We start from the raw sequence: 121,896 nt of genomic DNA on the forward strand, positions 1-121,896 counted from the left end.
AGCAGCAAAGGGGAAAGCAGATGATAAAGAGAAGCAATAACAACAACAATAACAGTAACAGCAACACACAACAGAGTGCAGTTAACAGCTGGCAGCTAACAGCATGCAAGCGCTGTTAACTACAGATATTAAAGCACTTTAACAGCAGCTCAAATAAACAAAAGCAAATGTTAAATAACAGCAGCATTAAGTCGGCAACAAATATTAGGACATGCTTGAAAATCTCTTAACTAAATGTTAAACAGCAGCAGCAGCTCGCAAAAACAATACCACATCACAGCTGACAAGATCAGCATACGCTGTTAACTAAATGCTGCTTATGTTAATTTACATAATCCAATAAATGTTGAGTCTATGCATTTGACATTCGCTGTTGTTTGAATGTAAAAGAACAGCAACAGTTTACATAAATATTGACAGCACGTCTGGCAAAAGCAGCATAAGCTGTTAACTAAATGCTGCTGCACTTCTGCTAATTAACATAAAACAACAATTGTTAAGACAATGCATGCACATTTGACATTCGCTGTTAACTAAATGTACGCTAACAGCAGCAGCAGCATCTTCAAAATGCTCTCTCACTATCTCGCTCTCTCGCCTTCGCTCTCGCTCTCTGCTGTCACTGTCTCTGTCTCTGTGTCTCGCCCGCGCAATTCGCGTGACTTGTGTGCCAAACCGACTGATGTAGAATTTAGAATTAAAACGAGGAACGATACGAAATGAAAACTCCAACTGAAACAGTAAGGGAAACAGAAAGAGAAACGGAAACGGAAACAAAAGCAAACAGAAACAGAAAACAAAAAATCAAACAAGACGAACATGTGACACGCATGCAGCAGGCGCTGCTGTTAAGCCGCACAGGGTGACCCAGGCGAACAGAAAAAGTAGCAAAAAGGACGGACAGTACGCAGGCAGCTAAATTCAAAACATTTGCAGCGGCAAGCAAAAAATAAAAAAGAAAACTATAAAAATGAAAAAAAAAAAAAACAGAAAACAAAAAGTAAACGTTTAAAGCCCACATAAGTACATATTAGCACAAGAGTATGTAAAAATCCCATTTTAATAATAAATCAACAAATGCTACTCCCTTCTTCTATATATACACACATAAATATATATATAAACATACATTTTTTTTTTGCATAGGCTAGTTAGTTTGGTACAAAAATGCATAAATTACAACTAAAAACAAAAAGAAAAACAAAAACATTTATTTACATCTAAGCAAATCTATGTGTAAAGATTAGAGAACAAAAAGAAAGAAAGAAGAAAAACTTTTAAATTCAAAACAAGTTTATTCAAAAGACGCAAGAAATATATTTAAAACAAGCAAATATAAGAAAACGAAAACCAAGTAAAATTCAATTTACATAATGTTAGAAATTTTATAAAATTGTAAATTATTAAAGCATAACCCATACACAAATCGAACTATAAAAATATATATAAATATATATATATATATATATGGCGAGTAATTACTTAGGCATAAAGAAAAAATCCCACAATATATAGCGTATATATATATGTATTTTTTTTTGAGATTTTTTTTTTTAATAAAATGAAATGAAATCCAAGCATAAAATAATGTTTAATAAGTACGAGCACTCGTATCGTGTCTAGCGCCTAAGTGTATTAGTCTTAAGTGCCCCATGTAATGTATGTAATCTACTATTTTGCAATCGCAACTAAAAAAAAAAAACAAACAAACAAAAAAAAACGAACTTGAAAAAATCGAAAAAAAAAGCCCCCAGAATGATGTAATGGAGATTTACATAGATCTAACGTATATGTGTGTTAAGCAAGGAATATTTAATGCTAGCTCTTAAATGCACACATATATTTATGCATAAATACGTGAGTGTGTGTGTGCATAAATATGTGTGTGCAGCAAATATATTTACATATATATGCTAAATAAATTTACATTAATCTACAAAAATTACAGTTACCACTAATTACAACAATTTAAATGTTTAAAAGCAAGATCATAACGTAAAGAAAATATGTATATGTATGTCTAGGCACTAGCTCTGTACATGTTAACACTTACACAACACTACACAACACATGCTACTAGTGCTGTACAACTGCAAACAGCGAGAAAAACAAAACAAAACAAAATACATTTCAATATATGAGCAAACAATGTTTAAACAATTAATTCATAAATTGTCAAATGAGAAAAAAAACGTATTTAAACGTATTTAAAAAAAAATATATATATATATAGTTAATATGCAACTAGCTAAACGTAGTTACAGGTACAGTTGACACACACAAACAATTACACTAAGTTGGCACGAAACACCCTGTGCTTGTTTTGTCCCAACAACAACAGTAAATTCCTCTGCTAAACGCGATATGAGCTTAACAGACACACACACACACACACACACACACACACACAGACACACTCATTTGAACAGCATCTTAACAGTAAGTTAACATTTTTCGATTTTGCATTTCATTTGTTTTAGTTACTTTTAAGCCCCGACACCAGAGACACATTTCAGTTAAGGCTCAGCAAAGCCTTTTGATATATATTTTAACACAGTTTCATTTTATTTGTATTTAATATAAATATATTGTATAAAAGCCAGGCACTAAGTAGTCTAACTGACCAAGTTAAACATTTACTAAATTAGTGCATCAACAATACTTTTTTTTTTCGGTGGCCACAAACTTGCCGCAACCGCGCCCACGCCCCCGCCCTTCACGGCCAAAAAGATATATATATATATCTAACTATATATATATACAAAAATGTAAACAAAAAAAACTTGTTTCGCATCAGCAAAAAGTATTAAATATTTTATATACATTTTTTTCATATAATTATACATTTATACATATATATATTTTTTTTAATTTAAATAATTTTTATACATCAACTAATTTTTGTTTGTTGTGAAATTCGTTTTTGCATTTTGCACACAGAATCGAAAGAAAGGATCTCGAAAAATGCTAAAAATACAACAAAAAAAAAATAAAATAAAGAAAACTATATTCATATTTATTCCTCAGCGTGAATAAATGTGCTTTGCTTAAATCCCCCTAAAATTAGCACACAAATCAAAAACAACAACAAAACAACAACAAAAACAAAAACAATATAAAACAACAATTAGTTTTAACACAATTTTAACTAAATGTAATCTGTCATCAATTACGATCGATTATTAAGCTAAACAAAAGTTTCTTATAAATAAGTTAAATATGATTTTGCATTGTTTTCCTAACACGTAAAATATTAAAATAAAATATACATAAAAATTAAAAGACGAATTCCAAAAAAAAAAAAAAAAGAAATACCTACAAATCGCTTACCCATAACAGATGTACACAAATGTGTATGTTTTTCTTTAACAGCCGCCTCCAGCAACAGTCCCGCCCCCTGGATAGTTTCTAGTTGACTAGCATATCCTTGGTTATACCATACCATCGATATATTCTTTGGGAACCTAAAGAATCAGATCCCTGCAAAGTGCGCGTTGAAATGGTCCAAAAACATGTATGCTCTTTCTTTCAGGAGCCCCTTTACATTAGCTGCAGCCGCATGTTGTTTAACAGCCAGTTTACAGCACTCCTTTAACATGAACTGCTAATTAACAGTGCTCATTTGATATGAGTTTCATTTATGCCCCTTAATGCTATGCAATGAAAATTTTTATTCGAAGAACTCGTCGACCTTCTGCGCATTTCTGTTCGCCTGGTATTTGAGTGGAATTTTAATGCATTTTGATGAACCAGCCGGCAACGAGGGCGGCCCGTTTGAGTATGCAACGAAATTTCTCGGCAGCTAAAAATATTTGCTGTCGACCTTCTGTGCATTTCTGTTCGCCTGGTATTTTAGCAGATTTCAAGAAAAATCTCGGCAGCTAGCGATTGCGAACAAACGCCCGCACGGGTGTGCAATAGATATCTAAAAACCGTTGATTTTTGAATTTTTAAATAAAAGAACAGAAATTTCGCTTTTTAATTTCAAAAATTGATTTATTTATTTTGAAACTTACAAGACTGTTGTTTTTTATGCTAATTTTCTTAATTAATACTCTTTAAATTATACAAAACGAGCATAAATTGCAATTGTTGCTTATTTTAACTTAAAATACGTATATTTGACTTAATTTAAGTCCGATCCCGGAAAAATCTGCTTTGTTAGGTGTGGAGGTCCTTAGAGCATTGTAGTCCTTAATTTGTCAATCTGAAAGGATATAAACACATTTAAATTAAACAAGGCAAAAAATATATATAGACATTTTATGTAAACAAAAATGGCCATAACTCGGGCATGTCCTTGCAGATTTTCAAAGGACATGGTACGTTAGGATCGTACGGACACCCTGCATCGATCTGCATCATTAAAATAAGGGGTCATCTAAGAATAATATAGATGGTAGTCCTGGTCAGCACAATTATTTTGACATATGGCGTGCCAGGATACGCAAGGATATGCTCGAGCTATGGCTTATTTTTTTTTAGCAAAATCGTCCTTAAAACTTTTTTGTCCGAAGGATATGACGTTCCAAAACGACATAACTCCGCGCGGAGATATGACGTTCCAAAACGACATAACTCCGCGCGGAGATATGACGTTCCAAAACGACATAACTCCGCGCGGAGATATGACGTTCCAAAACGACATAGCTCCGCGTGGAGATATGACGTTCTAAAACGACATAACTCCGCGCGGAGATATGACGTTCCAAAACGACATAACTCCGCGCGGAGATATGACGTTCCAAAACGACATAGCTCCAGCGATATGACCTTCCATAAAATCATCACGTTGTTTCTCAAAATCGAGGTTTTTGCGATAATCGAAACTTTTTCGATGATTTTTTTAATATCTCGGGTAATAGCTCCGCGCGGAGATATGACGTTCCAAAACGACATAACTCCGCGCGGAGATATGACGTTCCAAAACGACATAACTCCGCGCGGAGATATGACGTTCCAAAACGACATAACTCCGTGCGGAGATATGACGTTCCAAAACGACATAGCTCCGCGTGAAGATATGACGTTCCAAAACGACATAACTCCGCGCGGAGATATGACGTTCGAAAACGACATAACTCCGCGTGGAGATATGACTTTCCAAAACGACATAACTCCGCGCGGAGATATGACGTTCCAAAACGACATAACTCCGCGCGGAGATATGACGTTCCAAAACGACATAGCTCCGCGTGGAGATATGACGTTCTAAAACGACATAACTCCAGCGATATGACTTTCCATCCAATCATCACGTTATTTCTCAAAATCGAGGTTTTTGCGATAATCGAAACTTTTTCGATGATTTTTTAATATCTCGGATAAATAATGTCTGATTTTAAAATGTTATACATTTTTGAATGCGTACGGATCCCTACCATCAATTGACATTCAAGGCAAATTTAATCTATTTGTTAAGTAAAATGTTGTAGACAAAAAACCGATTCGTTCGTAAAGTCAACCTTCTTTTGACTCGAAATCAAAACTTTATTGATGATTTTTTTTATTAATTTCTCGGGTAAACATTGTCTGATTTTTATATTTTATGCCTTTTTGTATTCTTACAAATCCCTATTATTAATTGACATTCAAACAAACTTAAAATCGATGGGTTCAAAAAATTTGCTGACCAAAAAACGACTCGTCTCTAAATTCGACCTTTTTTCATGATTTTTGGAAATATCTCGGCCAAATAAAGTCGGATTTTGGAATTGTATACCATTTTGGCCTCGTAAGGATCGGTACTATCGATTGGCATCAACAGAATGAAAATCTAAATTTTGACCCAAATCGACAAAAAATCAAGGGGTTACATCACGTTTTTTTTTCAAAATCGAGGTCGGTGCGAAAATCGAAACTTTTTCGATAATATTTTTAATATCTCGGGTAATAGCTCCGCGCGGAGATATGACGCTCCAAAACGACATAATTCCGCGCGGAGATATGACGTTCCAAAACGACATAACTCCGCGCGGAGATATGACGTTCCAAAACGACATAACTCCGCGCGGAGATTTGACGTTCCAAAACGACATAACTCCAGCGATATGACTTTCCATCCAATCATCACGTTATTTCTCAAAATCGAGGTTTTTGCGATAATCGAAACTTTTTCGATGATTTTTTAATATCTCGGATAAATAATGTCTGATTTTAAAATGTTATACATTTTTGAATGCGTACGGATCCCTACCATCAATTGGCATTCAAGGCAAATAAACATCGTTTTGTTAAGGAAAATGTTGTAGACAAAAAACCGATGTTCATAAAGTCAACCTTCTTTCGACTCGAAATCAAAACTTTCTTGATGATTTTTTTGGAATATCTCGGGTAAACATTGTTTGATTTTTATATTTTATGCCTTTTTGTATTCTTACGGATCCCTATTATTAATTGACATTCAAACAAACTTAAAATCGATGGGTTCAAAAAATTTGTTGACCAAAAAACGACTCGTGTCTAGATTCGATCTTTTTTCATGATTTTTGGAAATATCTCGGCCAAATAAAGTCGGATTTTGGAATTGTATACCATTTTGGACTCGTAAGGATCAGTACTATCGATTGGCATCAACAGAATGAAAATCTAAATTTTGACCCAAATCGACAAAATGACAAGGGGTTACATCACGTTTTTTTTCAAAATCGAGGTCGGTGCGAAAATCGAAACTTTTTCGATAATTTTTTTAATATCTCGGGTAATAGCTCCGCGCGGAGATATGACGCTCCAAAACGACATAGCTCCGCGCGGAGATATGACGTTCCATTTCGGATTTTGGAATTGTATACCATTTTGGCCTCGTAAGGATCGGTACTATCGATTGGCATCAACAGAATGAAAATCTAAATTTTGACCCAAATCGACAAAAAATCAAGGGGTTACATCACGTTTTTCTTCAAAATCGAGTTCGGCTTGAAAATCAACTCCGCGTGGAGATATGTCGTTCCAAAACGACATAACTCCGAGTGGAGATATGACGTTCCAAAACGACATAACTCCCGCGATATGACCTTCCATAAAATCATCACGTTGTTTTTCTAAATCGAGGTTTTTGCGATAATCGAAACTTGTTCGATGATTTTTTTAATATCTCGGGTAATAACTCCGCGCGGAGATATGACGTTCCAAAACGACATAACTCCGCGCGGAGATATGACGTTCCAAAACGACATAGCTCCGCGTGGAGATATGACTTTCCAAAACGACATAACTCCGCGCGGAGATATGTCGTTCCAAAACGACATAACTCCGCGCGGAGATATGACGTTCCAAAACGACATAACTCCGCGTGGAGATATGACGTTCCAAAACGACATAACTCCCGCGATATGACCTTCCATAAAATCATCACGTTGTTTTTCTAAATCGAGGTTTTTGCGATAATCGAAACTTTTTCGATGATTTTTTAATATCTCGGGTAAAAGCTCCGCGCGGAGATATGACGTTCCAAAACGACAGCTCCGCGCGGAGATATGACGTTCCAAAACGACATAGCTCCGCGCGGAGATATGACGTTCCAAAACGACATAACTCCGCGCGGAGATATGACGTTCCAAAACGACATAACTCCGCGCGGAGATTTGACGTTCCAAAACGACATAACTCCAGCGATATGACTTTCCATCCAATCATCACGTTATTTCTCAAAATCGAGGTTTTTGCGATAATCGAAACTTTTTCGATGATTTTTTAATATCTCGGATAAATAATGTCTGATTTTAAAATGTTATACATTTTTGAATGCGTACGGATCCCTACCATCAATTGGCATTCAAGGCAAATAAACATCGTTTTGTTAAGGAAAATGTTGTAGACAAAAAACCGATTCGTTCATAAAGTCAACCTTCTTTCGACTCGAAATCAAAACTTTCTTGATGATTTTTTTGGAATATCTCGGGTAAACATTGTTTGATTTTTATATTTTATGCCTTTTTGTATTCTTACGGATCCCTATTATTAATTGACATTCAAACAAACTTAAAATCGATGGGTTCAAAAAATTTGTTGATCAAAAAACGACTCGTGTCTAAATTCGACCTTTTTTCATGATTTTTGGAAATATATCGGCCAAATAAAGTCGGATTTTGGAATTGTATACCATTTTAGCCTCGTAAGGATCGGTACTATCGATTGGCATCAACAGAATGAAAATATAAATTTTGACCCAAATCGACAAAATGGCAAGGGTTTACATCACGTTTTTTTCAAAATCGAGGTCGGTGCGAAAATCGAAACTTTTTCGATAATTTTTTTAATATCTCGGGTAATAGCTCCGCGCGGAGATATGACGCTCCAAAACGACATAACTCCGCGCGGAGATATGACGTTCCAAAACGACATAACTCCGCGCGGAGATATGACGTTCCAAAACGACATAACTCCGCGCGGAGATATGACGTTCCAAAGCGACATAACTCCGCGTGGAGATATGACGTTCCAAAACGACATAACTCCAGCGATATGGCCTTCCATAAAATCATCACGTTGTTTTTCAAAATCGAGGTTTTGCAATAATCGAAACTTTTTCGATGATTTTTTTAATATCTCGGGTAAATAATGTCTGATTTTAAAATGTTATACATTTTTGAATGCGTACGGATCCCTACCATCAATTGGCATTCAAGGCAAATAAACATCGTTTTGTTAAGGAAAATGTTGTAGACAAAAAACCGATTCGTTCATAAAGTCAACCTTCTTTCGACTCGAAATCAAAACTTTATTGATGATATTTTTTTATTAATTTCTCGGGTAAACATTGTCTGATTTTTATATGTTATGCCTTTTCGTATTCGTGCGGATCCCTACTATTAATTGACATTCAAACAAACTTAAAATCGATGGGTTCAAAATATTTGTTGACCAAAAAACGACTCGTGTCTAAATTCGACCTTTTTTCATGATTTTTGGAAATATCTCGGCCAAATAAAGTCGGATTTTGGAATTTTATACCATTTTGGACTCGTAAGGATCAGTACTGTCGATTGGCATCAACAGAATGAAAATCTAAATTTTGACCCAAATCGACAAAAAATCAAGGGGTTACATCACGTTTTTTTTCAAAATCGAGGTCGGTGCGAAAATCGAAACTTTTTCGATAATTTTTTTAATATCTCGGGTAATAGCTCCGCGCGGAGATATGACGCTCCAAAACGACATAACTCCGCGCGGAGATATGACGTTCCAAAACGACATAACTCCCGCGATATGACCTTCCATAAAATCATCACGTTGTTTTTCAAAATCGAGGTTTTGCGATAATCGAAACTTTTTCGATGATTTTTTTAATATCTCGGGTAATATCTCCGCGCGGAGATATGACGTTCCAAAACGACATAACTCCGCGCGGAGATATGACGTTCCAAAACGACATAACTCCAGCGATATGACCTTCCATAAAAAATCATCACGTTGTTTTTCAAAATCGAGGTTTTGAGATAATCGAAACTTTTTCGATGATTTTTTTAGTATCTCGGATAAATAATGTCTGATTTTAAAATGTTATACATTTTTGAATGCGTACGGATCCCTACCATCAATTGGCATTCAAGGCAAATAAACATCGTTTTGTTAAGGAAAATGTTGTAGACAAAAAACCGATTCGTTCATAAAGTCAACCTTCTTTCGACTCGAAATCAAAACTTTATTGATGATATTTTTTTATTAATTTCTCGGGTAAACATTGTCTGATTTTTATATGTTATGCCTTTTCGTATTCGTGCGGATCCCTACTATTAATTGACATTCAAACAAACTTAAAATCGATGGGTTCAAAATATTTGTTGACCAAAAAACGACTCGTGTCTAAATTCGACCTTTTTTCATGATTTTTGGAAATATCTCGGCCAAATAAAGTCGGATTTTGGAATTTTATACCATTTTGGACTCGTAAGGATCAGTACTATCGATTGGCATCAACAGAATAAAAATCTAAATTTTGACCCAAATCGACTAAAAAGCAAGGGGTTACATCCGTTTTTCTTCAAAATCGGGTTCGGCTCGAAAATCAAAACTTTCTTGATGTTATTTTTGGAATATCTCGGGTAAACATTGCCTGATTTTTATATTTTATACCTTCTTGTATTCGTACGGATCCCTACTATTAATTGACATTCAAACAAACTTAAAATCGATGGGTTCAAAAAATTTGTTGGCCAAAAAACGACTCGTGTCTAAATTCGACCTTTTTTCATGATTTTTGGAAATATCTCGGCCAAATAAAGTCGGATTTTGGAATTTTATACCATTTTGGACTCGTAAGGATCAGTACTATCGATTGGCATCAACAGAATGAAAATCTAAATTTTGACCCAAATCGACAAAAAATCAAGGGGTAACATCACGTTTTTTTTCAAAATCGAGGTCGGTGCGAAAATCGAAACTTTTTCGATAATTTTTTTAATATCTCGGGTATGGAGAGATATGAGGGTATGGAGATATGACGTTCCAAAACGACATAACTCCAGCGATATGACCTTCCATAAAATCATCACGTTGTTTTTCAAAATCGAGGTTTTTGCGATAATCGAAACTTGTTCGATGATTTTTTTAATATCTCGGGTAATAGCTCCGCGCGGAGATATGACGTTCCAAAACGACATAACTCCGCGCGGAGATATGACGTTCCAAAACGACATAACTCCGCGTGGAGATATGACGTTCCAAGATGACATAACTCCAGCGAGTTTGGCTCGAAAATCAACTCCGCGCGGAGATATGACGTTCCAAAACGACATAACTCCGCGCGGAGATATGACCTTCCAAAACGACATAACTCCGCGTGGAGATATGACGTTCCAAAACGACATAGCTCCCGCGATATGACCTTCCATAAAATCATCACGTTGTTTTTCAAAACCGAGGTTTTTGCGATAATCGAAACTTTTTCGATGAATTTTTGAATATCACGGGTAATAGCTCCGCGCGGAGATATAACGTTCCAAAACGACATAACTCCGCGCGGAGATATAACGTTTCAAAACGTCATAACTCCGCGTGGAGATATGACGTTCCAAAACGACATAACTCCAGCGATATGACCTTCCATAAAATCATCACGTTGTTTTTCAAAATCGAGGTTTTTGCGATAATCGAAACTTTTTCGATGATTTTTTTGATATCTCGGTAATAGCTCCGCGCGGAGATATGACGTTCCAAAACGACATAACTCCGCGTGGAGATATGACGTTCCAAGACGACATAACTCCGCGTGGAGATATGACGTTCCAAGACGACATAACTCCAGCGAGTTCGGCTCGAAAATCAACTCCGCGCGGAGATATGACGTTCCAAAACGACATAACTCCGCGTGGAGATATGACGTTCCAAAACGGCATAACTCCAGTGATATGACCTTCCATAAAATCATCACGTTGATTTTCAAAATCGAGGTTTTTCAAAATCGAGGTTTTTGCGATAATCGAAACTTTTTCGATGATTTTTTTAATATCTCGGGTAATAGCTCCGCGCGGAGATATGACGTTCCAAAACGACATAACTCCGCGTGGAGATATGACGTTCCAAAACGACATAACTCCAGCGATATGACCTTCCATAAAATCATCACGTTGTTTTTCAAAATCCAGGTTTTGCGATAATCGAAACTTTTTCGATGATTTTTTTAATATCTCGGGTAATAGCTCCGCGCGGAGATATGACGTTCCAAACCGACATAACTCCGCGCGGAGATATGACGTTCCAAAACGACATAACTCCGCGCGGAGATATGACGTTCCAAAACGACATAACTCCGCGCGGAGATATGACGTTCCAAAACGACATAACTCCGCGTGGAGATATGACGTTCCAAAACGACATAACTCCAGCGATATGACCTTCCATATCATCATCACGTTGTTTTTCAAAATCGAGGTTTTTGCGATAATCGAAACTTGTTCGATGATTTTTTTTAAACATCTCAGGTAATAGCTCCGCGCGGAGATATGACGTTCCAAAACGACATAACTCCGCGCGGAGATATGACGTTCCAAAACGACATAACTCCGCGCGGAGATATGACGTTCCAAAACGACATAACTCCGCGTGGAGATATGACGTTCCAAAACGACATAACTCCAGCGATATGACCTTCCATAAAATCATCACGTTGTTTTTCAAAATCGAGGTTTTTGCGATAATCGAAACTTTTTCGATGATTTTTTTAATATCTCGGGTAATAGCTCCGCGCGGAGATATGACGTTCCAAAACGACATAACTTCGCGCGGAGATATGACGTTCCAAGACGACATAACTCCAGCGAGTTCGGCTCGAAAATCAACTCCGCGCGGAGATATGACGTTCCAAAACGACATAACTCCGCGTGGAGATATGACGTTCCAAAACGACATAACTCCAGCGATATGACCTTCCATAAAATCATCACGTTGCTTTTCAAAATCGAGGTTTTTGCGATAATCGAAACTTTTTCGATGATTTTTTTAATATCTCGGGTAATAGCTCCGCGCGGAGATATGACGTTCCAAAACTACATAACTCCACGCGGAGATATGACGTTCCAAAACGACATAACTCCGCGCGGAGATATGACGTTCCAAGACGACATAACTCCAGCGAGTTCGGCTCGAAAATAAACTCCGCGCGGAGATATGACGTTCCAAAACGACATAACTCCGCGCGGAGATATGACCTTCCAAAACGACATAACTCCGCGTGGAGATATGACGTTCCAAGACGACATAACTCCAGCGAGTTCGGCTCGAAAATCAACTCCGCGCGGAGATATGACGTTCCAAAACGACATAACTCCGCGCGGAGATATGACCTTCCAAAACGACATTACCTCGCGTGGAGATATGACGTTCCAAAACGACATAACTCCAGCGATATGACCTTCCATAAAATCATCACGTTGTTTTTCAAAATCGAGGTTTTTGCGATAATCGAAACTTGTTCGATGATTTTTTTAATATCTCGGGTAATAGCTCCGCGCGGAGATATGACGTTCCAAAACGACATAACTCCGCGCGGAGATATGACGTTCCAAAACGACATAACTCCGCGCGGAGATATGACGTTCCAAGACGACATAGCTCCAGCGAGTTCGGCTCGAAAATAAACTCCGCGCGGAGATATGACGTTCCAAAACGACATAACTCCGCGTGGAAATATGACGTTCCAAAACGACATAACTCCGCGTGGAGATATGACGTTCCAAGACGAAATAACTCCGCGTGGAGATATGACGTTCCAAGGCGACAGAACTCCGCATGGAGATATGACGTTCCAAAACGACATAACTCCGCGTGGAGATATGACGTTCCAAGACGACATAACTCCGCGCGGAGATATGACGTTCCAAGACCACATACCTCCAGCGATATGACCTTCCATAATATCATCACCTTGTTTTTCAATATCGAGGTTTTTGCGATAATCGAAACTTTTTCGATGGTTTTTTTAATATCTCGGGTAATAGCTCCGCGCGGAGATATGACGTTCCAAAACGACATAACTCCGCGTGGAGATATGACGTTCCAAAACGATATAACTCCAGCGATATGACCTTCCATAAAATCATCACGTTGTTTTTCAAAATCCAGGTTTTGCGATAATCGAAAATTTTTCGATGACTTTTTTAATATCTCGGGTAATAGCTCCGCGCGGAGATATGACGTTCCAAAACGACATAACTCCGCGCGGAGATATGACGTTCCAAGACGACATAACTCCAGCGAGTTCGGCTCGAAAAAAAACTCCGCGCGGAGATATGACGTTCCAAAATGACATTACTCCGCGCGGAGATATGACGTTCCAAAACGACATAGCTCCAGCGATATGACCTTCCATAAAATCATCACGTTGTTTTTCAAAATCGAGGTTTTTGCGATAATCGAAACTTGTTCGATGATTTTTTTAATATCTCGGGTAATAGCTCCGCGCGGAGATATGACGTTCCAAAACGACATAACTCCGCGCGGAGATATGACGTTCCAAAACGACATAACTCCGCGTGGAGATATGACGTTCCAAGACGACATAACTCCAGCGAGTTCGGCTCGAAAATCAACTCCGCGCGGAGATATGACGTTCCAAAACGACATAGCTCCGCGCGGAGATATGACCTTCCAAAACGACATTACCTCGCGTGGAGATATGACGTTCCAAAACGACATAGCTCCCGCGATATGACCTTCCATAAAATCATCACGTTGTTTTTCAAAATCGAGGTTTTTGCGATAATCGAAACTTTTTCGATGATTTTTTTAATATCTCGGGTAATAGCTCCGCGCGGAGATATGACGTTCCAAAACGACATAGCTCCGCGCGGAGATATGACGTTCCAAAACGACATAACTCCGCGTGGAAATATGACGTTCCAAAACGACATAACTCCGCGTGGAGATATGACGTTCCAAGACGAAATAACTCCGCGTGGAGATATGACGTTCCAAGGCGACAGAACTCCGCATGGAGATATGACGTTCCAAAACGACATACCTCCAGCGATATGACCTTCCATAAAATCATCACGTTGTTTTTCAATATCGAGGTTTTTGCGATAATCGAAACTTGTTCGATGATTTTTTTAATATCTCGGGTAATAGCTCCGCGCGGAGATATGACGTTCCAAAACGACATAGCTCCGCGCGGAGATATGACCTTCCAAAACGACATTACCTCGCGTGGAGATATGACGTTCCAAAACGACATAGCTCCCGCGATATGACCTTCCATAAAATCATCACGTTGTTTTTCAAAATCGAGGTTTTTGCGATAATCGAAACTTTTTCGATGATTTTTTTAATATCTCGGGTAATAGCTCCGCGCGGAGATATGACGTTCCAAAACGACATTACTCCGCGCGGAGATATGACGTTCCAAAACGACATAACTTCGCGTGGAGATATGACGTTCCAAAACGACATAGCTCCAGCGATATGACCTTCCATAAAATCATCACGTTGTTTTTCAAAATCGAGGTTTTTGCGATAATCGAAACTTTTTCGATGATTTTTTTAATATCTCGGGTAATAGCTCCGCGCGGACATATGACGTTCCAAAACGACATAGCTCCGCGCGGAGATATGACGTCCCAAAACGACATAACTCCGCGTGGAGATATGACGTTCCAAGACGACATAACTCCAGCGAGTTCGGCTCGAAAATCAACTCCGCGCGGAGATATGACGTTCCAAAACGACATAACTCCGCGTGGAGATATGACGTTCCAAAACGGCATAACTCCAGCGATATGACCTTCCATAAAATCATCACGTTGTTTTTCAAAATCGAGGTTTTTGCGATAATCGAAACTTTTTCGATGATTTTTTTAATATCTCGGGTAATAGCTCCGCGCGGAGATATGACGTTCCAAAACGACATAACTCCGCGCGGAGATATGACGTTCCAAAACGACATAACTCCGCGCGGAGATATGACGTTCCAAGACGACATAACTCCAGCGAGTTCGGCTCGAAAATAAACTCCGCGCGGAGATATGACGTTCCAAAACGACATAGCTCCAGCGATATGACATTCCATAAAATCATCACGTTGTTTTTCAAAATCCAGGTTTTGCGATAATCAAAACTTTTTCGATGACTTTTTTAATATCTCGGGTAATAGCTCCGCGCGGAGATATGACGTTCCAAAACGACATAACTCCGCGCGGAGATATGACGTTCCAAAACGACATAACTCCGCGTGGAGATATGACGTTCCAAAACGGCATAACTCCAGCGATATGACCTTCCATAAAATCATCACGTTGTTTTTCAAAATCGAGGTTTTTGCGATAATCGAAACTTGTTCGATGATTTTTTTAATATCTCGGGTAATAACTCCGCGCGGAGATATGACGTTCCAAAACGACATAACTCTGCGTGGAGATATGACGTTCCAAGACGACATAACTCCGCGTGGAGATATGACGTTCCAAGACGACATAACTCCGCGTGGAGATATGACGTTCCAAGACGACATAACTCCAGCGAGTTCGGCTCGAAAATCAACTCCGCGCGGAGATATGACGTTCCAAAACGACATAACTCCGCGCGGAGATATGACCTTTCAAAACGACATAACTCCGCGTGGAGATAGGACGTTTCAAAACGGCATAGCTCCCGCGATATGACCTTCCATAAAATCATCACGTTGTTTTTCAAAATCGAGGTTTTTGCGATAATCGAAACTTTTTCGATGATTTTTTTAATATCTCGGGTAATAGCTCCGCGCGGAGATATGACGTTCCAAAACGACATAACTCCGCGCGGAGATATGACGTTCCAAAACGACATAACTCCGCGCGGAGATATGACGTTCCAAGACGACATTACTCCAGCGAGTTCGGCTCGAAAATCAACTCCGCGCGGAGATATGACGTTCCAAAACGACATAACTCCGCGTGGAGATATGACGTTCCAAAACGACATAACTCCGCGTGGAGATATGACGTTCCAAAACGACATAACTCCAGCGATATGACCTTCCATAAAATCATCACGTTGTTTTTCAAAATCGAGGTTTTTGCGATAATCTAAACTTTTTCGATGATTTTTTTAATATCTCGGGTAATAGCTCCGCGCGGAGATATGACGTTCCAAAACGACATAACTCCGCGCGGAGATATGACGTTCCAAAACGACATAACTCCGCGTGGAGATATGACGTTCCAAAACGACATAGCTCCAGCGATATGACCTTCCATAAAATCATCACGTTGTTTTTCAAAATCGAGGTTTTTGCGATAATCGAAACTTTTTCGATGATTTTTTTGATATCTCGGGTAATAGCTCCGCGCGGAGATATGACGTTCCAAAACGACATAACTCCGCGCGGAGATATGACGTTCCAAAACGACATAACTCCGCGTGGAGATATGACGTTCCAAGACGACAGAACACCGCATGGAGATATGACGTTCCAAAACGACATAACTCCGCGTGGAGATATGACGTTCCAAGACGACAGAACTCCGCATTGAGATATGACGTTCCAAAAAGACATAACTCCGCGTGGAGATATGACGTTCCAAGACGACATAACTCCGCGCGGAGATATGACGTTCCAAGACGACATAACTCCAGCGAGTTCGGCTCGAAAATCAGCTCCGCGCGGAGATATGACGTTCCAAAACGACATAACTCCGCGCGGAGATATGACCTTCCAAAACGACATAACTCCAGCGATATGACCTTCCATAAAATCATCACGTTGTTTTTCAAAATCGAGGTTTTTGCGATAATCGAAACTTTTTCGATGATTTTTTTGATATCTCGGGTAATAGCTCCGCGCGGAGATATGACGTTCCAAAACGACATAACTCCGCGCGGAGATATGACGTTCCAAAACGACATTACTCCGCGTGGAGATATGACGTTCCAAAACGACATAACTCCGCGTGGAGATATGACGTTCCAAAACGACATAACTCCGCGCGGAGATATGACGTTCCAAAACGACATTACTCCGCGTGGAGATATGACGTTCCAAAACGACATAACTCCGCGTGGAGATATGACATTCCAAAACGACATTACTCCGCGTGGAGATATGACGTTCCAAAACGACATAACTTCGCGTGGAGATATGACGTTCCAAAACGACATAACTTCAGCGATATGACCTTCCATAAAATCATCACGTTGTTTTTCAAAATCGAGGTTTTTGCGATAATCGAAACTTGTTCGATGATTTTTTCAATATCTCGGGTAATAGCTCCGCGTGGAGATATAACGTTCCAAAACGACATAACTCCGCGTGGAGATATGACGTTCCAAGACGACATAACTCCGCGCGGAGATATGACGTTCCAAGACGACATAACTCCAGCGAGTTCGGCTCGAAAATCAGCTCCGCGCGGAGATATGACGTTCCAAAACGACATAACTCCGCGCGGAGATATGACCTTCCAAAACGACATAACTCCGCGTGGAGATATGACGTTCCAAGACGACATAACTCCAGCGATATGACCTTGCATAAAATCATCACGTTGTTTTTCAAAATCGAGGTTTTGCGATAATCGAAACTTTTTCGATGATTTTTTTAATATCTCGGGTAATAGCTCCGCGCGGAGATATGACGTTCCAAAACGACATAGCTCCGCGCGGAGATATGACGTTCCAAAACGACATAACTCCGCGCGGAGATAAGACGTTCCAAAACGACATAACTCCGCGCGGAGATATGACGTTCCAAAACGACATAACCCCGCATGGAGATATGACGTTCCAAAACGACAGAACTCCGCATGGAGATATGACGTTCCAAAACGACATAACTTCCGCGATATGACCTTCCAAATCTTCACGTTGTTTTTCAAAATCCAGGTTTTGCGATAATCAAAACTTCTTCGATGATTTTTTCAATATCTCGGGTAAATAATGTCTGATTTAAAAATGCTATACATTTTTGAATGCGTACGGATCCCTACCATCAATTGGCATTCAAGGCAAATTAAACATAGTTTTGTTAAAAAAAATGCTGTAGACTAAAAACCGATTCGCTCGTAAAGGCAACCTTTTTTCGACTCGAAATCAAAACTTTATTGATAATTTTTTTGGAATATCTCGGGTGAACATTGTCTGATTTTTATATTTGATGCCTTTTTGTATTCGTACGGATACCTACTATTTATTGACATTTAAACAAACAAAATCGATGGGTTCAAAAAATTTGTTGACCAAAAAACGACTCGTTTCTAAATTCGACCTTTTTTCATGATTATTTTAAATATATCGGCCAAATAAGGTCAGATTTTTATACCATTTTGGACTCGTAAGGATCAGTACTATCGATTGGCATCAACAGAATTAAAATCTAAATTTTGACCCAAATCGACAAAATGGCAAGAGGTTACATCACGTTTTTCTACAAAATCGGGTTCGACTCGAAATCAAAACATTATTGATGATTATATACATATACATATTTCACATTTTCAACATTCGCAACATATATTAATATTAGAGTCTCATAGGGCCGATTCCTATCTTCTTTTTACACAGTCAAAAGACAAGCTCTTTTTGTTGATCAAGTACCTCGCAAAATCTGGCTGACTTCATCTGTTTGAGACTGTCCGGCAGTCAGTCAACCAGTCATTCAATCAATTAGTCAGCCAGTCAATCAGTCAGTCAGTCGGTCAATCAGTCGATTAGTGCAAACACTTCATTATATATTCTCCTGTTAATTTTTGTCGAATGCTTCAGCTTAGGCATTAAAGTGTGGCTACTTGAATGGACAGGTGCCCGGGCCTCTGACGGCACCGGAGCTGGAGCTGGAGCCGGAGCCGGTGCCTGTCGCAACAATTCAGTTTGATCCTTTTGATTGAACACAAGGATTATATGACTTTGACTGACCGACTGACAGCGCCTGACGAGCGAGGCCACGCTGGGCTGGGCTGGGCTGGGTATACAAAAACGATTTCGGATTTGGCTTACCTCGATAGCCGGTGAACCGGAAAACCGACTCATAACAGAATGAATGGGGTTGGGAAAGGAGGGGGCGTGGCTGGAACAATAATAGCACATTACGCAATTTTAATAAATACGCAAAGCAAGCTTTAAAATATTACCAAGGGCTCGCAAAGCCCCAAACGAATGAAGAGAAATTTTACCAAAATTTAGCTACGCAAGGGTGTGCTTAGCAGGAGGGGCGGGGGTGACTGTTAAGTTGCTAGGTGGATCGGGTGGAGGAGGGATGGAGGGGAACAAGAAGCTGCCGGCAGCAACCGCAGCGATACAAACGCGCATAAATTCATTTGGAAATCCATATTTTGCATGACACAAATTTTACGACTGCCACGCCCCGAGTACGTGTGTGTGTGTTAAGTGTGTGTGTGTGTGTGTGTGTTAGGTGTGTGCGCGCGTATATGTGTGTGTGTGTGCATGATAATCAAAGTTTACTGCTTATAATTTGGCAATGCAGCCATAGAAGCGCCGCCGGGCGACGGCCATTTAATGCACAGCAGAAGCAGCAGCAGTAGCAGCTGCACGGCTCGACACGCCCTGTGCACAGGGTGACTGCGGTCTGTGTGCATTAGTAGATATCTGTAAAGGTATATGTATGTGTATATACCGCAACAAGTAAGAGTTTTGTTGTTGATCTGAAAGTTCTTTCCTTTAAAGGACACCCTGTATGGAATCCTTGCATTATAGTGCGATCTTTATGAAAGTTTCTGGGCATATTTTAGGCACATCAACTTATGTGCAAGACTTTACCTTTAGAAATGAGGAGAAGATATACGCAAGGAAAGGATTCTTGAGCTGTGTATATGGCTCTAATACTTTTTGACCTTTTAGCTCAAAGACCATTTCTAATAATCGATATTTATCGATATACTAAAATCGAGAGTAACTATTGAGAGAGATAAGAAAATATATATATCATTTCTTAAGTCAAGTTCAAAACGTGCTCGCCCTTAAGATGCGATCATCAGCAGGTTAACTAGCATGAAAAGCCAATACGCCCTGTTGCTTCCTGTGAACAGGGCATAGTAAATGTGTGTGTGGAATGCAGAGCAGAGCAGAGCATCTAAAGATCGGACTACATGCAAAGCGTTAATATTTACTCGAGCCAAGTATTTACACAAGTTAAGCAACAACAACAGCGAGCCGCAAAGTAACAGAATATGCCGAAGCACTCAATCTCTTCCTCTCTTCCTCTCTCTCCCCCTCTCTCTATCACACTTTCTTGCCCACTGCACAGTGGAAAATTTGGACACCTTTTGTAGAAGATTTTGCTGTTAAAAACTGAACAGCTATTGCCTTAACAGCTGCTGGCTATGTTAACATGTCTGAAATTTAGCATAACTTTAATCTGGAAATGCGATGTTAAATTTACCATTTAGAAAGCTCTTTTGGTGAAGAATTTTTGGCAGAAAACAAAGCCTCCATATTCCATAGTGCACTCGCAATGGTAGAGCTTGCAATCTTAGTGTTGCCTACTTTTGCGGGCACTGCGCAAATTATTAAAGTTGTGGAAGCAGAAGAAGAAGAAGCAGCACAAGTTTGGCCGAAAACCGAAAATTGTTGCTGCCAACTTATTGAAAATGCTTTGCAAAACTTGAGCTAAATACGAACTTTTTTGCGCAAAACTCTTTGCCAAAGAGTATTAACAGTCGTTATGACCCTAATTCTGTTCTCACTCTGTTAATCTCTCCCCCCTTAATTAACGCTATGTTAGCGCTCTGCTGTGAAGACCTTGTTGAACATAGGTTAAGATATGCTTAAAATATGTAAAAGCTATGTTAACAGCTATGTTAAAGCTATGTCAACGATATGTTATAGCCATGTCAGAGCTATGTTGAAGCTTTGCTAAAGCTGTGGCTCTCAATTTTGACATAAGCCCAAGGGCTTTATTTCTTTGACATTGCAAACGAATAAGAAAACGTTTTCCAGAAGCCGCATCTGAGACCAGCGCATTCTTTCTTCTTGTTGCTAGTTTGTTTTCTTGATTCCGATTAGCTTGACATCATAGAAGAGCCAAAGATGCCCTTTGCCGGTTAGAGGGTATTCGACCAATCAATTTGCGTCAACAAATTTTATTCACCAATAATCTCGACACTTGGCAAACTACTCGGATCAAGTCAGAAAACTTTTAATAGCTGGCCCCCGACGCGTTTAATCAAGTTTGAGAGTTTAATGGGTAACAGCTATTAGAGTAAGCCCCATACCCCATGCCCCATACAACCAGGCCAGAACCAAGGCATCCCCTAGCCCCGTCCCTTCAGCCAGTCGCTCGATATGCCTCATTAGATGCAACTTAAAGGACAAAATGTAAAACTTATATTGAAATCAACTTTTCGACAAGCTTTGCCAGAATGTTACCGTTACCATATGATTCTGTGCAACTGTGTGTGTGTCTCTGTGTGTGTGTGTGTGTGTGTGTGTGTGTGTGTGTGTGTGTGTGCGAGTGGAAAGGTCGCACGCCTAAAAGCATGCTTCGTCCTTTTTGACAACATGTTGCCCCAAAACTTTTATATTTCGCCTTAAAGACGCAAACTTTAAGCGCAACACAAAAAAGCGCAATAACAAAAATAATAGTCGGGCATGCCCTACCAGCACATACCCTAGCTCTAGCTGCCTACAGCTCCGTTCTATCTATGGAAATACATTCTTTGAACTAGACGAGAATCTAAAAACTATTCGTCACAATCGATATTTTCGAGAGAAACATACATAATATAATATGAAAAACATATGAGATATAATTATATATAATATATTAGAATATCTACTGAGATATAATAATATATTTTATAAGGATATCTACAAACCCTTTCGGTAAGGAGCCGCTGCCTTTGGCTTGTTACCTGCATGCTCACAAAAACATTATACCCTGTTTTTAAAACATTTTTAGTAAACAGTATGAAGGCTCTAATCGGATGTGCCCGACTAGGGTATGCCACGAACCTTCTTCTAGGAGGAGGAGGTCGAAAGATAATTCATCTGCACATACTATTATAGCTGTAGCTATAGACCCCGAAGCGTTTTCGATATCGATACTTATCGATTGCTTGGAAGCGGGGCAAGTTATCGCCTATCGAAAGAAACTCGACTCGGAATATAATTATTCTATGGAGTCGGAGATGCTTGCTCGCCCTTTATACTCATTCTCAGTGGGTACAGGGTATGCAAAAAAAAAAAAGCAATGCTCAAAAATAACAAGAAAAAGCAGCAACAGCGCTGGCAGCACTGGCAGCAGCAACAGCAGCAGCAGCAGATGATGATGGGCAACAAAGGCAAACTGAAAGAGAGCTCAAGTAGCAGCAGCCGCCGGAGGGTGGAAGGGGGGGCTGGTCGGGCGGCGGGTGTGGCGCGTCGCAACTTTATCTACAAATTGGACAGTTTGACAGCTCAAAGACTTTTTCATAAACTAGCGTAACTTTTCGTGTTGCGCTCCCAAAATGAAAACGAACAACAACAAAAACAACAACAGCGAACGGCAGCAGCAATAGTTGCCAGAGTTGCCAGAGTTTTTATAGTGCACATTTCATAGATTTACAACTTTATTGCGAAACATAACAACAACAAAAACAACAACTGCAGTTGCTTCTGCAACAAGCAAATCGTCTGGCATTTTGGTGCAGCGCCAGTTGCCGCTTTTAAGCTGCAAATCGGGTTCGAACCCTGCCGGTTCAAAGCTGCGTTTCCATTATACTACCCTGTAGAAATTGAAGCAGTCCGCCCAAAAGAGTTTTTACTGTAGTTTCTGGCCGTTTGGCTGATCAAGTTTGTTTCAAATAAGCGACAGCTATTCAAGAATCAGTTTTCCACTGAGCGAAGGAAGCGAGTATACTTTTCAATGGGTATCTTCTGGTCGGCCCGTTCAAGCTGGCGCACTTTGACTTGTTAATTAATATGCTTCGGAGAGGATGCCATCATTATACCCTGAACCCATTAAAAATGGGCATAAGGGTATATTGTATTTGTGCAAAATCCAAAAGTATGTAACAGGCAGAAGGAACCATCTCCGACCCCATGAAGTATATATATTCCTGATCAGCATCAATAGCCGAGTCGATCTAGCCATGTCCGTCTGTCCGTCCGTCCGTATGTATGAACGCAAGGATCTCAGAACATATAAGAGCTATAGACTTGAAATAATTTAGATGTATGTGCTCCTAGTGCCTGCGCAGATCGAGTTTGTTTCCGATAATCGATAACTTACTCCGTTTCCAAGCAATCGATAAAAATCGGTATCGATATCCTGTTTTTTTGGCAATTTTTTAATTAAAAAAGAGCTAAAGTCACGAAACATGATATGTTGCTTCTAAAATAGAGTATATATTTGCATTTAATGTTGGAAGAAGAGTGTTCAGGGTATCCCCTCGTCGGCAGCTACCGACAAGAACCTCTTACTTGTTTTGGCTTTGTGACATGGCGCCAACAATGTTTTTAATGCCATCCAGGCCGGGTCTCAGGTGGCGCGGACAGCTTTCAACCTAAAGCAAATATTGTCCGACCCTCGAGGCAACAATGATAAAAATGTAAGCAACATCTTAATTTAAATTGAATTTCAAATAAAAACTTAAGCAAAATATGATTATACTCTTCAATCAAGTTCCAAGCCGTGCCCATGTTTAAGAACTAGCGCAGCGCGTTTGCTTTTTGTTCTTTTCATTTAGTTTCGTTTTAAAGAGTGAAATGCTGTCGAATGGCGCCGTCAATTAGGCAAAATTATGGAAAATTGCCGCAGCGGCTGCTAAGCAGACAGAGGCTAAGAGCCAGCCAGCTGGGCGGCGTGGCAGGGCAGGGCGGGGGGCTTGGGCTGGGGTTTGGGTCCAGCTGAACGAGCTGCTTCAACATTGCTTGGTCGGTCAGACGGCCACTCATTGCACTTTATGCGTTAAAAATAAATTCTCAAGTGCTTTTGTGTGCCGGCGGGCGTCGACGGCGTGCGCCGACTGCGACTGCGACTGCGACAGCGACAGCGACGTCAACGGCGGCCCCTTTTGGGTATGCAACACTTTTTTTTCCTTGTAACTTTCCTACCGCCTGCGCTTGTGTGGGTGTAGGTGTGGGTGTGGGTGTGAGTGTGTTTTGTGTGTTGAGTGGCACTTGCATACATGCAGCTGCTCTTTGGCTTTTGACACACACACACACACATATACACAAACACACACACGCACACTCGCTCGCATTAACACTTGTGTGTGCAGACGCGCCACTTGAGTTGTTGTTTAAAAATGATTAAAAGCTCGAAAGACAAAAAAACAACCGCATGCAGGACGAAAAAAAGCGGCAGTGCCGCAAGTCATCTCAATGATGGACGCACTGCATACCCTATATACCCTGAATTGGTTACTTTCAGAAAGCAACTGACTTTTCTGTATCTTATAGACACGTCAGCATCTTACAGATACTTTTGATCCTACGGACACTTGTGAATACTATTCTGGCTTGTAGATACTTTCGTGTTCCACATTCACCTTTTATGTTGCACATAATTTTATTTCTCAGATGCTTGAGTATCTTTTAGCTACGTTTTATCTCGTAGATACTTTTGTATCTTAAGGATGCTTATATATCTCAATCGTATCTTACGGATACTCTCAAATGGTTTTTTATGCTACAGATACTTTTGGAACTTGATAGATTTGTATCTTATAGATACTTTCGTAATGCATGGGCTCTTTTTCTGAGATACATTTATAGCTATCACAGATAGTTTTTGTAAACAACGCCTGAGCTGGCCGCATATGCCCGTTGCTTGTGGCAACAATTGTCAGGCGCTCAAAGCCGATAAAGCTTTGGCCGGAGACAGAGTTGGAGCCGGAGTCGGACTTGGAGCTGGAGAATGCAGCTGGTGGAAACTGACTCTGTCGCAGTCACCGCAGGCGAGTGGCACTTGCCGCTTGTCGCGCAGACAACCGACTATATAATTTACAAGCCATGCAGCAATTGCACCGTGGTCTGAATATGATTTGCAATGTGTACTTCCCATACTTCACACCTGAACTACACATAAATATAGGCATATATATAGGCATAAATATAGACGTAAATAAAGGCATATATACAGGCCCATATATAGGCATAAATATAGGCATAAATATATAGATAAATATATATATATATATAAATACTTGACTGCAGTTGCGTTTCTAATTTCGCATTTCGATCCATGCAAATGCATTGCACACCACGGTGCGCATGCAGTTCCCCTCGGACAGTCTCGCATTATATTTTGTATTTTTGTTTCATATTTTGGGCACGTGTGCGAATCGTTTAGTGTTTCATATATTTTAAATGCTTTTCTTCTGCAGCTGCTCCCTCGACCTTAAACCCTCCCCCCGCCCCCCGCAGGCAGCAGCAAGCGCAGGCTTTTAAATTTACATTTAATTTTAGGCTGCATAGTCAACAGATAATTGCGCTTTCTTATACAGGATATATGCACATATATGTGTATAAGAGATCAATATCGGACCAGCATATCATATATATCCTATATGAACGATCGGTACAAAGTTAAGTTCTTGATTAGGAAACTTTTCTTGCGTATCATGGTCCTATAGTCCCGGTTCGCTGTCGGCTGCAGCCAACTGTCGGCGCCCTGGACAAACACCTCGCTGCCATTGATCATGTGCATGCCGCGGCGCAGGACATTTGCCGCATTCTGGGCCCGCTCAAAGTGCACCAAGGCGGATGTGGTAGAGCCACGCCCCAACGTATACTCATCGCTGAGCTCCAAGTGCAGGACCCGGCCGTACCGCTCAAGATGCTCCATCAAATCCTGGGGATGGCTGTCCAAAAAGATATTAGAGCAATAGACCTTATGGATGAGCATATGGTCCTCGGTATAGGCGAACGCATCCTTGTAGTAGTGATAGAGCACATTATTGGCAAATAATCTTAATGGGGGCTGGCACGTTATCTATTCCTGAGCAGGAGCTCACAGCCTCCTCTGTCCAAATTTCTGGTCGAACATGGGACTAATGGAAAAAATCAGCCTGGCATAGGGAATTTGAGGGCCAATCCTCTCCGCCAGAAAGTTTCTACAATCCTTGATCCAGAACGGACGCATTTGCCGAAAACTGTGGAGCATGCTTTGTGTTTGTGATTTTCACGCATTTTCCGATCTTGGCCGTGGTTTTGAATCCGCATATTCCTTTATTTCACGAACGATTTGAGATCGTTTGGACTTAGCTTGAACTTTTGGCTTAAACCGAATTCCAAACTATTTTTTAAGCTCTAGCGAGCCTTTAGCGCAGCTGAAATCAAATGTAGCCTGCAATTTCTCTTGAATAGAACGGGCGATTATAATTTTAGCAATTAACATCTTTCATTAACAATGTTGAACGTATATATCAAATTGAAAAACCTGATGCACCAGCCAAATCCCTCAGAAGTCTGGAAGTCGATTCGAGCGATAGTAATAATAATAAGACGAGATATGAGTTTTTGTTTGGCAAAATATTCTGTTTTCCAAGATATTTTCATCAAACTCTCGGCATTTTACAAGCTTCAACATGCTCACATATCTGCAAAAGGCAAATGTCTACAAGGGTATTAAAACTTCGGCGTGCCGAAGATATTCTTATTTTCGTTCTCTTCATCTGCTCTTTTTTTTCTCTTCTGGTTTTATACATATTTTCTCTTTTTTTGTTTTTTTTTTTTTTTTGTTACCGTTATTACATTAGTTGGATTCATTTTTGAATATATAATTATAAATTGTTATATGTATATACAATGTGCTCGTATTAATATATATATTTATATATATTTAAAAAAAAAAAATATAAAAAAAAAATATAGGAAAAACGGGCAAAATATTTTTGTTTATAAAATGTAAAAAGTTCTATAACAGATTTGTTTAGTTGGTTTTTTTTTTCTCTCATTTTTTTTTATTTAAGCTTTTGCGTTGCCTTCCTGCGTCTGCTTCTTTAACTATACATATAGAAGTATGTATGTGTGAGTGTGTTTGTGTATGCATGTGTGTGTATGTGTGTGTGTTTATTTGTCGCTATCTCTGTCATCATGCAGCATAATGCCGACTCGCTTGCACAAACAATTTCTACGCGGCATCTGTATTGTTGTGTGTGTGTTGTGTATGTGTGTTGTGTATGTGTGTGTGTGTGTGTGTGTGTGTGTGTGTGTGTGTGTGCGTGTGTGTTTGTGTGTGTGTATGATTGATTTATTGCTTGATTGATTGATTGCCATAAAAAACCAAATGAAGCTTCTCAGAAGACACCCCCAAAGGGAATCTGAACGATTCTACCAGCTCTGTTCTTGCATCTCTTTCTATTACTCTTTCTCTCCTCTTCGCTTCGCTTCATGTTGTTGTTGTTGTTGTTGTTGTTGTTAATAGTAATTGCTTTTATTGTTATTATTATTATTGTTGTTGTTCTTGTTGTTGTTTTTGTTGAAGTTCTTTATAGAGTTAAGCATATTGCTATTCTTCTTCTTGTTGGTGTTGTAAGGTTTGTTGCAGTTCTTGCTGTTGTTATTATTGTTGTTGTTGTTGTTATTATTATTATTGTTGTTGTAGTTGTAGTTGTTGTTGTTGTAGCAGTCTTTTATGCCTGATTGCTTCTAAGATGCTGCTGCTGCCGCTGCCGCTGCCGCAGCAACAGTTGACGCTGGCGGCGACGCCGACGTCTCATTCGAATCTAAATGATTCAGCTGCTGCTGCTCCTGCTCGGCGCGCAGCTTGGCTGCCTCCTTCTCCTGCAGCTGTGCCTCCAGCTCCTCAATATTGCGAAAGATGCGCGCATATTGGAAACGCTGCTGACACATCAGCTTATATTCATCCGCCTCCTTCTCGCTGTCACCGAACACATCCCCGTCCCGCAACGCCGTATAGATCTTGATCGCCTCCTGCAAGAGATATACATTATACACTTTATAATTATATTCATATATATCTATATATATTGAGGCGACGCACCTCCAGTCGCAGCTTGCTCAGATTGAAGCTGGTGACGAGCTTAATGGCCGCATCCTTTTTGCTGGCATCCAGCTCGTAGAGACCGCGTGCGCCCTCGTATAAATGCAGTATGGAAGAAGCATGATGCTTGGCAATGAATTCATCGTTCAGTTGCTGGGGCGTCTTGGTGCCTATCAGTTCTTTGGTGGCCTTGTCCAGCACCTTTTGCACATGCACATTGAATGGCTGCTGCTTTTGGGCGCTGGCCAGGGCTTTCATAAAGCGTATTATACAGCTATGTAGCACCGGATGTGCCGGATTTAAGGCACGGGCACGCCTTATCGATTGCAGCATTAGCAATAGCTTATTCTTTCGATTGTAAACCTCAAAGGCCAGTAAATGCGTATCGATGCGCTCTTTGGCTAATTGCTGTAGCGGCTTTAGAAAATCAATTGCCTTCTCCAGCGGCTCATCGGTGCGCTCCAGCTTCTCCGGTATTAGCTCATCCAGCTGTGGGGCATCGGGATCGGTTTCCTGATTTGCCTGCTGTTTCGATTTCTGATGCTGTTCACGTTTCACCTGAGCCTGCGCCGCCTGTGCGCTCTCCAATTCGGCTTTCTTCTTGGCCTTGCGCTGTTTACTGCGCAGCTTCTTCAGCTCCGATGGCGGCAGGTTCTCTGTAAATTGCATTATGGTTATCACACACATATATATATATAATATATTATTTGGTTGCGCGTGTGTTCAGGACAACAACCCACCGATATCAATTTCCTCAATGGTCGTCTCCGATTTGAGCGGCTTGTCATATAGGCGTATGTAGACCTCAATGGCGCACTTGGCCGCCTTAAAGTAGAACGGATGACGGCGCAGAACATCCTCGAGACGCAACAGGCCCACGTAGGCGCGCAGCGTCATCTTGCGCATGCAATAGGTATGAAAATCGAACTGATCCTCAATGATCTCGGCAAAATGACGATCCACCTCGTGACACTTTTTAAGCGCCTCGCCCCAACGGCCCATCCGCTGAAAAGCCATTGCGCATTCCGTTTGGAACCACATGCACTGCATCTCATTCAGATTGTCCATGGCCGAGACGCCCTCACGGGTAAACTTGGCGCATATCTCCTCCGCCTCAATCACCATATTTGCGCGCAGCATGTACTTGGCGCACTTTGAGTTGATGTAGCTGCAAATAGACATGGCAAATATGCCGTATTACAATATATATATAGGGGAGCACAATATCTATGCGAAGTCCAAGTCTAGGTCCAAGTTTTTGCTTGGAATCTTTCGACTTTTAGTTGCATAGATTGTCCGTCAGTTTGTCAGTTTTCTAGATAAGATATAGAATTTGTTGCCATACCGATCTGCCGTATCCATGCTTTGCGCCTCCTCGAGCCAAACGTAGGCCTCCACCGGATCGCCGGCATGCTTGAAAATACGTCCCTTCGTTATGAGCAGCTCGATGAGCGTTGGCGTATGATCAATGGCCACATTGATGTACTCGAGGGCACGATCTGTGTCGCGCATATAATCATAATGCTGGGCCAAAAAGAGTGCGGTCCAGACAAGCGCCGAGGCCGGCTCGACGGGCACGCCCGCGTCCGCATCCTCGCGTGAAAAATGGCCGGAACGCGTCAGATTCTCAAAATACTGCAGCGTCAAGGCCTCAATAATGGCCGCCTTATCCGGTTCCTGATGCAGTGAACGCACATTGACGAACAGCGGCGGTATGCCCTTGCGCAGGCCACGTCGCAGATACTCATCGGCCACCTGGCGAAACTCATCGCCGCTGGCAATGTCTAGGGGCAGGCGACGCGGACAGAGGGCGCGCGGATATTTTGTCTGAAATTCACGATAAACGGCCACAATATCACTGGGCGCGGACACACGACGTGCGGCCATATACTGCTCATAGTAAAGCACATTCTCCGGATTGCGGCGTATCAGCGACTCAAAAATGGGTATCGCCTTCTCCTCCAGCTTCAGTTTAATATACAAATCGCCAAGCGTTTCGCGCACGGCCAGCTTATCGACAATTTGCGGCTCATACTTGTTCAGATGGTCGAGCGCCTGCTGTAGATGCATCGATTCGATGAGTATCTGATTCTGGTACAGGAGCAGCTCCGAATGGCGATAGTCGTGGGCCTCCTAAAACCGAAAAAGGGAAAACGGATGATGAGCATAGATGCTATAGCAGTTGGGGAATTCACTTACAATTGACGTTTGCGACTGGCTGAAGGTCTCCAGAATGTTGTTGGCCATCTCGTAGTCGCCCAGCAGGTGATAGCTCATGGCGAAACCAATCCAGGAAGCGTGCTGCGAGGGTCGCAACGTGAACAAATGATGGCGCGTCTCCTTGTAGCCCTCCAGATCGCGCATCTGGATTTGCAACAGCGACAGATCCTTCAATATCTGCAAATTGTCCTTCTCCCATTTGAGCGCATTGCGATAACACTTGATCGCCTCATCATACTTTTTGTCGCTGCGCTGCAGCAGGCCGTAAACATGCCAACAGACATGGGAGCGCAGATCGTTGCGTAGCCCCAAGCGCACATACTTGTAGGCCTCCTCGCGGCGGCCGAGACCGTTTAGCGTTAGGCCCTTCATGGCCAATGTTTCGCCATGTTCCGTGAACTTGGGATTTGAGAGTATCTGCTTGGCCAGTTTCAGGCCGTTTTTGTACTGCTTCATTTCGTAGCATTTCTATATATATATATAATAATCAGACCAAAAAGCATTTATATAAATATTCATTTAAGTGGTTGCAAGCGAACTAACGCCTGTTAATCAGCATTTAAAGCCCGCCCGCCGGCCTGCCGCACTCCGCCGCAGACAAACCAACTTTGAGGTTATGCGACGAGCGTAGCCAAAACAATGTTAAACAGCTGCAATTTCGCATCGGCAACACTGTTTGATGTAAGCTGCTGCTGCCAAGCACTACATATTACCAATTCTAATTGGAATCATAACCAGAGTTGCTGTTGTTGTTGTTTTTCTGTAATGCCAAAAATAGGCGCAACGAAAAAGCACATGATAACTTATATGTGTGTGTGCGTGCGTGCCTGCGTGTGCGTGTGTGTGTGTGTGCGCGCATATGACAGCAGCAGTTGGAAATGTAGCCGGCGATTTAGCCGTGTATATATGCGCATGGCTTAATGCATATCTATATAAATACATATGTAGATCTATTGGCTTACCAGTAATTTGCGGAAGAGTGCAGCCTCTTTGGGCGGCAGTGGATCGCTGGAAGGCATCTTCGACGTTTGCTGCTGCTGCTTCTTCTTCAGCTGCTACTTTTGCACCGGATTGAAAATGCTTCCGTTTGCTATTGAGGGGGATCTATTATTGTTGAAATGTAGTTACTACAGGCGTGTGTATACAATTTGTGGCCCAGGCACACGCACAAAAAAAAATAACACACACACACGGCGTTAAAAATATATATAATTTATATGGTTAAAATACACCGCGAGCACGAGCAAAATTTCGTCTTGACGGTGAGACAGCAAACATCAACGCAATATACACATGCAGCACGTGTGTGCGCATCGATTTGAATGGCAATTGAAACGATTCGATTTATTAAGTTGCACTAGTTATATTCGCCAACGCTGTGCTGAAGCCGCACGTGTGCGTCTCCGTCTGCGTATGCCTGTTATGCCGACAAACAAGAATAATACTTACATTTCAAATAGTCTTATAGTCAGTATTGGGTTTTTATTGGTTTGTCTCAGTCTACATAGGCACAATAATCACAGCTGTGCCACCCTCCAGTGGCTAGAAGAAGCAGCAATAGTGGGCCAACACTTGTTATATAAAACGTTTGAATTATTACTTAAAATGAATGTAATGCGTTCGTATAGTACTGTCAGTCTACATACTTAAAGCATAAACGTTGCCACACACATTCTTTTGCTACATTCAATTCCAGACTACACTAAAATTCATATTAAATATGCTCACCCTAAACTGACATTCACACAATTTACACGAAAATCAGCTGTCACAGCGATATGTAGGTTGAAAAATATCGAAATATCGCTTCATAATCTATCGATAAGAGCAACTTCTAAGCAACTTGGTCAGTTTGGTCAAAAAAAATGAACTCCTTGGCCAGGCTTGGAAGCTACGTTTGCCAAAGTGTGCAAATCGCCGGCTGCGGCGTAAGTCTAACACAAACTAATAGCAATTGCACATTACAGTTATAACAACATTATCTCCGCAGTTGCAGCAAGTGCGCACAAAATATGCCGACTGGCGGATGATACGCGATGTCAAGCGACGCAAATGTGTCAGCGAGCATGCCAAGGAGCGTTTGCGGGTCAATTCGCTGCGAAAGAACGATATACTGCCAATTGAGCTGCGCGAGGTTGCCGATGCCGAGATAGCCGCATTTCCCAGAGATTCCTCATTGGTGCGTGTGCGAGAACGTTGCGCACTTACGTCACGGCCGCGCGGCGTTGTCCACAAATATCGACTCAGCCGCATTGTGTGGCGCCACTTGGCGGACTACAATAAGCTGTCGGGTGTGCAGCGTGCCATGTGGTAGAATAAGTGTGTACTTTCATTTAGCCCTGTTAAAACCAATAATACAATAATAAACCAAGTGTAATTGAGTATTGGCTGGCACAGCTGATTCTCAAAAAGAAAAGTCTATCGCCTATCGATAACGATAACTCGTTTGTTTACGTCTCCCGTTTGTTTACCAGCGCCCAGACAGTTGAGAAATGGGCAGCAAGGCGGACAAGAAGCGGCACAGTTCCATGCGCCAGCCAATCAATTTGGTGAACTTCAGTTTTTTGGAGCACAGGGCGACGCTCAGCGATCAGCTGCTCACCAAGAGCCGGCATCAGCACAGTCTTGTGGAGAACGAATCGGATTTTTGGCAGTTTGTCAACAAATATGAGTCCATGCTGCGCCAACTGGGTCAGCCGGTGCTGCCGACGCTGCTCAGCGAATCGGAGTATCTGCAGCCGGTGCCGTATCACAAAAGCAAGCATCTGGCGCTACAGCTGGACGAACAGGCGCTGCGCCACGACACGAGAGCCGACAACGAGGAGCTGCAGGCGCAATTCCAGCAACTCGTGCTCATCTATTTGGATTTTAAGCAAAAGGAGAAATTCAATCGCATCAAAAAACTGCGACAAGCCCAACGTGCGCTGCCCATTGCACGATTCAAGGACGATCTGCGCAGCGCCCTCCAAGCGACACGTGTGCTCATCGTGGCCGGCGACACCGGCTGCGGCAAGTCCACGCAGGTGCCGCAATATCTGTACGAGTTCGGCTATCGCAGCATAGGCAAGTCCTCAGCGCCAACTAATTGATACCATTTCATCTAATCCTCCAATTACCACAGCCTGCACGCAGCCGCGACGCTTGGCCTGCGTGTCGCTATCGAAGCGCGTGGCCCACGAGCTGCTCGATGATTATGGCAACAAGGTGGGATTTCAGATACGCTTCGAGCGCAACCGGACGCAAAATACGCACATCTTGTTCATCACGGAGGGCTTGCTGCTGCGCCAGCTGGCTGTCGCCCCCAACTTGGAGCAGTACGACGTGCTCATACTGGACGAGATACACGAACGCAATCTCTTTGGCGACTTTCTTCTGGGCGTCACCAAGTGTCTGCTGCGCGCCAAGCCGGAGCTGAAGCTGATACTCATGTCGGCGACCATCAATGTGGAGCTCTTCCATGGCTACTTCAAGGATGAGGGCGCACAACTGCTTCAAGTGCCCGGTCGTTTGTTTCCCATCAAGCTGCGCTATATGCCGCCGCCGGCGCTGGAGCTGAAGGCGGGCCAAGCGACGGCGGGCAGCAGCAAACGTTCGCAGAGCGCACGCCTCGATCCGGCGCCCTTCATCCAGGTGCTCAGCCTCATCGATCAGCAGTATCCCAGTGCGTAGACCAGCAGCACAACAAAATCACATAAAATCTCTTAAAAAGTATCTCCAAATCTCTTGCAGTAACGGAGCGCGGCGATGTGCTGATCTTTGTCAGCGGCGTCAACGAGATCGACAGCATTTGCGAGGCCATCCGAGAATATGCCAAGGAGCAGACACAGTGGCTGGTACTGCCGCTGCACAGCGGCCTGGCCCTCGCCGAGCAGGACAAGGTATTCGATTATGCGCCCGATGGCATGCGCAAGTGCATCGTCTCCACCAACATAGCGGAAACATCGCTGACTGTCGACGGCGTACGCTTTGTCATCGACTCCGGCAAGGTCAAGGAGATGAGCTACGATGCCAGCTGCAAGGGCCAGCGTCTCAAGGAGTTCTGGGTGTCCAAATCATCCGCCGAGCAGCGCAAAGGGCGTGCCGGCCGCACTGGACCCGGGGTGCGTTCCATGAATGCCATTCAATATTATTTAAGCATATACTTGACTCACACAAGCTCTTCCATGTGCAGGTGTGCTTCAGGCTGTTCACGCAGCAACAGTTCGATGCCTTCGAGCCGTATCCCATGCCGGAGATCTATCGTGTGCCGCTGGACACGATGCTGCTGCAGATGGTCTCGATGGGCCTGCCCGATGTGCGCGCCTTTCCCTTCATCGAACCGCCCGAAACAGAGCGCATCGAGCAGACCATTCTCTCGCTCAAGCAGCACGTAAGTCGCACACTCAAGCACCGAGCAAAACCTTAAGCTAGACACAAATCCTCTTTTTGCAGTGCGCGCTCAGCGTTGATGAGAAGATAACTCCGCTGGGCAGCTCGCTGGCCAATTTGCCCGTGGAGCTGCCCATTGGCAAGATGCTGCTGATGGGCTGTGTATTTCCGGAGGTCGAGCAGCTGCTCACCCTGGCCGCCATGCTCAGCGTACAGAATCCATTGACCACGCGCGCCCACACGGATCAGCGCTGCGAACGTGAACGCCAGCCGCTGGAGTCCGAGCAAGGGGATCTATTCACGCTGCTGCGCGCCTATCGCGAGTGGCTGCAGCTGAAGATGGCGCGCGAGAACACGCGCAAATGGTGCCATCGCCTGGGCATCGAGGAGCAGCGCTTCTACGAGGTCTGCAAGCTGCGCCAGCAATTCCAGCGCATACTCGAGAGCTGCCGCATGGCGCCGCCCAGTGATGCTGGCGCGCTCAATCGTACCGAACGTGCCCGCCGCCATGGTGAGCTGCGTCAGCTGAAGGCGCTCAAGCGGCGCCAGCGCCTGGAGCAGCCGCGCCAGCGCAAGCTGCTCAAGCGCCAGCACGGCGCTGCGGATACGCAGCAGGAGGAGGATGATGATGCACCGGACACTGAAGATATGCGCGACGTTGACTTTCGGCTGCGTCACGATGGACGCCAACTGGCGCTGCTCGCTCGTTCCGCTCAACTGGAGCGGCATCGGGATGTGTTGCTGCTCAAGCTGTTGCTTGTCAGCGGCTTCTATCCGCAGCTGGCCATTGCCGATGAGTTCAACTATTGCAAGGGCGGCGGCCAGCAGTTCTTTCACACGCAGCTCAAGCCGTTTCTCTCGCTCCATCCCAATGCGCATTTCGCAAAATCCTATGAGCTGCTCAAGCTCAGCGACAGTGAACTCCATGCCAAGCCAGACTACTATACGCCCAAGCAGCCGCTTAGCGAGCGCCATCAGGTGCTCTGTTATCAGTGAGCACTCCGCAATTGTATTCAACTAAAGTCCTGCATCGAGTCGAACGCATCGCATTTCGGATACTCAAACAATTATTTCGTTTGACTCGATTGCTTGTTCGATCGTTAGCTCGAACATGTTGCCGACTCGTACAAGTCGAGCTCGAACATGTTCTTGATTGCGTGCAAGTCGATCTCGAGCATGACTGAGATCGAGCTTGTCGATTGTCGGTTAGCTTGAATGAGTATCCGAGTTTGATGCTGATGAATTAGCCGCTGCAGGGCTGTACGTTGAATACACTAGCTTATGGCCAAGTTGTTGATCCTTGCAGGTCCCTGCTGGAGACGGCCAAGCCATATTTGATGAACTGCATACGGCTGCCAGCGGCACAGACGCTGCTCCTCTTTGGCTATGCCATCGATACCAATTGGGGCATATCGCGCATCGTTTGCGACGGCTGGCTGGCCCTGGACTTTCCTCAGCCGGGCAGCGGACTGCTGCTGCTCAGTCGCGCCATCGAGCTGCGACAACGCTGGAGCAGCCGGCTCTATGACAAGCTAAATGGTGCGTATATCCTCGCTCTCAGCCTCCCAAGAGTTCCTTAACAACCTTTTAATGCATTCCGCAGAGCTCAACAGCAATGAGAAGGCAACGTCGTGTGCGCCACCAAAAGCCGCTGGCCATGATCACGGCGACACGCTCTGGTCGGATCTTCTTGACTTCATGGCTCTGGATGTGGTCTATGGCATCAAGCGATTGCTGCCCGCCGATCAGAAGACACTTTATAACCGCTGCCCGCCGCCGGCGCGTCTGATGCTGTTGCCAGCAAATCCCTTTGTCCAGGACTATCCGCTAAGCGTGAACAGCGAGAAGGGCGGCCTCAACATATCCGAGCATGTCGTCTATGGCTGTCTGGCGGAGCTGCCCTGGACGCTGGCCATGGAGACGGCGCTGCAGACGCAGCTCTGGCGCTGTGCCCAGTGTGATTTCCAGCTGGAGCAGTTTGATGTGCCCGATCAGCTGTTGCATCGCCTGCAGTGCAAGGCACAGTCCGACGGCAAGCGACGACAACGACGCCAAAGTTCACCCGATCCGAAGGCAATTGTTGCAGCGAGCAGCAGCAGCAGCAGCAGCAGAAGCAATGGCTGCGACTATCACTGCGAGTCCTGTGGCCGCCATCTGAAGCTCTCCCAGATCGATATACTGCGTCATCGACGTACCTGCGTCAAGCACAAGGAGCTTCCAACAAAAGCAATTTAAGTTACAATTCGGTTGTTACAATCTAAGCAATAAGCATGCCCAATAGAATAGGCCATCAGTGTACGCCTCAGCTGAGAGACAAACCCGCACTGCACTTATGCAAATTACAGTGCAAGCCCACAAATGTGGCACGCCTCGCTTCCAGATTTGTTTCACACTTGCAGAGAGAATTGAACATAATTTTCTTTGAGCGATTTAAGAATTATTATAAGCCATATTTTAAATGTATTCAAATAGGACACAACTGCGCAACACAAAGCAATAGAAACTGTGACTAGGAATTATTTAATTAATGATTAATTAATTAATTAATATTTAGACGCCCTCGCTTTGTCTTCCTGACGCACTTTTTATATATATATATATATGGTATTAACTACGATTCAATATATAATTGCAAATCTATGTAATATGCATAACAAAATGAATAAATTCTATTTTATACCCAAAGCTAACAACTGTTTGGAAAAGCGTCGGTGCTTAGAGTCCGATCTGCTATGAAACTTTCGCATTTGCTGTTCAAAATTGAGTTCGTTTCGGTACAAAGGGGAAAATTTGACAATTTGACAAACAATAATAAATTTGGCGTATGAAATAGGCAATCAAAATTAATTAATAAATGCAATTTTATTTCAAGAGATATTTTCACTTCTCTTGCTTTTTAATACTTTGATTTCTTTCAGTTTTTCGTTCTTCGTGCTTTTCTTTCAGATTTCTTCATTATCTCACTTTCTCTGTCTCTCTCTCCCTTTATATATATTTATCGCTCGATCTCTTCGTTTCATGAGAGAGTTTTCCATTATTATAAACATATATTTATCATGTGCTTGTCTTTTAAGAAATTATTTTTAAATATTATTAAAACTCGGCAACTTTTGTTTTTCTTGAAGAAACATCACGATATCTAACTGTCTCTCTCCCTCTTTCTTTAGCTTCGTCTCTGTTTGGGGATTTTCTTCTTACACTTTTATTGCTTTTATAACAAACTTGATTTTCATGATTAAGTTTTGTTAAATATTTTTCTTGTTTCACATTTCATGTTCATTTGTATTCTTAATGCGTGTGTGTGTGTGGTTTATGCTTAAGAGTCTAGAGAATTAAAAAGTTATATACACAAGTAGTATATAAATAAGCCTAGCATATATGTATACACATATATATATATAAAAACATTTATATGCATATGCGTATATATATATATTAGTATACAGTTAGCGCTCTATATAGTACTTATGTCTATTTATATCTACGCCTAGAACAGTCTAGAAATCGGTAGTAGATGCCGCCTTCCATATGCGGAACAGATACGAAATGAAAAAATAATATCGGCAGAGAATAATAATAAAATAATTGTCTAAAAGCAATTTTAGAGTTTCCCTCAAAACGCGGGCGTGTGCAGCAAATGTGAATAGGCGAATAAATGAGCGAATGGAATGAATAGAATCGTAAAAGAAAAAGAAAAAGAAAATAACATAAAAAAAAAAAAAAAACAACGAAACGAAATAAAAAAATGTTCTATCGTAGATTCTTCATTTAGTCTTTCTAGTTCCATTTAGGGCATGATGTACTCCAAGTCGAATTTGGCGCCGATGCGCGGCACTCGCGGCTTCCTGGTCACCTTTGGCTGTGAGAGAACGAGAGAATTGTCAATTGTGTGGGCTAATCAAAGGAATTGGATTCATCGGGCTTACCTTAATAACAGCCGCTTCCTCAGTTTTGACAGCGGCAACACTTGTGCTGGCCTCTGAATCTGGGGGCTAGAAGCGAGAGAGAGCAAAAGGGAGAGAGAGAGTGTGAGAATTATGTTTAAATTCAGTTCAACTTCTCCACACATTCCCAATTAACGGGGCGTGGCTCTTTTTACATAACTCGTTCAGTCAAACGAGAGAAAAACAAACGGACAGCGCATTTTCTTCAAATTCACTTACACTTTTTCCACCCTTTTTCCACTTACGTAGCATGCATTTTCCACAAACGGTTTAAAATCGATCGGTTGAACAATAATTATACAAGTTTTCCACACTTTTTTCGAGCTGAATGTGAATTAAATTGATAAAACTCAGATTCTAGCTAGATTTTTCACCAATCTTTCACTCTTGTGGGTGGATTGCGTGTTATGTTCACGTACATCACAAAAGGTAGCTACTGTACAGAGATTAAGCTGCCCAGTTCGAAGGTTTCGGGTTCCGTACTTTGATCATCAATCAGTCAGTCAATTAGTCGGTCAGTCAGTCAGTCAATCATTCAGCACAATATGTAAGAGGTATTTACCGTTATCTTGAGCGTTCTCATTAGCTCAGAGCTAGCCTCATCTCCTGCATTTTGTGCCGTTGCTGAGCCGCTCGCCTCCTGGAGTTGGACTTCGTTGGCAGCGCTGCTGTTGCCCGTTTCCAGTTTTTCCTGCTAAAGAAGAGAACAGAAAATTAGTTCACACATTTAAGCATTTCCCGGCCCGTGATGAGTATTAAACTAATAATTCTCCCAATCATGTGTTTACGGGATTGCTTGAGTCAAGATTAAGGCATCTTTAACAAGTTTTTACATAGATTTTGAGGAGAAATTCAATGAAATCAAGATTCAATGTTTTTCAATCAGTCAGTAAGAAAGACTGTCAATCGGTCGGTCAGTCAGTCAGTCAGCTGGTCAATCATTCATAGAGTCAGTGTGACATCGTCCAATCAGTTAATAAATGAGCTCATGAGTGTGTTGATTGATTGACGCACGCCAGTCAGCTAGTCAATCATTTAGTCAGTCAGTCATTTAGTCAATCAATTAGTTATGGAAATTATTAATTGCTTGACGCATGCTTTTCAATCAGTTAGTCAGCTAGTCAATTATTTAGTCAATCAATCAGTCAGTTTATCAGTCAGCCAATTAGTCAATCCGTTAATGAGTGTGTTAATTGATTGACGCAAGCCTGTCTAGCAGTCGGTCAATCCGTCAGCCAACTTGTCAATCACTTAGTCAGTTCGCTAGTCAATCAATTAGTCAGTTATTTCGTCAATCGATCAGTCAGTCACTTAATTTGAGTGTTGATTGATTGACGCACACCAGTCAGTCCAACGGTTAGCTAGTCAATCAGCCAGTCTGTCCATCAGTTTGTCAATCAGTCTGTCAGGGAATCAGAATCAGGCTAGTCATTCTGTCGAGACAGTCAATCATAAGAATCAGATAGTCAATCAGTTGAGTCAATCAATCAGACTAAATACACATTTATCTAACTAAATGGCTGCTTATGAATTTTACCATTTGCTGGGCGTTACGCTGCGACTTCTTGGGCCGATAGGCCTGGATGGGCACAAAGTCCTGAATCGATGTGTACGAGCGACGCGGATTGGCATTGCCGTAGTAGTTGCCATCGGACGGCCGATTGTTGCTGCTGCTGCTGCTGCTGGTATTGTTGTTGTTGTTGTTGCTGTTGTTGTTGTTGCTGTTGTTGCTGCTGTTGTTGTAATTGTTGTTATTATTGATGGGATAATAATTGCTCGAGCTGCTGTTGTAGCGCTGATGGCTATTGTTGTAGCCGCCGCTGAGACCCGACGGCATAAACGTGGCAGCCTGCACCAGCTGAGGCGTCCTAATCGCGCGCACAGCTGTCTCTGATGCAAGTTGTTGTTGTTGTTGTTGTTGCTGCTGCATCTGGTGCTGTGCCTGTGGATGTTGCAGCAACTGTCTCATAAGGCTCTCAGCTGATGGTGCTGGCGCTTCTGGAGACTCTTCGTCATTCGGCTGCCTGCTGCTGCTCAGCAACGGTCCCTGATCCCATTGTTGCGTGGATATCAGCAGTTCCGATTGCAGCTTTGCCTGCTGCTGCTGTGCCTCGCGCTGCCAGAAGAGCGGCGGCTGCGGCAATTTCTGCAAAATACAAATATAACGAGAATTAGCTCAAATGATATTTCTATGCCATTTCAATCGATCTAATGCTATGGCAACTTTATAATATGATGCTTCGATCCGGCGTATTTCAAAACAAAGACGCAACTCTCATTCGGATAAATTAGAGACTTGGAGAGACGACGGACTGATATATATATATATATATATATAGAAAGAGAGAGAGACAGTTCCGCATTAACAATGGATATGGAATGGCGCCTAGTTTTATGTGTACATTTAGAAGAATTTGTTGGCAAGCGCTTACAGGCATTTGACTGGGCAGCGGCGCTTGGGGCAGCTGCTGCGACGTGGACGGAACGTTGGCCAACGACTGCGATTGTGATTGTAGCTGAAAATGCGACTGCGACGGCAGATTCGTTGGGAATGCTGCTGACATTTGCTGTGCCGTCGACGGCTGTGACGACGACGGCGGCTTCAGGCCCAACAGTAGCTTGAGCGCCTGCGTTTGATCATGCGGCGTCGCTGAAGCGGCGGCCTGGTTACGCTGGACATGATCCAGCTGCTTGACTCCTCCTGGCTCCTGGCCCGGCGGCGTTGAGCGTGACGACAACGACAGCGGCGCCTGCGTGGACATTGTGCGCCAGTTTTGCACCACCTGCGACTCCTTCTTGGCGACGGCCGTCGAGGAGCGTGCCGCCGCGCCAGATGTGGACGGCTGTGTGCCGGCAGCAGAGCTTGACGACGCATCGCTGGCGCCGGGCAAATAGAACTCATCGGCAATGTGCGTATTCATGGTGATCGCATTATATTTGCTGCTGGCGGCAGTGATAAAACGCCCGCCCGGCTGCTGCTGTTCGCGCCAATCCCGACGCATTGCATCCGTGCGCGCCTTCAGCTGATACGACGGCGGCTGCTGAGCAGCGGGCGCAGCTTGTGCCGGCGGCGGCTGCTGCTTCTCGTTGGCATCTACAGAGAGAAGAGAAAAAGTGAGAGAGTTGCAGAGGATTAAGGATTAAATTGTGAGCAGTACTCGCACTGACCGCTCGCATTAATGATGACCAGCGCGCTCTCGGGCACCTTGTAGACACGCTCATCGGCAATACCATGGATGTCGCCGCAGTTGGCCACACACCTGTCGAAGAGCAGCTCACAGAAGGTCTCCACGGAGTTGAGACACTCAAGGCGCACCGGATTCGGATCGCTAACGGGATGTATGCCAATTACCGTGCCGGTTATGCCCACGGGCACCATGTAAATGGTGCGTACGACAACGACACGATCGAAGAGACGCACTGCACCGGGCGTCCTATAGACATCCGGCAGCGTTACGTTCGGTTTGATCAACAAATGTGGCTTCACCTGCAGCTTAACGTTCTTGACCGGCAACAGACGCAGCTCATCGGCAGCGGCCAGGAGCAGCTCAACGGTCTCCTTGCAGACGGTACGCGAACCGCACGTAATGCGATCCACTTTCATGTGCGGCTGCTGGCGCACCCAATTGGCAACATCCTCGATATGATGCTGGCCGATGGCGTCCGGAAAGATGTCCTCCTCATAGATAAACTCGCCGCGATCGCTGCTGCTGCTAAAGTAGTCCACAATCGACGGATAACGATCACAATAGCTGCTCATCAGCTCAATGGCCAGGCTCGAGTAGAACCATTGATTGTTTAGGCGGCGACAGTAGCCGGCCCGTTCCTCGTTCAGACGCGGATACTTTAGCTGCAGTCCAATATTGTGCTTGGACACGTTCTCCATGCGCTCGCGTCGCGGCCCGAGGACTACCCAAACGGTGCCCGTCAGCCGGCCCAGACATTTGCTGGTTATATCCAATTCCCGGCACACCTTGTACGAGTTCATGTAGTCCCGATCCCGTTGCTCCTGCAGCTGGCGTGCGGCCAACAGCTGCGGCTCCGGCCCGACGCGCAAATTAACTGCAAACGAATGAACAGCATAAAGTTAGTTCAGGCTCAGGTTACGAGAGATGCCAGAGCAGAAGTAGCCGGGTCTAGGGTCTAGAGAGACGAACGGACGAACAGACGCCTGAGGCTTCTTCCTGCTGCCTCTATACACCTGCTCAATAAATGCAGAGGGCATTCGGAATGGGGTAGGCTATTTTCTTCAGCCAAGTCCCGAACACATACCCTGTACACGGCCACAGCTGTAGACAAGCATGGGATCCAGTACGGTGCCCTCGCTGCCCGCATAGGGTTCGCCGATAAAGAAAACGGTGCTGCCGACGGGAAAGAGCTGCTCGATTTTCCGGAACTGCACATGCAAATTGTCGCGCACTGTGATATCGGAGACAACGCCCTGTGCCGGATATGGGGTGACCGAGCTGTTCCACGAATCCTGCATAAATATGCTGCCACGCTGTCCAAATTCCACAGAGCTGCCGGCATAGGTGCGTATATAGACGAGCACATAGTAGTTGGCGAACTTGATGCCCATGCGGCTGGTAAAGCTGCGCAAATAAAAGCAAACATTAGATTTGGAAATTATGTGTTTAAGAGCCTTGCATCGGATCGGTTAAGTCATTTGCAATTGAAGAGGATACTCAATCAATTAAACGACAGATTTGAACCTTCGAGTTTCGAGCTAAGCACGATTCAAATGAACGTTGGATCAAACTTGAAGGTGTTCGTACAAACGAAGTTCGAGCTGTTCGAGTCAGCAACATGTTCGAGCTCGATCTGTACGAGTCGTCATCAACATGTTTGAGCTACACTTGTTGAATTATTGAAATAACCGAAAAATCTTTCGTTTCGAACGATGCAAGGGTTATTTATAAATCGATGCGCTATTGGCTCGATACTTAACTGTTCCTCGAGCGCTTTGCAGTCGGATTCAAAATATCGCGATTCGTTTGCACGCACGCCGTCCTTGTCGACGATTTGATCGCGTGTCGCCACGCTCTCCACCTTGGCCTTGATCAAATGCGGCCAGCCGATGTGCACCACCTGTCCGAGATACTGCGAAGCCACAGACGTGAGCGTGTCCTGCTGATGTCGCCGCTTCGGCAGCAACACCATGCTCTGATTGCGGCTCGCCTGCTCGAACACCTTGACCCGATCGTAGCGCAGATCAAACTGAAAGCAAGAAAGATGCAAATGTTAGCTAGCCAAACCTACTCTATAAGATTTCTATTTACTCACATTAAACTCCAAGTGTTTCATGGTCGGAAAGCCGGGAAAGAAGACGTGACGCGCCGCATTCGGCAGCTCCACGCACACAGTTCGCGGCGTATTGATCGCAATCTCGTGCGCCCAGCGTGCCAGCTCCGTGCAGAAGACGTGCTGCAGCGATTTGAGCGGCGCCAGCGCCTTCATCGGACCCTGCGATTGGGCACTGTAATCGTATTGAAACATCGGCCCGTGGCGATTCCTATTACGCTCCTCGCTGTTGAGCAGCGGCTCACACGCAGACATGGCCCTCAGCAGGCGATCCTCTTCGATGAAGGGTATCAGCACAACTGCCTCCCAGTCGTGCTTTTTGCCATTCAGATCGCTCTCGAATTCCGTCGGATAGAACTCGGCCAGTGGACTGTTCGGGTTGAGCATCAGATCGTGATATGCCGCCGGCAATAGGCTCACGCTTGCTGCTGGCAGCACCGCAAGCAGCTGTAAATCGGTTCAAGAATCAGAATTTATATATATATATATTCCGTAATCTGCCTGGCTAGGCATAAGCAGAGGCATCTATCGGGAGGCCACATTGTAAATGTATATTTTGCACATCCTCACTTCGATGACTACTTTGTTTGGTCAAAAATCGATAAGTATCGATTTATCGATATCAGCTACTTCTGCTTCGCTAAAAATCGATTAGTATCGATTTCTTTTTCATACATTTGGGCATTTTCAAACTCTCCTCCTACCTTAAAATCGATAAATATCGATTTTTATACACTCTCTTAGCCTAAAATCGATAAGTATCGATTTTTATACACTCCCTTTGCCTTTATGTTTATTAAAAATCAATGGAAATAGTTCAAAAGGGTTTTCCTAGATTGGGTAACTATGTGCGACAGACAAACATGGGATTCGATTTCAGCATCGACCGAAAAATCGATAAATATCGAAATCGGAGTTCCGATAGAATGGAAAGTCTACGCCAAATTTCGCTTTTCACTAATAAACCATAAAACGTGTCAGTTATTCGGAAATGAATTGTTCCAAGGTGAGTACGGAGCATCTTCTGGGCGGATTTCGATATGTTATTTACCTGCTGGAAGGGCAAAAATGGTTTGCCCAGCTTAAAATTGATGCGAATGTCCTTGATGTTGGTCAGATCGCTGATGAAGGGCGCATAGTGATAGGGATAATACCAATCCCAGGACTGAACGCCCCGATAATAATAGTCGAGCACCCACTGCATCGCGGTCACATAATGATAGCCCAGCTCGGCAATCAGATCGCTGTGCATCTCGTTCTTGAACTTGTTCCGATAGTAGTTCCGCTTGTAGTTCTGGAATTCGGAACGCAATGACGTTTGCTCGTCCCCAAAATCCTCATCGCTGTCGCCCTCATAAAGCTGCGGTAGAAGAAAAAAAGAATTGGAGAAGTTAAGATTTGAATATAAAAATATAATGAAATGTTAACTCACGAACTGAACTAAGATAAACCCAAACCAGAGACTTTGATATTGGGAAAGATTTCAAGTAATCGATCTTTGAGAAGCAAAAAAAACCGCAATCCGCCAATTTACCACTGTTGCTGGTGAAATTGCCCAAAAGCCCAAAAAATCTTTGAATCGCATTTGTGCACTGAGTAAACGGGGCTTCTGTGAAAAGCGTGAAACATGTCTCAAATAATTTTTCACTTAGATACGTGGAAATGAACTTGAAATGAAACTTTGACACCCATTATACAAATGTTTTTCACGCTTTTTCCACACATGCGGGTGGAATTCATTACCAAAGGCTAATTACAATGGAAATTTCAGATAACGGATTGGAATGTGCATTGATCATCAATCAGTCAGTCAGTCAGTCAATCAATCAATCGTATAAGAACTTGCTTAAATTTGATTGGGATATCATGAAAAAATTTAAGTTTTTAATAAAAATAACAACTTAATTTTCGTTTAAAAGCTTTCATTAGATATCGTAGTCTGATATGATATAGATACATATACATATATGATATATATATATGATATATAGTTGCCCGATCGGCCCGACTTTAGCACACATACATACATACATATTAATTGCCTGGAGCAAGAAGAAGAGAAGACAGACATAAGCTGTTCTGTTGATGCTGATCAGGAATACATATATATAAATAGTTTAAGATCCAGTTAAAAGCTCATCATTTGTGCTGCCAAACAGTTATATTTTATGTACATATGTATATGAGGCGCATATTAAAACTGTATGCAAAAGCAACAAATGTAGTGCGTGCTCTTTCGCACGCGCTGACTAGATGTGCGGTTGAAATGCTAAAAACTGCGAAAGCTGTTGATTGCGAGAGAGAGAGATACACGCATGCACGCACACATGCACACGCATGCGAACATGCAGTAAATGAAAGCTCGACGCAAATGAAATGCAAAGCTCGCGCTCTCGCGCTCACGCTCTATCCCTGTCTATGTTTTTTCTTTGGGTTTAGCTTGCGGTAAATGAGCAGCTGGTTTAAGGTGAGTTAAGCAGAGGATTTACTTGGCATAGAAATAATTACCTTCATGCTATTGTCAATGAGTGCGGCCAGATCATCGCTATAGCCATCGAAGCTGCCGTTCTTGAGCTCGGCAACATCCACATCGAACGCCTCGGTCTTGGCATTCATGTACTTGAGATCGTCGCTGTGCTCCTCGAACAGCTGCAGCTCCACCTCGCTGAGGGCGTGCATGAACTGCTCCAAACGTTCCAGATTCAGTTTGCCGTGCTCATTGATATTGCCGCCCAGCTGGCGATAGATACGTATGTAGGTCTTGTAGAGCAGCGGCAGGGCATTCGACGAGATATGCAGGCAGGGCAGATGCGGTATAAAATCGTTGCCCACCATGAAGCCCATCAGTACCCAGTCATCGATTAGCTGTGCCACGTCCAGTTTTTGTTCGGGCGTCGACAGCTGATGGAACTCCAGCTCCAGATATTCGCGCAGCAAGCCCAGATGCAGCAAAAAGAAGCGCGTCTCCTCGACAGAGGTGCGTTTCACATTGCGTCCAAATTTCACCTCCTCGCGCAACACCACAAAATGCAGCTCGTGCGTGCACAGGCCCAGAATGATCAGATCCGCGTCCAGGCCGTACAGGCAGTGACGCGTATTGGGATCAAAATTCGGCTGCGCCTTCATGTAGCGTATATAGTCCATGATCTTGTGCTCACCCTCGCCGGGCGTCTCCTGGCCGCTGAGTATGATGCGACACTTTTGCCACAACGGATCCGTTGAGATTTTGGTGCGCAGAAAGCAGCGCAGGCCCAGCTGCAGCCGGGCCATAAACTCGGTGCCAGGCGTTATGCAGTTGCTATCGAAGCGTTCGTGCTCCCGCCGTTCGCCGCGCTGCAGCGCCTTCGCCTCAAGCATCTCGGCCTCGCGGGCGGAACGGAAGCGCCGGCTGCGCTGTTGATTCATTTTGGCACGTGGCGCGACACCGTCAACGGCCAGAAAGAACAGTTTCTGTGGCTTGATCAGATAGAAGAGCTTGTCGATATAGTTGTAAATGTCCTGGAATATTTGCGGCTCCTCCAGATGAAAGTGTATATTGTTGTCATCCGGATGCGAACAGTTGTGCACAATGCCATTCATGTCCAGGTACAGATTATCGAATTCCGGTATCTGCCAACAAACAAATATTTCTCTCTAATTTTGAAGCAACTAAACCTTCCCCCCCTCCGCTCCCACATTTGCCTTCACCATACTTACGCTATGCTCACGCGCCAATTCGCTGAGACACGGATACCGTTCGCTGATATAACGAAAAAACTTTGGTACACCCATGGTGTTGCGTCCTTTGGGGTTGGTTTTGTTGGCTTGAAGCGGTTATTTATATCCTTGCCACGTCTGTTTCGCAACAACAATGACAACAATTGTCTGCTGCTTGGTTCTGGCTGCTGCTGCTGCTGCTGCTGCTGCTGCGGCTGCTGCTGCTGTTTCGCACAGAAAATTTCGACTTGTTTGTATGCAGCGTGACTGCAATCTGTATGCGCCTAAATTCCCATAATTCAATTACTAACTAAATACCAACTAAATACTGTTGCCACGAAAAATACCTAATGTTGTGTTGAAAGATATTACGCCAAACAGCTGTTTGTCGTGCAGTGTTAGTGATGTGCGAGTGATAGTGACAAATTTATCAAGCAGCCAGATATTTGAAAACATCTACGTATTGATATTGGGCGGGATATACAAATTTATAATTAATATAATTAATAAATTGTGAAATTAATCTCTACACTCCAATTGATACGCTAAAAGTGACATGAAAGACACGCGTTGAAAAACACGCCTTATCGATGTTTTTATATCGATACATCTATGCTTATCGCACATCAAGTCTCATAGCACTCAGCTAAGTGTCAGCGTAGCACGTGAACAGCTGTCAACAACAACAAAAATACTCTTTTTTTTTGTGAACGCTTCTGTTCGAAAATTTTTACGTAATTTCGATTGTAATTGTTTTAAACAGAAACAAGCGAAAATGTCGCTAATCCGTCAGGTGTTGTGCCGCACAGCGCCCACAATGCAGTTGTAAGTGCCTTGGCCATGCCCACATACCGTCCATCAATTGTGCTTCCTTCCTCCCATTGCAGCACCGCCCGTCGCTGGGCATCCGCACAGGATGTGGCGCCCATTGATCCGAACACGGCGCTGGCACGCCCCGAGGAGCTGGAGCAGCGCAACAAGCTGAGCGGCAAAATAACGGTGCCCGTTGACGTCAATCTCGGCCCCATATCGGGCGTGCCCGCCGAGCAGCTGAAGGAGCGCCGCGTCCGCATCCATATACCGCCCAAGAATGCCATGCAGAGCGGCACAGACAACGTGAACACCTGGCTAATTGAGTTCGATAATCGCGAACGCTGGGAGAACCCGCTCATGGGCTGGGCCTCCACGTAAGCAACGAGAGCCTGTCGGCGCGCTCCAAATTGAGTAGCTAATCCCCCCACACTTGGTCTCTCTCTCTTTCGCAGCGGCGATCCATTGTCCAATTTGAATGTGCAGTTTGGCACCAAGGAGGAGGCCATCACCTATTGCGAGCGCAACGGCTGGCGCTGGTACGTGGACGGCGAGCTGAAGCCCAAGAAGGAGCGCGTCAAGAACTACGGCGTCAACTTCTCCTGGAACAAGCGCACGCGCGTCTCCACCAAGTGAATGCCAGGCGTCGCCATCGCCGCCAAATGGCCGCAGAAAATTGCGACTTCTAAATAATTTAATTGCTTTTTTTTTCGCCTCCCCCCCCTTTCGCTTACATTAAAACTAAAGCCCAAACTTAATTGTATTGTGTGCGCCTGTGACTGCGCGGGGAGCGGGATCGGGAGCGGGAGCGCTTGGTATGCTTCCGTTTGCCCTTGTGCCGATGCCTGCTGCGACTGCAACTGCGACTGCGCTTCTTCGGTCGCTCGGAGCGTCTGCTGCCCGGAGAGCATCCTCTGCGCTCACGACTGCGACTGCGTCGCCTGTGCCTTGCCTCGCCGGCAAACGTTGGCAGCAACTGTTGCTGCTGCTGCTGCTGCTGGAGCGCCTGCATCTGCAGCTCGACCAGCTGATGCATCTCCTCGTGCAGCGTGGGCTTGCTCTTGCGATGCCGTCGCTGTTTGCGATGCGCTCGCCTGGTCTCCGCCACCAGTTGGGCAAAGTTGGCGTTCTGCTCGACGCTGGCACGCTGGCGTGGCGTGCGGCCGAGCACATGCTCATAGATGAGCAGCTTCTGGGCTGCGCTAAAGTTTGCCTGCAGATCCTCAAATGTGTTGGCCTCGAGCCGCGTCGCCGGCGGCAACAGCTGCTGCAGCTGTGCCGCGGTCAGCTGTACGCTGTGCTCTGCTGGCGTTGCACAGCTGGGCGGCAGCTCAGCCTCCACAGGCAGGCTGCCTGTTGTGGGCAACGGGCGATGCTGCTGCTTGTAAAGATGGTTAGCGACAATTGCGGGCTGAGTTTATCAATTGAGACTTGCCTGTAGCACGCCCTGCTCTGTCCAGTGCAGACGCTGCAGCAGCTGCTGGAGCTGCGCCCTGCTACTGGCCACATATTGACGCAGTTCGTCCTGGGCAGCGGCCTTCTCGCAGGACATGTTAAATGCATACGTTCTGTGTGACCGACCGGCTGGAATTGAGTGCGTTTTGTTTAGCGTAGCAGGGTCACACTTGAAAATACCAAACAGCAACGTAAACAACAATGCCGTAAAGGAAAGTAAATGCCAAAAACAAACGCAGCTTGCAAAATAATTTGATTTGTGTAAAAGCTTAGAAAACGTAAGAAAAACAAATTACACCAACTGCTCTTAAAACTATTTGTTGCCATTCAATCCACCATTTATTTTAGCTCCAAAAGAGCACAGTAAAAGCCATTATCAGGCAGGCGGCACCAACCCACGGCGATTTGCGTTCCCCAATGCGCGCCAGCTTCCAGAATGTGCCCAGTAGTCTGCAGTACATTATTGATATTATAAATTGCAAACAATAATGTAGAATGACCGCTTACCCCGTCTTGTTGCGATCAATGATGCTGGGAAAGAGCGAGCGCAAATAGGCGCAGGTGCATATCAGCAGCAGAATGACCGACAATAAGCTTTGGAAATTGAATAATGCACTCTGAAATTCAATAATGGTTTGTCAACTAATTTTAGGTGCTACATGCATCAATTTAATTATTACCATCTTGTTGTGTCGTTTGACTGTTGGCAAAGAAAAATAAATAAATAAATAACAAATTAAACTGTGACGTGCCGTGCTGAGTGTGGCCGAGCTTGCGATGTTTTAATATCGAAACGGTGACCGAAATATCGCTATACGTTATCGCTGCAGCACGCAACTCTAGGCTGGCCGGCACGACCAGTGGGTGACATATCGATGGCCGTTAAATATATATCGCTCAAATGCATGTCAAATCTATCGATATTTTTAGTCATCCCTACCTCGGTGTCTCTAATACGCTGCGGGATTTTTTTTTTTGCTCTATTACTATTTTTTGTCGTAATTGTAATTTGATCGTCGAATTGCAAAATTTCTTTGATTTGCTGTCGAGGGTTCTTCAGCGAGAGCCCCATGAATGGCACGGGTTCAACAACGATCAAATTGAAAGTATCCGCCAATTGCGTCAAATAAGAAAAAAAAAAACTTTTTACTTTCTTGTGTATGCGTGTGTGTGTGTGTGTGTGTCGCAGTGTGCTGCACATAGCGCAGCATTCGGTTGAACTTTAAATACAAATACAATCGAATAAAACATAGAATTGTCCAACACGCAAGTACAGTAAAAAAAAAAAAAATTAATTTTCAGATGAATTCGCAGTCCTTGGGCTCGTTCATTTGACGAGCCGAGTTACCAATTTGTGTTTGTGCCTCACATTGCAATTCTTAATGCAGAACAAGTCGCGCGCTCGTTGAAAAAAAAAAAATAAAACAAAAAAAGTACTTGCTACATTTTTTTTCTCGTACGTCTTCGTATATGAAATCGGTAATATCACACATATGTATATGTTGTTTGTTGTATATGTGTGTATGCGTGTAAGTGTGCGCTCCGCGTTGCGTTTTTTTTTTGTTGAGAATTCTAGCCGCTGAAGCGCTCCTGTGTGTTTGTGTGCGTCTGTGCGAGCGAGCGAGCGAGCAGAAAGGCAATACCGACATCAACCACAACAACAGCAACAGCAACAGCTACAACCAAACTCTACATACACAGTCGCAGCTCACACACTCTTGTCATGTTGACACTCTTGCGGATTCGGCCTGCACTTGCATAGCGGTAAGTGCTTAATACAAAAATATGCTCATCAAATAAAGAGAGAGAGAGAAAGGGAGAGAGAGTGTTGCAGCGAGTAGATTTTAAGCAAGTTCGAATTTAAGTTAGGGCACACTTTAACATTTTTCAAAGGAATCAAATTGTATATATAAATATATCTGTACATATGTATGTACATGTATATGTACGAAACGTAACATGGGCATGCACACACACACATGTGTGTGTGTGTGTGTGTGTGTATTGTCGTCGTCGCCAGTGCCTGCGCCTATGTGTTGGTGACAGCGGCGCGCGCTGTTAAGTTTTGCCTTTTTTTTTACAGCACAATAACCGTCATATAATTAGGTGCATTTGGTTTGGCAAAGCAGTGTCAAAAATGTGCCCCATTCAAACGTAACAGCTAAATACCGAATGAAGAGAAATTATGACAACTACAAATCTACATATAAGCATATACACATATATGTGTTTCTATATACATAATTTTAAACGGTTCTAGTGTTGCGTTCACGCTTGTGCCGATTGTTGTTGTTTTTTTAGTCTCTTAAAAAAAAAATAAAGCAGCGGCACTTCTTGCTGCTGCTGCTGTTACTTCTGCTTGTTCTTCTTCTTCGTTGTCGTCGAGTTGTGTTCAGTCGATATCTTCTCATCGCAGACATTCACCAAAAAAGTGTTGGCCAAAGCAGCAGCAGAGCAGAGCAGCAGCAGGCAAAGAGAGCGCGCAATAATAATAATAAATGGAAAATAAAAACGTTTTCGTATCAAATAATAATAATAATTAAAAAACAAAACAACAGAAGTCAAGTAATTAAATATTTTTGTTAAGTGCGCAACAACAAAAGTGTTTGCATAAAAAAAAAAAAAAAAAAGTTAAAGGCAGAGCCAGGCAATTTTTGTCTCTCGGCAACTGCGTGGCTGCTGCGCCTGTGTGTGCGTGTGTGTCAGTGTGTATATGTGAGAGCGAGCGGCAGCGAGAGCGAGAGAGCGCGCCACATCAAGTTTTTAACACTCGGCAGCAACAAGCTTTTTCGCAAGGCTGTGTACGAAAGAAGGAAAGAAAAGGTAAGAGATGCATTCGTTTATTTTGCTATGTTTTCTATGAAACACACAAACACACACACATCGTACACACACACACACACACACACGCACAGCTCATTGGAAATGCATGCTTTTTTCTAGTGAAGTTGAAAAATAAATATGTATGTAAATAAATATAAGAAACCTTTGCTAATTGTCGCCGCTTTTTATTTTGGTTTTTGCACTCTTGCTTTTTGCTACATTTTCCATATTCATGTTTATCGTAGCGTTTGTTTTGCGTTCGTGCTTTGTTATCAGTTGCGCTTTGGCTTTTTGCACCTATCCGTTGGCTACTTGCACGCTTTTAACTTGTTTTAATTCATTCATATTAAACAATAGCTGGCTTTTAATTCATTCAAATGTAAGTGTGTGTGTGTGTGTGTGTGTGTGTATGTATATTTTACGCAATTTTTTTGACATTTCATTTTGCGCGTATGTTCTTTTTGCACATACGTGGTCGTGCATACATATTTAGCTCTCTCGCGCTCTTTCTTCACACACTCCCACACATACACATTGCCGTTTGCAGTGAGAGCTTTGGCCAGTGTTGCATTTGGGCGCGCGCTGCTTTTAGTGCTTTTGCCGTTCAAATGCGCGATTTTAACATTTAACATGTTCGAAGCGCTTTTGAAGTTTTTAATTTAAGTTTTTTTTTTTAATATTTGTCTTTAGCGCGTTTTGTTTATTGTTTTAAGCAACAATATATGCCAAATGTAGTAGAAATTTGTAAACCGGTACCAGGGGGTACTTGATGATTGCCAGTTTCTGGTTACGTTGAAACAATTATTTCATTTCGTTTCGTTTAGATGGCATTAATACGTACGTACAGTGTAATAAATATCAATATAAACACAAGTTTTCTTCTAATTACACAAATACATGCACATGCATAAATGCAATTGTGTCTATGTGTGTGTGTGTGTGCGCCTTGCACTTGAAATGTGTGGAAAATTTCTAATCAATTTGCAACGCTAAATGTAGCAAGATAAAGATTGTGAGGGGGGGTCATAAAACAAAATTGTTGTAAATAGATTTAGTTAATCGCAAAACCAATTACAAGACTTAATAATCAACAGCGCGCACACACACACACACACACACACACGGACACAAACAAAGATTTTCTTATCGATTTCAATTGGCCGCCGCTGATGACGTCAAAAGCCATCGCGCAGATTCTGATGAAAATATAATAATAAAAACAACAACAGGAACAAAGGCAGCACTTGCAAAGTGCTGCCCAGCAGCGGGCAGAACATGTCAGGCATTTACATTAACATACACACTAGGCGCAGACGAGAGATGGCGTTGCGAATGAGTGCGAGCTGCAGCAAGTCGCGATTACAGTTTTCTATGTACATATTTCATTCATCTGCTACGCTTCTCGCTTTATCCCTGCACAAAAATTTGTCAAGGCCACAGTTGCTGCTGCTGCTGCCGCTGCTGCTGCTGCTGCAGTTGTTGTTGTTGCTGTTTTGTCTATCACCCGCCTGATTTTGCCCTTTTGTCGTTTCTTGTATGCGCATACACCCACACACACACACACACGCACAATTCGTGCATAATGCATATTGTTTGCAGTTATGTTCGAGTGAGCGAAAGAGCAGATGAGCTTAAAGCCTAGTTCTATGTTGCTGCTACTCGTGCACGCATACACAAGCACCCACACACACACACACACAACACACGCGCACACGCACACGCACGCAGTATTTGCATATTTCATTAGATTGTTGCGCACCATTTTTACCCGCAACTTTCCCCTCTCCGTTGCTGGTTAATAATAATTTTTCATTATCGATTTGCGTAATTTGGCAAACAAATAAAATGGAAGCAAAAAAATCTTAGCCGCGCACAGTGGTTAAAGCATTGTAAAAATGCAACAACAAAAAAGAAGAAGGAAACATATGAAACATGTACATACATATGTATGTATATGTACATGTGTATGTATGCATATGTATGTATGTAACATTCTTTGGTTTTACGTTTCGCTTAAATCTTAACTAAATAAATAAATGAGCAGCAACAAATTGTTATTGTTGTTGTTGTTGTTGTTGTTGTTTGCCTTCTCTGGTAGAATTTGCTAATTAAATTAGAAAATACAAAATATTCTTAATGCCTAATATATGTACATATATATGTCGTATGTGTGTATATAAATGTGGGTTTGTATGTATTGCAAGTGCAATTGGTATTGTTTTTTTTTTTTTTTTTGCTTATTTGCTTTTTCTTGTCATGGGACACACGTTGCGCGAAATTCTTATCTCACCTATAACGGTAACGACGCAGCGCTACCGTTAATAATCCACGCATTAACAATGTTTTTGACAGCGCAGTCGGCGGCTCGGCTCAGTGCTGCGCCCCGTTAGCTTGTGTCTCACGTCAAATCTAGCTGTTTTGTTGTTGCTGTTGTTGTTGTTGTTGTTGTTTTGCTCTCGTATAAGCATTTAAATTTCGAAATATGTATAAGAGTGTGTTATACAAACCATATTTATGTAAGTATTATATTAATGTATATTTGAATTCGGCGAATCCGAATTGAAGTGCTTAAGCTTTGTTTTTATACAAAATAGCTATTTTCTAGCCAGCTTTTCAGCTTTGTTGTGGCTACGGCCGAGAGCAGAGAGCACAGCTCTGTTGCTGCTTGATAGCGACGACGCGTCGCGTCGCTCGCGCCGGGCAGCGATCGCTCGCGTGCCGTTTTCGCTGCTGTGTTTTGCTTTTGCTCATTCTTATTTTGACAAGCGACGTGTGCGGAACGCATTACGCGCGGTGTTCATCTGATCAAATTTCGTCGTTTACCTTTTCGTGCGTAGCGCGGATCAGCCAGACTCTAGCACGGACACCACGCACACACACACACACACACACAACCATACTTACCCACACACACACACACACACACATGCGATCTAACTGTGTGTCTTTATGTGAACGTGTTCCTGTGTGTGTTTATGTGTTATAATTTTTCTCTCTTTTGTTTGCGTGTCTATGTTTGTGTGAGAGACATTTGGTGGTAAAACGTTAACAATTGTAGTTAAAAAAAAAAAAACAAAAAGGAAGTTCAAGTCGCAGCAGCGCAGCAACTAAAGTGCGCTGCACGCGCGCTGCAGGCAGCAGCAGCAGCAGCAGAAATGGCTCAGTGTTGTGAGACGACAACAACAACGGCAACAATGTCCTCACGATTTGGCAGCACTGCCAGACAGTCGACGCTGGCGTCCGCATTGCTATGTATGTATTATAAAGCACCCTGTATTTAACACACTAAACTCACGCACACGCACACACACACACACACACACACACACACACACACACACACACACACACACATATGCTCATGCACCCGCGCCTCTACACTCATGAACTTGCACTTGGGCTTTATTCTTCTTCTTCTTCTTCGTCGTCGTCTTCGTCTTCGTCTTGCTGTTGCCTGTGGTCAATAATTCTGCTTGCGCTGCGCTCTCGTTGACTCTTCTTCTTTTTCGACTGTCTGCGCCCTTCGTGTGACACACATTTTGTCTCTCAGTCGCGTGTTTTGGCTTTTGGCATAAAGTTTAATGACTTTTTATATACCAATGTTTCATTAACGTTAACTTAGTCAATTATTATTAGTATTATTTTTGTTTTTGTCGTCTGCAAACTCTGCCGTTATGCACATGGACTTATGTGTGCGTGTGTGTGTTGGTGTTGGTGTGTGTTGGTCACACTGTTGCTGCGCGCTTTTATATTATGGGCAGACCACATTCTAATGCAGCGATTGTTGTTGCTATTGTTGCTGTTGTTGTTGTTGTTGGCGCCTTTTAAGCTATTTGTCATCATCATGATTGACTTCATTATCATCGTTCGTAATTTGTAATCATCAAAACAAAACAGCAGACAGACAGCAAGAGATATCTGTTTGTATTTTGTTTTCAGTTTTGTTGTTTCGTTTTTTTTTCTTGTTTTTTTTTTCGAATATATTAGAATATTTTCGCTATTTTTGTGAATTTCCGCCTTCAGACTTGTTTTTGTGTTTTTGCCGCGCTCTGTTTTGTTAGTTCTAACAGTTTGATGAGATTTTCTGTAGAAAGACGAGACCTTTTGCACACACACACACACACACACACATGCATACATGCACACATTTTATACTTTCTTTAAATTTGCGAATTTCTGTTCAACCGGAATTGTTTGCACAGAATATCTAAAGCGAATGTTTTTGGCCTTGAGCATTTTTATTAATTTATTTATTTTTAATTTTTTAAATATTTAATTTTAATTCAGTTGTTTTGCTTAAAGTTTAGCTGCAGTTTCTAATTGGAATGCGCTTTACAGTTACATCGCAAGCTTCTGTCTCTCTCTGTGTGTGTGTGTGTGTGTGTGTGTGCTTTCTATTAAAATTCGGCATCAACGGCACTTTTGTCCGCGACATGTCGGTCATTGCCTCTCTGCTTCTTGCGCCAATTTTATTTATTTCTTCTTATTTTATTTTGGTGAAAGTTTAACCCCCAAAGCAGAGCCCACACGTGTGCGCCTGCTGCTCTGCACAAAAGAGATCACGGCGAGAGAGCAGGCGAGCGCGTGAGAGAGAGTGAGAGAGAGAGAGAGAGGAGGGGGGTGGGGGGTTGAAGCGATATACAAAGCGCTCTCTTAAGCTAAGCTCAGCTCAGCTCAGCTTTTGCGGCACTTTTGATGATGCATTGACGTTCGGTTTGAGGAATGTTGCCAGACACACAGACACACACAGACACACACACACAAACACAGACACTCAGACAGAGACGGGAAGACAGTTAGAGACAAAAGTTGACATTGTTGTTTGTTGTTATAAAAAAAAAAAAAAAACACACACTTGGCACGTTTATGGCAAGAGCTTTAAGCCCTTAACCAGTGCAACAACATGATCGAAACCGAAAGTAACGTATGACAATGCGATTAAACGCTTAAATAAATAAACAAATGTGCAGTTATGTATCTACATACATATCTCTATATATATGCATGCATGCATGTATGCATGTGTGCGCGCATGCATGCATGCGCATGTACGCAAGCGAAAGAGAGAGAGAGAGAGAGAGAGACATTGGAATTGTCAATGTCAAGGTGCATTTGTGCGTATTTATGGCTGGAAGCGCACTGGAAGCAAAATGCAGCATCAAGTTCAAGAGGAAGCGCACGATGCGTGCGGCACAGTGGACGCTCGCTAATGCGAACGCTGCTCACAATTTATGAAAAGCTTTAGCTGAAATTGATTATTATAAACCCCCCCCAACTCAACCCCCCCTCAAAATTCCGTCTGTATGACTTTGGCTTATCTAATGCTCACTCCCCCCAGCTACCTCCCCCTTTTTGACAGTCAATTATATGATTAGATTGGCGTTAAAATATGTAAATATATTCCACCATAAAACGTATTTTATTTAATAGAATTGCGCTCTAAATGAGCCAAGTTTAAGACACGTTTAAACAGTCACAAGTTTCTCAATATTCATTACAAAATAGCTGAGCGATAACCGAGTTTATTAAACTGCAGTGTTGCAAAATGATATAAAAAAAAACAAGCGTAATGTATTGCAAAATATTTGTGGGACAGTGGAGCAAATGGCAAAAGAGGAAAGAGTTTCGTTTTCAAACTTGACTTGGGTTTTTTTTTTTTGATGAAACTTTCTCAGTGATTTGTGCATAATTCACTGCGATTGTCGGAAAACGGGTGAATCGAGTTCAAAGTGAAAATTCAAGAGCATTGGAAAGTTGTTGGCTTAAAATGAACGAGCCGGGCAAAGCCGGGTACTACCCCCCCACCTGCACATATGTGTGTGTATTCAAATATATGTATATTATTGCTATATTCATTTTGATAAGCGAGAACAAAGCGATTAGCACATGGAAAAGCGGCAGCTGGTTAATTGTTGTTCCGTTGTCTTCTTCTTGTTGTTGTTGTTGATGGGCTTGTTAGATTTATGATAATGGCAAGTCGGTCGAAGGGGTTGGGGTGGGGTGAATGAGCCCTACAATTGTTGCTTAAATGCTTATCAGTCGCTGTCCGGAAATAATCGCATATCAAATACTTTTAAATACTTTGTAATTAACGAGTCGATAAATGCGACTCGACACAAACCGTAAAAGAAACAAACCAAAAAGAGAAAGAACAAGCAGCACTGATTGTGAAAGGTGTGTGTGTGTGTGTGTGTGTGCGTGTGCTGCGGTCACACTGGCCACGCGCTCGACGAGTGCATGCGCGCCCACAGATAACACTGATAAGCGCTCAATGCGTGCAAGCGAGATGGCAAATAGTGGTAAATCTCTTGAAAAAAAAAATAAAAGCTCTACAATCGGTATTCCAATTGGATTGTGTGTGACCTTCCAGTTGCACAAAAAGCTCACGCCACAAGGAATTCTGGACTTTGCCTTCCAATGCTGCCGACAGCAGCTGCTGCTGCTGCTGCTGCTGCTGCTGCTGCTGCTGCTGTTAGCTGATAGCGCGCATCCACCTTGTTTTCACTGTCCTTCTCTCCGCTTTCCACAGCCATTTCGTCTGGCTATCGCCGCGGGTCAAGATCGTTTTTATGACGCATTTGCGCTTACCCCCATAATCTATATAAATATATGCAAATATGCAAAGTGTTTTCTCTGGCGGTTTGTTCATTTGCACTTGAAATCAGTTAAGAAAGTGGGCGGCGATGCGCTGCCCACAAACCACACGCCATCCAATCCCCTTCCTTCCCCCTTTCCCCTCATTTCCAATGTGCGCTTCTGCTAAGCATTTGGCCTGTTGCGCAAACACAGCCAATTGTGAACTAGTTTACACAGACACACACACACACACACACACACACACACACACAGACACTCACTCACACATGTGTCTGCGCAAATGCATTTGCTGCCGCTGCATAAGCTCTGCCTCTGTCGCTGCCGTCGCCGACGCCGACGTCAATCAGTTGCCGTTGCCAATCAAAAAATCAAAGCGCAAAATCGCGCCATTCGATTTTTTTTTTTTTTTTTTTGCGTAGTTTTGAAAACAGTTTTTTATTGCCTCTTTTTATGTTTCTATTTTCACATTGCTTTGCGATTTTTTGTTTTTTTGTTTTGGCTTTTAATTTTTATTTGTTGACCTCTGCTGCCGGCACAGTTTACAGTTACAACTGCGCTGCCGACTGCGTCGCAGCGCCAATTTGCTACGCTCGGGTTTTTGCGTTTAGTGCACAATTTTTAGTATTGGCGCATTGAGCGTTGTGTCTGCTTCACGCTGTTTTTCTTCTTCTTAGTTTTTGTTTTATTTCCTCCCTTCTTTGTTTCGTTTCACTTTTTGTCTCTTTCGTTTTTCCTTTCTATAATTCTGGCCGCGCGCGCGCTCGCAGCTCGACAACTCTAAACTTGGCCCAGGTAATTGCATCTGCACACACACACACACACACACACACTCACTCGCACATGCATACACACACACATATGCATAAAGAAACATTCACACATGCACGCATACATAGCAACTTAAGCTTTTGATTGGCCAACAGAGGCTGTTCGATAAGTAGTTGTCTTCGATTGCCATATTTTTTTTTTATTAAATTTTATTTTTATTGTTTTTTCATTTATTGTTATTAATGCTCATTTATTGTTGTTGTTGTTGTGGTTGCACATTGAAGCCATGCATAGTTGCAAGTTGATTTCGAATTGGTTTAATGAGCCATAACAATTAATTGTCGCATTAAAAGTATGCAGCCGCGCCCACAATAGTTGCATTCTATAAGTAATTATTAATAAAAATCAATCGCGTCAATGCAAATTAATTCTTCTGCTTGAAAAGGGGACATTTTTTGCAATTGCAATATAACAGCAATGTTAAATATTGCCCAAAAATGCGCTGAAGTCACAGTTGTTGGTTACAAAAACGGAGCTGGCAACACTGGCTGCAGTTACTTTCAAACAGCTGATCAATAAACGTGCATGCGCTTGCATGTTAGTGCGTCCATGTGTGTGTGTGTGTGCATGCATGCATAAGACGCTGTCTGCTGCTAAGGTTTGGCCTGTCTGGCAGCACTGACCTTGACAGAGCTCTTGCTGCTGCTGCTGCTGCTGTTAAGTTAATTGACAAAAGGCCATCGGCATTTGTGGTCTGTCTCTTTATCTCGCTCACCCACACGCACACACTCACTCACACATATGTTTGTATGTGCATGTGTGCATTGGACATTTCTTGAGCTGCTGCGATTATGCACAGCTGATAAATAGCTGTATAAATTACAGTTGCCGCCAAACTAAAGCAACAAGTAAATGAATATATATATGTATAAATGTGCATAACATAACATTAGATCATTTACAGCATGCGCCGCGTCTCTGCTACGTTTCTGTTACATATTGCGGTTGTTTGTTATATTGCCTTGCATAAGCGCACAATAAGCAAAAACAATTTCTTTGCTTTTGTGCTGCATGCGTTGCAGCTTTGTGCTGTGTACTAAAATTTGAAATTTAGTTTTTGTTTTTGATCGATCTTTGATTCATTTATTTTCTTTTAGTAGATTTCAATTGCAAATGCAATTTAAACAAACAACAACAGCAGCAGCAGCAGCAGCAGCAATAAATTTGCAGCATTTTAAATCCAGCACGAAGAAGCAGACAATTTTTGCGTTCGTTAATCGATCTTTAATTGCGACCAGGGCTGAACTATCGATAACAACTCATTAAACACACACACACACACACACGCACACGCACGCACGCACGCACGAATCCCTCGCATTCGACTTGTCTTTGCCTTTTCTTTTCACTTCTTTCCCTTTTCTTTTCTGTTAAGCAACAGCTGTTGTTCTTCATATGTATGTATAGTTTTTTTTTTTGTTTTTGTTGTTGCCTCTTCTGCTGCTTCTTTGGCTAGCAACGCGCAGCGTTCGCCCACGCATCGCGCACGTTCTTCATTTTTCTTGTCTCCTCGTTTCACATTTTAAGTTTCTTGCTTTTGTGGCTCGGTTCGGTTGTTTCGTCAAGTGCAAAAAGAAGTCAAATATACACACACATACGTATACATATATACAATGTTAATGTATATGTAAACACGCGTATGTACATGTATAAAGTTATCTAGTTTCGCTCTTCTTCTTATCTTTTTTTTTTGGCCAGTTTTTATTTCTTTTTTGTTTTTTTTTTTCGTTTTAATTGCGTCTGTTTGGTAGCCACATTTCTTTTAACTGGTTTTACTTTTTGGTATTATATTTTATTTACCTATTTTTGTGTTGGTTTTTTTTTTATTTATTTTTTGTTTTGCTTTGCTTTGCATACAATTCGCACGCCCATTCATACACACACACGCACACACACACGCACATATTTATGAATAATATTGTTGGGCTGCTTCGTGTGGAACACACAGCAACAACAGCAGCAACAACAACAACAACTTCATGCAACCCATCAGCAACAACAACAACAACAACAACAACAACAAGCACAATTCCATTTCAAACAACAACAACACAAACAATTAAAACAAATACTCGCCTAATTTCATGTCTCACGCCACAACAACAACAACAACAACTGTTAACTGTAGCAGCGCCTGCGACAACAACAACAGCAGCAGCAACAGCAACAACAACAACAACAACATCTCAGCAGCAGCAACTGCAGTGCAACAACAACAACAACAACAGCAGCAACAATTCAAAACATTTCAATTACATTGCAGCTAGTTCGGCTCCAACCGATGAGGACAACCCACCCGAGCTATCTCCCACAACAACAACAGCAGCAGCAACAGCAACAGCAGCAGCAACAGCAGCAGCAGCAACAGCAGCAATAACAACAACAGTTGCTGCCAAATTGTTGCCGACGCTTTATCAAAAATTGACGCCTGCCAAACAAGCCGCCCAATCCTTGGCCAAAGACAACAACAATTCCAATTCCATATCCATTGCATCCGATTCAGCATCTGTTTCCAAATCCATATCCAATTCCAGTTTAACGTGCAGCTGTTGCTGTCGTGCTGATAATTTGCGAATCTCTGGCGATTTGCTGCAACAACAACAACAACAACAACAACAACTGGAGCAGCAACACGCCGCAGTTGCCGCCGCATCCGTTGTATTGGCCAAACAGGTGGTACGTTCCGTGACCGCCACCAGCATCATGGATATGCCCTATAACACCTCGCCGTCGCTACGCGTGCGGACCACCTCGCTCAATCAGCTAAAGAAGACAGCCGATCTGGCCATAGAGAATGAGCTGCACGTCTGTCCATCAATAATGTCCGATGAGCTGCGCAAACTGTTGCCGCCCACATCGGAAACGGTGATGACCAAACCATTTCCGATACGGGGCGAACGCACCATAGCCGATTGCACAACACCGCATGTGATTGCCATGGTGGGTCTGCCTGCGAGGGGTAAGACGTTTATATCAAAGAAGCTGGCACGTTATCTCAATTGGATTGGGATTGCGACGCGTGTCTTCAATTTGGGTGAATATCGTCGGCATGCAACAACCGCATATAAATCGCACGAATTCTTTCGTGCCGACAACGAGGAGGCAATGGCCATACGTAATCGTTGCGCCAATCAGGCCCTACACGATTCCTGTGAATGGCTATTGAGCGGCCTGGGCAGCATTGCCGTATTCGATGCCACAAATTCGACGCACGATCGTCGCCAATTGATCTATGATATTGTTGTTAAACAGCACGGTTTTCGTTTGTTCTTTGTGGAATCGATATGCGATGATCCGCAAATAATTGAACAGAATATACTGGAGGTTAAGGTTAGCTCACCGGACTATATCAATATGAATACAGAGCTGGTTGTTCGCGATTTCTTGCAACGCATCGAACACTACGAGGAACGGTATCAGCCGATCGATGAGGTCACCGAATCCCATCTGAGCTTCATGAAGGTCTACAATGCTGGCAAAAAGGTGGTTGTCTATAATAATGAGGGTCATGTCGAATCGCGCATCGTATACTATTTAATGAATATACATATAACGCCGCGCACCATTTATCTGACACGTCACGGCGAATCGGAGCACAATTTGAGCGGCCTTATTGGCGGCGATTCCAATTTGAGTGCACGTGGACATCAGTATGCACGGGCCTTGTCCTCGTTTATAGCACAGCAGCAGATTGATGGCTTGCGCGTATGGACATCGTGGATGAAGCGTGCAATACAAACGGTGGCGGATGTTAAGGCGCCGCAGGAACGCTGGAAGGCGCTTAACGAAATCGATGCCGGACACTGTGAGGAGATGACCTATGAACAGATCAAGGAACGTTTTCCCGAGGAGTTTAAGGCGCGCGATGTTAACAAGTTTGCGTATCGTTATCCGCGCGGCGAGAGCTATGAGGATCTGGTGGCACGACTCGAGCCTGTCATTATGGAGCTTGAACGGCAGGGCAATGTGCTGGTCGTTTCACATCAGGCCGTATTGCGTTGCCTGTTCGCCTATTTTCTGGACAAGTCCGCCGATGAGCTGCCGTATCTGTATGTGCCGCTGCATACGGTTATTAAATTGACGCCCGTCGCCTATGGCTGTAAGGTGGAGCACATTAAGCTGCCCATCGATGCGGTCGATACGCATCGACCGAAACCAAAGATACCCGGCGATGTTAGCCAACCGGGCATGGATGGTCTCAGCGGTGAGTTGGTTGCGCCCGATGGCGTCGGCAAGGTGCTCATTGTGGGCGATGATGTGGCAACGGCAACGGCAGCCTCCTCCTCCTCCTCCAACAGCAACAGCAACAGCAACGGCAACGGCGGCGCTCGTCTTGACACCCAATGACATTGCCAACGCCCCCACAAGCCAACCAAATCCAAGACATTATAAGAGCCACAACATCCCGTACACCCAACCCAACCGAAACCGAAACCAATCGACGAAACCAATCGAACCCAAGGTCCAATTAACCCTCTAAAATATAAAACATATTGCACTCAGCACACACAGCGCTGGCGTTGTAATGTTAACAGCAGGCTTAACAGTCGCTGTTAACACAGCACTTACATTAACAGTGGCAGTTAACGGCATAACCCAATCAAATGTGACAGTCACATGCAACATGCTACAGTTGCTTACAGTTATTGCTATTCAATGTTACGCTAACAGGCGCTTTAACAGTTGCAGATAACATACAATGTTTATGCGCTCAGCAGCAACAGCTTAAATGTCTGCTAAATGGCTTTGTACTTTGTACTGTTCACATTTTTAACAGTAACTTAATAATCGACAGCAGTAAATATTATTAACATTAACCAAATGCAAACACTTTAACAGCAACTGCAGCTGCTGTAGCTTGTAATGTTATTCCGTATCATTTAACAGTGTACTTACATGAACACGAAACAAAAGATCCAGACTGTAACTGCTAACATTAATTGTTTAAATGTTAACTGTTACAAGTAAACGGTGCTGTACTTTACATAATGTTGACGCCGCTCTCTTTAAGAGCTGTTAGCAACAGCAGTCGCTGACTTTTTTTTATTCTGTCTCTGTCTCTGTCTCTCTCACTCTGTTCGTTTTATGCCATTTGCCTTTAGATTTTACAACTTTTTGTTTCCATCTCGAGATATATTTTGAAATTAATTTTTGAAATGTTATTTGTGTTAAACAACTATTTGATTTGTTTGTGCTAAATTGTGATTGGAATGACGACGCTGTTATATTGATGTGTACTTTACACAAAACTTAAGAGACACAAGAACTTAAACATAAACCGTAGCCTAGTGTGTAAGACGATATATATATTTTTTTAAAACATTTCTTTTTTGTGAACATTTACTCAAACTTTTACCACTGCATTCATTGTTTATCTTATTTTGTTTCTCTCTCTCTCTCTCTCTCTCTCTCTCTCTGCTAACAATGTAAACGCGCAGCAATTAGAACTGAGAGAAATCAGATATATATATATATATTTATGAAATTAAATACAATTTTAAATGCGTATAATTTATGTACGAGCGAAATAAATGATGAGCGTTTTACTTTAAACGTTAGCCAACACTTGATTCTAACTGTACTTGTCGTAAGTTTATTTTTTTTTTTTAAATATATTTTTCTATTCGATTCCGTGTCTTTTATCTTTGTCAAGTTTGGATGCAACATTTGCCAAATTCATTTAGAATTTATTGCGTTTGCAAAATATAAACTCTAATAATAAACTCTTTAAATTTATATATATATACACACACACACACACACAAACATAACTATACAAATACATTGAAATATATATTAAAATATTGTAATGACATTATATAAAGAATTACTCAATAATAAAACCAAAAAAATTAATAAATTAATTAAAGCCAGCATAAAACCTGACAAATATTGCTTTTTGTAGCCAACTCTTAATTGGGTTGAGCTTTAGGGGAAATAAATGCAACTTTTGATACGATTCATATTTGAGACTTGCCAAATTGTCAAGCCAGGTATTTTACATAATTAACATCTAGACTTCATTTTATTGAGTTCCTACAAATAAAAATTGGAGTTTTATTAAAGCACCAGTTGAAGACGACATGATCTGTTAGCAAGACAGTTATTTTTGAACATAAACATTCATGTTATGTTAAGAGCTGTTAATTTGCGCATAAATATGAGTCAAATATGAGCCAAGAAAAAGTTGACTATTTGCTCAAAATGAAACTTCTTTTGAGTGAACAACAAAACTGCTTAACATTAGAAAAAGCCTTTTTAGTTAGTTTAGTTTAAATAACAGTTTTTGGTTATGCTATGTTATCAAAATGTTACTGTTAACAGCACAGTATATGTGATATTAACAGCTGTGCGCTGTGACTTAACAATGAGAAAATATTTAGCTGTGAAATAATGTTACTGCTGTTTTTAACAGCAGCAGGACAGATGTTAAGTGCGTCAAGCGATGTTTATGTTAACAGTTCTGTGAATGGAACAACTGTTAACAAGTAAACTGCTATTGACAGCAACATAACATATGTTAATTGAATAGTTTGAGGTCTATGTTAACAGTACTGTAAATGGAAGAACAGCTGTTAACGAATCAGCTTAGAGTTGTGTTCTGAAATGCCTTTTTTTTAAGCCAAACTCTCGTATGTGCTTTTGCAGCTGCCGATGCCCGATGTAACCACTGGACAAGTATTAGACTAAGGACTAGGAGCAGACGACGCGGACAAAGCCACGACAAGGACTTGGATTACGAGCTCTAAGCAGCAGCCGCAGCCGCAGCAGCAGCACTCCTGCTTTGCAGCAAGATGCCACGCTTTCGGAACGATGAGCTGGTAGAGACCCGGTACAAGGATGGCGACATTGTTTGGGTTAAGATACACAATTCGGAGATTTGGTGGCCCGGCGAGGTAACCTCCTCGCAGGACTTTCGCTTCGTCAACAGCTCGCGACGTCCGTTCGCAGTCGTCGAGTTCTTCAATGAGCGAACCTTGTAAGTGCGCGCTTTTCCAGCCTAAAACTAAACTCTAATAAACTGTTCTCCGTTTTCTGCCTTGCATCCGCGAACAGCGAACAGGTGAACACGGCCAAGCTGATTTATCCATTTCAATGCGAACACAAATCGGAATTCATCAAAATGGGCACCAGTGAGTAGCACACACAATTTTCTTTTCCTCAATTTATACACAGTCGGGAAGCTTTTAACGGAAGAGCTAGCTAGAGTTTTGATCGTAGCTAGCTTGTATTATGGAGGTTTCTCGAATTTCCACCTCCAGATGAGGAAAAGTCGTGGAAATGGATTACACGCAGCTTTCTTTAGCCAAGAATGGGCCTCAAATTCATTTTCACAGGATATTGTTCCAATTCCTTTCGAGCGATTCACACTTTTCGTAAATTTCACGCTTTCTCGGCGAAAATGAAAGCCAGACCGTTTCACTTGACTTGGCGATTCAGATATTTTCACGTGGCACAGTGAAATATTGGCGGAAAGAGCGAAAGTAAGCCAAGGCTTTTGAATGAATAGAGAAACAGAATGAAATTACAATATAATTCTCAGCTTCTTACGAGTGTAAATGTCCTGGGGAAATTGGGATTAATAAATTTGTGTATTATTCATCAGCTGCTGGGCGGGATTCATAACATTAGACCGAAATATGCACACATACACCAAAAGATACAAGAAAGAAAAAACTACATGAAGGGTAAATAGAATGCACACATTGGAACAGGTGTTCTGCTCCTGCCGCTACTCGATCTCCTCGAACTCGAGCAGGCCCAGAGGCTGCTCCGGATTGACAGCGACCGACTCCTTTATCGATGGCTGCTGCTCGCCGCCAAAGTGGCTCGCCTCCAGTCCCAGATGAACATCCTCGGTGTCCGCATCTCCGGTTCCGGCAGGTTCAAGCTTCCAACCGTTCGGCTCCTTCTGCTTGGCGCCGCCCGCTGTGCTGTTTAGCCAGCGATGTCCACAGTAGATCAATACGCCTGTCGCCAAACCGCCAACAATGATGGGTCCGCTGTGGCGACTGCCCAGCGCCTGTTGCAGCGGCGGCTTTACATTGTCAAAGATCGCCTGCAGGCGCAGCTGTGAGATGGCGCCCGCCGCGCTGATTATGTTCGTCAGGAAGCTGCCGGTGTCCACGCCGCCACCGACGCCGCTGCCGCCGCCGCCGCCGCCGGCTCCACCGGCTCCGCTGCCGGCGGCGCTGCACCAAACGGAACGCATGTCCTGGCAGCAGCTCATTCACACACTGGACACAGATTCGGATTCAGATTCGGATAATTCTCGACTTTTTGCACTTCGAACCGCGTTTATACAGCTTCCTTTCCCCCTTCCCTTTCCTTCTTTCACTTTGCGGATATGAATTCACATTAGGATTCCACTCTTTTTTCTTCTTCCACTGATTCCGAGCTCGTTCCTCTTGGCACCTTTATTCCGGTTTTCGTTTTCGGCTTTCGCTGCTTTCCGTTTTCCACCTTCGCCTTGCGTTTTCAGATGCGGGTTCTCTCTTCGCCTTTCCCTCGGGTCAGATTCGTATGATTCTTCTTTTCTTGATCCACTTTTCGTGCAGGGATTCAATTTCGTCTTCTGCTGCTGCTGCTTCTCTCCTTCGTCCACGTTGTTTGGCAAAAAAAAATATATATATATAAAAAAGACGTACGAAATATTTCAAGTCCAAATACAAAAAAATACCAATTTAATATATATACAAATATATATATATATATTTTTTTTTTTTGAGGAGCTCGTATGCTCGATATGAACACCACGAGATATAAAATAAATATGAGCTCTCTACCAACCCAAACCGTCCGGCAAATGTTTCAATCCCATGACATTCCTCAACCGGGCAACTAGATTTGGCAGCCGACTAAAAAAGAATCTCGTAAAAGGTTGCTGCGATTACTACGTGAGATCCCTCTTGAGATCTCTTGAACAGTTGTCTTTAAGATAATATTCCTTCCCTTTTACAATTATAAAATAAAAGAATGAAGTTCTATAGGTAAAAAAGTTCACTTCTTCAGTTATATGCCTTTAAATAGATCTAAAATTCAGCTCATCAAGTGCCGAGAGATTGAAAGAAACTCTTCAAACTTTGCATTCCCAACAGTTCCTTTAACTAGATCTAAATTCTAGCTATCCAATTGAAGAATATGCTAGCAAACGGTGAAGATATTTGAAATTAAAATACTCCAGCATTTCCTTAATCTATTATCCTTATCTCAATATTTTTGTATCGATTAAAATGCTCGGGATTTTTAGTTCCATTCGCTGAATAAGTTCACTCAATCATTTTCTGGTCGCGAACTAAAGGGTTCATTTAGTTCACTCGTGACTTCTAGTTCATTTGCAGAATAAGTTCACTCGTTCATTTAGTTCACTCGCGATATCTACTTCAATTCGCTGAATAAGTTCACTCGCGATATCTAGTTCCATTCGCTGAATAAGTTCACTCGTTCATTTTCTGGTTTTAAACTTAATTGTTCATTTAGTTCACTTGGAGCTTCTACTCGTTCATTTTCTGGTCGCGAACTAAAGGGTTCATTTAGTTCACTCGCGATATCTAGTTCAATTTGCTGAATAAGTTCAGTCGTTCATTTAGTTCACTCGCGATATCTACTTCAATTTGCTAAATCGTTCATTTTGCTGAATAAGTTCATTAGTTCATTTTAATGAAGTAGTTCATTATTCTATCGAACTTGTGCTCCATTGCGTGGTATTCGAAAGTCGAGTTGACTTTAAGATCTCGTTAATTTTGCGCTTTCTATTTGATCAATTTCTTTCCTCCTTGACCAGATCTTGACTAGGTGGATGCACCTCTCAGCTGAGGAGTATTTGACTTTGTCGCAATCTTATAAATATTTTGATTAGAAGAAAGTTTCATTCAGATCAGACTGCATAAAGTGAACTTAAAGGAGTTTAGGAGGAGCAGGTGTCAAAGCTAGTGTGGTTCAAAGGAAAGAAGAAGCGCGGATGTTGCGTGGATTTATGTGTAGAATTCCTTGTTTCTCATAGCAACTCAGCGCTGGGTACAGTGCATCTTCCAGTTGGGAGAACTTTATTGATTTGAAAATGGGAATTGATTTTGATTTGATTTGGTTGCTTACAGGAAAATCCGTGGCCCCGGACATGAGGGACAAGTTCAACGAGGATGTCAAGTACGCCGAGAATCGTTGGGCGGCCAACAACGAGGCAGCCGAAGCTGCAGCCCGGCCCGAAAGTCTCATTAAGGCGCTGCTCTCGAGCAGCAGCAGCAGCAACAGCCTCTTCAATATCAACAACAACAACAGCAGCACCTGCAGCAGCAGCAACGGCAACAGCAACAACTGCAACCATCTGCACAACAATTGCAACAACAACATCAACAACAACTGCAGCAACTGCAACTGCAATTGCAATTGCAACTGCAACCGAACAATCAGCACAGTAAATGTGGCAACAAGTCCGGCAACAGTTGGGCCAACCCAACGAAATGTGAGTCTGTCCAGAGTTTAGACTATATGCTAAATAGCTTAGAATAGAAGAACTTAGACGAGGCAGCGAAGACTCCAGACTGCAGAGCGAAGAAGCCTGAAACCTGTTACATGCAAGGCATAGAGTTAGTTGAGCTGTTATAGCCTGATTCCACTGTTCACATTTCTAACATATCCTTTTGCGTATGTCACACATTTTTCGAATGTGAAAAATGTGCATCAGAAAACACATTTGTTATTTGTCATAGCCTAATTCCACTATCCACATTTCTTACATTTCCTTTTGCGAATGTCACAAGGTAATTGCGAAAATAAATAAAACTTTTAACGGGCAAGGCCGGTGAATAGCCGCTAGGCTTAGGAGGAGCAGGAGGAGGAGGAGGAGTCATAAATAGTATGGTTCAAAGCAAAGAGGATGAGCAGTCGCAGAAGACAGCTGCCAGCTAGTTGTAGGGTATACTCCAGCCTAGTGGGAGGTCTTGTCTATGCAAGAGATTCAAGATATTCAAATCAAAGTCTGGGCACTTGAAGGCTTCTCCAATGTGGGAACAAACGCTGGGCTTGCCTTGATTGAAGAGCATGTAATTGTAATTTTGCAGGACTCGACGATACGGATCATGGACATTGGAGCGCCGGCTGCAGCCTATGCGCGTCCGGAGGGACGCAACGATCAGCGATACGAGTGCAATCTGTGCGACTTTCACACCAGCAGCATGAATGTGCTGCTCATCCATCGTCGCACCCATGTGGAGCTTAGCCGATATGGAGGTGGCGGATTAGTAGGCGGCGGAATAGGAGGAGGAGGAGGAGGCGGAGGAGGCGGAGGCGGATGCAGCACAAGCAGCTGCAGCATCTACAGCAGCAGCAGCGGAGTCGGTATCGGCGTCGGGAGCGCCAATGTGCGTCAGCTGCTGCAACAGCGGGCGACAAGACGGGCCAATACATCGGCCAGCCGGGACACATACTCCTCGTCGCTGTGGCGCTGCCAATCCCGGCATGTGTCCATTGTGGTCGATGCGCCGCTTACGGACGAGGAACAGCGCCAGGTGGCGAGCATAGCGCAGCTAACCTTGGCCAGCATTGAGCGTGTGGTCAAGTCGCCAACGCAGGAGCTGGATAGAGATCGGGAGCGAGAGCGGGCGCGTGCACGCGCACGCCTGCCCAGGGCGACAAGGGAGCGAGAGAGGACGCGAGAGCGAGAACGGGAAAGGGAGCGGGAGCGAGAGCGTCGACGTGAACTCGAACTTGACCTGCAGACACTTGGCAGCGAGTGCTCCGTTGCGCTGCAGCTGCAGCGTCGCAGCACCCAGTTGATGAGCGCACGGGATCCGCGACGCAGACGCTGTCATCAGCTGCGCGCCACGATGCCGGCGCCGCCGATGCTGCCGCCGACGCCGCCAACGCCGCCGGCAAAGGTGCGTCGCCTGACGCGCTCCATTAGCCGCCAGCAGGAGCGCAGTCCCAGCTTGTCCCATTCGCAAGCAGGCGAAGCAGCTGGAATAGGAGCGGTAGCAGCAGCAGCAGCAGCAGCAGCAGCAGTCGAAGGAGGAGGAGGAGCGGCAGCAGCAGCTCAACTGTTGCCACTTGCGCCGCCGGCCGCCATGTCCGGCTTGGTGTCGCCGCAAACGCCACCGGCGCCGGGCAAGCGCAAGACTCTGACGCTGATGACGCCCAGCCCGACGCCCGCGCCGGCCAAGGGCAACAAGTCAAAGCTCAAGGCCAAATCCCAGCCCAATTATACATCGACGCCCATCGTTGTCAAGCGCGGACGCAAGCGTCTGCGCGCCGAGACGGAGCAGATGCAGGAGACGCGCCAGACCGAGCAGCAGCCGAAGACAAAACAGGAATCGGAACGGGAACTGGAACCGGCAAGAGAAAGAGAAGGGGAACTGGAACGTGAACCGGAACGGGATACCGTCAAGGGCGTTGCGGCCGCGTCGCGTGAGCTGCACCGTCGACTGCTCGCCGAGTGGGGCGACTACGAGCAGGAGGAGCTGCCCGAGGTGCACAACAAACAGCAGACCAATGGACAGCCCACGGAGACGCTGCACAAGAAGCAGCTGCATCACAAGCTAATGCTTCCACGCGCCCAGCCTCAGCCTCAGCCGCAGCCGCAGGCGCAGCCGCAACCTCAGCCGAAATCAACAGCGGCGCCGGCGGAGGATTACGGCGAGGAGGAGAGCTCAGAGCCCGGACCGTCCGGTAAGACGCAGCTGCCGTCGAAACGCATACGCAACATACCAAAGAAGGATCGGCGCGATGTGGTGCTGCAGGAGTTCGACATGGGCGCGCCCGAGGAGCCCATCATAATACAGGACAGCGACGCCAGCTCCAATGAGAGCGTCGTCTTTGTCGACTCCGCGGAGCCGCAACAGCATCAGCAGCGCCTGTCCAAGGCAAATCTGCAGGCCGCCCAGGCGCACGCGCAGCATGTCAAGGCTGGCTCCTCCTGCTTTGACTTTGCCGAGGAGGATGACGAAGAGCATGCTGCACTGCAGCCAACCGCTCTGCCGCCTGATGGCCAAAATGGCTTGAGCTACAGGCGACGCACCAAGCCCGCCCCGACGACGCTGATCAATGGCGAGGAGAAGCAGCGGGAACGGGAACGGGAACGGGAACGCGAACGAGAACGAGAACGGCAGCAGTCAATTGGTGAGCCGGAGCTGCAGCTGGCTGAGCACTTCAAGGGCTTCAACGAGCCGGAGCAGCAGCTGGAGCCGGCAGCGTACGCGCCCGTTGCCGAAACCGCTGAGCTGGATGCAGCTGATGTGGATCAGGAGCAGGAGCAGCTCAGTCTGCCCATCAAGGAGCGACAGAAGCGCATCTTCAAGTCGCGCAACAAATCCCAGCAGGCGGCGGCACAGCGCGACGAGACGCTCGATACGGAGGAGATGCCAATGCCAGCGCTTGAGGAGAAGCCCTCGACGACAACGTCGGCAGCGGCGGCGGCAGCGGCAGCGACGGCGGCAGCGACAGCAGCGGCAATGGCGGCGTCTGTCTTCATGGAGCACCTGCTGCCGCTGCACACGGAGCTAACGTTGCCGCCCCTCGATCCCAGGCTGGCCAATGGAGGCGCCGCCGGCAGCGTTGCCGATCCGAGGACCGAGCAACGACGACGCAAGTCCAAGGCCAAGAAGAAGAAGAACAACAACAACAACGTCAACGTCAGTGGCGAGGGCGCAGCAGGGGGCACGGCTGGTGTACCCAAGAAAAAGAAGAAGAAGAAGAGCGACGTGCCAGGAGAGGAGAAGACCAAGTCGAAAACCAAAAAGAAAAACAAGTCGAGCAGCAAGAGAACGCAAACCTTTCCAAAGGCAAAGCCACCACAGCCAACGCTGGAGCCAAAACAGGAACCGGAACCGGAACCGGAGCCGGAGCCGGAACAGGAGCCCGAACCGGAGCCGGAACCGGAGCTAAGCACAACGCAAACCCTGTGCCAATATCCAGTTCAATATCCAGTCCAAGCACCGATCCCAGCCCATGCCCACAGCCACAGCCACGCCCATTACTCCGGCGGCGGGCTGTTCTCGGGGGCTGCTGCGTCAGCAGCGGGCGGCAGCAGCGCAGCGCTGCTGCACCTGAGCACAAACACGAACAGCAACCACAGCAACACGAGCTCCTTCCAGCAGCAGGTGCACAGCAATAGCAACAGCAACAGCAGCTCCATCACGTCCAACATGGCCGTCATCTCGGCGGAGGAGGCGCGCGAGCTGCAGCGTTCGGCGCCAGCGCTGGCCGAGGAGTCCACAACGGCAACGGAATCGAGCGCTGTGCTCATACTGGAGGACATACTGTTGCCCAATCTCTACGAGCTGCCGGTGGGCGCCAGCTCCGACAATAGCAACAGCAGCGCCAGCTTTGCCAGCAGTCGGAGTCAGCTGCGGCGGCAGCCGGCGAGGCACAGGCCAGACAAGCAGCAGCAAGAAGCCGAGGAGGAGGCGGAGGAGCAGCAGCAGCAGCAACAGGAGCAACAGGAGCAGGAACGACAACGGCAGCAAGAAGAGGAACTGGAACGTGAACGGCAACGAGAGCGTGAAGAGGAACTGGAGCTGGAACGAGAACGGGAAGAGTATGAGCATTTGCGCACATTAGAGGATTCGCCGCCAGCCACCTCCTCGTCCAGCTGGGCAAACAGCAATCCATCGACGCCACCGACAGGCCTGCGCTTCGAGGGCAAACTGAAGAAGCGCGAACGCGAAATGTTACGCAAATACGAGGCGGACATGACCAGCGGACGCAGCGCCGAAATCTGTCGCATTGCCCGCCAGCGTTGGGCGCGCGCCCGCAGCCTGCACAAGCCCAACTCGGACGAGCGCCAGCTGCTGCTGCGATTGGAGCAGCTGCCGCTGCGTGCCCTGCTGCGCTGGGGCAAGCGGGCCGTCAGCGAGCAGCCGACGGCAGAGACGCTGCCGGAGGCAGCAACTGTTGCAGTGCGCGCCAAATCCTGCCTGGCGCTGGCCATGCTGCAGGACGAGGCGATGGTCGCCAGAGCCAGGCGCCAGCTGGAGCAGCTGCGCGAGCAGCAACAGCTCTTGAAGAGGCGATGCACAAGTCCCAATCCCGAGTTGCGACGGCGACGCAGCCGGCAAGAGTCGCAGCCCGAATCAGATCAGCAGCTGCAGCCTGACGAGGAACAGCCGGAGGCGGACACATCGGGACCATCATCACCACCGGTCCAACCGGAGCTGGGTGGGGAGCACAAGGAGCCGGGCCAGCAACAGGATTCCAATACAGATCCGCGCATCTGCGCCGTGATGACGCATCCGATACCCGGCTACAATAACACCTTCATGCTCTGCTCCTTGACGAACAACAACAATTTTACGCCCTTGAACAACGAGGCGCTGTATCTGGACAGCGAGAATCATTTGGTGCCCGTGCCGCTGGAGGCGTTGACCGAATCGCCGCGTCTGCCCGACGGACATCCCCTGTCGGCGGTCTTTCTGCTCGAGGGCGAGGCCATGGCGCAGGTGGTCCAGCCGGAGCAACAGCAACAGGCGGCGGCGTCGGCAGCGTCACGACAATTGGCGCTCAGCGCTGGCCAGGAGCAGGAGCAGGAGCAGGAGCAGGAGGTGCCCGCCGCCGCGGCCGCCATGCTGGGCATGATGACGCCCCTTAGCCAGGTGGCCGAGACCATGCCACGAGGCGAACGTGAAGCCGACGCAGATCACCCGACCGAGGAGGGCGAGGACGAGGAGGAGGAGGAGGAGGAAGACGTAGATGACAACGACGACGACGACGATGATGACGATGATGAGGATGAGAATGAGGAGGATGAGAATGTGGCTGCAGCTGATGGCGCTGGGCATGATCAACCGGAGGCGACTGTGGCACCGCAATCGGCGCACGATGAGATCTATCAGCTGCAATCGAATGTGCTGCAGCTGAGCGTGAATGGCCACCAGCTGGAGCTGACCACCGAGGTGCTAATGAACATAGCCGAACAGCAGGATGACATTGTCATCGAGATTGACGGCGGCGGCCAGGCCATGCTCCATGCCAGCGACATTCTGCAGGCGGCCAAGAACTATCTGCAGGAGCGCGATTTGCAGCTGGTCAATCTCGAGGATATGGCCCTGGATGCGGATGAGCAGCATGTGACGCCGGCACAGGTGACGCCGGCGCAGCCAAATGATTTGCTGGCCGCGGCGCTTGCCGGCAGCGATGTGGTCGACGCGGGCGTCGGACTACTGCACATCGATACGCGACAGCAGCCAACAGGAGTGGGCGTGGCAACTGGAGTGGCCATGGCCACGGATGATGTGGTCGGTTTCATGGCGCACGCACTGCCCCTGGCCGGGGCAACGACACACCTGACGCCGCCGATAACGGCGCGAACGAACGAGACGAACGCGCTGCTGGATCAGACGCCCATCATGTCGACGCTGGAGAATCCGAGCGGCGGTCTGCAGCTGCATCGGCGCGTCTCGCCGCTGCTGGAGGGCAATCTCGAGGATAGTCTGGCCGTGATCGGTGTGACCAGCCATGGCAATGGCAGCGGTGTGCCCACATCTCTTGAGCTGCCCATCACGGTCACCAATCCGGCAATTGCGCCGCGCCCCGCCGTCTCCTCCAACGTTGCCGCCGCCAATGCCGCCGCTGCCGCCGCCGATCTGGCCAAGTTTGTGCCGTTCCAGTAGAAGATCGGGGCGGCTGGGTTGCCCGGAGCAGCAGGAACTCCAACTGGATGCTAGTTTCCGAAATCTGCAACGGGAATACATTTTTTTTTTTTATTTCTCTACAAAATAAGCGCAATTTTTTTTTTTTTTTTTTTTTTTGCTTAATCTAAGAAAACGCTGACAACCCTGTTCGTGCTCTCTCCCTCTCGCTCTCTCTGCCTCCTGCTCTCTCCCACACTCTCCCTCTCGCTCAGCCCAAAATGTTGCTTAGGAAATTCATGTGCAAAGTTTTTTTTTTTTAATTGTTTTTTGTTTTTGTTTTCTACTTTCTTTTTTTTTTTTTAATTTTCCTTTTACATTGGAAATGTAAGAGAAAATAAGTTAGTTTAAGTTTAGGCTAAGAGAAAAGAGAAAATAAGAGGAAGAGCAGGAGCGAAAGAAAGCAACAAAACAAAAGGAAACTAGAAATTAAGAATTGAGAGAAAAAACGGCAAAGACGAAAAAAAAATATATAAATGTTTTATTTTAATAAGAATATATAGCCCCAAAATGTGTGTTAAGAGAATATAAATAGATGTGTGTGTGTGTGTTTAAATAAAATAAGAAATATATCAATATATATTTATGCAGACAATGTAAGAGTGAGGCAGAGAGAGAGAGAGAGAGAGAGAGAGAGAGAGAGCGCGACTGCAAGAAGAAACCAATATTTTATGTTTGTATGTTCTGCACCAAAGCAACTGAAAGGAGTTAAATATTATATATATATATATACACATATATATATATAAAAAGAAAAAAAATATATATATATATGACAAGCATAAATACTATACCACATTAATTATAATAAAAATATCTATGTGTATCTAGACATTTAAAAAAACAAAAAACTATAAAAAAAAAGAACATGAAAAACTAAAAAATTTTTTTTTTGTAAAAATAAGTAAATGTCCTAAGAATTGCCGAGAAAAATGCAAAAAAAAAAAAGGAGAACACATTAAAATGAAAATTAAATGTTTAAACAAATTCGAGAGTTGTCAAAAATATCCTTGGGCGGATTTTCAGGGTCCCGACTTTAGAGTCTAGAACTGGATTTGCCTTGGATTTGAAGCTGATCCCAGCGGAACCGATTCGTAACGAGCTTTGATTTGGTTCTTTATTTAAAAGATCTAGTTCACGAACCGCGAACCGAATCAATCAACTAATATATTTATTTAAAAGAACTAATTCACAAACCGAGAATCGTGAACTGAATATATCAAATAAAATATTTACTTAAAAGAACTAGTTCACGAGCCACGAACCGTGAACCGAACCAATCAATCTATATGTTTACTTAAAAGAACTAGTTCACAAACCGCGAACCGAACCGAACCAAAGCAACGGCCACGTGATTCACAAAATTAATATATACATATATATTATTATTTCAGCTGGAAAACTTATCTGTTAACTTAACTTCACTTTTCAAAATATTTCAAATATTTTGTTCAATTTAAAATGTATTTGATTTCTTATCGACTGCTCGCAAGTTATCGATAAATAGTTATCGATATCGTCCTCGAGCTTTGAAACTCAAAACGCGCTGGCGGAAATGCTAACGTTTAACGGTTCGAGCCTCGTGTGCCAGTTCCACGCGTTCCGGCAATGGATTTTTCGTTTTTGAATTTCGGGCAAACGACGAAACGTCATATTTGGAGATGATTTTCATGAGGTGGCAACAGCAAACAATCAAATTGTGCTTTGACAGTTCGCTTGAACGTAAAAAGAAAAAAAAAAAAAACAATAAAACAAAAAGAAAAGAAAAGAAAATAACACAAGGAATTCAAACTCGCCGGGAAACCCGAAACCAGGTACGAATCTGGAGAATTGGCTTAAGCAAATTCAAGAGGGAAGCGAACTTTTCAAAAAAATATTAAATAAAAATAGACCGTTAGCAAAAGCGAAACGCCGCGAAGTGAGGTTAAGGAAGAAAAACAAAAACTTGTTGAACGCTTCGGAAATATTCAGAAGGAAGCGCCCAACCAAAGGTGATCCGTGGAGGAGCCCAAATACAAAGAGAGAGCGAGAGCGAGAGAGAGGAGCGAGAGAGAGGGAGTGAGCGAGAGCGAGAGAGGGTGCGAGGGAGAGGGGGCAAGATGTCATCGGAATTAACGCCCCTGGATGCGGAGGACAATGCCGCCGTCGATATGCTGCTGGAGATTGGCGACGTGAACAGCTGGGACATTAGCTGGGATCTGGATACGGATATAATGGACGTGCTCGATGTTGTTGAGGAGGCCGAGCACGATGAGCACTCAAATGCTGAGCGGGCAGAGAAGGAGCAGGAGCAGGAGCAGGAGGGGGAGGAGGTGGTGCTGCAGGAGTACACGCTGGTCGATGAGGCGAACATCGATTGGTTAGCCGGATCCGAGCAGGATCTGATAGAGCATATACCACAGTCGGCCATCATGGAGGAGTCCTACATCAATATCGAGGTGGAACTGGCCGAGCTGGACGGCGCCGATGAGACGGACGACGGTGAGCTGATCGAGCCACAGCTACTGCATCTGCCCGTGCATGTGGGCATCGCATCCGCCTGGAGCGTGGTGGCGCCGCTAACCACCAGCTCGACGGTGGAGGTGTTGCGTTTGTGCTTCGCCCGGATCGCCGGCAACGAGTATCGCATCTATGATGCGCTGGACAATGTCGGCTATCAGCCGACGGCGGGTCCGCCGCTGCTGATCAGCGAGATTAGCCCCAAGGAGGGCCTGCTCGACGGCCTCCAGCTGCTGGAGGGCTATGTGCACATCTTTCCCTATACCGAGCTGCCCGAGCATGTCAAGCAAATGATCCAGGACGAGACGGGCGCCGATGTTGCCGAGCTGCTCAACAATTCCGATTGCCTGTTCGGCATCGATATCGTTCCCGATGCCGAATGGGACATCATGTGCGTCGGCCGGCGCGAGCGTGTCGCCATGGAGTTTCGGTCGCAGACCGTGCCGCCCGACGAGAAGCACAGCGGCATCAATATATTTGGCGAGGCTACGCGCGTCTCGCTGACCATCTCGAATACGGAAATTGTGCTGGAGAACGAGGCCATTCTGGAGATGTCCCATCAGCCCGAAATCAACATATTCTTCTACGCCAACAGCAACAACATCTACGTGCTCAATGGACGCACACTCTTCGAGAACACGGAGCTGGGCAAGCACGTGCTGCCCATCAATAATATCGATCTGATACCGATCTCACCGCCCCACACCGTCTCCGTCTCCTGGGAGACAAAGGAGTACTAGGCACTGGACTGACTCTCTGCTGCGTGCGACGATCCGATCCGATCCGATCCGATCCGATCACCAGTCAATTATAGTACAAATATATTGTTGCCTAAATAGTGCATTAATAGCTTAAATATACTCTTAACAAATCTTATTCTAGCTGTTTTTAGGTTAGGTTTCTTGTACAGTGGGCATTCGCTAAGATGTTCCCAAAATCCCGCAAACAAAACTCATTTGTGATGACTCTTAAATAAAATGAAAATTAAATAGGAATCAAAAACTTGTAAATGATTGATTGATTGACTGACTGAGCTGTTTTAAGGTTATGTTTTTTATACAGTGAGCACTCGCTAAGATGCTCTCAAAAGCGCAATCAAATAAAGTGTAAATCAAATAAGAATCAAAGACTTGGACATCTATTTTACATCTACATAAAAGTTTTTAATTCAACTGATTGATTGATTGACTGATTGATGAGCCTTTATAAAGCGCAAAATTATATTCAAAGTTTTATACTTTCGAAATTTTAACCAAATTTAACGCGTAACCAACATTGTATTCAGCTTTGATTCTCGTCCAATTAGTTTAAAGCTTAATTTTCAGAGCTCAACAATACAAAAAGTTGAATACGTCTTTCGCTGACAGCTGAATTCACCGCCTTGAGCGGAAATTGGGTGGAAAACATTACAAGTTTCGTAAAAGGTTAAATAAATGTCTCAATAAAAATGAGCAAAAGTTACTCTTTATCCAAAATGGACATCTACCAAATATGGTTAGATATAGCCAATTGTTGGAATCCTACTTGTGATTTTTAAATATAATATATATAATTTCAATATAGCTGCGTTTTTTCGCCAGCAATTCATTTAAAGTTCGATTCATTCTAATTCACATAAATCATAATTTCATTGCTGCCTTTCAAAGTCGAATCGCTTAATTTTGAATTGAAATTTCTGGCAGTTTAACTTGCCGAGTGCTCACTGTACTCACATACAAATTTTGAATGCGGCTTACATAATAAATGTGAATTTATGTTTGAGTATGAAGCACGTTTCTTTTGAATGTATTTTATTAAGTTTTCAACAAATTGCATGACACTTGCCCAATTGCAATTACGGTACGCTTAATTATCATCAATAACAATTGCAATTGAATTAAATCTTCAATATGCTATTTACTTTCATTTTGTTGTAATTCGTACGCTGCTTAGTTTCAATTATAATAATTATTACAATAATATTATTATTGTAGGCAATTTTCTTTTGTTATGCACTCAACTTTCGGCTTGACTTTGATTCTAATAAATGTTATGTGTATGTGTGTGTGTGTGTGTGTAACTTGTTAAGCATTTGTTGTTCTTTACAATTTGTTTAACCACACTTTAACTTTAAACATAACACAAGAGGCACAAGAATAAGAGATTAAAAAAAGAGTTGAAGAGAAAAAAAAATTCTAAACACAATAAATAATAATTAATTACAATTACTTTTCTGGCATATAGGTATTATATATATATATATATATATATATATATATATATTATAAATCATAATAGAACAATGGTAATTATTGCTTATTATGATTTAATAATTGTTTTTGTTTTTGCTTTCGTTTTCTGGATGGCGACAAATAAATACTTGACTGTACGCTTACGACCAAGTCTAATTCTTGAGCTAACAAAGTGTCTAACAATTTTTTGTTTTTGTTTAGAGAGGGGGGGGGGGGGGGGGGTGAGGGAGCGGGCATCTCAGCGAATTCAATTGATTCGATTATAATTGTGGTATTCGAACATAAAAATACTTTTTGGGGGTGCTTAACTCTCATTCTCAAAAATATGAATTAACTAAAATGAAAATTAGAAAACTGTCGGCTACGTTTTGTGAGTGTTCTTGTTTGTTGTTTTAGTTTTTGTTGTTGTTGTTTTAGTTTTTGTTGTTGTTGTTGCTATTTGGTTTGAGTAGCGAGTGTCTTGTTGCATCTAACGCAGTCAAGCTGCGTCTCTGATTCCAGTTGTTGTTGTTGCTGTTGCTTCTGTTTAAACACTCTGTGAACGACTGCGTCGGCGTGTACTGGCTGCTGGGCCGAATTTATAGCTTGGAGCAGATCTCGTTTGTGAACTCGGAGCACTTGGCCTTGCCGCCAAGATCGCCAGTTAGATATTTGCCTTCCGCAATGACGGCAAATGCGGCTGCCTCAATTTTATCAGCATACGAATTGAGCTCCATGTGGCGCAGCATCATCACTGCCGAGAGCAGCAGGGCCGTGGGATTGGCCAGATCCTTGCCAGCGATATCGGGCGCTGTGCCGTGCACAGACTCGAACAGAGCACCATTCAGACCCATGTTGCCCGATGGCGTCAGGCCCAGACCGCCGACCAGACCGGCGCACATATCAGACAGAATATCACCATACAGATTGGGCATGACCTGTCGGAAATTTGCGGTTATATAGGCATTGGCAAATTGTTAGAGCTGCGTTCGCAGACTTACCAGCACATCGTATTTGCCCGGATTCTGGACCATGTTCAGGCACACCGTGTCCAAGTAGCGCTCCTCGAACTGAATTTCGGGATACTTTTGCGCCGTTTCGCGCACACAACGCAGGAACAGGCCGTCCGACATGCGCCTGCAAAGGATTATGGCTTAGATTAGTTGTTGTTGGCGCTGGGGCCAAGCTGCTGTCTCGCCAGCTTACATAATGTTCGCCTTGTGCACGACGGTCACCTTCTTGCGATTGTTGTTTTTGGCATACTGGAAGGCGTATTCGGCCACACGCCTGGAGGCATCCTCGGTGATTAGCTTGATGCTCTGGACAACGCCATCGACAATCTCGTGCTCAATGCCAGAATACTCGCCCTCGGTGTTCTCGCGAATGGTGACCACATCGACATCATCGTAGAGCGTCTTGTAGCCAACCAGACTGCGGCAGGGACGCACATTGGCATACAGATTGAACTCCTTGCGCAATGCCAGGTTCAGTGAGCGATGGCCCTTGCCCACGGGCGTCATTAGGGGACCCTTGAGGCCAATCTTGTTGGTGTTAACCGAATCGATGGCCGCCTGGGGAATGCCAAATTTGCCATCGGGACCCTGTAAAAAGCGTTGAACATTTTTAAATTCATATTTTAAATTTACATAGCGTTGCCACCTGGATGAGCAGTTAAGAACGTTTTGATAAGGCACTTTTTTTTACTGCTCGCTGGCAACGCTCAAATATTGATAAGCGTTGCCAACGTTTTTAGAGCGCCTTGATTTGAAATAAAAATACGGAAAACACTGGAAAATACTTACACGGACGGGCGTCACATCGACAGCCTCCCATTCGATGGGCACTTTGGCGGCAGTGAAAATCTTTTGCACAGCAGCAGAGATCTCTGGACCAATGCCATCACCGGGTATAAGCGTTACCTTTCTGACGCCGGACGCATAGCCGCGGCTGGCAGCGGGCGTTGTGTTGATCTGCAAGCAATTTCAAGAATATAATCAATTAAATCATAACAGACAACCACACACAACAATAACAAACAGCAACAACAAAATATATATATGCAAATTGAGCAATTATCAGGTTGCCAGATCTCTGGTTACATAAGCGACATCATCTCGCGCATGCAAACGGCACAGACGGCGGCGGCGCTGCAACCGTGCGTTGAGGTTAGAGCACACATCTGGCAAGGCGGGCAGGCAGGCAGGCAGGCAGGCGGCAGAGTGTTGCCATCGCTTTTTATGCAACCCGTGCGAAATGGGAAGTGATAAGCAAAAGAATTAATTTACGATGGAGACGCTTCCAAAAACAAAGAATATCTGATCAGCAATTGTTGTTGCTTAGCACCTTTGGCAAGATAGGCGCACAAGGCAAAACCCCCCGGCCCATCCGGCCGTCGGCCACCACCGAGCACTCGTGTTATGTAAAAGAAGCTTTTGGTTCTATTTCTTTTTTTTTTTTTTTTTGTCTGCCTTTTGCTGTGTATTCTTATTGTCGCAATGGGTGGGCAGCCATTTCTCCTGCGGGCAGCTGGGCTATTGTTTTTAAAGTGCACGCACCTTGGCTTTAAATGTTGCTCCGGCCAAGGCCGTTGACTCTGGCGCCGCATCACGCGCAGCCTGAAAACCCAATTGCTTGAGCTGCAAATTTTTTTTTTCGTTTTTGCGTAATGTTATTGTTTGCACGTTGATTGGTTGGTTGGTTGGTTGGTTGGAGGGTTCGTTGCGGGTGGTTTTGATTGAAAAACAAAATCAGAATGTTAGTTTTAGCTGTATTATTAGGTTTTTTTTTCGCCTCCCCGTTAGAAGGCCGCACGTAATCAGAAATGGGCAAATGTTGCTTGGGGCGCGGGGGAGGAGGCGGTGTTGCGAAAGGGTTGGCAATCGCGGCACACAATGTTTGCTTGTGCTAAACTGGCAAGCTGTTAATAATATTGTTATACTAATATCCTTTGTATTCTTACAATTCTCTGTATAAATCTAGCAGCCATTGCGTTACGTTTGGATATTTGCACTCGGTTATTTCACGTATAGAAAAAAATTCGACCACTCGCACGTCTGAGACTTTACTTTGCGCCCGCTGTATCGCCACCTAGCGGAAAACTGGCGAATGTAGAGCAGGACCGATAAGCACGTTATGGTTATCGAGCGTGCTGCAAGAGTTGCCACATCTAATAAAATGTCACATGTTCAGAAATAAAATTAATGTTTTGGGTTTTCCAAAACAAAGAGTTTTCTTTGTTAAATAGCTACAAGCAATGCTCATAAATTATTTAATTATTTTAAAGTAAAAATAAACAGTAATTTATTTTTCAAATGTGCAGCATATTGGCATATTGTGGCAACAATTACACAAACAATTTCAATGCTACATTTGTTTTAAGTTACAAGCAAATAAGTTTTTATGGCACAATTTGAAGGCATACAGCAAGAAAATTGTTAACATATTTAAAAATAGTCGTAAATTAGTTGTTTGATCGCTACATGTTGCATTGGCATCGCCAAGCAAGCAAATCGATACCGCTGCAGAAAAATATCGATAATATCTTTTGCAACGTTGCGTGTTACAGCCACAGTTTAAATTAATTTCGGCTCTTGCGTAGATTTTAAGCCATATTACATATAATATCTATGTAAATTAATACACAGTGTTTAAATAGAACGCTACAATAATTGTAGGCACTGTTGCGGTTTAAATTTCTGTGCTGCACCTAACGCACAGCTACAAAATTACCGACCAACCGAGAGACAAAGCTACGCTACGGTCGTAACTGGCAAAGTGCACTGTGAACGGCCAATGCAGAATTGTCATACGCGAGTTTTTTTTTCGCGTTCAGTTTAGGTTTTAGTTACCTGCGCGCAACAACCCCGTCGCCTTAGCCGTTGTGCTTGCGTCCTGCGTTTCCAAATCGAAACTCGACAAATATTCCAAACGCTGCGACCAAATGTATGCACTGCATGTTCACCAATTCGGCTGCGTCTTGTAATTTGCTATCAAATTGTGTAAATACATAAGCGAAAGCAGTCGCAGCAGCAACGCTTATACCCCGCGCGTATTGCTCTTGTGAGGCGCGCGTCTTTATTTTAACGTTTTTTTTTTTTTTTTTTTTTTTTGTGTTTTTGTTGGCTGTGCGAACCAGCCAACGGGCAGCATTTAAGGTAAGCTGAAAGTGTATTGTGTGTTTTTTACGTGTTTAAAATGTGCACTTCGCAATGCATCTCAGCTGCTTGGGCCAATAAACACGCACGCACACACTCGTAACTCTCGCACACGGCCACACGCGCGAATACACGCACGCATACACACACACACACACGCACGCACATGTACATATAATTATATATATGCGGGGCAGCACACGCACAGGCACAGGCACAAACACAAATGTATAACTGTGCCTGACAGCACACACACTACACGACGACGGCCGTTAACGACAAAGTGCGACTCGTAACCCAGCTTGCCTACTTTGCTCAAATGCGCTGCGAACGCTGCCGAGTTTCTATTTAATATCATTTTTTGCTTGGGTTTTTTTTCCTGATTCTTTTTTGTTTTATTCCGAAGAATTCTGTGTGCTGCCTTTCGTTGAGAAGCTGTGTACGAATTAAAAAAAAAAAGCATAATTCTCGATTTGTGTGGTTGATTGGATAAATAAATGAAAAAATCAAATTTAATTTCTTGCCTTGCATTTGCAGTTGCCCCCTCGGCTTGGCCGCTTCAATAATTTCGAGTGGCGAACGGTAGCATAATTATCGGCACGCTGGAGAAACAAAATAAACGCTCCCAGCTCATACGCGACAAAATGGTGTTGGCCGAGCGCAACACCGGCGACATTGTGCGCAATGGCCGTCGCTCACGTGGACCCAGCCCCAATACACATACAAGCGGCGCTGGCAGCGGTGCTGCTGGCCATGGCCACAATTCTGCCACCGGCATGGCCGGCGGCGGCGGAGCTGGCGGTGGCGGTGGCGGCGGCGGCGGATCCGGTGGCACAAACTCGACGGGCAATGAGAAGGCCACAGCTAACGTACCGGGTGCCGGCACACCGGAGAGCTCCGACGATGATAACTGTGAGTGTAAAGCTTATAAACATATGTATATACATATTTATATTGTTTCATTCAAATTGAAATTTTGTTTCCTATTGATCTCCATGCAGCGACAAAACGCAACGGCAAATCCAAGGCAAAGCAGTCGGAATACGAAGGTAAGTCAAGCCACAAGCGTTGCCCCACAAGCATATCCATAGCTATCTTTATCCACAACAGAGAAAATACGCGTTGGACGCGACTATCAGGCGGTGTGTCCACAGCTGGTGCCCGAACTGGATCGCCGTCCGGAGCTGATGAACGAGCGCGCCTTGTTGGTCTGGTCGCCCACCAAGGAGATACCCGACATGAAGCGTAAGCCTCTTTAGCGAATATATACCATATGCAGCAGATCGATCGAATAACTGACGCAATCTCTCGCATTCTCTCTCAACCGACCAGTGGAGGAATACATTTCGGTGGCAAAGGAGAAATATGGCTACAATGGTGAACAGGCATTGGGCATGCTGTTCTGGCATAAACACGATCTGGAGCGTGCGGTCATGGATTTGGCCAACTTCACACCGTTCCCGGATGAGTGGACCATCGAGGACAAGGTGCTATTCGATCAGGCATTTCAGTTTCATGGCAAAAGCTTTCATCGCATACGCCAAATGGTAATTATTATTATTCTATAAATGTATATGCAGATATTTAATGAAATTTATATAACCAACTGATGTCCAATTAGCTGCCAGACAAATCTATAGCCAGTCTGGTCAAATATTATTATTCGTGGAAGAAGACGCGTCATCGCAGCAGCGCCATGGATCGCCAGGAGAAAATGATAAAGACGGCCGTCAAGGATGGCTCCGAGAACGGCAGCGAGGTGGGCAGCAATGAGGAATCCGATAACGATGACAAGGTAATTATCAGTTAGAACTTAGCACAACAACAACAACAACAGCAACAACAACAACAACTACAGCAAAAAAAAAAAAAAAAAACAACATACAACCAACGACAAGCAAACAAAAAAGAATTCAAGACTTCCACTCCTCCGACACCCTCCTATTCTCCATCCACCATATACATATGCATATATACACACATACATATGCATATATATACACACACACACATACATACATACACAAACACATATATACATTCGCATAACTCATCATCAGCTCAGTTCGTAAATGCCGAGAGATCTCCGTTCACGCTCATTCACACACACACACACACACGCACACGCACACAGATACAGACATATGAACACACATGCACACACACACAGAAAGCACACGTTTTTAACACACACACGTACAATGTTAGCTAATCTTAGGGCTCTTGCCACACCCACAAGTCTTACGTTTTTACAAAATGTCCGCTGGTTTCCCCACAAACGTTCATATATGGATATATATATATATATATATATATATATATATGTATGTATGTATGTATATATGTATGTATATTGATCTGATATCTGATCTATACGCTTGTACTATATGTTCATACCAATCCCAGCGCACAACATAAACGTTGTCCAACACTAACCATATAGGGTTTGAAATAAGACTTTTTTTAAACTTATTTCGGACTTGTTGAAGAAGTTGTGTTTTTAGGATAAAAGAGTTTTTTACTCTCTATTCTCTATTAATATTTGATAGAGAGTATGCTTAAAAATATTTTAAATGCTTAGGAAAAAGGTATTCCATTTGGAATATACGAGAACGAATCTTAAGAATTGTTTTACACTCATCTAGGCGAAAAAGAAGAAGATAATAAGAGTATAATTTAGTTAGAATATATATATAATTGGCATATAATACAGAAGTCTAAAAGATATTGCAACAATATAAAAAGAGATATTTTGAGATAGATAGGATAATGTATATAAGAATAAAGATATTTCCTTTTTGTAAAGGATAGTATTTATTTTGGGACATATAACAGAAAGCTCGAAGAAAAATGTAAATGATGCTCTCTATTTTCTACAGAAGAAGGGAAGGGAAGAAAACATGCTGAAATTCATGTTTATAAGGAAGTATTCTTTTCAATAGATAATAGTATGGAGAGATAAATGAAATAAAAATACAAAAGAACTGAAAAGTCCCTACTCCATAAAAAGTGCTTAATGCAAACCAAGGGAAATACTCTAGAGCCCACTCTATTTATATAGTTGGGTAACATGTATGCCATGGAGCTTTATATAACTAGGAATACAAAAGTTTATTGAGTTTCAATTTGAAGCTCTCCAAAAGATTGCTGCAGATAGGTGTTAATAAGTATTAATAACAAAACGCAACGTGAAACAAGTTTTTTTTTCTTCAGTTCTATAAAAAGAATTTACTCTGAAAAAGAAAAAAAAAACATTTACGATAAACTTGGGCATTTCATTCGTTCAGTTTTACGATTATTTGATGTTGCGGGATCGATAGGCGCGCAACCAAAAATACGTTCAAGAACTTAACGAAGATGATGTGCAACACTGTCAACGCCGCACCGCGTGTCAAGTGTTCTACATTTAGAAAAACTTGACGAAACTGCAATTTTGACAGCAGACGTTTTTTTTTTTTGGGGGGGCGGCGCAGTGTTGCATTTGGAAAGTGACAGCCCCGTTGCATGCATAGCTGTGTATGTGTGTGTGTGTGTGTGTGTATGTGTGTGACCGCAATTGCCTGGGAGTAAATTTTTAAAGGGTTTGGGGGAGGGCCTCTGAGCAAATGGGCTGGAACGTAGACCAAAAATAACCTGTAAACACGCATAGGCTGAAGACAATATATAAATTTGATATATATATATACATATATAAATATTATGTCATACTCCGAAATGTGTCTGATAAGTTATAAAAAAAACGGAACTGAATCATAGTTCATAACAAAAAACTATATATATTTGCGTAAAACAATTATTTTTATTTGTATATAAGACCTAATTAAGGCTGAAATGCGTCTGTCAGGACGTCTGTTTGTGGGTTCGATTGAAATGGGCCAAAGTTTAAGTTAGAACTGTACAGATTTTAAGGCATAGCATCTAGCTTAAGATCGATTAGTTGTATGTACGTGTACATATAACTGCTGCTGCCTCTTTTTCCGGGCATATTTCTTCTCTTCTTTCTCTCAAAAACTCTTGGCATAACCGATATATATATATATATATAGAGAGAGATACTCTAACGGGCGCAGTTGGTTCGATTAGTTAAGTCGCGGGATTCAAGCCCATATGAACGTTATATAGATATAGTAAAAAAATATGGTTCAATATTTTTTCAGATAATCGCCGTGCCTGCATACCTCTCATAACAACTTACAACACACACACACACGAACACACACACACTCACATATACACACACACATATATATACACACACACACACACATTCAGCTAATTTGTATGTGTCTTATGCCAAAACCAAAACTTTGACCAGCATCTTTTAGACTTACAATCAATTCTACACAAAGAGAAAAGAATGCGCATATTTCTCATGCAGAAATATTTGTTTTTTTTTTTTTTTAAATTAAATTTTTTTTTTTTTTTAATGATTTTTTGTATTAATTTCTATAAAGAAATCAATGCGCGCGACTCTAGACGTAAGGCAAATAGACTTTTTGTTCTCTATTTATATATAGATTATATATATATGGATATATATATATATATGCATACATATTTTTTTACGAAAAGCGAGTATTAAACTAAATTATTATGTAGTAGATATATGCTAGTAATTTATAAATAAATCAAGTACTAATTTAATGCTTTTATGTCTTAAAGAAAATGAGAAAAAACAAATCGAAACAAAGCACAAACAGTATATCCAAAATTATACCTATACACTTATAGTTATGCTACATATATAGAAAGATATAAATAGAAAATAGAGAAAAAAGAAAAGAAAAAAAAAAACCAAACATAACATGTTGATTATAATGATATATTATGATGAGAACGATGATAACGATGATAACGATATTGATGATGCTGATGATAATGATAATAATGCTGATGATAATGATAATAATGCTGATGATAATCACAGACGTAATGCTAATAAATTTCATATCTTGTTTGCAAGAAGATTAAACAAAAAAAAATACCAACAATATATATGTGTTTCTTATTCATAAAACTTGAAATCGAAACAAGTTAAAAACAAAAAAAAAAGAAAGAAAAGAAACTTTTCTTTTTCGGATTCGCTTGGTTTTAGATATCCAGAAAAAAAAAAACACGCGCATACAAGCACAGTACCGTTACGCACACACACACACACACACACACCCATATACACATACATATATACCTGTAAATATATGTTGTATATGACGCCTACAACAACTAATCGGGATCAGACTTAACCTCGCTTAATTCAAGTATTCTCTCATATCATACACTCAGAAACACACACGCACACACACACACACACACACACACAGACAGAGACACAGACACAGACACACATACGCACACTCTAATGCCCACATGCTTCCCGTTAACGCCCTGGCATATAGCTAACTGTATAAAAACACTGTAATAATTACTGTTAGTCGTATAGTATTATATCCTTATGCATTCTCATATATGTAGACTGAATGTTGCATATGATTTAATTTTAAGTTTTATTATTATTATAATTATTATCAATATTTATTGGTTGTGTGCACTGATCGGAGCTTGACTTTTGTTTAGTTTTGCATTTTAACCCGTTTTTATTTGCCCATCCCCCCCAACCCCTATATATATACCCCGCCCCACCTACAAGTTTTTTTAAGTTGACCTTGTTCCGTGACTCGTTACAATTTTACTCGCTACAATAATTGCTCGTTATTATACAAAAAAAAAAAAACAACACAAAAAAAAGAGTTCGTGCATTTGGCCGCTTACTCGTTGCGAGCACTCGCTGCGTTTCACTCGTTACTTATTCAAAGCTAACTCGTTGCGAGCACTCGCTGCGTTTCACTCGTTACTTATTCAAAGCTAACATCTCTGGTTTTATTTGGAACTAAGGTGAAATTGCAATTTTTTATTTTAAGCATATACCAATTAAAAAGCAAACACACACAAACACACACACACAAACATACACACGCACACACACTCGAGCAATGCCAACGCAACTTTTGCAAAAGAGCGAGAGAGCGAGAGAGAGAGAGAGAGAGAAATTCCCTTATTTAAATAAGATGAAAAAAGAGTGCAATACAAATGAAACAAATTAAACAGATCTACACCAGCAAATCTTGTATATGTATGTGTGCTACATGCGTATGTGCATATACACATATATATATATATATATCTATATAATAATTATATATGTGTGTATGTTCCTGTATGTATGTGCATAAATATGTATACGTGTGTATAAGCGTAGCGTTTGAGCTTGTTGCAGGCGTGGAACATTTGGCCCGTTAGAACAAAAACAAAAAAAAAGTCCCAAAAAAAGGGAGAAAAAAATACCCCGATTCGATTTTCGAATACCGAACAAAACACAAAAAAAAAAAACAAAAAACAAACACATGCACACGCGCACACACTTATACACACGCACACATACACACACACACACACACTTATACACACACGCCTACCAATGCATACACACTCATGCGCTTCGCAGTGCAGAAAGCAGCAGAGCGAGTTTCAAAATCAATTTAAATTAATTACAAAGAAAATTAAATTAAAACCAAAAAATATATACATATATATATATACATATACATATATCAACAAAGACAAGATCAATAAGTTGAAGTAGAAGAAGAAGCACATGTAGAGAGTTGCAATTTTGTTTGATCTTCGATTGGGTTGGTCGCAGGAGGAGGAGCCGGTCGGGCGGGGGCTGTTAGCTAGCGTGGGGTAACTACGACAACAACAACAACAACAACTACTACCTCTTAAGTGTTACCAAGTGAACTAAAGCAAAAACCAACAAACTGTTTTTTTTTCTCTTCTCTTTGCATTTACTGTCAAAATAAACCAACACACACATTCACAAAAAAAAAAAACCTTAACATAAACTGTCCGCAACTGACGTTCTAAAAACCAACGCATACGATCTATCATAACGTACCGTACGATCAAAAATCAAAACGAATCAATTCAAAAAAACAAAAAAAAAAAAAAAACCAAAATGAATTCGCTTGCTGCTGCTGCTATTTGCGACTGCGTTGGCATTAATAACCACCATTCATGACCCTCAAAAAAAACCAACAACTTAATCTTATGGCTGGGCAGAGGGCGAACAACAACAATTCCACGATGAACAACAACAATAGCGGCACTCACAGCAATGCTGGAACGCCTGGAAGCAACGGCAACGGCAACGGTAACGGCAATGCCAATAGCAACAGCAACAACAGCAACAGCAATGCAACTGGCGACAGCAACAACGGCAGCGGCGGCGTTAGCGCAGGCAGCGGCAGCGGCATCGGCAGCAGCAGCAATAGCAACAGTAACAGCAACAGTAACAGTAACAGTAACAGCAACAGTAACAGCAACAGCAACAGTAACAGCAACAACAACGATCTGGATGCCGATCAGCTGTGCATTTATACAAATGCATTGGGCGATGATATGCTCGGCTTTGGGCTGCCCGGCTTTGGCCTGTCTATCGATAACGGCGGCGGCGATATTGATAACGATAACAACAATCCAAGCGGCAACATCGGCAACACTGGCAGCAACAGCAATGCACGGCGCGTCGTTGTGGGCGGTTTTTGCAAAAATTGCAACGTTGTCTGCTACATTTTATTCGATTCGCCATTGGGGCGCATGTGTAAAAGTTGTCACACGCACTGGAGGTAGATATTCCCATCAAATATTACAAAAAAAAAAAAAAAAAGCAAGAAAACAACTACAAACTCTAGCTAAATATGTTGTTAAATCTCCAAAAAAAAAAAAGCTAATGCTAAGTTTTTCTCTCTCTCTCTCTCTTCCAATTTCTCTCTCTTTGAACCCGTACAAAAAAACTGAAAAAAAAAAAAACAAACGAAAAATGATGTTGCATAACTTTTGACCAACAAAATATCTACCACACACTCACACACTCACACACACACACACGCACACACACACACACACACGCTCACACACATTCGCATTCATTTGTTGCTTGTGCGCCTTCTCGCCAAATCTTTCGCCCTTAATCCTTATGCCCGCACCACGCACTGCACCCCGCACCACGCACCACGCACCACAGACGCACGGGCAATCGTCGTCCCATCTCCGGCCCGGACAGCATTGCACCCACAAAACGTTCCACACACAACAGCGCCGCAGCGGCGGATCGTTCCAAGCGTAAACCGCCACGCGGCATGTACATCAATCATGATGATCTCACCGCCTTGGCCGGCTGCAAGAATCCGTGCGAATATTTAGCCGAAGGCGATCGTAAAATTGCCGCCCTCATGGCAGAAGTAAGAAATGTAATTTTTATTTATATATTCATCATCTATTTTGTGTGTGTTCGTCTTGTACCTCAACTTGCATGTTCTTTGCTTCACTTCTTCTTCTTCTTCTTCTTGCTAACTGGAATGTTAACCTCAAAAAGTTTTCACATTCCCGTTAGCAAGAAAAAAAAGTGAGTTTTTTAAAACAAAACAAAAAAGCCAAATCGCGCCCGCCTGCCATTTAGAAACTAGGCTAGTTCCAGGGGAAGGGAAAGTTTCGCTTTAAACTCTTCGAGTAGAACTCTCTCTCTCTCTCTCTTGCTCGCTCTCTCTCAATACATATATATATATATATATATTTTTTGGTTTAACTTAACTGTACTTTGTCTTACTATAAAGTTTAATATAAAGCTTTTCAGTTGTTAGTTTAAAAATCTAAAAAAAAAAGAAGGAAACAAAAGAATTTTGTTACTCAGCTACAGGGTATTACGGGCTTCATCATTTTTGCTATGTAGTCTAGTTGGGCGTATTGGCTTGCACGTGTTTTGTTTTTGTAGTCGTTGTTTATATGTCACACACACACACACATACACGCACACTCACACGCACACTCATACAAATAAGCACACGCAGAGACAGACAGACACAGAGACAAGCGACAGAGACAAGCCACGAACCACGGACCAGACCCAACGCCTCCGATTGACACATTGGATTAAATGCCCGACGGCCCATTACAGATCCAAAAGAATAGGCAAATGATGGAGCAGCTGGAGAAGGATTGCAGCGATGGCAACGTGGACGTGGATAGCGGCTCGACCGGAGCCCAAAAGACGACGCCCAGCAGCACGGAGACAGCCGCCGCTGCCCAGCCCCGCATCTCGGCACGCTGGACGTCCGATGAGATTGAAGTGGCACTGCTCGCCTTGCGCGACTATGGCAAAAACTTTCCGGTAAGTGAGCCACAAATCCTCGCCAGACTCGCATTGATAATGTCTGACAATTGTCTTGCAGATGATTGCCAAAGTCGTGGGCACCAAGACGGAGGCGCATGTGCGCACCTTCTATGTGAGCAATCGTCGACGCTACAATCTAGATCAGATTGTCAAGGAGTACGAGGCCAAGTCTGAGGACTCCAACATCGAGGAACAGTGCGATGCTGCTCCAGCAGCTGGCGCTGCGGCTACAACGGCCACCGCCGCAACAGCCGCCGCTGGCAATTTGATGGAGGGCAGCAAATCGGAGACAAGTGACGCTACCAGCCAGGAGCTGGCCAAGAAGGAGGAGCCAATGGCCAATGCCAACAGCACCGCCAGCAGTAACAGCAACAACAACACTACAAAAAAGAAGCCTGAACTGATGAATGCAGCAATCGCTGCACTCAAGAGCAGCGAGTGCGCCAGCTCAACAGCCGTCGCTCCGCTGGCGGCTGCACTTGCTGCAGCAACCGCCTCGGGCACGGCAAGTGTCAATAAGGCGGCGACATTGGCGATCGGTGCGCCAACCATAACCATTGTGGATGAATCGGACACGGCGACCAGCTCCAGCAGCGATTTGGCCAACAGCAACAACAATATGGCGCCAGCCGCTGGCAGCAACTCGGTCTCGTCGCTGTCGGGCATCAGCAGCAGCAACAGCAGCAGCAGCAGCAGCGCAGCACCCGCCAAATCATCGACCAACAACAATCACAACGATGCTGACAGCGAGGAGTCGCTGTCGCTCAAATCATCAGCTCACGTTCCAGTTAAACGTGACAATTCCGATTTGGTAGGTCAACAAAATATAAATTACTCGTATTTTCGCTCTTAATAACTCGCTAGAAAATTAATTGGTTGCTTTCCATATAAATTACTCGTTGCGTTAATTCGTTGTCATTGATCCGCTGTTTATGAAAAGCTTTTACTTTTCGATTGCTTGCTTAAAGTTATGCGCTATGAGCACTTATTGTAATTGATTCGCTGTGTTTTAAACATTGTCGACTTGTAAAATTGACAGTTATAAATTACTCGCTCAGGGTTGTTCGCTGCTCGTAACTCGTTGAATTTGACTCGCTGCTTATTAAGCTTTATATACTTGGAAATTGTTTGTTCAAAATTACTCGTTCAAAGTTAGTCGCTACTAACTACTCGCTGTGCTCGACTCGCTGTTTATTACTCTATTCGCTTGTATTAATACTTACGTGAAAATGGCTCGTTTACTCGTTATTCGCTAATTACTCAACTCGTTATTGATTCGATATATATGAAAAGCTTTTTACTCGCTCAAAGTGAATCGCTACTAATTACTCGTTGTATTTGATTCATAAAGCGATCTTCTTGTTTTAAAATATACTCGCCGCAAAGTTACTCGCTATGAATTACTCGTTACTAAATAGTTGTAATTTACTCGCTTTTTCATAGATAACTTCCTAATTCCCTCTCGCTCTCGTTATCTTTTACAGAACACTGGCGAATTGCCGCCCGCCAAAAAAATGGCACTCGCCGTTGGCGCCGAATTCCTTGCTAAGTGAGAGCCGCGCCCCGCAACTCGCCCAGTGGACGCAACTGGTCTGGTCACAGGCGATATACGATGCATGATTATATATATATATATATATATATATATATATATATATATGTATACAACCGATGTGTATATCGTTAGCTGTTTAGCCCAAAGGTTGTGGAGTGTGTTTTCAATTTCATATGTGTAGCTCGACTTAGCTCTACACCCAACGCTACTCTTAACTTTTATTTAAAACATCAGACACGGAGTCTTATCTGATGACACACATACACACACACACACACACACACACATACACACACACACACACGCGTACATTTATAGTTTGGTTAATTAGCGGATTATTATTATTATTATTATTATTGTATCTTGCACTCATGCTACCTACCTTTCGCCGATTTAATACGTTTTGTACCAATTTTTTGTTTAAACCTTTCGTGTCGTGGGGCGCATTTAAACATGATAAATGGATATATATATATATATATATATATATTGAATTAGTTGATAGATCATTTATTATAATAGAGCAGAGCACGATCAGAATCACACGCGATATATGATCAGGAACTAATTTTTCTATAACTAAGTTTACTTACATTTTTTTTTTTTTTTTATATATATATATATATTTTTATTTTGTATATATGTTTGTAATTTGTCGTGAGTCGTTTCGATGAATTTTGGGCCGATTTACCGATAGATTTTCGATAGGTTTTTACTTTTTTTTTTGTATAGCTGGAATGACTTAATTTTACACACGCAACGGACACACACACACACTCACTCACGGATGATTAGCTAGATAACTGCGCGCCCGCTCACACACACACACACCTTTACACACACACACACACACAGCAGGACGACAACAAAAAAAACAAGAAGCAAATAGACGGATGCGAATGCCAGCAGCAGTAGACAAAAAGTTACTACTACAATTTATGTATTTAATAATTATAATATTAATATTAATATAAAAAAAAAAAAAAAAACGAAAAAGAGAAAACAAAAAAAAGCGTGAATATTGTATAATTATAAAGCGTAAACCTAAAAGTGTAAACCAACAAAACTTTTTTTTTTCGTGCTGTAATTTAGCATAGAAACGTTTGGGTTACGCTCGTATACAACACATACACACACACACACACACACACACACACACACATACACATACACAACACACACACACAAATCATGGCAGGTGTTTGTTATGGTACAATTTTCTTATATATCATAAATTATTTTTTAAGCATTCTTAAGAGTTTTTAATTTGGATTTTTCTTTGTTTCCCAAAAGAAATACACACACACTCACACACACACTCACACATACACGCGCACACCACGCTAACAAAGTGTATACAAGAAGCGAAAAACCCGTTTAAGAACTTAAAAATAAAATCAAATATTAAAATAAATCATCGATGTTTTCATAATGCGAACGGGGCACTTATCTTTGTTTCAACTGTACCGCATGTACAGTTGCCTCCGCTCAGCGAGTTGCTTTACTCGTTACTCAACTAAGTCCAAAAATGGCATCAATCAATTAAAGATCTGGCTCGAAAGTAGCGAGAAGAATGCGGAGGGGCTGGGCGAATAATAACTGGACTTAAGCTACGGCTAAAACTATTTCATTTTAGTACCTAGTAAATCAAGTGTTGAGTAACGAGGGAACAAATTCAGAGTCTCAAAGTCAGCTTAAAAGTATGCTAGCACAAGCTGTGCCAAGAGAGTGGGAGAGAAAGAGAGAGAGAGCGAGAGAGAGGAAGAGAGTGAGAGCTTTGCGTAAGCTTTCGTTGGCCAAATGAGAGCTAGCGTTTGTTATTAATTTAGTAAAATGTCAACAGTTTGTGTTGTATGTATTTCAAATCGTACGAAATAAAACAAATAAATTCAAAATTTGAACAAAATACAAAGGGAAACGAGTTGGACACAGGCCACACGAGACGGCAACAATAACGGGAACAGCAACAGCTACAAGAGCAGGAGCAGAAGCTGGCGTTGCCAGAGGAGGGCAACAGTAGAAACTGGAGTTGCCAGAGGAGATCAACAGCAACAGCAACAGCAGGAGCTGGCGTTGCCAGAAGAGAACACTAGCACGAGCAGGAACTGGCGTTGCCAGAGACGAGCAACAGCAGGAGCTGCAGCTGGCGTTGCCAGAGAGAGTCAACTGTGGATGTGTGCGTGCGTGTGTGCGCATATGGAGTGCGCGCGTCTAAGGATCTAAAGTTTGGCAATAGCTCAGCTTGCCCCACACCCTTATACCCCACCCCACCACCGCCTGGCACGATCAACCACTGCAAGCAATTGCCCTGCTCTGCACACAATTGCACTTCCATTTAGAAGGAACATGAGCATGTTCTTCAATCGAATGCCGCTGCTGAACTGCTTCAGCGGCCCAACCGAGAGCTGCGAAGAGCTGCTGCCATTGAGCGCCGGCAGCAGCAAGGAGCCGGTCATCATCAACGTCTACGATCTGTTCAGCATTAATGAGTATGTGGTGCCGCTTGGGCTGGGCATCTTTCACACGGGCGTCCAGGTCTATGGCACGGAGTATACATATGGCGGACATAGCTTGTCCAACACGGGCATCTTTGAGATGCCGCCGCGCAGCGCCGAACAGGAGCTGGGCGAGCATTTCCATTATCGGCAGAGCATACAGCTCGGCCATACGCATTTCACGCGCGACGAAGTGCATCGCATTGTCGAGCAACTGGGCTGGCAATTTACGGGCAATAGCTATCATCTGACCAACAATAATTGCAATCATTTCACGGACTCGATGGCGCGCATCTTATGCGGCCGCCAGATACCCGGCTGGATCAATCGGCTGGCCTATTTCGTTGGCTGTGTGCCCTTCCTGGAGCGCTGTTTGCCGCCCGAGTGGCTTACGCCCATGTAGCTTAGTGGGCGTGACCCTTGTACGCATATCAATTGTGGGCGGAGACACGGGCACAGGATGATACAAAGACAGAGACAGAGACAGAGACATAAGCCAGCCCAGCCCGCCCGACGATTATTATTATTATTTTTGTTGGTTCGGCGAGGGTTGGGTTCGGCTGGACTGGACTGGGCTGGGCTGAGCTGGGTTGGGTTGGTGGGCAGCGCATCCAGGCGGTGTTTAACGCGTTTTTGTGCGTTGTGTTAACGAGTATATCGATTGCCCCCATTGGCCAGGCACGTGTGCATTTACATAGTTATTGAAATACACTTGACAACATATACGATAAATTCAATACCACCTATATTGATAGTCTAAATCTAATAAATAGTACTCACGTAAATTTAACTCAAATTGTCTCTTGTTCTCTCTGTTAGATATACTCGTCGATTATTGGTTAGGTTAGATGCGCAGCGAGTAGAAAATAGCGAGTACCGATCATAATTGTAAATAATTCTTGGATAACCTCTAGTGACTCTTGCGTAGAATTGTAAAATGTCAATGGCTGACATTGTAGCGAGTAAAAAGTAGCGAGCAGCGAGTAGCGAGTAACAAGCTAGAAATGTATACAATTATGTTACATTGTGTAATTACAGCAGTTCTTCAATTAAATACTTTTGAAGATCTTAATGTTTAAATAGTAACGAGTAAAAGGTAGCGAGTGACGCGTCACAATTGTACATAGATATGTTCTATTGTGTAAGCAAAATACTTTTAAAATTTTCGTTCTCAAAAAAGCGAGTAGAAAGTAGCTTTTGGGTAATCTTAAGTGTTTCTCTAGCAAGTAGCGAGTAAAACGTAGCGAGTGACGAGTCATTATTGTACACAATCCTGGTCTCTTTATGTGTAATCTTAGGTAATTTTAATTTTCACTAACTAAAATAGAAGCGACAAAAATGTAGCGAGCGACGAGCTTTTTGTATTTATACCAAATCGTTCCAGATGCGACGAGTAGCGAGTGATGATAATAATTGACGACCTATTAATATTTGGTATAAGGGTTGAATAAATTATAAATGAATTAATGAACTGTCTATAATAATCGTAAATAACTGAAAGTCAGTCGTTAGCTTTAAAATTACAACTTACCGTCGCTCCTTCGATTGTTTTGCCATTGGAATTGGGCAGAAGAGAGGCCGTGTCTGAGGTAGATATAAAAAATATATGACAAATGCTCGATGCTCGCATTTCGATGAATCACAATTGAAATTCTTGGGCGCCACCAAAGAATTTGCTGGCATCCGCATTTTGGGCTCCCTTCCATGACGTTGCTTTGGAGGTTGTTTATTATTTCTTTGCTGAGACACTCGTCAGTCAAATCGATAATAAGGCGAGTGGGAACAGCTCTTCTTGAAGGGGGACGCGTTCAACAAATTAATAGAAACTTAAAATGAAAACTGTTGAAAAACTAACGAAGGGCTTTTTCAAATACACCAAAGCAAATATTATATTTAAGCGCGATTTTTCATTCATTCATGAATATTTAAAATAAACAGAATTTGAGAATATAAAAGAAACTTGGGTTTGAAACATAAACTTTGTGCATTGCTGTGGACGAAATGGAACCAAGGGAAGGCACTGGTTCAACGAGTAAATTGAACCAACGACTTCTACACATACAGTTTTTGATTTAAATGGAAGCTATATAAATATAATATACATAAATAGAATATAAGCAAAAACAATTAGATAATATCAAGATTTTAAACTTATCAAAAACATTTTTTCTTTTTTTTTTTTTTTATTAGTTTTATTTATGTTTCATTTTGCTGTTGTTTGGCATAATTTGTTAAACATGTTTTTGGTTTTCATTTCGTTTTGTTTTCGTATTTAAATATATATAGTTTATGTACTTTATTATATTTTTTGGTTTTTTTGTTTTTTTTTTTTTGTTTTTTTTTAGTTTTTTTTTTGTAGTTGTATTTTGGTTGTAGTTGTTGCATCGATCGTTTCGCATTTTGCATTTTGGTTTTGGTTTAGTTTTCGTTTAGAATTAATTATTAAATTTAACTTCGGTTTATGCATTGCTTAGCTAAAAAAAATCCACTTACAATTAGTTTACACAAGTTTAAATAGTTCGAACGACGTGTACGCTTTGGGTGTATTTTTTTTTTTTTTGGTATTGGTTTTTGTTTTGTTTTTTGCGCTTAATTAGTAAGTAACGAGTGACGAGTGGCGAGTGTGATTTTGTAGCACAATTAGGACTCGTTACTTGTGGTTTGAATTTAAAAGAAACTGTGGCTTGATAAGCTAGTGACGAGTAGCAAGTAGCGAGTAGCGAGTGAACCGCAACTCGTTTCATCTGGGAGACTGTAAGACTGAGCCGAGACTCGTTATATTCGAGACTGTGTGATTGAATGCATTAGTTGTGACGAGTAGCGAGTGGCGAGTGGCGAGTGACGAGTGACGAGTAGCGAGTGTCATGTAGCTGTAGTTTAATTCGTTATTAACAATCTGTCTTATGCTAAGCGCGCCATCGCAAACTGATTTATATATTGTGTAGTATACATAGGTTATGTGCTTATGCATATGATACAATAATTTCATTTTTCTTTGCTTTTCCATTTTCTTATGCATTTTCCTTTTTTGTTTGTTTCTTTTTTTTTTTTTTAATTATAATGTCACGCTAAAATCTCAATACACAATTTCGCTTAGTAACTACGACTAGTTGCCTATTACAATATGCTTAAGTACGATTTGTTTATTTTTTCAGGGCTTATGAAAAAACCCACTAAAAAAAAAAAAAAAAAAAATATATATATATTGAATACACAGACAAAATATCAACAAGTCTTACAAGTACATTGTATATATATATATATATATGGGTTTGGGTATACGTTACGCCCACATAAATTAGAGTACGACATTCAATAGCTTAGGTATTTGAGCACACACACACACACTCGCACACACACACGCACACACACACACACACTCGCACGCACACAGCTACTTGAGATGAAATAGTTCTAAGTACATACAGACAGAGATTTATAGCTATGCCTAACTATATGCATATACTCTACATACGTATTTAAGTGCTACTCAATATATTCTATATATATACGATATACGATATACGATATATATATAAACATATATATATATATATGTCGATGTATATATATATATATATATGTATAGCTGTTGCCCATTTGACGCACTCGCTCTTAAATGATCGCAATCCAATGGCAAAAAAATTGGAATTGCGATCTTTTAAAAGAAGTCGTCAAAGGTTTTTGATTATGTTTGATATTGAAGCATCGGCGCCGATAAGTTCGGATGATGCGAGCTGTTCATGCGCAATGCGGATAGGCTTTTGTTATACCATTCGTCCTCCGGTGACATGCCTGCGAAATGCATAAAGCAGACAAATCGAGTAAAATGGAGAAATGGCCAAAACGAGCAGCAAATAAAACAACTAAGAGGTTCTAATCGGGTGCTCCCGACTAGGGCATACCCTAAACTCATTTTCAACCAACACCAAATTCAAATATCTCTACTATTCTAGTAGCTACTTGTCAAGTTTGGTGACTCTAGCTCTGAATATTTACAGAAATTGCTCAAAATAAAACACATTTTCGATATCGATTTTTATCGATTAATCGATATCGATATCAAGTCTCTAGCTCGTATAGGACAGACAGACGGACATGGCGACTCGACTGCTGATGCTGATCAAGAATATATATACTTTATGGCTTCGAAGATGTTCCCTTCTGCCTGTTACATACGTTTGCACAAATACATTATACCCGCTTTTAACCAGCTTGAAGGGTATAATGTATTCGATTAGAGATTAGCTCTGGTGTCGATTGAATCAACAGCTCCTTATGCATATTCATGATTATTTAAGATTTCCGCTGCGTAAACGAAAAATGGGCAACAGGACACGGGACACGGGACACGGGACACAGGATGTTCGCCTAACTGGACATGCGACTTGAGAAATTTGTCTTGACTTATTTTTGCTTGCTTGCTTCTTCTTCTTTTTTGTTGGGCTCCTTGAAATGTGCTTGGCCGGAAATTCATTTGCTGATTCGTCGTCGCCTTGCTTAATCCCCACTCTCCCCCACTCCCCCCCCCTCGCTCTCTCTCTCTCTCTCTCATAATATCCGGTTAGGTAGTCAACGCCTCAATTCCCCCCTCATTCGACATGTGCGCATATAAATACAAGTATTATATATGTCTAATATATCAATAATACTCCCGTATTTACGCTTATCTTTCGGTTTTGTTTATGGCTCCATTTGAAACACCTTCTCCCCTACCGCGCCCCGCCCCGCCCCGCTCTACCTCTCGCTCTCCCTCGCTCGGGCTGACGGCGCGACGGCGTCTTTCAGTATGCGTTCAATAAACAAAAAATCGAACCTCAGACAAACGACTCGGATTAATGGAGCCGCATTCGAACGGAAAATTTGCTTACTATTTGCCATAATATTCATAATTGATTTATTTACCAGCTAATTGTTTAAATAATAATATCAATCTATGAGGTTTTCCCATGAAGTTTCAATTTGTCATCAATGTAATTCGCTAACTTGAAGGACTCTCTGGTATAATTTGTAATATTCCTTAAATATAATTCTACTCGAAGCGCAATGCTTCTTCAGAAGAGGGAGAGAGCAAGAGCGAGAGAGGGAGAGAGCGCTAAGCTTTTGCGACTCTTTGTGGGCATTATTGAAATTAACGAAGGTAAACGCAGCTTTTTTCACGTTCTCCCGTATTCAAAGATTCGAAACACAAGCTAAACAAATCAAAGAAGCGATATTAGTTGAGAGAGTGATGGAATAATTTTCAAAAAAAACATGACCGTTTTTTTTTAAAAAGTGGCAACCATTTGAAAGAGAGAGAGAGATGGAATCAATTTCCAAAAAAAAAAAAAAAAATATGGCCACAATTTGTAATTGCACATGGAAAACAAAAGGTGGCAACCAATTAAAGAACTGTGACGTCACAGCGCAGATTGGCGCGCGCGCGATCTTGTCGCGGCGCGAGGCTCAGTGCGCATGCTCAAGCCAAGCTAAAGCCGAGAGAGCCAAAGCTCAAGAAAATGAGAGACGCGCGCGTAAGTGAAAGCTGCCAGCGGGCGATCGGTGCGAGCACCTAAAAAAGGCCAAAACAGTTGTGAAACGTTTTTAATTAGTTGGCGACCAGCGACGGGCCAGGACGTTGACGCAGCGCGATAAAGAACGCAAGAGAACAAGTGCAAAGCAAAGAAGAAGCAAGAAAGTGAAAAGACAAACGTGAGTAATGCCTGCCAATTCGAGTTACTATCGATAGCTGTTGTTGTTGTTGTTGTTGCTGCTCTTCTTGTTGTCGTTGTTGTTGTTGTTGTTGTCAAACTTACCCATCGAGTCCTGGCGCACGCCCACGGAGCCCATATTCGTGCTGTGCGCCATTGAAAATGGCTGCGTCATGCCCGGATAGGAGGAGGCGCCCATTTGGAACAGATCCTGCAAGGGTTAAATAAGTTAAGAGTGTGTGCGTGTGCGTGTGTGCGTGTGTGCGTCTGCCTTACCTGGGGATAACGGTTCATGGTGTTGTGGTGTGGATACGGCTGATAGCCGCGGGACACGCTATAGCCTTGAATGTTCCGCATCATGCCATTGCACGACGGGATCACAGATGGTGCCAATGCCTTTTGCAGCTGCTTCTCCTGCTTGCGGTATTTGGCGCGTCGATTCTGAAACCAAACCTGCAACAAAGGCAACAGCAAATTGTTTGAGAATGGCACCAAAAAAAAAAAAACCAAGAGAAATGGAAGAATGCAATTAAAGCGTTGCCGGACCTTTAAGTTGTTTTCGAAATTAACCAAACGCCTGCCGCAGCACTTGGGCAACGCTGTGCGCAGGAAGCGGCAGAAAACAGAGTGCAGAAAAAAAAAAATAAAACGAAAATAAAATGAAAAGCGGATGATGGCAAAAAGGCAACAACATGGCAAAGCCCCCCCCTGCCCTACCCCTTACCAGCACACGCCTAAGACTGGGGGCGTCGTCTGTCGTCGTCTTATGAGTGAAAAAATCTACAAAATTGAAATTGAAAATAAGTTGACGACGCTGTTTGCAAGCGCGCAAGGCGGACAAGGGAGTGGGAGGAGTGCGAGGAGGGGGGAGAGTGCGAGGTTGGTTGGGTTCTGCTTAGACATTATTAAAGATGGTCCTCACGATTGCGACTGGGTAAGACAGATGGCTGGAGAGGTAGGAGGGCGAAAAGAAATTGCCAAGATGAAAGCCCGCGCCCCAGCATAGACAACAAGTGCGGCGAAGGGGGAGCGAGGGCCGGGCGGGGGGTTGCTGAGTTGGTTTGTGTAAAAATTTCCGACATTTTGAAAGCTGCGCTCAGCTTGCTTTGAGTTGCTTACAAGACGAAACGTAGCGCCTGTAATGGCGGGCCCAGACAACTTGACGGGGTAGGGGACGGCTGTCAGTATGTGTATGTGTGTGTGTGTGTGTGTGTGTAGATGGTGGTTGCGAACGGTTGTTGCTGTTTTTGTTGTTTTTGTTGTTGTTGGGCTTGTGCCTGACGTCTTCTCGGACGTCTTTGGCATTTTTCTTGTATTTATTTTATCATTATTATTATCTTTGTCCATGACTATGTGTGTGAGTGTGTGTGTGTGTGTTGGTTTTAATGAAAAATACAAGCTTGCCTGACTGCCCGCCTGCCTGACTGCCTGCCTGCTTGCCTGCCTGGCAGCTTGCCCCCGCCCTGCCCTCACCCGCTTTGGGGGTTGTTTTGTGTGCCCACTTGATGGCTCGTTCGGTTTCATTTGGTTGGCTGCCAGCATAAAAATGCCAGCCCAGCATGTATGTGTGTATATGTGTGTAATTGTGTGTGTGTGTGTGTGTGTGTGTGTGTGTGTGTGTGTGCTTGTGTGCTTGCGTATGTATGTGTGCGTGTAAAAAATGCTCTTAACCATGAGCCCGAGCTGTTTGTTGGAGGGTTGAAACTGGTCCGACTGTCTGTCTGGTAAGCTAGTGTGCGTGTGTGTATGCGTGTGTGTGTGTGTGTGTGTGTGTGTGTGTGTGTGTGTGTGGGCGGAGTAACTCAATTAAGGATCCATTTGATGGCACACACACACACACACACAGCCATACAAATAGATGCACATACACAAAAATAAAATGGCAAAAATAAAAATGGATGTAAAAAAAAGGAAAGAAAAGGAAACAATAAATTGTAAAATCGAGCGCAGAACTTTGCTATACCCTATATATATATATATATATATATATATATGCCTAATATTTTAGGCTTAGATTCTTATTTCTTTACTTATTTTACGTTTTTTTTCATGCACAAATTTGAAGCTCTGTTTTATACAGTATTTGCATTCCAATATGAAAAATGAATTTGTCTTAAGAAAATACTACAATTTTCCTTAGATAAAAGATAAGACAAATTGAACTTGAATTGAATTGACAATTTGAACTGTGAGGACTATTAAAATAAATGTTTTTACATTTTTTCTTATCAACAAGTTTTGGTAAAAGCTCTTTTTAATTTTTTTATAACTTGAGGCTAAGCAAAAAAAAAAGAAAATTTTTTTTTAACAAATTGAGGCCTAAAAAAAATGTTTCTAAATTTTTTAGCAAAAAGTTCTTCTTAACATTTTTAAATTTTGTTACCATCTTGAAGCTTAGTAAGAATATATTATTATTTTTTTTTTACCATTCTTATTTATTGTTATTCTTATTTTTGTTAACCGTCTTCTCTTCTCTCTGAATTCGCTTCTCTTTATTTTGTGTACCATCTTGAGGCTTATAAAAAAAATGTTTTAAACCATTTTTGCCAACTTAAAAAAAAGGGTTTTCATATTTTTTGTACCAATCAGATTTAATCAAAACTGGCTTAAGTTCTTTTTTTTTTAGCATCTTGAGGCTTACTAAAAAAATTGTCTTTATTTATTTTTTACCATTGCCGCTTGATGCAAAATGTTTTTCAACTATTTCAAGATATTGAGACTCATTGAAAACTGTGTTAAAATTGTTTTTTTTCTTCGTATCAGCTACACCTTCGTGCAAGAAAGTATTGAATAAAGTTGTTTGCAGCTTAGTTTGAGATAATTGAGACTGTGTTATGAGCAATTTATGGTTGAGCTTTTGCTTTATACTCTAATTAGCTATGCAAAAGTTATTCAAAAAAGAGTTCCTGTTTTTTTTTTTTTTTAAGCATAGAACCAAATTTATTTAGCGCCGTTTTGACATCTTTTCGATGGCTTTCATTTCTGTGGCTAATCTAAATAATTAGATAAATGTAAATTATAACTACAAATAACCATGCACACACACACACACACACACACACACGCACACACATGTTGTTGTTGTTGCCGCGACGGAAATATGAAAATTAAACGTATTCAAATTGAATTTACTTTCAACATTTAATCAAATTTTGACCCGCATAACGTTCAGTGCAATGTTTTGTGTGTTTTTTGGTTTTTTCAATTCAACAACGTTTAGGTTTTATTCTTGTTGTTGTTGTTGTTCTCGTTGTTGTTGTTGTTGCTTCAAAGTTAGCTGAACTTTTGGCAATGTCTGCGGTGCGTTGACCTACAAAACGGCATCTAAACCAAACTGCAATCACAAATTGTTATCTACTATAGCCAGAAGAAAAAAACAAAAATGATGCACGCATGCAAAATATTAAGAGTTCATAAATAAGCGCATGCCAATTGGAGTCCAATTGGAATCCATTTCACTTGAGCTGGCATTAAAAACGGTTTGTTTTGAGGCATAAATCAGACACGCTTCGTATACTCTGCTTAAGAGAGAAAGAGAGAGAGAGAGAGAGCAGACGCGCCCATAACTGGAATATATATATATTCTTGATCAGCAGGAATGGCTGCGTATATACTGCATACATATATATTTTCGATCAGTGGCAATTGTTGAGCATATTTAGCCACAGACACAGAAGAAGACATCTGCGACTTTATAAGGTATATATATATATATATTCCTGATCATAAGAAATTGCTGAGACACAACATATATATTCCCGATCTCCCAATCTGATTTTTTGCCTATCTGAAATTTTGCCTAGTTACAAGACTCCGTAAGAAATGGAACACCACATATCATATCGTTGTCATAGTAAGAATTGGTTGCAAACAGGATTTGTCTAAAGTTCTTCAGTTGATGCAAATAACTCTTTCGACTTCTAACACATAAGTAACACAAGTCAGCATACTACATGATAAGGTTCGATAGAGTGAAACGCTTTAATATATAGAAAACTTCTCGAATTGCTCAGAAATCTCGAACAAAATGAGCTCATAAAGAGCTGCACAACTATCGCAAGATATCTGCAAATCCGTAAGCCTCATGTCTACAAGAGTATTCGAAATTCGTTCTAGTTCTTTCCTATATCCATTTCTGCCTTTGACAGAATTGTTCCGTATGTCTAGAATGCTAAATAAAAACTCTTTAAAGTCTTTTTTTTTTACAGTTTTCGCAATAAAAACTTCTTTATGTGTCTTTTATTCAATACCCATTCGAAGTGCAGCAGATAGAATATCAATTGTCGCTTGTAATTCTCAAGCAGTTAAAGCATGCCTTGCTCTTGCTTAACTCTTAAATATTGTTCTCCAATTGGAAATGTTTCAAGAACTCGAATTGATTATATTTATTGCCTACTTATTGGCGCGATGCCCCCCCTCTTTCACTCTTTCTGTCTCTGAATATATATTACTGTAATTGGCGAAACGAGCTGAAATGCATTTAATTCGCTTTGCAGCTGATAAAAAGTAGCTTTTGTTTTATAAACATATCCTGAAAAAAAAACCAGTTTGCAGCAAATTGTGTTTTATTTTACTTCTTTGTTTTGTTTTAGCAAAAGTCACGCTTCATATTTCCCATTTGAATTCGCGTGAAACAATGCCGAATCGATTAAACGATAACAAAAATACAAAAAAAAAAAAAAAAATGAAACCGATAAACAGACATTCGAGATGAGACTGTTTTTTTTTCTTTCTTTCTTTCATTCTGTTGGCCCTCATTTTGTTTACTTTGCCCAGCTATTGTTCATTGTATTATGAGCCAGCCTGCCCCCCCTCCCCCCCCATTGTACACCCCTAAAGCTTTTGTTTACACGCATGCCCTATTATATCGCTTGCATATAAAACGTTTTTATCGGGCCTTCATAATTCGATTATTGGCAAAATGCATGAATGTTAATACGTTTCTGTGCCCGAGCCCAATTGAAATTGGGCAAGCAAAAAAGCACAATGTTTTTCTGCAAATCCAATTAACAGACAGAAGGCGGCATCTGCAATCCCATTAGCTATGCACACACACATATATATATATCAGGAATATATATATTTATATATATATATATATATATATATATATATATATATATATATATAAATATATATATTCCTGATCAGCTTGTCGAGCTGAGGCATCTCTGTCTGTGACAGAGACTCGAAATTCGGCATAAATAATCTCTTTACTTCGATTATATCGATTTTGAGATCTGCTTTTCTAAGCTAAGCTGGCGAAGAAGAGGAAAAACTCCTCGAATTGAGGCTTTGCATTGTAGAGAACTCAATTCAGGAGTTAAAGCCTTGCACTTTGGTATCTACGCACTTTTGTAGGCCAACTTAAAGCCCTGCGAATATCATAAAGATCGGACTGTGAACAGCCAAGTTAAATGGGACTGTTTTATCCATATATGATCAGGGTCAGAAGCGAAGAGCAAGCACAATTACATTTATTATGAAGAGTGTAGAGTGTGAGGGTCGTGGAACGTGCAACGCTTAGAAGGAGAAGACTTCGATTCCATGCGGTAAAAGTATATACATATATAAAAGTATATACATATATTCTAGATCAGCATCAATAGACATGTCTGTCTGTTCGTCTGTCCATTTCTATGCGAACTAGTCTCTCAGTTTTATGGATATCATCTTGAAACTTTACATTCATCTATCTTTAGCTGTTGCTGGCACTTCCTTTTATCGGATCGGGCCACTATGGCATATTGTTATATCATATAGGAACACGCGAAAAGTAGATTCTTGTATAAACTCTAGTATGAAGCACTTTATTCTTTAGCAAGATATCTTTATGCTTAACAGATCGGAAAACTATATCATATAGTTGCCGTCGTTTTTTATTAAACTCAGCATTTACGAGCGAGCTTCTCTCTTCTTACTTATCTACAGAGGCATCTTCTTTTCTTCTGCTTTTATTTTGTACGTGTCGAAGAAAGCTAAGGGCTACCTTTTAGGGCAACACCCGACTAGAGGACGCTTGTCCTTATCTTTATCTTTATCTCATCGTATCTTATCTTAAATTCATATCATCAAGGAACAGCTGCTATATGATATAGTTGTCATAGGAACAATCGGTATAGATTTGATGTGTAGCATAAAAACCCTAATTTCTACAGAGCTGAAGCCTTTTAGCTTTTTTCCAGCTAACTTTAAAGCTAGCTTAACTAGTTTTTCAGTTCTTCCAATTGCAAGCAGTAGGCCACAAAAACTCTAATTGGGCTATGACAAATTCGAATTTGAGTTGAGCAGCAAAAATGAATATGTGAGAGATATTTTTTTTTTGTTTTTTTTGGGGTATGCGATTTTCCAAGCAGATGTGGCTGGCAACGCCTTTTCAGACGCCCCTGGGCAACGAATTTGCAATAAAATTTCTACACGACAAATTTCGTCAACAGCAACTCACAAATTGTTGTTGTTGTTGTTGTTGTTGCTGTTGTTGCTGTTGTTAAGTGAGTGCCAGAGTCAAGTTGTAAGCGCACTCGTCAAATTACCAACGGCAAAAGGAAAACCTGTCTCACTCTCTCTCCCTCTTGCTCTTCTATATTATTAGAGGGTTGCGGTCGCTGGTTCGAGTCCGCGAGACAAGGGTTGGCGTGTGTAAATATTTGAACATTTGTAGAAAAATATGGTTTATGCTGTGCTAATAGCCCGGCATTTGCCTGTCATTTGATCGCCAACAAATGTCCTGATTCGGCATTAGTTTTAAGATACCCGCAACCCGCAAGCCCTCACCCCCTCATCCCCTCATCCGTTTCAGATTTAGATTGTTAACATTTCAATCAGTTGTTTGTTCTGCGCACATAATTATCAGATCAAGCCATATATAGATACATATGCATTGTCCCTTGCCGCGCACAATTCTCTAGAGCTCTCGCTTGAAAGCACTTTAAAGAGCTTCAAGCAAATGCAAAGCAAAAGCTGTTCAGGCTGTGTTAGCTATCTTTCAGCTTTAGACTAGAATTATGAGTAGAGCTTTGAGCTGTGCTTCCTCTTCGCTTCTGAACCTGATCATATATGGATAAAGCAGTATTATTTAACTTGGCTGTTCACAGTCTGTTCTTTATGATATTGAATATTGAATATTGTAAACTTCTTTATTTTCTAATTTGCCGATTTCCTCTTCTACTTTTAGAGTGACCAACTTCTTATATACTGCTTGTACTACAATTCCTTTACAACACTGTATGTTGACTTTTGACTTTTAAAAGTTTATTTGAATTTTCACATTATTGTAAATGTACTTAGTATAAAGTCTATTTGGTTGGAGCTGCTGTCTTCTGCCTCTTCAAACACATTTGGAATGTGTTGTGGGCCTAAAAAGCCTTTTTCTCAAACGTTTTACAACACTAAAATTGCCCAAACTCTCGCACTTCTACAACTTTAACGCCGCTTCATGAATAAGCTATGGCTAAAAATGCACTCATAGTTAGCTGGCAGCCAGCCAGGCATGTGTGTGTGTGTGTGTGTGGTTGTGTGTGTGTGTGTGTGTGCTCCACTTAGCCAGGACTCTTTCAGCTAGGGAATCTTGCTGGTAAAATCTGTGATTTTTAGCCGCCTTTGTGACATGTAATTCTACACCTCAAATGGCAAAATGAAATGCGCTCTCAGCACCACTTTTAGCCCTGCCATATAGATGGGAGAGTGGGAGGGTCGGTGTTGTATAGAGCTCGACAACCCTAGCCGGCAACCCTAACCACAGCGAAGTCGGCGACACCACCCGCTGCACTCACTTGTTTCGCGAGTCATGATAAAAACTATAAATTAATTATTACCGCGGCGCACTTGAAAGCGCAACAGAGTCGCAGCGCAGACAGGGGCGGGGCCAGGGGCAGGGACGTGGCGTGGGGGCGGGAGGCGAAGGCACACACACATACACACACATGTGCCCCGGGGGTCGGCTTGTTCGACTAGGCTGGCCTGGTCTATCGTGTCGCCCGGAGAGCACTTTAGAGCGACACCCAAAAGCGAAGCATTCAATTGGAATAATCGCGCACTAATCGTCTAACCGAGATCATCGGCGGATTGTCGGCTAAAAAGGATGGGCGAGCGGAGTTGGGTGCGGGGGGAGGGGTGGGGTTTGGTGGTTGGCCCTAAATCGCATCAGTGCACAAATTGCCTACGCTGGATGCGAATGCGTCTGCTCAAAGACCAATTCAGTTGAACAACTGTTGCAATAAATAGCAAATCAGCCCCTGTCAGCGCAGCTCGATAACTTTATCAAACGATACATATCGATTTAGAGCTTATACGAAAAACGCTTTCAATTTGGAGGCATTTTTGTAAACATTCTTCTCGCTTACTTTATAAAAAGATACGTATCAATAGCAGCTTCCAGCTTTAAAGAGACTTTTTGTGTATCGAACACAGCACACGTTTACTTTTGTGTCGATAACTTGACCCATCGATACTTATCGGTTTTTAGTTTTTGATTTCTCAAAGACTTCTTGTACATATTTGGAACACAGTATATTCTTCCGTTTTTTTCGAGTACTTTATGTATCGATACATATCGATTTTCAGTTTACAATCTAGGCCGATAACTTTATATATCGATACATTCAGATTTTCAGCTTTCAATCTTGTTAAACGCATCGAATTTATAGATTCAGATTTTATATAACATAGCATGTGTTTGCACTTTTTGTCGTTAACTTTATGTATCGATACATATCGATCATCGGCTAGGTTGCTTTTATCGAAAACTTTATGCATCGATTTGAGAAGAAAGCAAAGTTGACTTTTTTCGATAACTTTGGCTATCGACTCAGCAGCAATTCAATCCTCGTAACTCCTGATCAGCTGGCTTGATAGAGCGACAAACACAAGACTTCTAAGTAGCTACATCTATATTATTTTTATTTGACTTGAAATGTGGGCTCTCAGATAAAGTTTCGTTATGTCTATCGATGAACCTAACGAAAAGCGATAAGTATCACATTTAAATATCTGCCCAAAATTGACACTTTAAAGGGAATACCCTTGATCTTTGGTAAATACGCACAATAAAACCCCATCTTCAATAAGATGAAAAGCTCAAAAGTTATTTCTGAATACAATTTCCATATTTGCGGGCCGTGACGCGGTCGTGCACACTCGTTTAGTTACATATTTCTAGGGTATTTTTGGTACTCACTTGTATTCGGGCCTCGTTTAGCTTTGTCGTGCGCGCCAGCTCCTCGCGACAGTAAATATCCGGGTAATGCGATTTGGCGAATGCAGCTTCCAGTTCAGCTAATTGTTCCTGAAATTAAGCGGATTTTAATTAGGCTAATTTGTTGTTATATAAGCTGCACTCGCGCAAATACTCTCGCTCACGCTCTCTCTCTCTCTCTCTGTCTTACTATTTAATTTTGTTTTTTTTTTTTTTAAATATTCGTGACTTTTTGCTGCTTGTTTATTTTGGCACAGCTGAATAAGGCAGTCGCTGAGGTTGTGAGGGGGGGAGGGGCTGGGCAGTGCCACGCCCCCATCCGCTGAACATAGCCAGAACATTTTCTATTCCCATTGCTCACTTTCAGCGTCGAAATGCAAATTGTGTTGCCTACTTTGGGGCATGTCAAAAGTTTCAGAACTGCCAACACCGAATTTCCATTAGAAAGCAGTGTTGAAAAGTGAACAGCGAAACCAAAAACGAAAAAGAAAAAACACTAATACTGCCTTAAGCCGAGACAGACTGCAACTGGAGCTTAGTTGGCTGTCAAAGCAGTCTATGCTGAGCTGTCGCTAGCCTTAAGAGTTATCGAATTATCGATTGCTTGAGCCAAGCTGAAGCTAAACGCGCTGTAGTATCGTTAATTACACAGCCATATAACCATATGTTAGCTTTCAAGTGTGACCATAGCTAGGAACTAGTAACTATGGTCACACCTTAAAGCTAATATACGTTTGAATATCTGATATCCTATTTAGTTTCGCTTTATGAAGCTGATTTTCTACAATTATGAATACTGGTTTTAGCTTAATGTTCATATAATCTCTTAGGAATGTATCGAATGCATATTTATGAGATTCAAGCAATGTATGTATTGATATATAATCACAAGTGATGTCTTTCACGTTGTATCGAAGTTGGAGAAAAGACAAACTCGATACTTGACTTATTTGTTCAGCTGGCTCGAGGTCCGTCAACTAAACAAACATGTATTAAATTGAAAGTTCGCCAAAAGCCAAATAAAAATATAGAATAGGGTAAAAGAAAACAAACTTGCCAGCTAATAGGTTTTAATTAAAGCAATGCAAAAGCTGGAGACTCTCATGCTAAGCGCGGCAAGAGCTTATTATTATTTTTTTCATCGACCAATGTCGATATATATTTATGTTGAGATGAACGTTTTTTGGGCATAGCCCGTTATTAATGAATCTTGTATAATCTATATAGATCCGGAATATTTCGCCTTTTGAATACCTCTTAGTTACCTTATAATTGTCAGATATTCAGTCTCGCAGCTATAAACTAGGATTTCGGTATTGCAAATATGTATATGCATCGGACAATAGAGTCCGACGCGCGCGTAATTTGCGCTCTATACGAAATTGTCAACTAGTTTGTGTCCAACATGTCTTTGGTTGGCTTTTATTAGGTTAAGTTAAAGATTTTTATTCAAAAAATAGGTTTTATTAACTAAAAGTTTGTTTTGTTCGTTTTTGCTGCAACTGTTTGATAATAAAAAAAGTTGTTTGAATTTGAAACGCTTTAGATTAAAAAAAAACGGATTGTTTACAGCACTACTGCGGACGTTTTGCAACACTTGGTTGCACTTTGAACGCGTCTGCTGATTAGATTTCTAATCATGATTAAATATCGCCTCGTTTAGGCTGTAACGCGACGAGGAACAACAACAACCGAGGGAAGATACTTGTTGTTGTTGTTAGCTCGACGTTAACTTGGAAAATGCCAAAGTTTTAATTACAAGCGTAACCTTCACGAAATCTAATTAAAATTTCTCACTACGTGCAGCAGCAAAATGGAGTTTGGGGTAGACAGAGAGTGAGAAAGAGAGAAAGCGATAAAGAGAGAGAGAGAGAGAGAGAGAGAGAGAGAGAGAGCGCAGCAGGGAATACCCCTAATGTATGTAGATGAGCTCCATAAAAATGTATATACATATGTATGTGTGTATATCCTGGCACTGACCTGTGTGAATGTGGTTCGATGTCTTCGTCTGGCTGGCGTTGGGCAGGATGCTGTGGTTGGGGTATGCCCGGCATGCTGACTCAGCGAGGAGAGTCCACTTCCGGGCGATGTGATGCCGGCGGAAACCGTTGACAGGCCGCTGTTGGGTTCCGGTTTGAGTTTCTTGAATGCACCTTCGGCTGCAATAAAATATAAATCATAATTATTATCTATATATAAAAGACTAAAAAAGACTGCCCGACTGTTTGGCGATCGGCCGTAAGCGCTAGGTCAGCAGACATGGTCACTAAGACGGAGTTTTCGACAGAATTCAACTTCCAAGTGGGGTTAAATTGCGAACAAAGTTGTAAGTTTAAGTTCACTGAGCGTCGGACCTACGAGTGAGAAGTTATCAAGTTCAAATTCATCAAGAATTCTCAATAAATGTCTGCGTCTCTCGAAATCTTCATTTTTACGCATGTTTATTTAATTTGCTTTATGAGCCTGCATATCTGGAGTGGGCTAAATGTCGCTAGAAGTCGCTGGTTCAAATTCAACAGAAATTTTTATTTCTTATAGCTCGAAGATGCTGTTTCAAATGGAGCTGATGTTTTTTATTTTTATCCCATTTTATTTTATTTGTCCTATAAGCCTGTATGGAAATTTCTGTACTTAGGATCAACAAGCTAAGAAGTTGCTGGTTCAAATCTAGCAAAAATTGTTCCCTTTTATGCTGGTTTATTTGATTAACTCTATGGGGCTATAATCTCTAAATGTTTTGGCGTTGAACCAGCAAGCGAGAAGTCGCCGGCTCAAATCACGCAAAAATGTTTATGCCTACAACAAAAAAGCGAAAGTATTAAACTTTTTTAAACGAATAATTCAAGTTTTTCTATACGTTCCATTTTTCTGTGTGTATTATGCGTATTTTCCACCGAATTTAATTGAGCCGGGCGCCGCCGGGTAATTTATTTTAAGCGAAAAGTAGGCAACACGAATTTAATGTTTTCTGTTTACGGCTGGCGTTTAATATGCGGCAAACGATTATCCTGCCCACTCTGCCATTGCCCGCATGTTGCATAATTATGCCCCAACAACAACAACGAGGAGGAAGAGGAGGATGAGGCGAAGGAGGAGCAGCAGGCGAACAACAACAACAAGAATGGCGACCGCAGTGCGGCCACAAGACATCGCGACGACGTCTCCTTGTCCAGAGTTTTGGGTCACGTCGCCGGGTCGCATGAATATGCAATATGGGATAATTTATGCAAATTTCTGCCACATTAATCGAGCTGGCGTTCGCCGGGCCACCTGGCTGCCACCTGGCTGCTGCCAAAAGGCGGCAAATTACACGGCCAAAGGTCAAAGCGCAGCGCAAGCTAAGCTGGCCGCAAGTAGGGAACAGAGGGCGGGCAAACAGCTTTAGCTACAGCTTGGCAGGAAGTCATCAGAGCCGCTGCCCTCTGAACTCTGACCTCTGTCCTGCCGTTGCCGCCGCCGCCGCCGCCGCTTCGAGCTTGGCGCTTAATTGGCGCGCTTAGCTCGTTAACAAAATTTAAACTATGTATAAATTTTTGGGGCCGGTTCGCACTAATTGAATTGAATAACACACAAAAGCGCTCGCTACCCATTTTGCCCCCATTGACCCCGCCCACAGGTGGGCGTAAAGGTGCCATTTATTTATGTTAAGCTAGTCTCATTTGCCTCCCTCTTCCACACACTCTCTCTCTCTCTCTTTTGCTCTCTTTTGCTCTCTTGACCTTGCGGTCGGGCCTGGCCAACAAGGTCAAATAGCTAAACGCGTGTCCGGTTTTGCACATTTCCGTTTTTGTGCTCTTTTTTCAAAAGCGATCCTCCAAACATTTAATCAAATAAACTCTATTATATAACAGGCGCGGGCAAACTGTGCTCAAGCTTAACTAATTTTCTGTTTAAAAAAAACTCTGAAATTGCCTTTAAAGATTTATGCCGCAATCAATTGAGAATTCTCTATATTGTATATCTATCAATTGCCGTACTCCAGCTTGGTTCTTAATGCTCCTCAAAAAAACTCTCGAGTTGCCTTTAAAGAACATTTGCCTTAACCAATTGCGAATTATAAGCGCGTTCTTGTCAGCGTTGCCAGATCAAAGCGGCAACTCACTTGCTAATTTGTAGTCTTTTATAAAATAATTGATAAATATTGGAAATTGATGCATAATATTTGATTCTATACAAATTCATATATCTAGTTTAAAGCAGTTGAAGATCTTAGGATTGCATATTATTTCGGAACTTTTTTTTAACAAGTTTACTCAAAGCAATTTAAATAGATATTTCTGTGAGATTTTATTCTCCCAATTTTTATTCCTGTACAAATCAACTTTGTAAGAAGAATCTATATGAAGTCTTTCTATCAAGACTTTTGAAAATACCTACTGAGAACTCGGAGAATATTGAAAAACTTATTTAGTTAATTATTTTATTATGATTAAATAATTAAGACAATATACTACTCTTGCAATTCTTTCTTTAGTTTCATATCAGAAACATGAATCGAAGCTTAATTATAAGAACATTTTCGAATTAAACTATTTCCTTCATGCTTTCCCTCTAAGGTCTAATTTAAAGGTCTCTTGGGCACTCGCAAACTTTTCTGAGCATTCACATTCAAGTTGTTGCAATTTCCAGCCGATTTAGAGAATTTTTCAGAGCAGTACATAATAAATAGTTGGCGAAAGAACTTTGTCTTAAGGCTGGCATCTAAAAGATATATCTCCGATCGATCGAATGAGAGTTTTTTTTTAGTTCTATTTAAGATTTCATTGATGTGCCGTCGGGAGTACAAGATATATAGACAGATAGACAGACAGATAGAAAAGATATAGAGAGAAGTTGCCTTCTAGTCTTTATGATATATATAAATTCTGGTTGATCTCGTTCATTCATTTATCTATCAGCTTCTTGGATTTTCAGCTTAAAAGCTCTCCGAATAAAACTGCACAAAGTAGCATTCATTATTTTTTTTGCATACATCGAAGTCGGTCGATTATCACAGACTATATATTCTATATCATAAAGTTCCAATTGGAACAAACGCTCGTAAAGCAACTTTTGTGTAAGCTTCAGAAAATTAGCTAAAATTGAACATAACTAAACGCAGCAATAACCAAATTAATTTGCTTCTAATCAATAGACAAATTCGTATTCAAATCAAAATTCTATAACATAAAGTTCTTATCGGAAGAATCGCTTAAAAAAGGAGCTCTTATCAGCGCAACTTTTTGTTGCCTCAAGATATTCATAACAAAGTTTTTACCATAACTCAACATTGGCATATAAATGGTCTTCTGATTTTATCATTTATATAGTCATAAGTTTAGACTGATTATTCCTATATACTATATAATATCATTAAGCGATTTATATACCATTGCTGGGAATGGGACTGTTCCTATATATATTATTATAATTATAAAGGCTCTGCATCCATCCATATATTATATATATTCCTGATATTCGATATACTACGACAACTCAAACTATAAATTTGATATTAACATTCTTCCATATCAAATGTGGCCTGTTCTTCGATAATTCTTGGCATTTTTATAATATCGATTTTGAGATATATTTATTTAAGTTCAATTCGAGAATTATAAGTGCTAGGCAGACCAAAATCGACAAATTGACTCTCTTTTAGTCTAAACACACTTGGAATATTTGGATTTTGTATATCTTCCAACTATTTGCCCAGGAATTGGCCTAAGCGAATTAAAGTAAGCTATAGCCCTGCGCCTTGGCATCCACACACTTTTTTATGCTATAATCAAGCGCCGAAAATTTCAACCAGATCGGACTATAAACAACTTAGTTACATAAGGTCGCATTTTGAATATATTGTCTGGGGGAAAAGAGTAGAAGCAGTAGAAGAAGCAGAATTGAGGCGTGTAACTTTCGAGTCGAGAGTATTTCGAGACTTGTTTTGAGAAAAAGTTGCATTGAATCAACAATATTCATCGAAAATTCGCAGCAGCACAAAGCTGGGCTATACAAAGGATTCACTCCTGCTGGAAGGATGTGTGTTCTGGGCGCAGCTGAGTTTTATTCTACTGTATTCTTGTATTCTTGTAATTTGAATGCCTTTTGGGTGTCACAACAATTGCGCTAAGCCGATTGAAATGTGCGCCAAAAAGGGCAAGCGCGAGGGTCGGATTGGGTCGGGTCGGGTCGGGTCGGGTCAGCAGCAGGCGATAATCCTTGGCCCGGACGCGTGGCCAGAGCAAAAGGAGACAATGGGTTAAGAGCTCTGCCAAAAGGGCTAATGTGCTTACCTGATATGGTGTGATCGGAGAGGCGCGAGGGCGGCGTATGTGCCGGCGTATGATGGTGCGAGGACGAGTCCATGCCGGGCGTGGGCAGGCCCGAGTAGAGGGCGCTGAAGTCCTCGGGCGTGCTGCTGCATTTGCGCTGATGGTTGAGCGAGGAGGAGGATGACTTGTCCAGCGTGGTGATCGGCGAGCGTGTATCCTGCACGGACGTGGCCAAGCTGAGCAGGCGGTTCTCGTGTGCGCCGCCGATGCCCATCAGGCGATTATCCTGGAACGACATAAATTTCGTGTCCTGCGGTACGCCGCCGCCGCCGCCGCCACCACCGCCGCCGCCGCCTGCGTGCTGCATGCTGCTGGCATGATCCTCGAGCAGGCCCTGCTGCAGGCCGAGCAGGCCACCGACCAGATTCGGACGCAGCTCGTCCATGCTCAGCTTGGCCGCCTGGCCGCAAGCGCCGGCCGCCGAAAAGTTCAGCTGCCGGCTAAATATGGCCGGAAATATGTTGAACTGCTGCGAATCGGCGCTCGATTGCGGACTCAGCCCCAGACTGTGCGGCGCCACGTGCGGCAGGGACGTGCCGCTGGCCACAGATGCCGCTGTAACGCCCGATACGGACGCCGATGCGGCGCTGGCAGCGGCCGCAGCAGCTGCGGCGGCGGCGGCGGCTGCTGATGTGCCTATCGTATGACATGCTCCCGACGAGCCTGGTCCGTTGCCTATTAACAATGTGGGCGTGACCACGCCTACGCTGTTGCTGCTATTGCTGTTTAACAGCTGCTGCTGCTGCTGCTGCTGCTGCTGTTGTTGTTGCTGTTGCTGCTGTTGCTGCTGTGTTGCCTGCAACTGTTGTTGTTGTTGTTGCTGCTGATGTGGCGCTGTGCCCGCCGGCAGCTGTTGCTGCTGCTGTTGTTGCTGTTGCTGTTGCAACGGCAGCACCGCGTGCAGTTGGTGTGCGTGCGCGGCCGCTAGGGCGTGTGCGTGACTGTGGGCGTGGCTGCTGTTGCTACCGTTCGCTGGCAACGGCTGCTGCTGTTGCTGCTGCTGTTGCTGCTGTTGCTGCTGTTGCTGCTGGGTGTTGGTGTTGCTGCTGTTGGTGTTGCCGACGACTCCTAGCACTCCAGCAGCGCCGCCGGCACAACTTTGATGTTTGAAATCCAATTTGTGGCCGGCGTAAAAACGCTGCGTATCGATATACGTTTTGAAGAAATCTATTGAATAATCCAACTGGAGGCTGTAACGCGGCGAACGCGCACGTTTCCGTAAATGAAATTCGTTTAATTAAATGCAAATTAAAATAATGCGCTGACCGACGCTCGATTCAATTTGCTTTATTTTCTGCTTGTTTTTTTTTTTTTTACTTTTTTATTGTTTCTCTTGCGTCGTCCTTGCGCCAATTGACTTGAGTTGCCTTTTAAAGGTTAGCTTGAGCTTCGTTCAGTTTGTGAATGACTTTTTGAATTTGGCGCCGCGTGCGCTTGTCTTTAATTGGCCAGCCTTGAGCTAAGCTTCGTTCAGTTGTCGTTGTTGTTATTGTTGTTGTTGATGTTGTTGTTGTTGTTGTTGCTTTCGTTGTCGTCGCACTTAACACA

The 121,896-nt window shown here is 42.9% G+C and overlaps 14 protein-coding genes and 1 long non-coding RNA gene across 29 annotated transcripts in view; 9 read left to right on the plus strand and 6 right to left on the minus strand.

The window, feature by feature from the left end:
• Positions 1 to 3,064, plus strand: part of kek5 (kekkon 5) — a 312,008-nt gene extending 308,944 nt beyond the window's left edge. For all 4 annotated transcript variants that reach the window (XM_015169550.3, XM_070206654.1, XM_032440553.2 and 1 more), the window contains one exon: positions 1 to 3,064. This exon is cut by the window's left edge and continues 1,418 nt beyond it. The gene's annotated coding sequence lies outside the window, so the exon portion shown is untranslated.
• A 24,478-nt stretch (positions 3,065 to 27,542) lies between these two features.
• Naa15-16 (N-alpha-acetyltransferase 15/16) lies at positions 27,543 to 32,303 on the minus strand. Of its 2 annotated transcripts, XM_015169572.3 has the most exons (8): positions 32,218 to 32,303; positions 32,021 to 32,142; positions 31,534 to 31,675; positions 30,551 to 31,039; positions 29,697 to 30,484; positions 29,092 to 29,519; positions 28,352 to 29,007; positions 27,543 to 28,281 (listed from the first exon to the last, which is right to left on the minus strand). In XM_015169572.3, exons 3-8 carry the CDS (start codon positions 31,588 to 31,590, stop codon positions 27,997 to 27,999), a joined length of 2,703 nt encoding a protein of 900 aa, XP_015025058.1. In that variant the 5' UTR covers positions 31,591 to 31,675; positions 32,021 to 32,142; positions 32,218 to 32,303; the 3' UTR covers positions 27,543 to 27,996. The 2 variants fall into 2 exon arrangements, with proteins under 2 accessions (XP_015025058.1, XP_002057998.1); XM_002057962.4 differs by lacking the exons at positions 32,021 to 32,142; positions 32,218 to 32,303 and having other exon boundaries at positions 31,534 to 31,862.
• A 36-nt stretch (positions 32,304 to 32,339) lies between these two features.
• Positions 32,340 to 32,987, plus strand: mRpS14 (mitochondrial ribosomal protein S14). Its single transcript, XM_002057961.4, has 2 exons — positions 32,340 to 32,499; positions 32,562 to 32,987. The coding sequence occupies exons 1-2, from the start codon at positions 32,437 to 32,439 to the stop codon at positions 32,883 to 32,885; spliced, it is 387 nt and encodes a 128-aa protein (XP_002057997.1). The 5' UTR covers positions 32,340 to 32,436; the 3' UTR covers positions 32,886 to 32,987.
• Positions 32,988 to 33,063: 76 nt separating this feature from the next.
• On the plus strand, positions 33,064 to 37,690 carry LOC6634680 (probable ATP-dependent RNA helicase DHX34). Its single transcript, XM_002057960.4, has 7 exons — positions 33,064 to 33,634; positions 33,693 to 34,232; positions 34,301 to 34,671; positions 34,743 to 34,940; positions 35,003 to 35,931; positions 36,246 to 36,478; positions 36,543 to 37,690. Exons 1-7 carry the CDS (start codon positions 33,064 to 33,066, stop codon positions 37,172 to 37,174), a joined length of 3,474 nt encoding a protein of 1,157 aa, XP_002057996.1. The 3' UTR covers positions 37,175 to 37,690.
• Positions 37,691 to 38,499: 809 nt separating this feature from the next.
• Positions 38,500 to 48,190, minus strand: pcm (5'-3' exoribonuclease pacman). 2 transcript variants are annotated; one of them, XM_032440570.2, is made up of 12 exons: positions 47,881 to 48,190; positions 46,693 to 47,793; positions 45,236 to 45,544; positions 44,167 to 44,631; positions 43,832 to 44,100; positions 43,156 to 43,475; positions 42,052 to 42,945; positions 41,316 to 41,977; positions 40,421 to 41,029; positions 39,446 to 39,574; positions 38,866 to 38,931; positions 38,500 to 38,798 (listed from the first exon to the last, which is right to left on the minus strand). In XM_032440570.2, exons 1-12 carry the CDS (start codon positions 47,953 to 47,955, stop codon positions 38,727 to 38,729), a joined length of 4,971 nt encoding a protein of 1,656 aa, XP_032296461.1. In that variant the 5' UTR covers positions 47,956 to 48,190; the 3' UTR covers positions 38,500 to 38,726. The 2 variants fall into 2 exon arrangements, with proteins under 2 accessions (XP_032296461.1, XP_002057995.2); XM_002057959.4 differs by having other exon boundaries at positions 39,446 to 39,577; positions 47,881 to 48,188.
• A 353-nt stretch (positions 48,191 to 48,543) lies between these two features.
• Positions 48,544 to 49,448, plus strand: ND-18 (NADH:ubiquinone oxidoreductase subunit 18). The gene is made up of 3 exons (XM_002057958.4): positions 48,544 to 48,705; positions 48,768 to 49,067; positions 49,146 to 49,448. Exons 1-3 carry the CDS (start codon positions 48,656 to 48,658, stop codon positions 49,324 to 49,326), a joined length of 531 nt encoding a protein of 176 aa, XP_002057994.1. The 5' UTR covers positions 48,544 to 48,655; the 3' UTR covers positions 49,327 to 49,448.
• On the minus strand, positions 49,367 to 50,367 carry LOC6634677 (uncharacterized). Its single transcript, XM_032440579.2, has 2 exons — positions 50,126 to 50,367; positions 49,367 to 50,065 (listed from the first exon to the last, which is right to left on the minus strand). Exons 1-2 carry the CDS (start codon positions 50,240 to 50,242, stop codon positions 49,445 to 49,447), a joined length of 738 nt encoding a protein of 245 aa, XP_032296470.1. The 5' UTR covers positions 50,243 to 50,367; the 3' UTR covers positions 49,367 to 49,444.
• On the plus strand, positions 50,326 to 50,887 carry LOC138911783 (uncharacterized). Its single transcript, XR_011417426.1, has 2 exons — positions 50,326 to 50,423; positions 50,494 to 50,887. It is a non-coding gene; the product is annotated as an uncharacterized lncRNA (long non-coding RNA).
• ksh (transmembrane protein 167A-like protein ksh) lies at positions 50,382 to 50,963 on the minus strand. Its single transcript, XM_015169642.3, has 3 exons — positions 50,826 to 50,963; positions 50,653 to 50,762; positions 50,382 to 50,595 (listed from the first exon to the last, which is right to left on the minus strand). The coding sequence occupies exons 1-3, from the start codon at positions 50,826 to 50,828 to the stop codon at positions 50,490 to 50,492; spliced, it is 219 nt and encodes a 72-aa protein (XP_015025128.1). The 5' UTR covers positions 50,829 to 50,963; the 3' UTR covers positions 50,382 to 50,489.
• Positions 50,964 to 51,077: 114 nt separating this feature from the next.
• On the plus strand, positions 51,078 to 77,660 carry LOC6634675 (plectin). The gene is made up of 5 exons (XM_070211240.1): positions 51,078 to 51,909; positions 67,042 to 67,372; positions 67,450 to 67,526; positions 70,491 to 70,855; positions 71,454 to 77,660. The coding sequence occupies exons 2-5, from the start codon at positions 67,188 to 67,190 to the stop codon at positions 76,992 to 76,994; spliced, it is 6,168 nt and encodes a 2,055-aa protein (XP_070067341.1). The 5' UTR covers positions 51,078 to 51,909; positions 67,042 to 67,187; the 3' UTR covers positions 76,995 to 77,660.
• On the plus strand, positions 52,768 to 66,021 carry Pfrx (6-phosphofructo-2-kinase/fructose-2,6-biphosphatase). 5 transcript variants are annotated; one of them, XM_070211250.1, is made up of 2 exons: positions 52,768 to 52,968; positions 62,525 to 66,021. In XM_070211250.1, exon 2 carries the CDS (start codon positions 63,097 to 63,099, stop codon positions 64,738 to 64,740), a length of 1,644 nt encoding a protein of 547 aa, XP_070067351.1. In that variant the 5' UTR covers positions 52,768 to 52,968; positions 62,525 to 63,096; the 3' UTR covers positions 64,741 to 66,021. The 5 variants fall into 5 exon arrangements, with proteins under 5 accessions (XP_070067351.1, XP_002057992.2, XP_070067349.1 ...); XM_002057956.4 differs by having other exon boundaries at positions 62,657 to 66,021; XM_070211248.1 differs by lacking the exon at positions 52,768 to 52,968 and adding an exon at positions 55,719 to 56,220 and having other exon boundaries at positions 62,522 to 66,021.
• A 3,624-nt stretch (positions 77,661 to 81,284) lies between the features above and the next one.
• Idh3a (isocitrate dehydrogenase [NAD] subunit alpha, mitochondrial) lies at positions 81,285 to 84,836 on the minus strand. Of its 2 annotated transcripts, XM_002057953.4 has the most exons (6): positions 84,681 to 84,819; positions 84,277 to 84,357; positions 83,524 to 83,691; positions 82,928 to 83,322; positions 82,723 to 82,858; positions 81,285 to 82,659 (listed from the first exon to the last, which is right to left on the minus strand). In XM_002057953.4, the coding sequence occupies exons 1-6, from the start codon at positions 84,705 to 84,707 to the stop codon at positions 82,321 to 82,323; spliced, it is 1,146 nt and encodes a 381-aa protein (XP_002057989.3). In that variant the 5' UTR covers positions 84,708 to 84,819; the 3' UTR covers positions 81,285 to 82,320. The 2 variants fall into 2 exon arrangements, with proteins under 2 accessions (XP_002057989.3, XP_032296469.1); XM_032440578.2 differs by lacking the exon at positions 84,277 to 84,357 and having other exon boundaries at positions 84,681 to 84,836.
• Positions 84,837 to 85,261: 425 nt separating this feature from the next.
• CoRest (REST corepressor) lies at positions 85,262 to 98,073 on the plus strand. 5 transcript variants are annotated; one of them, XM_070211246.1, is made up of 11 exons: positions 85,262 to 85,875; positions 86,413 to 86,787; positions 86,877 to 86,924; positions 86,986 to 87,120; positions 87,208 to 87,422; positions 87,497 to 87,670; positions 92,995 to 93,560; positions 93,959 to 94,184; positions 94,889 to 95,101; positions 95,163 to 95,915; positions 96,589 to 98,073. In XM_070211246.1, the coding sequence occupies exons 2-11, from the start codon at positions 86,520 to 86,522 to the stop codon at positions 96,655 to 96,657; spliced, it is 2,667 nt and encodes an 888-aa protein (XP_070067347.1). In that variant the 5' UTR covers positions 85,262 to 85,875; positions 86,413 to 86,519; the 3' UTR covers positions 96,658 to 98,073. The 5 variants fall into 5 exon arrangements, with proteins under 5 accessions (XP_070067347.1, XP_015025042.1, XP_002057988.2 ...); XM_015169556.3 differs by having other exon boundaries at positions 93,959 to 94,175; XM_070211247.1 differs by lacking the exon at positions 85,262 to 85,875 and adding an exon at positions 86,295 to 86,314.
• A 410-nt stretch (positions 98,074 to 98,483) lies between these two features.
• LOC6634671 (deubiquitinase DESI2) lies at positions 98,484 to 99,944 on the plus strand. The gene has a single exon (XM_002057951.4). The coding sequence runs from the start codon at positions 99,006 to 99,008 to the stop codon at positions 99,555 to 99,557; it is 552 nt and encodes a 183-aa protein (XP_002057987.1). The 5' UTR covers positions 98,484 to 99,005; the 3' UTR covers positions 99,558 to 99,944.
• A 2,435-nt stretch (positions 99,945 to 102,379) lies between these two features.
• Positions 102,380 to 121,585, minus strand: LOC6634670 (homeobox protein ARX; the record flags this gene model as incomplete). The annotated part of the gene is made up of 6 exons (XM_032440545.2): positions 102,380 to 102,949; positions 104,950 to 105,055; positions 105,121 to 105,297; positions 114,020 to 114,127; positions 116,018 to 116,196; positions 120,310 to 121,585. Coding segments are annotated over 6 exons (1,953 nt in total), but the record flags the coding sequence as incomplete, so codon positions are not given.
• Positions 121,586 to 121,896: the final 311 nt, after the last annotated feature.

The sequence above is a fragment of the Drosophila virilis genome, chromosome X (genome assembly GCF_030788295.1).
Source record: "Drosophila virilis strain 15010-1051.87 chromosome X, Dvir_AGI_RSII-ME, whole genome shotgun sequence".
NCBI lineage: Eukaryota > Metazoa > Arthropoda > Insecta > Diptera > Drosophilidae > Drosophila > Drosophila virilis.

Excerpts from the sequence above, each read along its gene's own strand:
- CoRest (XM_070211246.1), top strand. The coding sequence starts at position 86,520 with ATGGTGTTGGCCGAGCGCAACACCGGCGACATTGTGCGCAATGGCCGT. Across the intron at positions 94,185-94,888 it reads TCATGGCAGAAGTAAGAAAT|ATCCAAAAGAATAGGCAAAT; the intron begins GTAATTTTTATT and ends GGCCCATTACAG. Across the intron at positions 95,916-96,588 it reads AACGTGACAATTCCGATTTG|AACACTGGCGAATTGCCGCC; the intron begins GTAGGTCAACAA and ends TATCTTTTACAG.
- LOC6634675 (XM_070211240.1), top strand. The coding sequence starts at position 67,188 with ATGCCACGCTTTCGGAACGATGAGCTGGTAGAGACCCGGTACAAGGAT. Across the intron at positions 67,373-67,449 it reads TTCTTCAATGAGCGAACCTT|CGAACAGGTGAACACGGCCA; the intron begins GTAAGTGCGCGC and ends ATCCGCGAACAG. Across the intron at positions 70,856-71,453 it reads TTGGGCCAACCCAACGAAAT|GACTCGACGATACGGATCAT; the intron begins GTGAGTCTGTCC and ends GTAATTTTGCAG.
- ksh (XM_015169642.3), bottom strand. Across the intron at positions 50,596-50,652 it reads ATTGATCGCAACAAGACGGG|ACTACTGGGCACATTCTGGA; the intron begins GTAAGCGGTCAT and ends AATGTACTGCAG.
- Idh3a (XM_002057953.4), bottom strand. The coding sequence starts at position 84,707 with ATGGCTGCTAGATTTATACAGAGAATT. Across the intron at positions 84,358-84,680 it reads CTAGATTTATACAGAGAATT|CTCAAGCAATTGGGTTTTCA; the intron begins GTAAGAATACAA and ends AAAAATTTGCAG. Across the intron at positions 83,323-83,523 it reads TCGATGTGACGCCCGTCCGT|GGTCCCGATGGCAAATTTGG; the intron begins GTAAGTATTTTC and ends CGCTTTTTACAG.
- Pfrx (XM_070211248.1), top strand. The coding sequence starts at position 56,124 with ATGGCTCAGTGTTGTGAGACGACAACAACAACGGCAACAATGTCCTCA. Across the intron at positions 56,221-62,521 it reads GCTGGCGTCCGCATTGCTAT|CAGCGCCTGCGACAACAACA; the intron begins GTATGTATTATA and ends TGTTAACTGTAG.
- LOC6634671 (XM_002057951.4), top strand. The coding sequence starts at position 99,006 with ATGAGCATGTTCTTCAATCGAATGCCGCTGCTGAACTGCTTCAGCGGC.
- Naa15-16 (XM_015169572.3), bottom strand. The coding sequence starts at position 31,590 with ATGCCTTCCAGCGATCCACTGCCGCCCAAAGAGGCTGCACTCTTCCGC. Across the intron at positions 30,485-30,550 it reads GCCAGTCGCAAACGTCAATT|GAGGCCCACGACTATCGCCA; the intron begins GTAAGTGAATTC and ends TTTCGGTTTTAG. Across the intron at positions 28,282-28,351 it reads TGAGCAAGCTGCGACTGGAG|GAGGCGATCAAGATCTATAC; the intron begins GTGCGTCGCCTC and ends TATCTCTTGCAG.
- ND-18 (XM_002057958.4), top strand. The coding sequence starts at position 48,656 with ATGTCGCTAATCCGTCAGGTGTTGTGCCGCACAGCGCCCACAATGCAG. Across the intron at positions 48,706-48,767 it reads ACAGCGCCCACAATGCAGTT|CACCGCCCGTCGCTGGGCAT; the intron begins GTAAGTGCCTTG and ends CTCCCATTGCAG. Across the intron at positions 49,068-49,145 it reads CTCATGGGCTGGGCCTCCAC|CGGCGATCCATTGTCCAATT; the intron begins GTAAGCAACGAG and ends TCTCTTTCGCAG.
- pcm (XM_002057959.4), bottom strand. The coding sequence starts at position 47,955 with ATGGGTGTACCAAAGTTTTTTCGTTATATCAGCGAACGGTATCCGTGT. Across the intron at positions 44,101-44,166 it reads TGAAACACTTGGAGTTTAAT|TTTGATCTGCGCTACGATCG; the intron begins GTGAGTAAATAG and ends TCTTGCTTTCAG. Across the intron at positions 41,030-41,315 it reads CGCTGCCCAGTCAAATGCCT|AAATTGCCGCAGCCGCCGCT; the intron begins GTAAGCGCTTGC and ends TGTATTTTGCAG.
- LOC6634677 (XM_032440579.2), bottom strand. The coding sequence starts at position 50,242 with ATGTCCTGCGAGAAGGCCGCTGCCCAGGACGAACTGCGTCAATATGTG. Across the intron at positions 50,066-50,125 it reads CAGAGCAGGGCGTGCTACAG|CATCGCCCGTTGCCCACAAC; the intron begins GCAAGTCTCAAT and ends TACAAGCAGCAG.
- LOC6634680 (XM_002057960.4), top strand. The coding sequence starts at position 33,064 with ATGGGCAGCAAGGCGGACAAGAAGCGGCACAGTTCCATGCGCCAGCCA. Across the intron at positions 33,635-33,692 it reads GTTCGGCTATCGCAGCATAG|CCTGCACGCAGCCGCGACGC; the intron begins GCAAGTCCTCAG and ends CAATTACCACAG. Across the intron at positions 34,941-35,002 it reads TTCTCTCGCTCAAGCAGCAC|TGCGCGCTCAGCGTTGATGA; the intron begins GTAAGTCGCACA and ends CTCTTTTTGCAG.
- mRpS14 (XM_002057961.4), top strand. The coding sequence starts at position 32,437 with ATGAACTCCTTGGCCAGGCTTGGAAGCTACGTTTGCCAAAGTGTGCAA. Across the intron at positions 32,500-32,561 it reads TGCAAATCGCCGGCTGCGGC|TTGCAGCAAGTGCGCACAAA; the intron begins GTAAGTCTAACA and ends TTATCTCCGCAG.